This window comes from Ahaetulla prasina, chromosome 5, assembly GCF_028640845.1.
Source record: "Ahaetulla prasina isolate Xishuangbanna chromosome 5, ASM2864084v1, whole genome shotgun sequence".
Lineage (NCBI taxonomy): Eukaryota > Metazoa > Chordata > Lepidosauria > Squamata > Colubridae > Ahaetulla > Ahaetulla prasina.
The window spans coordinates 63,143,812-63,287,990 of record NC_080543.1 but is presented as its reverse complement, the minus strand read 5'-3'; the positions used below and the strand labels follow the sequence as shown (position 1 = coordinate 63,287,990).

The window sequence follows — 144,179 nt, the reverse complement described above, 5'->3', positions numbered from 1 at the left end:
GGGGAATGAAAAGAAATATTTCCAAGGTTATAAGTGACTAGTAAATAGAAGTAGTAAAGGGCTGGAAGGGTTGGCATGTTCCTTAGCCTTTTTAGCCTTAAATAGCGGGGGGGAGGGAGGGTCAAGGACAACTTCAACAAGTCCCTGCAGTTTTCTTGGCAACAGTTTTTGAAGTGGTTTGCAATTGTCTCCTGCCTAAGGCTAAGAGAAAGTGATTGGCCCAATGCCATCTAGCTGGCTTTGTGCCCAAGATGGGACAAGAACTCACTGTCTCCCACTTTCTAGCTTGATGCCTTAACCATCTCTACTTTGATTTAGTTATGGAGGTAACTACTTCAACAAAGTTATGGAAGTGGTGGCATTAGTTTTCATTCAACTCAGATCTATATATGTGTGTGTGTTGTTTATATAATTATGTATGTTTTATTTAATATTTTAAATCCAACAACCTTCACCTCCTAATTATTCCAGCAATTATAGATTTTCAGTTATCATCTTTAAAACCTCACTCTTACTTACCAGCAATTTTATATATAGTGTAGTATCTACTTATGCTCTCTATCTTTACAACTTAGCCTCTGCTGTTCAAACAATTCATTCCACTTCTCTTAAACTTGTACTATCCTGAAAGGATCCTTGTGAGTCATGAAACATAGAAATGTTATAAATTAACTGCCCAGCACCCAGTTTTTGGAAAGATTTACATTATAAAATAAATATATTTCCTCATTTCACCTCTCAGCATGACTGAATGGAATTAAGGTTATCAGCTGAAAGAGATAACCAAAATGAAAAGCTGTATCCAAAGCAAGAATCACTGGGTGTTGGGCGGCGCATAAATTTAATAAATTATTTATTAAATGATTATAAAGAGAACAAGATTGATCCAGTTATTAAGGTGTTAGATTACAAGGGGAGAAACCTTAAACATAAAATCAGCTAGGTGACTAAACTAGTGACTCTCTCAGCCTTAGGAAGATAGCAATTGCAAGCTTCTTCTGAAAATATTTGCCAAGAAAATTGCATGGATTTGTCAGTTTATTTGCAGGATAGAAGGCAAACCAAAAATGAAAATACAAATAGTGCTTTATTGCCAGTGATTTGCATTTTGTGAATACATCCAAGGTCATGAGACTTTTCTTTCTTGGGCAGATATTATAGCAGGATTCCCATAATCATTGATTATGACATTGATGTCGGCATGCTATAATCTGCAGTAGTTAATGTTAAATATTGTCAGGCTTGAAATATGCTCTGTTGCTTGCCAGACTCAGATATTAGGAGAGCCAAACCTGATTGCTGATAACACAATGCACAAAGATTTTGTAAGTAGATTAAAGCCTAGCTCCTAGACTTCTGCCTGTTTCATTTAAAAAAAAATATTTTTTATTGCTATTCTACAGTATTAGCTGCACTAGAATAAATACAAGGTTTTCAGAAGATGTGGTCTTCTGAAAGGTCTACCAATTCCTTTCAGAACACCCAGTGCATGATATTATGCACATCAAATATAATTGTAGCAAATTCATGCCATCCATCCATCCGAGTTTAGAGAATGAAAACAAATGTTCATTTGAATTTGAGCTTCTAATTCTGATACTTCAATCAATTATTTTACAATATTATTAACATAGTAATGATTTTAGCTGTAACATTTTGGTAGCCCAGATTCCTTCCCCCCCCCCCCCAGAAAATGGCAGAATTTTGTGAAAAGAAGATAGCAAAACCATGTTCATTAAATTAACAAAAGACACAAGAAAAATAACTCAACTGTACAATATAACTTCAATCCTATTTTTTCTTCCTCTGAGTACAACAAATGCAATTATACTTTATACAAGCGGATCAGGGGTGAAATGCTTCTGGTTCGGACTGGATCGCGTGATCTGGTAGCGATGGTGGCGGGTGGTTCAGAGAACCGGTAGCAAAAATCCCTGCCCCCCCCTCCCCCCGCATGCCCAGCTGAGCCACGTGATCATCAGAGGTTTTTTTTTACTTTTAAAAGCATTTTTTCTTCAGCCAAAAAAATGCTTTTAAAAGTAAAAAAAAAAAAAGTTGGCCACGCTCACTCAGTCACAATACTCCCCCCCCACACCAAGCCACACCCACAGAACCGGTAGTAACAAATTTTACATTTCACCCCTGAAGCAGACGCTAATGTTCTCTGTTTCAGAGGTGAGACAATTCCCAGTTCTAAACCTAAATTCAGCCATTGTCCTAATTCAGGGCCAGAAGATCTGGGTTGCTTAACTCCAGGCAACTAATAAATGGCATCAGATACCAAAAAATGAACAAAAACAAAAAACAAACCCAAAACAAAACAACCCCCCTCTCTCCCTCTCCCTCCTGCCATCTTGTGGTCATCTGGATTCTCTCAGACTGGATGATTTATCTCTGCCTAATTCAGTGGGGAACATGATGCATTATGGGAAGAAAGTATATGATGTGGAATCCAAATTGAGCTATGAAGGACAGAGGTAGAGTATTTAGATTTGAGATGAGGTTAAGCTACAGATCTGTTTTCTGGTATACAAATCATTAACATTGGATACAATTTTGGCAGAATTACCCTCCAAACAAATACCTTTAAAGATGCATTTTGTTCATAAGACATTAAATGGAAACTGGTTTTCTTCTAATGCTTCCTATTTATATTGTGGCTCAGTGCAAATTCTCCTAGTGGGTTTGTTACTTTATGATTTGCTATTTCAGAAAGTATCTTTTTAACACAAAGGAAACTTGTTAAGATTAATGGTAATGATATGCAAGATATTCACCGGCAATTCTGTATTTTTGCATGATAACAAATCTGACATGAGAGTTTTTGCCATCCCTTGAGTGCAGAAAGTTATTGTATTAGTGGAAGGAACAGCCACACTTCCTCATGATTTGACACAGGGCATTCAGAAACATACATCGTGTTCCGATAATAGTAGACATGGTTAACATTCAAAGCCACTAGAGAGAGGAAAAAGAGTGGCTTGTTCCCTGCCAAGTCTAAATAACAATATCTGAATGTCTTGGGGCGGTGGGGGGGGGGGACAAATGGAAGGGAGAATGCACTGCAGTATCATGCCAAGATCTGCTCAGTTCTTGAAATGGAGAAACATCCATCTTGTTGTCATTGCAGCCTCCAAAGAGCACTGATGTTTAGACAATCTGCTACTCTGTATAAAAATGTCATTTGATTTCCTCCTTGAACTTGCAGTGTGCAAAATCATTCTTTTCTAAGCTTTTGTCGCCCTCTGGTGGAATTTATTCAGGTGTTTCCTGAACTATAACTGACAGATTCAGCTACATTGAAAACTAACAAGGAAAATATAGTGTTGGGGGGCGGGGACTCAAAACATCCTCCCAGGAAAGTGTTCTGGGAAATAATCCACATTTTTTCCCTTCATTTATAGCACCAACTACATAATAGTAAATTAAATATATGAAACCTGTTGCTTTAATAATAATAGCAATAGCAATAACATTTTGAGTTATATACCATTCCATAGAGTTTTACAGCACTCTCTGGACAGTTTTAAATGTAGAGCATTATTTGCATATTGCCCCCAACAAATTAGGACCTCATTTTACGAACCTCAGAAGGATGGAAGGCTGTGGTTAAACTGCAATACTGCACTTTAACCACTGTGCCAGTGTTTACAATAACAATGTAAATATTTGCTGCCCAGAAGCAGGCACTTTACTTTTTTTTTTAACAATATGCCCTTTAAAATTCTAAGGAGTAACACCTATTATGGCATATAGCAACTTTATTTTATGGCTTGATAGATTGGTGCAATAGGAAGTTATCAGCTCAGTCAGAACTTCTGTGGAATTTATCAGAGAATGTGTGTGTGTTAAAAAGCTACATTCTGTCAAGTCATTTGATAGAAATATGAATAAAAGTGCATACAATTTTCAGTTACTGTATCAAAGTGGCCAGCAAAATACATCAGAATATGGGGATTTCACTTTTTCTTCAGCATTATAAATACAATCTAGTATATTTACAAATTATCCTTTTCCTCAGACTAGGAGATTGCTAATCAATTAAAACTCTTTGCAGCCTTAGAAGCAGCATGTAAAACCACAGGACCTGACACAGAAACCCAAGAAAACATAAAGCAGAAAATCACTCCCTAGACTAGAACACAGAAGCAGAACCAACTCAAAGCAGAGGACAGAGCAGCCCTCAAATATCTAAAGAAAGACTAACCATACTCCTCCTCCAAGCAGACAAAGACTGTATCATGGTTATCATGGATATAACACATATAAAAAGCCAAAGAATTACTGGAAGACAAAGAAATCTATATCCCTGTAAACTCCAACCCAATACAGAAACTAGACATCCTGATCAAGAAAACACTTAACAACCTAACCAGAAATGGTCAAATCACAAAAGAACAGTGATGGATGAAAAGCGGGGCACCCATCCTCCCATGATCTTATTGATGCCCTGGAATAAAGAAGCCCAACATATCTCTTTGCCCAATTGCATTATTATCAGGGAGTCCAATATATATTTTTATATAATAATATAAAAAATATCAAATAGCATATGAGTAAATTTAGGAAATATTTTGTATTAGATATATTTTTGAAGGAGAGGGGAATTGAGAGTGTGATTATGTGTGGGGTGACTAGAGATTATAATTTAGGAATTATTTTGGATTATGATTGTTAGTTTTGATACCCTGCATTTTGTTCTGGGAAGTCGGGGTGGGGGGTGGGGGGTAAGGGGGAGAGGAATTGGGGAGTTGAGGGTAAAGGATGGAGTGATGGTTAATGTACAGGGATTATTGAAGATGTATAAATATAATTAATGTAGGGTCGGGTCTGCCCAGTTACCATTTTAGAACGGTGGGGAGGGAGAAAAGAGGAGAGAGTAGGAGGTAGGAAAGAGGAGAAGAGGAAGGAAGAGGGGTAGAAGAGGGAGAAGGAAGGTGCAGGGTGGAGGGAGGAGAGGATGTAGATAAGAGAAGGAGAGGAAGGACTGGAAAGTAGAAGAAGGTAGAAGAGGGAAGAGTGTTAAAAAGGGGGGTGGTGACTGGGCAAGCCCGACTAATTGTATATAACTGTACATTGGATGAGCTGTTTGATATGATTATAAAAATAAAACTTTTTTATGAAAAAAAAAAAGAGAGAATGGGTATTCTATCAACTCACCGCTACTGTTCCTCCAGAAAAATCAAAGACGTAATAATAAAGATGAGATTATGGTTTCATTTGATGCCACAGCATATATTCATAGACCCAGAACTAACTAAAGAACCGATGACAGTAGTATTACACAACAGAACAAAACCTAACCAAATAGACTAATATTGAAATACTCAGAACCATGGACCTTAACCACCTCTGCCTTACTGCCTACTTTCAGTTTAATGGAAAAATATACCAACAAATCAGCATAACAGCCATGTAGAACACCTATGGGATCACTACTTTCAGGACCCATAGCAGAGATTGCAATGAAGTGTCTAGAAACTATAGCATTCCCATGCATAGAACCAAAAGTGTGGATCCAGTATGTCATGACTGAAGCATGGCTCGCAGTGCAAACCTCACTCATAGCCAGACAAAAAGCAATGGAGGAAGGGAATGATTGGAATGTAAGGGACATATTGAGAGGGGAGCCAAAGGAATGCAAGAGTACCAACTTGAAGCTTACAGCTATGCCAACATCACTATGCTCCTAGTGACAGCTCACTGAAAATGTGAAAGCTTTTTAGATAATACTGTAGATTTACATAAACGGTTACAGTTTAATTTGTGGAGCTGGCTAAACTCTAGGCATTATTTCTATTTTAAATGCCTTTTTAGAGCATCTCTGTATATTCTCTTTGTCATCTGCTGCTAATGTAGGTTATGAACAACTGACCCATTTATTTAAAAGTCCATGAAAAGTCCATAATAATATAATTTTTGGGAAAAGGCCTGAACCTATAAACTTATCTGAATCGTTAAATTGGAGACCTATTTATACCGAAATAAAATTTAGCTTTGAAGTCTTAAAAAAACTATTGGAGAGCTCCCTTAGATTTCAGTTAGGGTTATACTGCGTCTTCCTATACAATTACACAATATGTTTTAACCTTCCTGATCATTACATCTTTCTGTTTCAAATTGTCCTTTTCTTTCAGTTTTGATAATGAGCAGAACAATTTCTGACTTCGGGGGTAGTGGGTGGGGGGAAAGGGATATCTTATTAAACAAATTTCTAATAGAGTAAAAGTCCTAGTTCCTACTTGGAGTTTTGCAGTGGCTAATGTCTGAACAAATCTTAATCAGTGAAAGCTCTGATTCAATAATAGAAAACTGATCTTAAAAGAAGAACGGAAGCTTGCCTTTCAAAACTGATTTAAAAAAGTTGTTTGCTGACAACCATGATCTTGGTTTTTGAGGTGTTAAGCTTTCAAGCCGTATTTTTCCGATATTTCTGTGATTCTGTTGATGAGAAGCTGAAGGTCTTCATGCTTATTGGCAAGCAAAACTGTATCATCAGCATATCTTAAATTGTTGATCCTAACACGGTTTATTGTGAGGCCAGCATCAATGTTTTCAGTGCTTCATTGAAAATTGACTCAGAGTAGATATTAAACAACAGCAGAGACAGAATACAGCCCTGCCTGACCCCTCTTCATATTTCTGCATCATCTAAGTATTTTTGGCCTAGTCTCACATTTGCTACCTGATGCCAATATAGATTCTTTATGATTCGGATCTCTTTGTCATCTAGTCCCACTTGTTTCAAGATTTGTAATAGTTTGCTGTGTCTTATTACATCAGATGCTTTTTCAAAATCAATGAAGCACCTGTAAACACTGTGATTGATATCTCTACAATGCTGTGCAAGAACTTGAAAGCTAAATACGCCATCTCGTGTACCAAGATTGTTTCTGAAACCAAATTGTGTGCTACTTAGATGCTCCTCAATTTTGCTGTATATTCTTGTGTGAATTATTCTCAGGAATATTTTCAGGGCATGACTCATTAAACTTATTGTTTTGTATTTTGGGGATTGTCACAAAGGTTGACTTATCCAATCATTTGGTATCTTTCCTGTTTCATATATTCGATTGAACAGAAAAAAATTCTTCCCATTGTCTTCCAACAATTTTAAAATTTCTACTGGGATTTCATCAGGTCCTGTGGCTTTTCTTATTTTCGCTATTTTTATTGCATGTTCAACCTCCTCCATAGTGATGTTTGGTCCAGTTGTTATGCTTCTCATATCAATATCATCCCTAGTGTCTTCAAAATGTTATTCGATATATTCCTTTCATCTTATTAGTTTTTCATCCTCATCTAAGATAATTTTCCCCTCGTCAACTAAGTTGTTGGTTTTCTTTTTGTAGACACCTGCTGCTTCTTTCACTTTGTGTAAGTTGAAATTATCAAGAATACTGTCAGCCTCCACTCCAGTCTTCATATGCTTTTGAATGATTATATCAGTAGATAGAATGTAAAATGTTTATTTCTGTATTATAAACTGTTAAGGAAATGAGATGTATCATACCTCCGTCCAGGGTGAGGGAAAGGAGCCTATTAAGAGTGTCGGCTGACATAACAGGGGGAGGGATGATTAACCACTGAGTTTTATCAGCGCGCGCTTTTCTAACCGACACTGCATTCCTAAGTTGACTGACATCCAGAGACCTGTGGAAGAAGATTACCACGAGGGGCCGTGAAGGGGTTGGCATTGGACCAGACCAGCCTGACCTCCTGGAGGAGGAGGGACAATTGGGGGGATATGATATGTTAGCACATTTAGCGAAGGAAAATTCTTCACCAAACTGGACCTGAGAAGCCTACTACAGAGTTCGTATAAAGAGGGGATGAATGGAAAACCGCTTTCAACTGTCCACTAGGATGTTTCCAGTTTAGTACTGCCATTTGGACTGCAGGGGCGCCGCAGTTTTTATGCAACTAATAAATGAAATACTCCATCAGCATTTATTCAAAGGAGTTCTTGTCTACCTTGACGACATACTTATCTATACAGAAACAATGGAAGAACATATTAAACTAGTAAGAGCTGTACTCAAAAGTTATTATCTGCAGAACTATATTGCAAGCTATCCAAATGTGATGGAAGGCCTGCTGCCGGCTGAGCTGGGGAGGCGTCCGGAGGAATTTCTGCTGACACTTTCGACCCTGAGCTGGAAGATTGCAGAGCTCGGTGGGCAGAGCAACTAAAACTGGAAGAGGAAGGTGGAAACCAAGCATCAAAAGCTTCCTCTGGAGTAACTAAAGGAAAAGAAAAAGGAAAAGAAAACTTTCAGAAACAGAACAAGAGATAAGGGACAAGCTCCAGTTGGAGGAAGCCTTACGTCTGTTCCGTGAAGTGAAAGTGAGGCAAGCAGCTCGCCAAAGGTATGAATCCCTATTCGGTCCTCCAGGTGGGAGGAGAAGAGGAGGAAGAGAATACAAAGGGGCCAGCTAAGGTGATTTCAGGGTGGTGAGATTTCTGAAGAGCCAGGGCTGGAAACTCTCTCCCAGAGGAGGCTGAATTGGATGAGGGCAGGCGCCACCTGCTGACCAAGCAAGGCCGCGCAGGGGAAGGAAAAAGCCAAAATTCCCCCCATATCAGAGAAATTTGATGGAAATGCGCAGGAGTTGGGACTGTTCCTGGCGAAAGTGAATGACCACATGATAGACTGGGGGGAAGATTATTGGTCACAGGCAGCACAAGTGAGAGCTGTGACTCATAATTTGACCGGAAGAGCAGCTGCGTGGTATGTGTCGTTACATACAAACCACTCCCCCTTACTGCAAAACTACGAGCATTTTATGACTGCACTGAGGAGGAGGTTTGAGGACCCCCTGGCAGAGCAAAAGGCCAAAGGTCGGATGGAACCCATCAGGCAAGGGAGGAGGCGGTGGCTGATTATAACCAGGAGTTCAGTGATTTAGTTCCCTTGATGAGAGGGTGGTCGGAGGTGACCCTTGTAGACATTTTCAAAGATGGTCTGAATGGAGATCTCTATGAACTGTGTCGAGCACGAGCCTCTCCAACTACGCTGTATGGCTGGTACACCCTGGCAGCAGAGATGGAAATCGAGTTAGTGAAGGACCGCGGCAGAAGACAGCGCATTGGAGGGCCATCCCTTGGCCGTTTTCCAGAAGGAACTTATAGGGACGTCCCTAGATTGGAGGGAGGAAGACCACGTTCGTCTGCGTGCTACAGATGTGGAAAAGAAGGCCACCGAGCAGCCGACTGTAGGGTTAAGTTGATGCCAAGCGCGACCTCTGGTGGTGAAAAGGAACCAGTGAAGCCAGCGGCTAAGGCGCGTAAACCAGCAAAAGTGGGGGAGGCCGTTGCCAAGAAGGGCACGCCCATCAAGGAGGAGGGCGAAGTGTCGACCGATACTGATGACAGCAAAACCACGTCAGAGTCCGATGAAGACCTTCTGGTGAGTTGGGCACGGGCCCTTTGGACATTCCAGTTAATCTACATGTACCCTCTTCGGGTAATAAGGGGAACTGCTAGCACTACTCGATTCTGGATGCACTAGATGTATGGTCAGTCCCGAACTAGTAGAAAAATGGAACTAAGGTTGAGAACCTAAGTAGGCCCATAGCGTTTGCACAGTTAGATGGCTCTGTGGCAGGGGAGGCCGCCCATTTCGTAACGGAACCCATAGAAATGATAATAGGAGACCACCGAAATTCTGAACTTCATAGTAGCCCCAGGAATGGACCAACCCCTGTTGTTAGGCTTGTCATGGTTGAAATGGAACCCCATATTAACTGGAGAACGGAGTCCTCGTTTCCGTTCCAAAACCTTAAAAGGAAAAGGAAACCCAAGAAGGGACCTACCGTAACCTTGCACCAGGATAAGTTAGGGGCAATGATTGAACGGATAGACGGGAAGAGAATACCCAAGGAATACTGGGACTTGCGAGAAGTCTTTAGTGAGAAAGCATCAGGCGTACTTCCTCCCCATAGGCCTATTGACTGTGCCATAGACATCCTTCCGGGGTAAAGCTTCCAAAGCCAAAAGCTTATCCCATGACCCAAAAGGAATTGGGAGAGCTACGTAAATTCATAGACAAAAACCTAGAGCGGGCTTTATCCAACCGGCTAGGCCTCGTGTGGCGCCAGTGATGTTCCGGGAAAAGAAAGATGGCTCCTTTCGTCTTATAGTTGACTATAGGAACCTAAACGCAGTGTCTTGAAAACATATATCCCATGCCACTCATGAAAGATATGTTAGCACATTTAGCGAAGGAAAATTCTTCACCAAACTGGACCTGCGAAGCCTACTACAGAGTCCGTATAAAAGAGGGGGATGAATGGAAAACCGCTTTCAACTGTCCACTAGGATGTTTCCAGTTTCGAGTACTGCCATTTGGACTGCAGGGGGCGCCCGCAGTTTTTATGCAACTAATAAATGAAATACTCCATCAGCATTTATTCAAAGGGGTTCTTGTCTACCTTGACGACATACTTATTTATACAGAAACAATGGAAGAACATATTAAACTAGTAAGAGCTGTACTCAAAAAGTTATTATCTGCAGAACTATATTGCAAGCTATCCAAATGTGATTTCCATCAAACCAAAATAGACTACTTAGGGTATCGCATTTCGGCTGATGGGTTAGAAATGGATCCAGAAAAAGTGAAAGCTGTCTTGGAATTCTGTGTCTTCTATTTCTTTGCATCTCTTTGCAAACCACTTTTCTTTTGCCAGTCAAATTTTCCTTCTAATTGTTTTCTGCAATTCATTGTATTTTTCTTTGTTTTTATTTTTATAAGAGGGTCTTCCATCCATGAGATGAAGAATTGTGGTACCTCTCTCTTTGTTCTGAGTTTGTTATCTCTACTATTGCATTTTTAAATTTATTCCAATTCACTTCTATATCTTCATTATATAGGCTGTTGGTTTCGCTTAAATGAATTTCTAGTTCTTCTTTTATCTTATCTCCATGTTTAATGATGAAGTCACTGTCAATTCTTGGTTTAGGAGGATTCAGGTTTTTCATCTTTTTTAGTTTCAGAAGGATTTCGGCAAGTAGTAGATTATGATAAAATAGTACATCTACACCTGAGTATGTCTTTGCTGATTTTACTAAGTTTCTAAATCTTTTGTTTATTGTAAAATAGTCAGTTTGGTTCCTTACTATATTATTTCGTGTATCTGCTGGTGATCTCCAAGTGTAGAGGCATCTTATTGGTAACTTGAAAAGAATATTCATCACATATTGCCTATGTTCTTTGCAGAAGACTACAAATCTGTCACCTCTATCATTTCTGATTCCTAAGCCAAAGTTACCATCTACAGGAGCATCACTTCCTTCTCCAACTTTTGCATTGAAGTCTCCCATGAGTATTGTGTTATCATTATTTTTTAGGGTTTTCAATACACTGCTTACATCTTCATAGAACTTCTCTAAATCCTCATCATCATTGTCAGCTGTGAGAGGGTAAACTTGTATAACATTCATATTTACTGGAGTACTATTTATTTGGATCATCATCACTCTAGCAGATGCAGGAATAAAGGACTTGATGCATTTATCTACAAGATTGTTTACTACTATAGCTACGGTACTCCATTTCGATGATATTTACTATTTTCACCAGAATAGTTAATAGTATAAGCTCCTATTCTACACATTCCATTTTCAGGCTAGCGCATTTCACTCACTCCCAATATAGAAATATTGTATTTGGACATTTCTTTGATAATGTTGTATGTTTTTTCCAGATTCATTTAAGTTTCTCAGATTCCATGTTCCAATTCGTAGTTTATCATGCTTCTGTAGGACTGGGAGATTCTTAGCATTTAAGGGGCGCCAGTATTCGGGACCATTGTTAGGTTTTGCCGCCATTAACATGATTTTCCTGGGAAATATATAGTGTAGTAGTCTTCCCTTTGCTTTCTACACCGTTGTGCACAAGCTGTTCATATGGCTGCCACCACACATGTGCTGTTCTTCTGAAGCTGCTTGGCCAATGTGGTCTCCGCCTTCAGTCGATACTGATAAGCCAGCTGCCACTCACTCAACATAAACACTACTAGTAGGTAACAACGCCATCATATTTTTTGTGTAAATATTTTTTAATGTAGTTGTAGTTATCATCCTATTTTACTTATTTGGTTATATTGTATTAAACAAAGAGACAAATTGACATTTACTTTTAAGTTATCCATCTGGCTCTTAGGTTGGTAGCACATACACATACACACAAAAGTATCAGTCACAAATGACTGCTGATATAAGCTGTTTATGAATAACAGTTTACAATAAAGTTGATCTTATTTTGTTTATGGTTCCTTGGATACTAGAAGTGTTATTTCCAAAGTCTAAGATTCATAATTATTAAGTTTAGTGAAAGTTACAAATCTGTGCAACTTTGCTACACAGTCAAACGTACAAAGAAGTAAAACATTTCATTTGGTTTAATTCTTGAAGACCACTGAGATTTTAATATGCTTAAAATGTAAACTATATCAATTAACGCACATAAACCAAGGATCCTGAAGTCTTATGCTATTATATTCTCTTTTTCTTTCTTCAATAGCTTAGTATACTATAGTAAACAAAATTTTTGTTTCTAATTAAATATGAAATAGTTTTAAAGCTTAAAATGTTCTCACAAGTTCTGGACTGGCTGATATTCTATATATTGATTAGGTTCACACATGAAATAAAAATACAAGCTATCATTTATACATCTATCATCTATACAGCTATCATATATACAGCTAGAGGGATATAAATTATTTAAAAGAATCATTCCAGAGGGTGGGTGCCCCCACATCCCCCTGGGGGTCGCCAGCCAACATTGTTTGGCTGACAGCACCCTGAGGAGGCCCTCCCTATGAGAATGCACAGGTCGGTGGGAGGCAAGCGGTAGCAGTAGGCGGTCCCGTAAATAACCCGGTCCTAAGCCATGGAGCGCCTTAAAGGTGGTAACCAACACCTTGAAGTGCACCTGGAAGACCACAGGCAGCCAGTGCAGCTTGCACAGGAGAGGTGTTATATGGGAGCCACGAGTGGCTCCCTCTATCACCCGCGCAGCCGCATTCTGGACCAACTGGAGCCTCCGGGTGCTCTTCAAGGGAAGCCCCATGTAGAGAGTGTTACAGTAGTCCAGCCGAGAAGTGATGAGGGCATGAGTGACTGTGCATAGGGAATCCCAGTCTAGAAAGGGGCGCAACTGGTGAATCAGGCATACCTGATAAAAAGCTCTCCTGGAGACAGTCGTCAGATGTTCTTCAAAGGACAACCTTCCATCCAGGAGGACGCCTAAGTTGCGCACCCTCTTCATTGGGACTAGTGACTCGCCCCCAACAGTCAGCAGCGGCTGCAGCTGACTGTACTGGGATGCCGGCATCCACAGCCACTCCGTCTTGGAGGGGTTGAGCTTGAGCCTGTTTCTCCCCATCCAGACCCGCACAGCCTCCAGGCACCGGGACAACACTTTGACAGCTTCGTTGGGGTGGTTAGGGGTGGAGATATACAGCTGAGTATCATCAGCGTATAGCTGGTACCTCACCCCAAAACCACTGATGATCTCACCCAGCAGCTTCATATAGATGTTGAACCGGAGAGGCGAGAGGACTGACCCCTGTGGCACCCCACACATGAGGCGCCTAGTGGTCGATCTCTGCCCCCCTGCCAACACCGTCTGTGACCAGTCGGAGAGATAGGAGGAGAACCACCGCAAAACAGTGCCCCCCACTCCTAAACTCCCCAACTGCCGCAGCAGGATACCATGGTCGATGGTATCAAAAGCCACTGAGAGATCTAAAAGGACCAGGGCAGAGGAATAACCCCTATCCCTGGCCCTCCAGAGATCATCCACCAGCGCGACCAAAGCCGTCTCCGTGCTGTACCCGGGCCGAAAGCCGGACTGGAATGGGTCTAGATAGACAGTTTCATCCAGGTACTGGGGTAACTGTCGTGCCACCACACTCTCAACAACCTTCGCTACAAAGCGGAGGTTGGAGACAGGACGGTAGTTTCCCAAAACAGCTGGGTCCAGGGAGGGCTTCTTGAGGAGGGGCCTCACCACCGCCTCTTTCAAGGCGGTAGGAACCACCCTCCATCAAAGAAGCATTAACAATTCCCCGGAGCCAGCCTCGTGTAAACTCCTGTGTGGCCAGCACCAACCAGGAGGGGCACGGGTCCAGTAAACATGTGGTGGCATTCAGCCTTCCCAGCAACCTGTCCATGTCCTCAGGAGCCACAGTATCAAACTCATCCCAGATGGTCTCAACAAGACTTGCCTCCGTCATCTCACCTGAATCTACCCAGTTTTGGTCCAATCCGTCCCGAAGCTGAGCGATTTTATCATGTAGATACTTACTAAAATCCTCAGCACACCCTTGTAAGGGATCATCCCACACCTCCTGATGCAGGAGGGAGTGGGTCACCCTAAACAGGGCGGCCGGGCGGTTATCTGCCGACGCAATGAGGGTGGAAATGTAAACACGCTTAGCCTCCCTCAATGCCCCTAGGTAGGTCTGAATATATGACCTAACTAGTGTTCGGTCAGCTTCCGAATGGCTGGACCTCCAAACACTCTCTAGGCGTCTTTTCCGGCGCTTCATCTCCCTCAGCTCCTCGGAAAACCAATGAGCCAGTTGAGATCTACGCCGGGTCACAGGTCTCAAAGGCACGACACGATCCAAAGCGCCAGCCGTGGCCCGTTCCCAGGCCGCGACTAGCTCCTCGGCCGAGCCGTGGGCTAAATCCTCAGGGAATGGCCCAAGCTCCGTCAGGAACCTCTCCGGGTCCATCAGGCGCCTGGGACGGAACCAACGAATTGGCCCTGTCTCCCTGCAGTGTTGAGTGGCAGTTCGAAAGTTCAGGCGAAGAAGCGAATGATCTGACCATGACAAAGTTTCAATAACTAAATCTCCTAATTCCAGATCATTCAGCCACTGTCCAGAGACAAAATCAGATCCAGTGTACTTCCCCCGATGTGAGTAGGGCCGTTAACTAATTGGGTCAGGTCCATGGCCGTCATGGAGGCCATGAATTCCCGAGCTGCCATTGATGCTACGCCGGTCAATGGCAAGTTGAAATCCCCCATGACCATAAATCTAGGGGCATCAACCGCCATCCCAGCTATCACATCTAACAGCTCGGGCAGGGCTGTTGTCACGCAGCAAGGAGCCAGGTACGAGAGAGAAGCTCCTCTGAGTCCTATGGTCAAATGTCAATTATTGCTTAAATATCCCTCACTACCAGGACTAACAGGTATCCCCACTTGGACAAAGTCCTGAGGATCAGTGTGATATATTCCGTGAGCAATAATTCCAGCGTACCACTCCTCCATAACCACTGGCAACTACCACTCAACTGCTGTTACTACTGCTATCTTGTAACGGCCGGTCTCAGAAACCTGACCCAGTTCTGAGTGGTCAAATTACCGCTTCAATCTTCTTGGACCCACCAGTAGCCCAGCAAATTCAAGAGGTCCAAATTAAAGTGGCTGCCGCCACCGCCGCCCACACGCCGCTGCCAGGATACAAGCGACCGACACCGCCGCAGCCCTCAGCTGATCCACGCTGCTGCCAGGTTTCTAGCGGCCACCACCGCCCACCACTGATCCTCGCCGCAGCCAGGTTTCAAGTCGCTGCCACTGCCGCCGCCCACTGCTGATCCACACCGCTGCCACGATTTAAACAGCCGCCGCCACCGCTGCCCACTGCCGATCAGCCGGTATTTAGGAGCAGCTGTCACCACCATAGCAGACACCACCACCGGAGCTACATCCGAAGGACTGAATCACTCAGGATCGGGTGAGTTGCTAATGAGGTTTAGCACCACCCCCACTGCATCCCACCCGCCTCCATCATCCCAAACCTAAAGGACTTCTACTGTCCAGGTTCATCTTTTTAAATTTCCTGCCGAATCTCCACCCTTAACATAGTGGATTTTTTTTTATTATTATTTTATTTTTTTATTTGCATTTATATCCTGCCCTTCTCCGAAGACTCAGGGCAGCTTACACTATGTCAAACAATAGTCTTCATCCATTTGTATATTATATACAAAGTTAACTTATTGCCCCCCAACAATCTGGGTCCTCATTTTACCTACCTTATAAAGGATGGAAGGCTGAGTCAACCTTGGGCCTGGTGGGACTTGAACTTGCGGTAATTGCAAGCAACTGCTGTTAATAACAGACTGCTTACCAGTCTGAGCCACCAGATTGCAGGTGAAAGTGAAAGAGTGAGAAATAGAAGTTGAGGAAGATTGATTAAGAGAAAGATATTAAAAAGAGTGAGAAATAAAATAAAAGAAATAAGAAAGATACTTCTTCAATACTAATTACATAATAAATTCAAAAAAAAAAATCACTATGCCAGCCAAAAAATCCAACAGATCATCCATTGACACTGATAAAAACTTAGAAACAAGAATAATAGCAGCTATTGAACAAAACTTAGAAAAAAAAATTCTAGCTATTGAACAAAACCTAGAAAAAAGAATACTAGCTATTGAACAAAGCTTAGAGAAAAAAATCCTAATAGTTATTGAACAAAGTTTCACAAATCTGGTAAAACAATTTACAACACAAAAAAATGAATACTCAACTGATCTAAATCTCTTCCCAGCTCATCTAACTTTACATAATACACATCCTTCAACTCAACCTAAACAACAAATAACTACTAACCAACTAATTAGAGATGCCATGGAGAGAGGACAAAAAATAAATAATGCAATATTATTTGGATTAGAAAACACAAACAAACCAGATATCACCAAAATTCACAACATAATTGGAAATTATAATTCTTCAACCATCTCCCCAAATGAAATAATTGCGGTCTCCAGAGATGGACCAAAATATAAAAACAGTGATGGATCAATAGCACCAAGATTTTGCAGATTTTACCAGGTCGGCCTGGTTCGCCAGTTGTGCCCCTTCCTTGACCGGGATGCCTTATGCACGGTCACTCATGCTCTTGTCACTTCTCGTCTGGATTATTGCAATACTCTCTACATGGGGCTACCCCTGAAGTGCACTCGGAGGCTTCAGTTAGTTCAGAATGCAGCTGCGCGGGTGATTGAGGGAGCCACACATTGCTCCCGTGTAACACCGCTCCTGCACAGTCTGCACTGGCTACCTGTGGTCTTTTGGGTGTGCTTCAAGGTGTTGGTTACCACCTTTAAAGCGCTCCATGGCTTAGGGCCCGGGTACTTATGGGACCGCCTGCTGTTACCTTATGCCTCCCACCGACCCGTACGCTCACACAGAGAGGGTCTTCTCAGGGTGCCGTCTGCCAAGCAATGTCGGCTGGCGGCCCCCAGGGGAAGGGCCTTCTCTGTTGGAGCACCTACCCTCTGGAACGAACTTCCCCCTGGTTTGCGTCAATTACCTGACCTTCGGACCTTTCGCCGTGAATTGAAAACGCACTTGTTTATCCAAGCGGGACTGGCTTAATTTTTTAAACTTTTTGAATTTTAATAATTTTAATTGGGGTATTTTTATGAATTTTTTGGGTCAAATTTGACGGTTTTAAATTTTCGGCCATTTATAGAATATGTTATTTTAATTTTGTTTTAATTTGTATATTGTACAAACGTAAGTTCATTTACACCATCAATTCAATTGCTAAAACAAACCCTGACTACAGTAAAATTAGATCACATCCTGATCTATCTTTCCTGCAGCGGATACATTCTCGTGAACTCCGCACAGAACTCAAACGAAGACAAGACAATGGTGAATCAAACCTATATATTGACTACTGTGCCGATTGCATAAAAAATAAATCCTATAATCAAAAACCCACCACCAAACCCCATCACCCAAAACATCCAACCAGCCATCCCAATGTTCAATCAAGTACCCATCATCCAAACAGCCATCCAATCAGCCATCCAACAATCCATTCAACCAGCCATCCAAACAGCCATCCAACAAACCAGCCAGCCAGCCATCCAAACAGCCATCCAACAAACCTTCCAATCAGCCATCCAATCAGCCTTCCTTCCAACCAACCAACCATCCAACCAAGCATCTCAACAAATAGTCAAGTACCCAACATCCAAACATTCACCACCCAAAACATCCATCCACCCATCCAACCACCTATACAACCACCAATTGTACATAACCCTCAACCAACATCCAAAACTAGGTATGCACGCCCCTTACCTCTTCAACACCATTCTCTACAGATTTTAAATGTAAATTGATAAATGCAAGAAATATTGTAAACAAATTACCTGAATTTTTCCTCTTGTTAAACAGTGGTACATTTGATATTATATTTGTTTGTGAAACATGGCTGAACTCATCCCTCTCTGACTCCATCATTTCAAACAAAGAATATCAAGTTCATCGATCAGATTGTGAAAACAGAAGAGGTGGTGGAGTGGCTATTTTTTACAAAAAGTCACTGAATCTAAAAAACATTTAAGCTGCACACAAACTTTCTCTTCTTGAAACTATTGTATGCAACCTATCATCTAACACCATACTTCGATTCATACTATGCTACAGAGCCCCTGACTACGATATTACTCTTGCTAATATTTTAACCTCACTGCTAACATGGGCTACGTCTTGCCCATATCCTCTCATCTTCCTGGGTGACCTAAATCTACCTCTCATTAACTGGATAACAAATTAACAAATTAACTGGATAACAACTTTTAAGGTGGTGGGGAAGATACCCTCCATCAAAGACGCATTGACAATTCCCTGAAGCCAGCCTCGTGTAACCTCCTGGGCAGCCACTACTAACCAGGAGGAACACGGGTCCAATAAACATGTGGTCGCGTTAAGCCTCCCCAATATCCTGTCCATGTGCTTGGGAGCCACCGCGTCGAACTCTTCCCAGATAACATCATCAAGACCTACCTCCGTCGTCCCGCCCGAATCTACCCAATCCGCCTCCAGACTGTCCCGGATCTGAATGATTTTATCGTGCAGATATTGTCCAAAATCCTCAGCACGTCCTTGCAAGGGGTCCTCCCATGGTCCCTGCAGAAGGAGGGAGCAGGTCACCCTAAACAGGGCGGCTGGGCGATTATCTGCCGATGCAATAAGAGCAGAAAAATACTACCGTTTTGCCGTTCTTATCGCCACTAGGTAAGTCTGAATATGAGACCTTACTAGTGTCGGTCCAATTCAGAACGGCTGGCCCTCCAATCACTCTCTAGGCATCTTTTCCGGTGCTTCATTTCTCTCAGCTCCTCAGAATACCAAGGAGCCAGTCGAGATCGGTGCCGGGTCAGAGGCCTCAAAGGCATGACGCGATCCAAAGCCCCAGCCGCCGCCCTTTCCCAGGCAGCCACTAGTTCTTCAGACAAGCCGTGAGCTAGATCCTCAGGAAATGGCCCAAGCTCTGTCAGGAACCTCTCCGGGTCCATTAGGCGCCTGGGACAGAACCATCGAGTCGGTCCCATCTCCCTGCGGTGGGGGTTGGTGGTTTGAAAGTCAAGTCGAAGGAGTGAATGATCTGACCATGACAGAGGTTTGATGACTAGCTCCCCTAATTCTAGATCATTAACCACTGCCCAGAGACAAAAAACAGGTCCAGCGTGTTTCCCCCGATGTGAGTGGGACCCTTAACTAACTGGGTCAGGTCCAAGGCCGTCATGGAAGCCAAGAACTCCCGAGCCGCCATTGATGATTCACCGACCGACGGCAGGTTGAAGTCCCCCATAACCATAAGTCTGGGGGTATCAAGCGCCATCCCGGCTATCACATCCAGCAGTTCGGGCAGGGCTGTTGTCACGCAGCAAGGAGCCAGGTACATAATCAACAAGCCCACCTGCATCCCCAGGCCCCACTTCACAAAGAGGGACTCACATCCGGCTATCTGTGGTACAGTGACCCACCTCGGCTCCAGACCTTCTTTGATAATAACCGCCACCCCCCACCCCTCCCCTGGGTCCTCAGCTGATGAAATGCATGGAAGCCCGGTGGGCACATTTCAACAAGGGGCACCCCCCCTTCTGTGCCCAACCAGGTCTTCGAAATGCCCAACAGGTCCGCACCCCCCTCTTGTATAAGATCGAAAATGAGGGGGGCTTTATTTATCACCTACCTGGCATTACATAGCATCAGTCGAAGGTCCAGGCTTTGGGGATCCAGACTACTCAGGGAACGGGGAAAGTCAGGGGGACCGGAGTGCGTGATCGCTCGCAAACAGCGAGCACGCACTCCCCGAATTGTTATTACATTACTTATGATTATATATATGCTTATATATTGTATAGCTATTTCATATACTGTTGTGACAAATAAATAAATTAAAAAATAGCTGAAAACGTTGGTTCATATCTCTTTCTTCTGGGGCCTGCTATCATCCATAGTACTTATTGAATCTAATAGATCAATAGGCTATATTTTTTGATTCTCACAGAAGGATTTATATTCTTTGCAGACAACTGGTAAACTACATCCTTTTAGAGGTGAGAGAAGAGAAATATATCCATTGGAAAGTTGCAGGTAATAAGGCCTAGGAGTGGGCTTGCAGGCCTCACTGAACCAAAGTTTTAAACTAACATAATTGCAAAATGTAACCAGACATATTTCTAACGTGTTGGCTTGGGTGCTGCATTTTCTGCTAAGTATGTACTTGTACGGATATATTTAGAGCAGAAAGAATGAGACAGTGGGAAATGAGGAACTGAATGTAACAAGTATCTGAGAGCTTAAAATGTACATGGATGTTTACAGAAAGTGACAGTCAGTAAGAAAGTAAGAAAGAACAAGGAAGTGAAACTATGGAATGTGTATGTCAGTAAAAAAGGTATAAGAAATGTGGCTTGAGATGAGAATGGTGTCCTTTGCCTAATAGCAACCCTTAAAGGAACTGCTATATCTCTGGACCCCATTGCAATGGCTTGTTAATGTAAGTACACTATTATTATATCTATTATATCTTTTGCTTCTGTCTTTGTTCCAAATTATTAGAAACAATAAACCTCTGATTTGTCTTGTGGTTTGTCTTCATTTTTTATTAGAATTTTCCTATGACAGAGGGTTGTTGAAGCACTTGGAGGTTTATTCAGTGTCCTCAGGGTCATCTGAATAGTGCTCCTGGTTCCTGTAGTCTACAATTTTATATCTATCATCAGGTTATGATTGTACAAAGACCCTTTGTTTTCTAACTTGGGTTCCTATTGCTATTCTTATAATGCTCTTGAATATATTATACTTTTGTATAGTATGTTTGTTCTGAAATAGCATTGCATAAATGTTTTGTCGAATAGAATAAGGAACTTCATAGATGCACTTAAATGGCCTGAAATGTTGATTGATATATGAGGAGTGCAAAACACAATAAAAATGAAGCTCTTTTAAGAATGGTGCCTTTTTCTGCATAATACTTGTGTGCATGCAAACACAAATAATTATTTTTAAAAAGTATGTTCAAATTTGCAGTATCAGTTTGCAGCTTTAGCTAACTTTGCATTTTTTTTCTTAGAACAGATTGTTTGATCTTTGTCTGTTTTCGTTCCCTGAATGTTCAGTGTGCCAGTTTTGAATTAAGGCAAGATAGGATTTGCCTTTCAAGTTGGCGCTGTACCAAAGAAGTGCACAATCAGTTTGTGCATTCAAAAGACTTTTGAACTAGATTTTTTTCACACAGCCCCCTTCCTTCCTCCACTGTCACATGACATACTTCTTTTAGAACAGATAATCTTTTACCACATATGTGAAGCTTGTGAAATGTTCTGGAGCTCTGAATTTTGTAGGACAAAAACATGACTGGGGTTCCTTGTCCTGCACTCTACTTTAAACTAGCTTTAAATTTCAAATGTGAAACAGGCATTGGTAACTAGACCAATTCCAGCAGTGTTTAATGAAACCCAAAGTGTGGCAAGAATAACTATGGCTCTTTTAACTGTCTCTTTAGCACAATTCGCAAAGGTCTCAATAGAAATGGCTTGCAACCAAAGTAGGAAAAAATAAATATGGCCCACCAAAGCCTCCCATCAGGCTGACATCTAGCTTCCACAGTATGTAACTACGTATTTTGGAATGTCTATCTAATCTAATCTAGGGGGAAAGAAACATTGTTCCTTGTTTCTAATCTTGCATCCCAGTTCAGTTTGCACAAAGGGCTAAAACATGACTGGGTCTCTTTGTCCTGCACTCTATTTTAAACTAGCTTTAGATTTCAAACATAAAACAGGCATTGGCATCTAAACCAATTCAAGCAGTGTTTAATGAAATCCAAAGATCCAAAAAAGTGGCAAGAATTGGTGTTTAATGAAATTCAAAGATCCAAGAAAGTGGCAAGAAGAACTATGGCTCTTTTAACTCAATTGAAGTTACTAATTGTTACAGAGTTAGAAAAACAGAAATTAATTGCTAAATAGCCTAGAAAATGGGATATCAATGCATCTATAGCAGTGATGCCTTTCCTTTTCTAACCTTTCCGGTACCGAGTGCCAAAAGCATGTGCATGCGTGTGCACATCCATAATACAATGTGTGCAACCCACTCGCATGTGCCCCACTCCCTGCGCATGCACCCCCACATGCACCCTGCCTCTACACATGTGCATGTGACCCCTGTGCATGCGTGCGCGACCTCGTGCATGACATACCCACCCCCACTCATATGGACGTGACCCCCACATGTGCGCCCCCCCTGTGCATGCGCATGCATCTCTTGCATGTGCCCTGCCCCCCACCCATGCATGACAGAGACCCAAAAACAAGCTGACCAGTAGGAGGCACGCATGCATGCATGGTGGAGCTGAGTTGGGACAATGGCTCGTGTGCCCATAGAATGGGCTCTGCATGCCACCTGTGTCATGCATGCCATAGGTTCGCCATCACAGATCTATAGCAATGGTAGTTTCAAATTTTTTTACTACTGGTTCTGTGAGTGTGTCTTGGTGGGCATGGCATGGCTTGGTGGGTGTGTCTTGGTGGGCATGGCAGGGAAGGATACTGTAAAATCTCCATTCCCACCCCACTCCAGGGGAAGGTTACTGCAAAATCCCCATTTCCTCCCAATCAGCTGGGACTTGGGAGGCAGAGAATAGATGGGGGCAGGGCCAGTCAGAATTTTTACTACCGGTTCTCCAAACTACTCAAAATTTCTCCAGAACTGGTCAGAACCTGCTGAAACCCACCTCTGATCTATAGCAATAATCATTTAATAGGAAAAAGTCACTAAATGAATACAGAACTTGTGTAATCGAGTGGTATGCATAGTGCAAGCTTTGGTGTTCTCTGAGGTTGTTTTGCTTACAGTTGTTTAATTATCCAACTAGATAACTTCATTAGTATGATAAAATGTGTGGTTTGCTCTTTATTTATAGACAGTAGGTTGCCCTGCCAGTTTTGGGGTGTGTGTGTGTGTGGGGGGTGTTCCATAGTAGTTACTTGATTAGAGTATTCTTTTCTTCTTGATTTTTGTCTGGTGTTAATCCCTATTATCTGGGTGTGGGCTAAATGAATCTCCTTTTATTTTAACAAATTGGTATTGGTTGCTCCTGTAATCATCCTAGTTATATATAAAGAAAAAAATTCAAATGCATACTGTAAGTGTTGTTCACAGTCTTTAGTAAAACCTTGATTTCTTTGGTACAAAAGGAGAAGCAATGAAGGATAATATTAACAGTGGAAACTTTCTAAGAACAAGGAGTGAAATGAACAATTAGAACTGTGCATACAGACATCACATCAATTGCCTTGAAGAAAAGGTCTTAAAGAAAATCTCTGTGTTTGATGAGTTAATGTCCTTTATCGAACTATGGTGAGCCGTATAGCCACTGTGCTTTCATTAATCAAAGAATATCCTATAATGGTACAACTTGCAACTGATTTCCCCTTCTTGGTTACAAAAGTTATTAAATGTACATAACATTAAGATCAAATCAAGTACATTGATGGAACCAACATAATACAATCAAGCCAGTAACTCAAAGAAAATAAATGCTTCAAGTAATTTAATTTTGCATGGCACCAGTCAGTATAATCCAGAACTATAGTATACCTAAGAAAACTCCATATATAAAACTGGCATTTCTTAGGATGACAAATCTGTTGGCTGCACTTTTCCAAGCAGACTTTGATCATGATCTTGAAAACTGCTCTTAGGTAATTAGACTCCATCCGAGGCCCAGATGGATACTTGAACTATGGGACAGCTATTATTTAAAATATCCAGTTCTATGAGCCAGTCATCATGATTATCTCTGTCTCTTTACTCCAGGAACTAGTGCATGATGACAAAACACTGAATACTAAGCAAGGATGATATGCAGAGGTTTCAAAACTTATCAGGACAAACAATAACATGCAGTTCATTTTTACTGATAGGTCACCACATAGCAGTCTTCTTAATCTGGAAAAATTTCTGAATGATATGGCCAAAGGTCCTACCTTTGAGGGGAAATGGGTGCTTTTTTTTTTTTATAATTTCATTTAAATTCTATTCTGCCTTCTTGCTGAAGCAAAAGGCCAGCAGTCACCAAGCTTAACCAAATGGAAGGGCAGCAGTTTTGCAAACAGTTCCTGCTGGCCTTTTCTAGGCAGTTATCAGAGGACAGCCAGAAGGAATAATTATCAGAAACTTTGATAAACCAGAACAATAGAGCTGCTGCTGTAATTTAGTGATAATCAAATACAGTTCATCTTTTTAAATGCCACATGCCAAGAACCATTACATTCAACTCAGCAACTGATGCCTTAGCTGCTTTCAAATATCATGTAGTTTTGACTGAAGTCAATTCTTAAGGAAATTAAAACAACTATCTTTATCTTCCTGTTCTCTACTAAAAATTATTTTTAAAAACCCCTCTGATTAGCTGGTTAAAATTTATTAATATTTTTAGTTTTAGTTTAAGCACCACCTTCGAAGATGAATTTCCCCAATTCTTTGAGTCCCACTTCAATTGAATTTCAGGCATTCCGCAGTAGGAGCTGCCACACCAAAATGTGCCCAGAAGAAGCTGCCTCAGGAAGTGGTCATTATGATAATAACAACCAGTTATTTTATTTTATTATTTTTTTTATTTTATTTAAAACCTTTATATAGCTGTCTGTCTTATACTGAACTTTGGGTGGCTCCCAACCAGTGAGAGGATTCAAGTAATTTAACAACCAGTTCTCTGCCCTAATGACCAGCTGTGTAGGCGTGGCTTGGTGGTCATTGTGTGTGGCCAACTCAATGTTACGTCAATGGGTGTTTCGCCTTCGTTGTTACAATGTAATAAGGGTTAACCAGAGAAGCAGTTACTATAAGTAGGGCAATAAAGATTAGGCTAGAAAAAACACCAGAATGTTTCCTTCCTGCCTTCCTTACAGGATTAGCCCTGTAAAATGAAGAAGAAGAAGAAAAGATTTCTTCCAACAACCGGTTCTCCGAACTGCTTGGAAAGTAAACAACTGGTTCTCCCAAATAGGTGTGAACTGGCTGAATTCCACCACTGCTCCCAACCAATAATTAGAACAACATCAGTAAAAACACATAATACATGTACCTATTAAAACCATAAACCAAGAGTTGGCAACATGCAGCTCTGGAGCAGCATGTGACTTTTTCGGCCCTTCGCTGCAGCTCCCTGTTAGCTGATCTCACCACTGGCTGCCCCACCACCTCCAGTCACTCCTTGCCTGGCCTGAGAAAGTAAGGGGGATGGCAGGGGATAGAGACTCACTCCATATTCCAGAGCTGGAGCGAAGTGCCCTTGTACTTGCCTTTGCGCGGCAACAGCATTCAGCCTTGTTTGCAGTATATTTGCACTCAAGGCAGCCCTTGCTTCCCGCTGCTTCGGGCTCTGAGTTGTTACGACCTCCATGGCCTGGCTGCTGCTCTCACAGCACCTTGCACAGCACAGTGAAATAGTGTGCTTCACAATAGGGGAGATGGGGTCCCCACCTCCTCCTGGACCCCATTATAATACGGAGCCACAATGCAACCCTGCCCCACTTGCTCCTGGTGAGAGAGAGAAAGACACACAGAGAGAAAGACAGACAGACAAAAGTGAACAACACACCAGAGGCCAAGTGTGGCAAGAGTTGGCTGGGAGGGGAGGGGAGGGGTGGGGTGAGGCAGGGCTAGCCGGTGCAAATAATTTAACAACCAGTTCTCTGCCCTAATGATCAGCTGGGCATGGCTGGAGGTTCATATGACTGGGTGGGAGTGAGTGACATCAAGTTGGCCACAATCATCCAGTCACACCAGTTGTTAAAAATTATTGGCTGCCGGTGTTTTCTTTTCTGTGGGAAACGGGTTGCAGATCCTTGCCATAAACATAAAACCTTGGACCAAAATTTAGCTTCCACATAAAGTGAATAGTTCGCTGCCGAATTATCCTTGTCTGGTTTTTGCAGCTATCCAGCGATCCTCAATGCCTTGATCCATTTCATCAAGCTATTCGGTGGAGATGATCTCGGAAGATTCAAGACGGAACAATGAATTCCCACGCATTCTGTTCTCCCAGGCGACCTGCCCATTGCCATCACCTGCCCAACGCGAGCAGGAAGCAGGGCCGCCTCTCGCCACGATGAATCTGGACATCATCACTTTCTTCTCCTCCCGGCTCTCGGCTGTACGCAACCCGCCCTTTCCGATCTGCGCATTTCTCCTCCCGTTCCACCCCTTGCCTCACCCGGTTTATCTCCGCAGCCAGCTTCCTAATCTCTAAAGGAGGTGATTGGCGGGGCAAGGCGGGGCGTCTCAGCAGGAGACCCAGCTGGGAAATGTGCTTCTGCAGCGCCCAGCTGGCCAGTGAGAAAGTAGCACCTTCGCCGTCGGACGCCCAAAACTGACGGTAAAGTTAGCCCAGAGGCATGGACGACACGGCAGTCGCCCCCGCCGAGAGCGCAGCTATGAGCTACGACGTGATCGTGGTTGGGGGAGGCATCTCAGGTCAGTGAGCTTCCGCGGCACCTTCTGCTGACCCCGACGCCCTCTCGCTCCCCATCTCAACAGGCGGCAAACTTCTCTCAACGTGGACGGGGGACTCAGGCGAGCAGATCTGCGAACTCAGGCGCTCGCCTGATTGGGAACTTCGCTCGCTCGTGCTGTTTCGTTACGTGTTGTGTTGTGCTGTGTTGTTTTTGTTTTGCTTTAAGTTCTGGTCAGGATGACAACTGAGGGTAGATTTCAGGAGGAGACCGCAGGGACAGGATTTTCTTCTGATGGATTGCCGAGGTTCAGAGACAGTTTGGTGTAGTGGTTAACTGAGATCGCGAGCTCTAGTCCCACTTTGGGCACAAAGCCAGCTGGAGTGACTTAGGCAGGGACACTCTTTCAACCCTAGGGTGGAAGCAAGGCAAACGGTTTCTGAAACCTTGCCAGAAAACTACAGAAATGTTGCCAGAAAGGGGGGGAAAGACTGCCAAAGTTCTTTCAGATTGAGAGAATACAAAGTGTGAATTGCCTACTAGGCCGTTTGATGTCATTTATCTTTTACCTTGGACTCTTGGACTCTTACATATCTTAAATATATTGTCTTGGTACATTTTATTTTCCAGGAAAGCTATAGAGCTTGTTTTCTCTTTATCTAAGAATAGCACATATAAGACACATTCTTGCAGTTTGAGATAAAATATTTACAAAACATGTTTGCTAACATGTATTTCATTACCAGATCTCTTTCTACAAATTCATTTAATACATCCTATGCTTTTCTGGAGTTGTTCCTCTGACCATATCAAATTCATGAAACATTCAGGAGAATCACAGATGTCATTTAGAAATGAACTGCCAGACCTGAGTAACCTCTGCCTTTGGTTACAAAGACTCAGTGTAGGCACTAAGACTTCTGTTCTCTGCTTGTTTCTTGCTCATATATAATGTTTTCAAAAATATTCAAACATGATAGTTGCAACAAAGAAAAACCCATGTGTCAGATCACGTGGGTTATTTAAATATTTGTTTTCTGTTGCAGTGCTCTGAAAGTTTTTATTGAAGAACTGTTCAAACAAGTGAAATGAATTTCTATTTCATTTGTTTTTTAGTTATTTATTATAAAGTTTTACTAAAGTCAGCAATGGCAATATTGAAATGGGAGCAAACTATTAAAAGAGCAATGAAAGTAAAAGTCACTGGCAATTGCTTTGGAGTGCTCCTATCTAGATGTCTTGGACTTCAGTTTCAAAAGTTGTAGACTGGAAATTCTAAAATTGAATTGCAGTGCATCTACAGGACCACAGACTGGGGAAAGCTGCTGTGCACTGTAGGGGTAAAGCCTCGTGAACTTGATAGAAATTGCTTCTGAGCTAAAGTTCATAGAATTGCACTATTTACAATTTTTGACACACTATTTTTAAAGAGAGTCCATCTTAGACTTATTTATTAATTGTGCTTATAGTCCACCCAATAATTAAAGTTTTAAAAAGTATTTTCAAGTTAATTTTAAAAGTAATTTAACTTACTAACACTTTTTAACCACCAAAAATGATAAAACATTGAAATTGAATTGTAAATTCTTTTTCGTTAACTAATCCTCTTTCAGCTTTTAATTTTCATCATTTTCCATAAGTCCTTCAGATCACAAACATTACTGTCAACTTTCTATTTTAATAGCATGATAGAACCATAATATTGCTTTCTCAAAGATTGCCACAATCAGTTTCTTTTTCTTTTTACGGCTCATTAATTCCTTAATTTGTGTAAAATCAGGGCGACTGAACAGAGCTGAGCGTTTAACAGCTGGATCCCAGGTGTAGAGTTGGCACCAAAGAGAGAAATATCTGCTGCTACCTAGGATTGAACTCTCAATCTTCTGAGTGGGAAATAAGCATCTATACCACTAGGCTACCATGCTGCTCTGGAAGATTGCCAAAATCAGTGAATATGGAAAACCATTCTACAATTCAATGTCTTAGTAAATCTCTAGTAAACAGATGTACTGTTCAGAGACATAGTGATATTTTAATTTTAAAAGTTGGGCTCTCTAACAATAATGAAAGCCAGTCATAAATGCTAGTAATAAATACTACTACTATACTAGTCATAAACGGTAATAATAGAGGTTTGGCTTCTGAATCATCACCATCACAACAAGCTTTCAAACAGGTAATAACTTCTAGCTTTTGGGTATGACCAGAAAGCAACTCTTAAAGAATGTCCAATCTATATTATTATTTTAAAAGCACTTAATAGAAATGTGCAGTTAGAGGAATGCAAGTTCAGAGTATATGTCAGGTAAAATGTAGTAAAACAAAACCAGACTCATGGCAGAACAAATGTGAACAAGTTGCAATGTCCTTTGTTGTCTTGAGCACACTTGGGATTTGTACAACTGCCAGCAAAAGAAATGATTTAATTTTCTTGCAGTGAATCAGAGTTGAATGCACCCATTGGGATGTGCACAAAATCCAACCACACCTTCTATAATTTTGTAAACAACAAATTTAAAGACTCAAGATCCATCCCACCCCTAAAAGGACCTAATGGTAAAGAATGCAATGATGAAGCAGTTAAAGCAAGCCACTTTAACAGATTCTTCAGCTCAATCTTTGTAAACAGCAATGGCTCATGCCCAACATTCCCTAATCGTACCACTAATAACTACAATGATCTAAAACAAATAGATTTCACAGAAGATAATATTGAAAAGGTACTACTATCAGGTCTATCTATTGGACCTGATGGACTATGTGCATACTTCTTAAAAAAGCTTTTCAATGCTACAGCAGAACCCCTAAGCCTAATCTTTGAAAAATCTTTCAGGACCAGCTCCCTACCCAACCTATGGTCACTAGCCACAGTTATCCCTATCTTCAAAAAGGGAAACCCCAGCCTAGTTGAAAATTACAGACCAATCTCTTTATGCTGCGTCACCTGCAAAGTCATGGAATCAATCATCAACCAATCCATTACCCTCCACCTAGAAACAAGCAATCTACTCTCTAATAAGCAATTTGGTTTCAGAAATCCTGTAATCTATAACTTCTACACTATAAAAACATATTGACTACAAATCTTGATCAGGGCAAAGCAATAGATACAATTTACATAGACTTCTGTAAAGACTTCAGTGATACATGACAAACTACTTCTAAAATTAAAATCCTATGGCATCTCTGGACCACTCCATAATTGGATAACCGTATTCCTGTCAAACAGACAACAAGTGGTCAAAATAGAGATTGCCCTATCAAATCCTGCACCTGTTAATAGCCATGTCCCCCAAGGCAGCCTTCTGGGACCAAGAAACTTCATACTATACATAAATGACCATTGAGGTATACTAATGATATAGCGTTCCTTCCTTCCTTCCTTCCTTCCTTCCTTCCTTCCTTCCTTCCTTCCTTCCTTCCTTCCTTCCTTCCTTCCTTCCCACTTCATATTTAGAGTTAGTCCCTCCCACCCAAAAAGTTCAATAATTTTTATTTTGCCATTGTATGTTTAAGGAAAATTATTCTTTTAAAACAAAGTATGCTCTTAACACTAAATAAATAACCAAAATTGTTTGGAAAGGTATACTCAGACATTTTATTTTTAAATGACTATTAAAGTGTACGTTTTATCTTTTTTTTAAAACAAATTAAACTTTTCCCAACAAAGGGGTAGATAGAATAATGTGTTGTGTAAGAACAGAGAGTAAACCTGCAATATCTTTGATAATAATGAAAATCAATCACATATTAACTTATTTTGAAAAATGGCATTTGCCTAAATTGATTATGTGCCATCAAATCAGTGTTAACTCTTAATGACCACATTGATAGATTTTTTTCCCATGATGTTCTGTCATAACCTTGTGCTTGAGGTCTTCCAGCACCCATCACCACTGTAACTAAGTCCATCCACCTTGCTGTTGTCTGTCCTCTTTTTTTCCTTCTGCCTTTTCTAAGAGCTAGAACTCTGCACAATATTTCCAAAGTATGATAATTTGACCCCGGTCATTTGTGCATCTAATGAAACTCTCAACTAATTTGTACATTAATCCATTTGTTTTCTTGGCTATCCATGGTATTTCCAGAAATCTTCTCCAATACCAAACTTGAAAAATTTCAATACTCTTTCAAGTTATTAATGTTTTTTTCCGTCAATTTTAAAATCCTACTCATCTTCTTCAAATTCAGTTTCCCTTAATACATATTCATCATATATGTTGACTAAGCAAGGGAAGAGTATACAGCTTTGTCTCACTCTTTTGTCAACCTGCAGTCTGTTTCACCATTTTCTGTCCAAAGGGTAGCTTCCTTATCTGAATATGAATTTTGCATGAATACAATGAGATGTTCTGGGTTTCTCGGTTTCTTAAGCACATCCCACAGTTTGATACTGTTGACCCAGTCAATGGCCCTGCACTTCTAGAACCTGTGAAACATGTATTGAGTTCTTTTTGTAAATTTTTGACTTTCTCATGATCCAACATGCATCAGCATTTTTTCTTTCTTTCTTAGCCTTTTCTAAAGCCAGCTCAAACATCTGCAAATTAGAATCAGGAAAATTAATACTATTTCACAGTGATTCCCAAACTGTGAGCCGCGGCCCCCCAGGGAGCCGCGCTATCGTCATGGGGGCGCCGCGGAATATCTGCGCCCGCTGGGTCCGGCGCTGATGCGCCATTTCTGGGGCGTCTGGTGCGCATGCGCAGTTGCAGGTCGGATTTCCGGGGAGCCGCGGGCGCGTCTGGTGCGCATGCGCAGTTGCAGGTCGGATTTCCGGGGGAGCCGCGGGCGAAAAAGATTGGGAACCTCTGCTATTTCAGATATCCCCAAGACAGGGAGAAGTCTCACCTACTTTTCCTCATGTTTATCAGTTCATTGAAGAAATTGCAGTTGGCTGAGGTGCTATATTAATTCAAAATTCCTGTGTCCCAGTCGTGTAGATTTTAAAGGCTAAGAAAGGCTGTATTAAAAGAAAAGGATCATCTCTATTAATAACAAGTGGGATTGCATTTAACTATGTGGTGCCTTTTCAGGACTCAAATACTTCCAAGTTCCCATGCATTTGCTTCATAGTGTGTTCAACAACCTAATAAGGCTTTTGCAGATGAATAGGAAATGTAGCTGAAATGACATTGGAACCTCAGTTTCTCCACATTGTTCCTTTGACATACCAGCATTCTTAATAAAATTAAATAATTGAAATTATTGTGTGTTTTCTAATTGGATATTAAATTAAATCTGTCACAACTCAATGTTACAACTTTAAGGAGTAACAGTTTGTGAAGGAAAGATAAAAAAAGAAATTTTCATATTTATTACTGCTGAAGAACTCTTCTCATCTATTTCCTAACAACATTCCCTTAGTTCTCTCTCTGCACTGAATAGCCTAAGAACAAGCCCTTGTCTCAGGTAGAGAAGATTTTAATGAAGGTACTTTTTGATTAATGCTAGTGAAGAAGGATCTGAGTTCAATCATAGACAATTTTAATAATGGTCAAGATGCTGTGATCATTTCTGTGCACTAGAGGTTGAAAACATCAAAAAGAACGTTGAATTCATCTATCTATCTCTCTCAATCAGTCTCAAATACACAAACTTTCATCTGTGCTCATAATTACTTAGTCATTCTCATTTGATGAAGATGACTTTGATTTTCCAAATGACCCCTAGTGCTATATTCTAAGGCATCCTGTTGTCAAGGTAAGTGGTTACTCACATTTGCTAGTGACAGTGAGAAATAAAAGTGCTTCCTGCCTTTTTCTTGATTAAAGGCAAAATGGTTAAGGAGCAAGAGAATTATTTTTATTCCAGGAAGTATTGATATGTCTGGTGATGATCACAAGGAACACATTTGCATTTGTCTGATAGTTGCCCAGAAGTACAGAGATACTGATTGATGGTTTTCAGGATAGTTTTAGGAACAGGTTTTCCTTCTGCTTACAGCATAGCAGAAGAAATGTTTTTGCTTGGGAAATTCTGGCATGATTTCAAGAGCCAATGTGTCAAATATTGGATGTACTCCAACAAAACCTGTATCCAAGGCTTAAGTAAATAGGCTTAAAGTGGACAGTTAAATGTTTATAACTGGAATCTTATGTATGTTCATTTCATACCAAACCTGTTTGAGCTTAATTAAAGTAAGAAAATACACTCTGGAAGGAAACTGACATTTGCAGAAAGCATATGATTATAGTTTAGTTTATGAGATTCATAGGATACTAAGCCAGACATGAAGAACTAGCCAGCTTTAATAATATATTTCAATATAGATAGTCCTTGTTTAACAACTGTCTTGGGCATCAATCATTTGAAGTTACAATGGTGCTAATATAGCATTGCAACCAATCTCCCCATTTATGACCATCATAGAGCTCCTCAGTCATGTGTTGCTATTTGTGTACTTCAAATAGCATGCATTTTCACTTGTGACAAGCACAATGGAAGGAGGACTTAAAATCATGGTGATGTAATTTTTCACTTAGCAACTATGTTGCTGAGTGACCACTTTATCGGTTCCAATAGTGGCTGCTAAGCAAGGACTACCTGCAATATATTCCGAATATAATAGAAACCAACAGTCATATTTTCCCACATATATAAGCTATTAATACCAGTCATTGTTTTTTTAACCTGTACAATCGCATTGTAAAAACACTCACTCACATTTGATGTTTAATAGGGTCTTATCAGAGGCAGATAAATAGTTATGAAGGTTTTTATTAGTAGTAGCCTTATGACATTTATTGACAGTCTTTAAATACCAATATGTAGTAAGCCGTTAAAGAAAGGGATTGAAACTATTTATTATTCTGCTGTAAAGATTTGATTTACATTTGCTTTTATTTGATTTTTCCCAGTATGTTATTTTTTTTAGCAATGTTTGTTGCTCCCAGTGCTGTCCTTAGAATTGGAAACATGGGACGGAATTAATTTCAGTATAATAACATATATGGGTCTAAAGCCTGACCCAAGTATTTAGGAAACCTTGTCTTATACGGTATCTAGATTTACTACATTTATCGTCACATCTATTCACCAGTGGCCTCTTCATGTCCAAACTAAAAGGGTTGTCAAATATAAGTTTGTATTTATTTATTTACTGGATTTTTTAAAATCCTTCCATTATTAATGAAAATTATTACTAGGATGAGTGCCATTAAGATAGCCACAAATGAGAAAAGAAGATTAATCATTCCCCTTCCAGTTTTTGAAATGTTCATGTTAAAGGTCAAATTGAGTTTGGCCTTCATTTATTGCTGCGTGAAAGGTAATTGTCTCTGCTGAAGTAATTACATGCTGTACAGTTGCTTAACTTTGTGACTGTTTATACTGCACATGTAGTCTTCATTTAGCAACCACAATTGGCACTACAATTCAGTTACTAAGTGACATGGTCACTGAAGGGGAAATCATGTGATTGCAACTGTGCTTACATTTTTAACCAGCTCATCCCAGAACTGGGATAATTAGAAAAAATAGAATTAATGTTTGTGTTTACATTCCTTGGAAAGGAAGAGTTTACGAAAAAGTAAGCAGACCCCAAATAAGGAATATACATTGAAAAAATGCACTAGCATCTGCTGTTTGTCTAATGTGCTTGGAGCCCTGAGCAGTTTAGGAGGCAAAAAAAAGGGGAAGGTATGAAAGTGATTAAAGTTTTGTCAGTTAAAGGCAGCAGCTGGGAAATGGAACTGAGCTTCTAAACTTGTGGCCAATAGTTTTCAGGGAAGCATACTGTAGAAAAGCAGGTCAGGAACAGATCACTTGTTTAAGCAATCTCTTTGTTCTGGGAGAAGGGGATAAATGGGCCAAGGCCAGGACAACAAATATTGACTGTAATGGTGAACACATGATTGAGAGAGTCTCTGTGAAGCTCGCAAATGCATGCCTTGGTTGCAAAGTTATTTTTGGCACCAAAAATAACTTCAAGTGATCATTTTTGGCACCATCATAATTTCAAATGATAATTGCATGAGGCAGTCAGTAAATGTGGTCTACCTGTATTACCCAAAGATTCTGCAGACAATCATTGTGTTGTTCTTAGCTTCCTTATGCCCTCATGGATCTTGGGAATTATAATTCTGAGAACAGAGAGATTTGGGCTTAAGTTCGAAGAAATATTGGGGGGAAATCCTAAAAGTACACTTCAGTTGTTATTTCTTGTTGTTAACAAAATATCATTAAAAGTCAAATGTATATTGGGAAAGGAAATCATGGGCTGGAACATTTATCCCTGAGGGTATAGAAAAAATGTTATCTGGTTTATTTTGGCAGCTCTGCATTGACTTCTCTGCACAGAGATTTCTATTTGACTAATGAGAGCTGAGAGCTATTGCCAAATGTCATTTCTCAGTGGAACACAGATGTAATTAGGTTTCCCATTAGTGAAGCAGTGTAAGCAAACCACAGCATTTATGCATGGCTATGGTAAACATTTAATGTAACAGATACATTGATGGCCAGCTTGTACTGTAATTTACTGTGCTTTGTGATAATCAAGAAGTACAAAAGTAACATATTAAGCAGCAGTTGTGGCCTAGGAGTACTAAAAAGATAAGACTATAAGAGATTTTTCAGGACTTGTTACTCAGCCAGGCAACCGCTTTAATCATTCTAATAATGGGGGGGGGGTGTTCATGTGCATGTGTGTGTGACCCATGAAGCACATTACATTTATAATCTATGTCTAATATTTAAAATAAAGGCATGAGAAATCCCCAAATGTATTTATGTAAGAGAAATCTCTGGAATTGCTACAAAATGCAATCCAAATAAATATTTTGTTTGTTTGTTTTTGTGCATGACACCATTTTTCACAGACTTAATTTAATAAGTTTTATAGCATTTACAAATGTGATTTTGAATGTAGTTTCAGACAGATTTTCAGCAACACAATTTTTGAACAGCTGAACAATTTGGAAACTTTAGTCTGATATTACATCACTCAATGAAAATTAGGAAGGACTTGATTCATAAAGTTCATGAAATTTGTTGTCTGAGTGCTATTGCTTATAATATTGAAATTAATTATATTAAAAATGTTGAAGTGTTGAAGAAAAATGATATATTAAATATCACCAAGACCTAGTGATATCATAATTGGAAAACAAAGGATACAACCCATTCAGAATGAACAGATGCAATTGAAATGGAAGAATTTAATAAAATACCCAAATATAATCAAACGGAGAAGTATAGGATGAGGATATTTGACTTAGAAATTGTACATGTGAAAAGGAACTTCCAGTTGTAGTAGAACAAAAAGCTGAATATTTGGGGATGTAACATTGAGTACAAATTACCTACTAATTTTTTAAATGTCTGTATTCTACAGCAGAAACTAGTTCATTCAGCATGGATCTTACCTCTTACGCTGATAATAATTTGCTCAAGCCATCCAAATAATTTGCTCAGCCATTAGTAAAGAATATCCTTGGGAACTTGATTACAGATAACATGGCTTTAATTTTGATCAAGCATTGTGGTAGGGATACCTCTCTTGCCTCTAGAATTATTGCTTTGACTTAATTGTCAGAATTCACTCAACTATTGATTTTTTTCCTAATTCTTATTTAGAATTTGGCTTTTTCCTTGGGGATGGACTGTAGATTCAGAGGGACTTGTGTGTATTTCTCTCTGTGTGTACGTGTGTATAATTGTATATATATAATAATTTGATTTTTGTTCTCAAAATTTTGTTGTTAAAATAAAATACATTTTATTGCTATTTTAATGCCTGAAAATTGCCTATAGTAGATAAATCGATTAAATAAATGCATATATTAATAAAATTTTCACATGTATGCGGATTTAATGCACTGCACAGGTAGTCGACTGATTCATTTAGTAACCATTCAGTTACAACCCAGATGAAAAAATAAGTTTGTGAACAGTCCTTGCATTTATGAACTTTGCAAATCTGTAAAGCATAGGAAAGCTGAAATAAAATTGTAAAATTGTAATCTTTCACTTAGCAACTGTTTTGCTTAACAATTAATTTGCCAGTTCCAATTGTCACTATACAAGGACTACCTGTCTTTAAAAACAGAGTAAAAATACTTCTGTTGAAAAGATTAAAAAATTGAAATGTATAAGGAAAACGCTGTTATGTATTCAGTTTACCACAGTTTGGATGTGATATATTAAATTTGAAAGTGCTGCTTATCTGCTAATAAATATTTCAGGTGATAATCTTGATAGTAAAACAAATAATTAAAATGAATTCATCTTTTTTTTAGGCATGTCAGCAGCTAAATTATTGTTTGAATCTGGACTTAGTGTGGTGGTTTTAGAGGCTCGTGACAGAGTTGGGGGGAGGACTTTCACCATTAGAGTAAGTAATTTTTTAAACAAATGTAAAAATACCAATCATTAAGTTTTGTAATTTTTAGTCTACAACATTTTGGAAAGAGATGCTCATCTCCTAACCATGTTAACTGAAACTGTTGGGACTGCAACTGTAAGTTGGCACAGCCAGCACTTGGTGACTTAAGTTACTATTGGCAAGCGAGGACTCCCTGGACAGTAGTTCTGTACTGCAACCTGAGCAACTCAATGCAAAAAGCCAAGGGCTTTAATCTAGCCATGCCATAAACACCATTAGTACTCTGAAAGATCCTCAGCAATTTCACAGTAGCATACTGTACCATCTGAACTGAGGGGCCCATTACCTGGCACTATATTATCAAGCATTTTATATTTTCCATCTGTGATTTGCTTGGTAAAAATACGGGAGTGTTTTACCATTGTCTTATCCCATACAGTATGAATTGGTGCCATTGTCACTAAAATAATTCGCTGCCCCTAGCTTCTTCCTATATCACTGCTGCCCTACTGGCATTCAGGCATCCTTCAGGTAAGGTAACATGATCCAAAAAATGTCCTTTCACAGAGACAGCCAGCCGCTTCAGTGATCCCTGGCTAATATGTGCCATATGCTAAAAAAGAAAAAAACAACTGCTGCCCTATATAGGTCCCTACTTATGTTGGGTGGGAACTGGAGTGTCCTTCATGCCTTGGGTGACCCTGCTGAGAACATATGCTCTTGTCATACATTCCAAATTGTCTTCACTACTCCTTCCAAGGAACATGCCCACCACAATGAGTGGCACAGCAGAACTGAGGGACATTTAACTATGTGTTTAAATTAATTTAATAATATAGAACATAGGCCATACCTTGAAGAATCCAACGTAAATTTCAGCTATCTTTTTATAATGAATGTGAGTGTCAACTCACGAAGCATTCCTAACCTGCTCTTAAGTTGCCATAGGCAGTGGGATGGGGAATTCAACATGGCAGTTGGATGAAATAACTGGATTTATTTTGAAGCTTGGCTTGAGGCTCATGATTTAATTAGGGGATTGGTTGGAACCCTGAGAGTGAGCATTTTTGTTCCTGTGATTGGAACATCTATTGTTATTTCTGATGATTTTTCTTGTTTTGACAGAACCAGCAAGTGAAGTATGTCGATGTTGGTGGATCCTATGTGGGACCTACACAGAATCGGATTCTGCGACTGGCTAAAGAACTTGACATAGAAACTTACAAAGTCAATGTACGTGAGGCTACCCTCCTACATACAAGGGTGAGAATCTTATTTGCTCTGATTACTTCTGGAAACATACAGTGCATAACTATATAGATATATAGAGAGAAATGAAACATGTAATCATAGAATTTTGCTTTGTGATCAGACATGTATTTATATCCAACTAAATTAATGCATTGATTTTTCGGAAGCAATGGTAATATTTAAAGGGCCATACTTATTTTAATTCCTATAATACTGTAACTGCATGAGGGTTCAATGCTCTTTTTTCAATGTATGTCTTTCTCTCCAATACAGATAAAAATAATTGCTATTTTAATGAATTAAAAGGACAGCAGTAAAAGAAAATGAGAAATTAAGGTTAAAATTTTACTTTGCGCTTTAGCTTATATTTGTATTTCTCAATCTGGAAAAGAAAGGTAATGAAGAAGTCAAGATCTGCATTTCATTTTTTTAATATCTATGTGTTAGATTCAATTCTAGATTTGCATATACAATGCTGCTGAATGTATTTCTAATGGACATTTGACTGCAATTACTATAATTACAAATTAATTATTACATATGGAAACTTAAGACTAATATGAGAGGAAAGAATCAACAATTCAGTTATATCTTGTTAATTTTTTTTCTGTTTTAGGGAAATTCCTATTCAATGTATGATATCTTTCCTTCAACGTGGAACCCTTTCATATATCTTGATTACATCAATTTCTGGAGAACAATGGATAAACTGGGAAAAGAGGTATGCTGGGAATAATGAATATGTATGCAACTGACTGGGACAATAAATAAAATTTTGCATTGTTTCATCAAAGCTTACAAGGAAAATGTTTATATCACTGACAAAAAGTATTCAAGAAGCAGAAATATTTTTACTTACCTTTAATGCAAATATTAAAATTTCCAATTTATAGTGAAAGGGTTTTGTTTAACAGACATATTACAATGTCCCATACAGTTTTATAGAGGAACATTACATTAGTTCTTCCTTCTCTGTAAAATATAGCACTTCCATTCTTCTACTTTTTAAATAGGAAGATTATTAAATGATTATACAGGTGGTCATCATTTAGTAACCACAATTGGGACCAGCAACTCCATCACTAAGCAAATTGGTTACTAAGTGGGAAATTACATGACTCTGATTATGTTTCTCTTTCCCCCATCTCCTGGCCCTTTGAAACGCTAATCTCTGTGGCACTGTGATAGCCAGCTCAAAACTGACAAAACTAATCAGTTTCACACCTTCCAACTTTCTTTGGCTCTTAACCACTCCGTTGTCCTTTGGAATGCTCACCCTGGAACTGGGAAAATTAACAAGAATGGAGTTAATGTTTGAATTTTCAATAATTGGAGAGGAGGTAAAGTATTAACTAGAAGTCAGCACTGGTTTGTTAAAAAAAAATCATACCAAACCAATTTTATTTCATTCTTTGATAAAGTGACTAAATTAGTAGACCAGAGAAATGCTGTAGACATAGTTTACTTAGACTTCAGGAAGGTATTCAACGAAGTGGACCACAACATACTTCTTGGTAAACTAGAAAAAAGTGGGATAGATTAGCATCACCACCAGATGAATTTGTAACCGGCTGACAAACCATACTCAACAAATAATGGTACTCCTTAATGGTACTATGTCTACATGGAGGAAAGTAAGCAGTGGAGTGGTTTTGTCTTAGGCCCAATACTCTTCAATATCTTCATAAATGATTTAGATGAAGAAGTAGAAGGGGAACTCATCAAATTTGCATATGGTATTGAGCTTGCAGGAATAGCCAACACCCTAGATGATATGCTCAAGATCCAGGTGGATCTTGGCAGATGTGAACCTGGATACTATCTAACAAAATGAAATTCATTTTGAGACTCTAGAACAGGATTGTCAAACTCAAGGCCTGTGGGCCGGATCTGGCCCGCAGGATTCTTAGATCTGGAAACAACAAAGGATCAGCCCACTGTACCTCTGCCAGTGAAAATGGAGCTTTGGGGTATGTGTGCGGGCCCCCATGCCCCATTTTCAGCTGTGATGGCCTGCTGAAGCCATCTGCCAGAGAAAATGGAGCTGGGGGGAGGGGGCTGCACTCTGTTTTCGCTGGCAGAGGGCTATCAAAACAAACTAAGAGCAAAACAAAAGGAGAAATGTTTCCCCTTTTGCATTTGAGCATCCAAGAAGGGACAAGAAAGGAGAAAGGGAAAGAGGAAAGACAAAGAAAAAGATGGAAAGATGGGAAGAGAGCAAGGAAGGAAAACTAAGGAAAGAGGGGAAGGAAGAAGAAAGAAGAAGGAAGAGGGAAGGAAAAAGAAGAAAAGGAAGGAAATATTTTTTTTTATATTAAATAAGTGTCCAGAAATATTTTACAAGAAGAGTTCTCCACTCCTCTGAATACAACAAAATACCTTATGCCACCAGACTTGAAATCCTGGGTTTAGAAAATTTAGAACTACGCCGCCTACGACATGACCTGAGTTTAACTCATAGAATCATCTATTACAATGCCCTTCCTGTCAAAGACTACTTCAGCTTCAATTACATGAGCACACAATAGATTTAAGCTTAATGTTAACTGCTCCAATCTTGATTGCAGAAAATATGACTTCAGTAACAGAGTTGTTAATACTTGGAATACACTACCAGACTCTGTGGTCTCTTCCCCAAATCCCCAAAGCTTCAACCAAAAACTGTCTACTATTGACCTTACCCCATTCCTAAGAGGTCTGTAAGGGGCGTGCATAAGAGCACAAGTGTGCCTACCGTTCCTGTCCTATTGTTTCCTTTTGTTATATCCAATTAATATAGTTATTACATACTCATGCTTATATATATGCTCATATATTGTATAGTTATTTCATGCTTATGCTTATATATACTGTGTGACAAAATAAATAAAAAAGGAAGGAAAAAAGGAAAGTGATTATGAGAGTGAAGGAGTGTTTCAGGGAAGTTCTGCTTTAGCACTTGGCCACCACAGGTGCCCACTACACGAGTCCCATGTCACGCCCACCATGCCATGCCTATCCCCAGCCACACGTACGATGGTCATGCCCCCCCTCAGCCATGCCCCCCCAAGCCCTCCGAGGTCAAGCACAACCCCGATGCAGCCCTCAATGAAATCGAGTTTGACACCCCTGTTCTAGAAAGAGTACAGGGAAGAGCAACAAAGATGATTAGGGGACTGGAGGCTAAAAAATATGAAGAACGGTTGCAAAAACTGGGCATGGCTAGTTTAGTGAAAAGAAGAACCGGGATGACATGATAGCAGTGTTCCAGTACTTGAGGGGCTGTCACAGAGAGGGGGTGGGGTCAGCCTATTTTCCAAAGCACCTGAAGGCCACACAATGAACAATGGATGGAAATTGATCAAGGAGAGATTCAACCTAGAAATAAGGAGAACTTTTGTGACAGTGAGAACCATCAACCAATGGAATAGCTTGCCTTCAGAAATTGTGGGTGCTTCATCACTGGAAGCTTTCAAGAAGAGACTAGACTGCCACTTGTCAGAAATGGTATTCTGTAAAAGAAGGGATTTCAAGAGAGTAAGCAAGCACACAGTGAGAAATGTGCATTGAAAGCAATGGGCTGGGGCCAGCAGCCATAAGCACACGATGCAAACAGCCTAGAGTAATTGCTTTTGATGTATGTTTCCCATTGTGAGTCTGCTGATTCTCTTGTAATCCCCTCCTGTATCCTGCAAGGGAGAGAGGGGGAAGAAAAACAAGTAAGGCACAGGAAAAACTGACTGTGGTGGTAATCACATGGCTGAGAGATGCTGCTTCATAGATATGGGCACGTGAAGTTACTTTTTCAATACCATTCAACTTCAAACGGTCACTGACTGAGGCTGATCAAGTAAGCAAGGACCATTTGTATTTATAAAATAACAAAAAAAAATTCAGATATAGGTCATTTTTGTAATCAACACTAAAATATAATTTGTATTAAATATAGATGCAGTTCGCCTGCGTATGTAGCCTTGTAGTATATTCCAAAACATTTATCTTCATTGGACATATCAATTATTCGTATTGATCACAGCAAGATCCTTGGTTGGATATAAATTTAACCAATTAAATGGATTTTTAGCTTCAGAGAGCATGATCACTAAATCTTCCAAGACAAAAAAAGTGTCTTTCTAAATAACTGTCATTATTAATTCACTCTGATATAAAACAAACAAACAGATATTGCTGTTTTGTCTAAACTATGGAAACTGTTTTAGTATCACTATCTTCAGTACATCTTAGATTACAGCTCAATCAATAAAGCATTATATTTCAGATGTATTGGACCAATTATTTTGTACAGAAAAATGAGAGAATCATTGCAGTTGCAATGAAAATATGCTTCAATAAATATAGGTTTTGCAATGTCTTAAAGTTATTAACGTTCTAGAAAAAGTAATTGAATATAGGGCTTTGTGATATTTTTGAATGTACAAATCTTATTAAGTACATATCTATTACAGGGATATTGATGGACAATGAAAATAGATTTTCCATGCTTTCTTTTTGCTAAAAACTTTTTATTCAGTATTGGACAGAGAATTATATGGCCGCAATTATATGGCCCCAATATGGGTTGAAGTCCTGATGTCACTTGCAATTCATGAACAAGTTGCTTACAAGGGTGGATTAGCTTGAAGATATGATTGTGCCTTTTTTTAAAAAAAAAAACAGTTGTGTTACAATTTCATTCATTTCATATGCAATATTCCCTCTCTCCCTGTTTTTTAAAAAAGCAGAGAGAGGCTATTTAACTTTGCAACACAATTGGGCTTGTTCCTTTTTATGACCATATTGCAAGGACAATGGATTGAGGCTATTGATTCATGAAAAGAAAATCAGCAAATAAACTGTGCATATTTGCAACACTTGGTTTGTTTTTAGATTCCTGCTGAAGCACCATGGGATGCACCACATGCTACAGAGTTGGACAAAATTTCAATGAAACAGTTCATTGACAAACATTGTTGGACAAAGTAAGTGATCCTTCTTCAGTTATAATCTTTTTTTATTTATTTATTTATTTTTGTCACAACAGTATACACAAACAAATGTCATAGATAAACAGCATAATTATATATATATATATATATATATATATATATAATTAAAATTATGCATCAACTATATTAATTGGATATAATGAAGGGAACAATAGGACAGGAACGGTAGGCACTTTTGTGCTCTTATGCACGCCCCTTACTACTATATGCCCATTTTCTAGCTTTCTGCATGTCATGCATACTACATGCTTCATTGGTTTTTCTATATTCTCTTTTTTCTCAAGTGGGAGATAACCAATTGTATTACAATCATATCTCCGATCATATTAGAATGTTAGAGCATATACAGACTTAAATGAAGATAACATAACTGCATTGGTCTTCCATTAAAGAAAGAAAGAAAACTCCTGATTAATAATAATAATAATAATGTTTTAATTTGTATACCGCCCTTCTCCCGAAGGACTCAGGGTGGTGAACAGGCAAATAAAATACAAACAGAAACATACACCATAATTAAAACAACCCTTAAAAAACTGATTCAAATTTGCCAGAAAATTTAAAATAACATTACACTCCATAAAATTACAGAAATTTAAAACCCATCAAAATTCAATTAAAATTTAAAATTTAGAATTTAAAATCAGGCAGTCCAGCCATACGAAATAAATAGGTTTTAAGTTCGCGGCGAAAGGTCCTAAGGTCAGGTAGTTGTCGAAGCCCAAGGGGAAGCTTGTTCCACAGGGTAGGAGCCCCCACAGAGAAGGCCCTCCCCCTGGGGCCCGCCAGTCAACACTGTTTGGCTGACGGCACCCTGAGGAGTCCCTCTGTGTGGGAACGCACCGGACGCTGGGAGATAGAGGCCGGCAGTAGACGGTCCTGTAAGTAGCCCGGTCCTAAGCCATGGAGCACTTTAAAGGTGGTAACCAATACCTTGAAGCGCACCTGGAAAACAACAGGTAGCCAGTGCAGTTTGCGCAGGATAGGTGTTATGTGGGAGCTCCGAACCACTCCCTCAATAACCCGCGCAGCCGCATTCTGGACTAGCTGAAGCCTCCGGGTGCTCTTCAAGGGGAGCCCCATGTAGAGAGCATTGCAGTAGTCCAGACGAGAGGTAACGAGAGCATGAGTGACTGTGCATAGGGCATCCCGGTCCAGGAAGGGACACAACTGGCGGATCAGGCGAACCTGATAAAAAGCTCTCCTGGAGACGGTCGTCAAATGATCTTCAAAGGACAACCAACCATCCAGGAGCACGCCCAAGTTGCGTACCTTCTCCATCGGGGCCAATGACTTGCCCCCGATAGACAGCCGCATCTGCAGCTGACTGTACCGAGGTGCCGGCATCCACAGCCACTCCGTCTTGGAGGGATTAAGTTTGAGCCTGTTCCTCCCCATCCAGACCCGTACGGCTTCCAAACACTGGGACAGCACTTCGACAGCTTCGCTGGGGTGGCCGAGGTGGAAAAGTACAGCTGAGTATCATCAGCGTACAGTTGATATCTCACCCCAAAGCCACTGATGATCTGGCTAATGAAACAACACTTACTAATTTATAATATAGCTTTATTCAATAAAATAGTTTGGACTTTCTATATATCTAGCTAGTTTCAGTCTCCCCTGACACTGTTCAGAGAGATTTTCCTTCATCATAAATCTCCAGTTTAAGACGGGCCCACAAGTTCTCAAAAGGGTTTAGGTCGGATGAGGAAGGAGGCCATATCATTATTCTTTCATCTTTAAGACCTTTACTGGCTAGCCATGCAGTGGAGTGCTTCGATGCATGTGATGGAGCATTGTTGTGCATAAAAATCATGGTCTTCTTGAAAGATGCAGACTTTTTCCTATATCACTGCTTAAAGAAAGTGTCTTCTAAAAACTGGCAGTAGGTTTAGGAGTTGATTTTGAGTCCATCTTCAACCCAAAATGGTCCAACTAGCTCATCTTTCATAATACCAGCCCATACCAGCATCCCACCTCCACCTTACTAGCACCTGAGTTGAAATGGAGCTCTGTGCCCATTACTGATCCATTTGGTCCATCAAGAGTCACTTTCATCTCATCAGTCCATAAAACCTTTGAAAAATCTGTCTTCAGATATTTCTTGGCCCAGTCTTGCCGTTTCAACTTATGTGTCTTGGTCACTGGTGGTCGGATTACAGCTTTCCTTACCTTGGCCATGTCTCTGAGCACTGAACACCTTGTACTTCTGGGCACTCCAGGTAGGTTGCAGTTCTGAAATATGACAGCACTGGAGGATAAAGGGTTCCTGGTAACTTCATGTTTGATTCTGCTCAAATCTTTGGGAGTTAAGGTACATCTTTTTTTCTCAACACATTTTTTGCAAACCTGTTGACTATTTGCAACAAAACGTTTGATGGTTCTGTGATCATGCCCCAATATTTTAGTAATTTCAAGATTACTCCATCCCTACTTTTTATAATTTTTGACTTTTCAGAATCAGTTAAATCTCTTTTTTTAGCCCATTTTGCCTGAGGCAAAGAATCTGCCTAATAATTATGCACACCTTGATATAGGGTGTTGAACTCCTTAAACCACACCCTCCCTCATTACACAAATACACATCACTTGATCTGCTTATATCCACTAAGCATTTAAGTTTATACAGCTTGGAGGTGGAAAATATGCATACCAAGGTTGATATGGTCAAAATACTCAGTTGCCTAATAATTGTGTACATGGTGTATCTATTTAGGTACTGAGTTTCAGACTGTTGTCATTGATGCCAAAGCTTTGACCAGAAACAACAATATTATGTAATATTGTAATTACTTAGGTTTTGCTGGTGTTCTGTACATTCTGAACATAGCCATTGTGTGGTCCTTTGTAATAATAAGGCTTCTCCAGATCTGTAGTCTTGAGGATTTTGAAACTGACTCAAAGTAGAAATAAAAAGCTGCATTTCCCATAATATCTGAATGTATTCACACATTTTTATTAGAAAGTCAGGAACCATTAGCTGCTATCACTTTTTCAGTTTGCAACCTGATTAAACATGGAGCAAAATAGAATGGAAATGGAAAATTATAATCATAATCAAATCCTAATCAAATTTGGAGGATTCATCTAAATCAAGTTCTTGAACTTTCAGTGGAGGTGTAAGCTGTAAGCTAACAGTGTAAGGTATAAATTGACCTTTGAACAGCATTGCCATTAAGACCAAGGAGGGGGTGGTGCTAGAATAAATATCACACTATTCCAATGGAGGCACTCTCAGCAAGGAAGATGGCAGATTTCTTTCTGGCATTCTTTTACCCATTCAAGGAGAAGTCAATAATTGTTTTCACCTATTAATGATATGCATGATAAGCTTTGTAAGACTCCACTTGGAAAAAAGAAGAATGATTATTTGGTAATAATATAAAACAGAATGTTCCCCAAAACAAAGAGCATTGTATACTGCAGCTATTGAATATACCATATATGCAGAATCCATTGTTTCTGGGTTCTTGCTATTACACAAACCAGTTGCTCAGAGGAGAATGAGCTTGGGATGCCACCTACTCCTGCATGATGTCTTGTGCTGCTGCAGTTTAAGTGTCCCCAAGCACCGAATCGTGATCCTTCTACATCTAGCAAAAGGGGAGCATCTCGGGATATAGTAACAGCAATATACTGTGAAACACCCATTATACAGTTACACAGTGCAAAAGTAGTGTGTAAGGGAAATTGTCATTTACTGTATGTAACATATCTCACCTTGTCAAACTAAGGAAATGCACTCTTATAATGGTTTTTCGTTTTATTTCATTTCTTAACAAGATAAAATTAATATGTTGTGCCTGCCTTTGGATTGTATACAGAGCTGCCAGGGACTTCGCTGCAAGCTTTGTCAACATCAATGTCACTTCAGAGACACACGAAGTCTCTGCTCTCTGGTTCCTGTGGTATGTGAAGCTTTGTGGGGGAACCACCAGGATTTTTACTATAACCAACGGAGGGCAGGTAAAGCAAGTGATTCATTTGTCCTTCCTTTTGAGAGTTCAGAATGAATGAATGTGATTCTGCATTTGTGTAACGTGGAGAGTTTTAAAGTATAACAAAGAATACTTTCGCAAAAGTTTGAATAGCTTTTCAGTTGTGGAAATGGGTGCCCATTGTGGAAAGTCAAAAAAGTTAGCGGTGACTGATATCTTGAGTTTCATGGGCTACCGCCTGCAGACATCTCAATCTGGAATAATTAATGAAATTTTTATTTATTGGCAGCATTCTTAGATTTCTCCTGAAATTAGATTAATATTATCACAACCCTTATTCTAGTCCCGTGATGGCAAACCTATGGCACACGTGCCAGAGGTGGCATGCAGAGCCGTCTCTGTGGGCACGCGTGCCATCACCATGCCAAGTTGCTTTCTGGCTGACAGCAGACTTCATGTATAGATCACACTGCCCTCCCCCATCCCATTTACAAAAAAACGGCCAAACTGTTTAATTTTTTGCCCAGCTCAGTGAATTGGCTGATTGCACCACTGGCTGGCTCTGCCCTGCCCCTCCTTTTCTCACCTTGCTCGCATTGGCTGTTTACCAGAGTCACACCCGCCGCCCAACTTTTCTTTGGCTGCTCTCTGGTTCCTCGCCTATGTCCACTCCTCACTTGCTTGCCATCTCCGCTTCCCCGGACCATGAGACCCAGGCCCAGCTGCTCCTGCTCCTTGCCCACTTGACTGCCATCTCCTGCCTAATTTTTGTTAAATTGTTGCTTGAGTGACCCTCCCCCTTGCTTACTTACTGTTGCCACTCGCCTGGACCATGCAGCCCAGGCCCACCTGCTCCCGCTCCTCGGTGCCATCGGTGTCCGCATGCAGCCCCCTTGCCAGCCAGGAGCACTGCCACCAGTCACTCCCCTGCACCCTCCTACCTGCCTCCATGCCTCCCAGTGGCTTTTAACAATGCCACCACCAGGAAAGGCCCCAAAGCTGTGCTCCCCAGGATACACGTGGGCTGCCGCAGGGGGATGGCTGGCATGGCTGGCTGGCTGGACGCTGCCCAGAGCATGAGGTTGGCATGAGGAGGAGGAGCTGGCGCCCCTCATCCATCTGCCTGCCTTTGCACCGCCTGGTGTTTTTTAACAATGCAGCAGCCCCAGGAAACGCCCAAGAAGAAGCCCAGCCTTGCGCTTGCTCAGGTGCCGCACCCGCAGGTATATAGAAAAAACTAATTTTTCTGATCTAGAAACAAAAGTGTGGAAAAAGAGATGAAATGGGTCATTCTCAACACTTGCATTCTCTACACTTAAAATGTCTAGATATTTTACGTGTAGAGAATTCAAATGTTGAGAATGACCCATTTCCTCTCTTTTTCCATACTAGGTACAAATAGTGGATTTCTTTTCATTTTATTCAAATAACAACAAAAAAGCCAATACAGTTCAGGATGAATTGGCTTTCCAGCCAAGAAAAATCAATGATATATTTTTCAGACCCTTGGAGGCTCACACTGTCAATCGTTCAGGCTACTCAAAGCTATTTTGTTTAAAGCAAAACTAACAGGTGTGAATTAAGTTTTAGCTAAAAAATGGAGCTTTAATTCCTGAAATCCATTCTTTAAACTTGGACTTCTGGAATTAAAAGGCTCTGGATTAAATGGTACTCCAGACAAAAAATTGCTTTTAGACATGATAATAGCTGTTTAGAAAGGTGAGTTATGAGCTATTTTTACATCATCAGAAATTTAATTTCTGCAGCTCTCACCTGGCTAAAAGATTGGGTAAACTTAAATAACAGAAAACTATTATTATTAGAAGGACACAACTTACAATTGGACTGGCATGCCTTTCTCTGGTATGGCAGAAATATGGCGCACACATATTTCCAGAGGCATTATGTGAGGAACATTAACATTAACATTTCAGAAAAAATTAAACTACAACACTATAGGGAAGTACCAGTCTGGCTCTCTCCAATGGAGACAATAATATATCCAAATCTTATAAATTGGGGGGAAATTGTATGTTACAAGGATATTTTAGATGAAAGGGGTGTTCTTAAATCCAGACAATTACAGAAGCAGGGGTTGGACTTACATTGGTGTCCATATTTACAAATCAAAGCAAGGCATGAAAAATATGTTAAATTTTAATGGGGACAGATGAAAAATTGATATATTATATCAATTTTGATATAATTGATATATAATTGATAATTGAAAAATTGATATATTATATTATATATATATATATTTGTTTTCTGAGGTTTTCGCGGGTGTTTGTATGTAGGTCTTTGGTTATTCGGGTTTTCTCCCGTGTAAAATTGGAAGTGTCTTGGCGACGTTTCGACGAAGTCTCATTCGTCATCTTCAGGCTTCAGCTTCGTGCTTCTGGGAGCAATGTGTGATTGCAGCTGTTTCTTCCTTTTTAACTGCTAGTGGGAGTTTGAACTGATTGGGTGGGAGCTTGGCTGTGCTCTGATTGGATGGGGTTTTTTTGTGCTCTGATTGGATGGGGGTGTGTCCTATTTGCGTGGGGGCTTGGTTGTGCTCAGATTAGTCTGAGTTCCAGGGGGATTTGAGCTGGTGAGCTGCATTGCTGTTGTTTGGCTTCATGTTTGTGGTCGTGCTACATCTTCATAGTGGGTGTCAGTCTGCTGCATGTATGGATTGGAGGGGTTTGAAATGGCTAATGTTGCAGCTGCGGTCTGGCTTCTGGTCCTTGGTCATGCTTCCTGATCAGTGTGGGTTTGGGTCTGCTTTCTGGGTGGATGTGTGGTGGTGACATCCTGTGTGGACCTCGTGAGTGTGGGTCTGGTGTCATTCCTCGTGTTAGGGACTCGTTTGTCAATAAGGGGGGGTTTCCAAATGGCTGGTAGGCGGGAGGTATCATCTCGTTTGTTCATGCTGTGTGGGCGTTTTTCTATCTCGATGGCTTCTCTGATTATTCTGTTGTTAAAGTGTTCAGTTTTGGCGATAGTTCTGGTCTTTTTAAAGTCAATATCGTGTCCTGTGGCTTTAAGGTGTTGGACCAGGGAAGAAGTTGGTTCCTCTTTTTTGACTGAGTTCTTGTATTCTTCAATGCGTGCACTTATTCTTCTGTTGGTTTGTCGGATGTATGTGGTGGGGCAGGCGGTGCATGGGATTTCATATACTCCTTGATTTTCTAACTCAATTTTGTCTTTGGGGTTTCTTAGGATGGTGGATATTTTTTGGTTTGTGCAGAATGCTGTCTTGATGTTATGTTTGTGGAGGATCTTGCTGATTCTGTCTGTGGTGCCTTTTATATATGGGAGGAGGGCTGTGCCGTTTTCTTGTTCTCTGTCTTGGATTTTAGTGGGGGGTTCTTTTTGGATTAGTTTGGTAATCTTATTTCTTATTTCCAATGTCATTTGGAGTGATTGAACACAGTGGGAAAGCATTATGTATTATGTGTAATGAAAGTGTTATGTGTCGCACATCAAGTGTCAGACAGCACTTCGACACCGACCACAAAAGTGTTGCCGAACTTGATGCAACTGAAAGAAAAGAGTGTAAGGTCCTGCCTCTACTCCCCAATCAAGAAAATACAGACTCTTGAGACAGCAGCATTTCAAAAGGGATCTTTTATTGAAAGGGAGTGATTGCAAGACAAAAACAAAGCAGGGTCTGAGTTCTCCCCAGGCAATTCTGTTAGGATAAAGTGGTTAGAAACCCCTCCTCCCAGTTAGATGTTAAATGAGCCAATCCACAGGTGCAAAGATATTGTGGAAATGGTAGTCCTGAGAAAGAGATAAGGATTCATTCTCGTGCATTTTTTCTGTGAGGCTTCCAAACTGAAAGAAAACAGATGGCCCTTCCCCCTTGTACATCCCCCAAGGTAAATCAAAGCACAGGGTAGAATAGGGTGACAGGGTAAAAGTTATAAACTAGGGAAGTACAGGATACATAGGAAAACAGGTTGAGAGCAATAAGTGAGTAAAAAGATCCAGGGTCCCCTCCCCACTTGAATGGCAGTATCACGATAGGGATCTGGCAAAGAGTTTATTGAAGAGAAATTGAGGAAATATCATTCCCAGTCTTTTAGTTTTTCCAACTATCTTTCTAGAACAAATAATTTGACAGCTGCCAGTTTTCAAACTTCACCGTGCATAGCAAAACATGGTAAGCCCCTCTCTGATGGGGATATTATCAAAACAGCCATGTTGTCTGGGGGTAAGTCCCTTTCTCATGATTCCCAAACAGGGATAAAATTATTAAACACATCTCTGAGGTGCCACTTAGCAGAAATACTGTTAAAGATTGAGTCCGGCGCATGGCAAGTGATGTTGGTCAGCAGCTCACCACTGACTTACAAAAGGCAGCCTGTTACTCAATGTGCTTGGATGAAAGAACAGATGTAAATAATCATGCAAGGCTAGCAGTAATTTTGCATTATGCTGTTGGTGACATCATGAGAGAAGAGCTGATGAAACTGGTGTCTTTGCCTGAAAGAACACAAGGGATAGATATCTACAATGCTGTAATGGAGGCTTTTTTGTCGCAAGACGTAAGACCAGAAAAAGTGGTTTCAACTACTAATGATGGGGCACCTTCTATGGTGGGGGCAACATCTGGTTTCATACAATTGTTTGTTGAAGAAACAGCATAAAGTCATTCAGTTCCATTTTATTTATACATCAAGAAGCCCTTGGTGCCGGGGAAAGCAGCAAAAAATTTGAAGGAGTCCTCAAAGATGTCACAAAAATGGTGAATTACATCATGACTTGTGCTCTGAATTTTTGACAATTTAAAGCACTTCTTGAGGAGGTTCAGACACAGTATAATTGTTTACTTATGTACAATAATGTCCAGTGACTGAGCAGAGGAAGAGTCCTGGAGAGATTTGTAGCCTGCTTGGATGAAATTAGGCTGTTTATGAATGAAAAAGGGCAGGAACATGCACAGCTCACTGATATGGCCTGTGTTACCAACCTCATGTTTTTTACAGATTTTACAGTACACTTCAATGTACTGAACAAACAACTACAAGGTTTTGGGAAAATAGCAGAAAGGATGTTTTGTGATATCAAAACATTTGAGAGAAAACTGGAGGTTTTTGAAAGAGACCTTAAAAGTGGGCAGCTGAAATACTTTCCAAATCTAAAAATGAATTTAGAAAATTCTACAACATTTGCAGACAATCCTACAAGCCATCAGGAAATCTACAAGGAATTTTCTAGCATTGTAGCAGCTGCAAAGGTGAATTTTAGTAACAGGTTTTTACAGTTCTGTAAGATGAGACAACCCTGTGTTTTCTTATTCTCCAGATAAAGCCAGTTTTGAAGAACTTGATCTTTTCTGGTTACACTGGTTAGATTTAGAAAATCTGGAAATGGAGCTACTGGAATTTCAAGAAAGCTCCATGTGGAAAAATAAATTCTGTGACCTGCGTGAAACACTTGAGAAGATAGAATGGATGACAAAGGACAGCACAGTTAGTTCTGACACAGTTACTTCTGAAAATGAAATCCTTAAAGTGTGGAATTGTCTGCCAAATAATTTTAAGTCAATGAAAGCACTTGGGAATTCTTTCCTTACTTTGTTTGGATCATCTTATGCTTGTGAGCAGCTGTTTTCAGCTTTGAATTATATCAAATCTGACACTAGAAACTGATTTACAGATGAACTGAGTGCTGCATGTGTTGCTTTCAAACTTACAAACTATGAGCCAAGATTAGAAAAATTATCAGCAGGCATACAACAGTGAAAGTCACATTAATCAAAAGCATGCCAAATGCAAATGCTTACCTTTCAATAAAAAGGTGTTTGTATCATTGAAAATGCTGTTATTGTGTGGGGGTTTTTCAGAGAAAAGACCTTAATCACGTATGAGTTGTTTTCTCTAAACTAAAACCTCATTATTCAGGTTAAATTGCCATGTTGGTTAAATTGCCATGTTGCCATTATTCAGGTTAAATTGCCAAAGTGGGTTTTGGGTTGCAGTTTGGGCACTCGGTCTCTAAAAGGTTCGCCATCCCTGTTCTAGTCTATTCAGTACAATATGTCTGTGGCCATATAGTAATTATATTGTTTAGTTTCCATGGTTACAACCAGTGTCCATATATTCAAAAATCCCATACAAAATAAATTTTATTAGCAATTTTAATTATAGCAATAAAAATTAATGCAAACTAAATGTGGAGCTAGAAAACAGAATGGAAAGAAAGAATAGAAAATACGGGGGTTTGGGGTGGGGAGACAGAAAAGAAAGAGAAATAATACCGTATAATAAAGATATATACAAAGTGACCTCCAATCTTTATCATGTATAAACAAATTTAATAGCTCATCATCCTTATAGGTTTAAACAGATATCTTTTCATCCCATATCCCATTCCATATTTATTTACTTGCCAGCTATATTTCTCTCTACTCCACCAAAGGACTCTAGGTGGTATCAAAAATATCAAAAACAATCATATCCAAATAAAAGCAAAGATAAAATATAAGATAAATGCCGACAGCCAGCTGGAACTTCTTTGTTGTTATTCCTCTAGTGTAGGTCAGAGCAGGGGTGTCAAACACAAGGTCAATGGGCCAGATGTGGCCTGTGATGTGGTCAGATCCAGCCCGCGAGGCCATCCTGGAAAATGGAAGGGATTGGCCCGTGTCACTTCAGCCCAGTCTACCCAATGCAAAGAGGAAACATGCAAGCAGTTTGGAGAGTGGCGTCAAGCTGGTCACACCCAGCCAGTCAGCTACACACACCCTTAAGTCAACCACAGCCCTGATGAAATTGAGTTTAACACCACTGGGCTAAAGAATTATATTTTGTGGTCCAGTCCCTAAAAATGATTATTTGAAAATTTTATTTAATGGATATCCTATTGTCAGCTACATTGTACCAGTAATATGTCTCAACACTGTCTCCTTGCTGATATCTTTGTTATTCCTAGGAGAGAAAATTTATCGGAGGTTCTGGACAAATTACAGAAAAGATAATGGAACTACTCAGAGATAAAGTTAAACTCAAGAGTCCTGTAATCCATATTGACCAGTCAGGTGATGACATCATTGTGAAGACACTGAACCACGAGATATATAAGGTAATTGAATAGCATAAATGCATCATAGGCATTTAAACAAGAACATGCTTGATGCAGCTTTTAGCCCAATCTAATTGGCCCCATTATTGTATGTTGCTCTGCATTTCACATTACTCAAGATATTTTTCAAGTTGCTTTTATTGATATATATGTGAGAGATTTTGTGATATTGTAATTGGCTTCTGACATTTCACAATCACTGGACTATCAGTACAATAGTTGTAGCTTTCATTCTATACCAGTATAAATATTGCATTGATGAAAGCTTTAATAAATATATCCAGAAAGTTGTAATATGGAGGATCCTTGGTACTTTCTGAGCTTGGTTGTTCCCTTTTTGGCTAGTTGATGGTCACTTTTGCATAGACTATAGATATTGTTTATGTCTATGTATCTATTGATGGCTAATTTGTAAGAGTGTTTCTAGAAGCCATGTTATGGGGGGGAAGGGAAACTATGCAGAAGAGGCAATCAACTAGCCAAAAAGGGAACAAAAAGACCCAAGCATCTCTCCACCATCAATCAGCACCCAGATGATCATAGATTAACTCCAAGAATAACATCAGCCCAACGATCAAATAAACAATACCCCAATCAAGAAACTGCCAAACAAATTAACAATAAAAAGCCCAACCAAAGAATCTCTAAGACCACTCCCACCAACACTGATAGGGCAAGCCACTAGGTTATAAACTGAGAGCAAACCCCACTTTTTACTAGCACTGATGATGTTACCTAGTTTGGGTAATGAAACATCTGCAAGAAAAACCAAGCAGTGTTCCAATACTTGAGGGGCTGCCACAGAGAGAAGGGGGGTCAAGCTATTTTCCAAAGCACCTGAAGGCCAGACAAGGAATAATGGATAAAAACTGATTCAAGGAAAGATTCAACCTAGAAATGAGACATTTTCTGACAGTGAGAACAATCAACCAATGGAACTGCTTGCCTTCAGAAGTTGTGGGAGCTTCATCACTGGAAGCTTTCAAGAAGAGACTGCACTGCCAACTTTCAGAAATGGTGTAGGGCTGTGATGGCGAACCTATGGCATGAGTGCCACAGATGGCACATGGAGCTATATCTGCGGGCACGTGAGCCATTACCCTAGCTCAGTTCCAGTGCACATGCGCGTACTGGCCAGCTGATTTTTGTCTGGCCCCACCAACGCTGCCCCTCCTCTCCCAGGAGTCTCCACGTGGCCTGTTTTGGATGTCAGGTAAGTACAGGGCTCACATGGAAGCTTTGGAAGGGCATTTTCAGCCTCCGTAGGGCCTCTGAGGAAAGCCTCTGGAGCCTGGGGAGGGCAAAAAACGGGCCTACTGGGCCCACTGAAAGTCGGGAAATGGCCCATTTCCAGCCTCCGGAGACTTCAGGGAGGCTTGCAAGGCCCAAAATGGGGCATGGGGGGGTTGTGTCCGCATGCACGGGGGAGCGTGGGGGGGGGTGTCACATGCACATGCATGGGGGGCGGGACACAGGGGGACATTGAATTATGGGTGTCAGTGTAATAGAAAACTTTAGTCCTAAAGTGAGGAGACAAGACCACGAAGGATTTGAGAAACCAGAATTAATTTATTATTTGCACAAATAGAACACAGACTTCCACTCACGTGGAAAACAAAGGTCTGAGCCTCGAGCAAGACTCAAGCATAATCTTTTATACCTTTGGTTACAGATATTGTGATAAGCAAAAGAAGAAGTTTTCCTAACTGGTTAAAACAGACAATAGAATAGAATAGAATAGAATTTTTATTGGCCAAGTGTGATTGGACACACAAGGAATTTGTCTTGGTGCATATGCTCTCAGCGTACATAAAAGAAAAGATACGTTCATCAAGGTACAACATTTACTACACAATTGATGGTCAATATATCAATATAAATCATAAGGATTGCCAGCAACAAGTTATAGTCATACAGTCATAAATGGAAAGAGATTGATGATGGGAACTATGAGAAGATTAATAGTAGTGCAGATTCAGTAAATAGTTTGACAGTGTTGATGGAATTATTTGTTTAGCAGAGTAATGGCCTTCGGGAAAAAACTGTTCTTGTGTCTAGTTGTTCTGGTGTGCAGTGCTCTATAGCGTCGTTTTGAGGGTAGGAGTTGAAACAGTTTATGTCCAGGATGCGAGGGGTCTGTAAATATTTTCACGGCCCTCTTCTTGATTCGTGCAGTATACAGGTCCTCAATGGAAGGCAGGTTGGTAGCAATTATTTTTCCTGCAGTTCTAATTATCCTCTGAAGTCTGTGTTTTTCTTGTTGGGTTGCAGAACCGAACCAGACAGTTATAGAGGTGCAAATGACAGACTCAATAATTCCTCTATAGAACTGAATCAGCAGCTCCTTGGGCAGTTTGAGCTTACTGAGTTGGCGCAGAAAGAACATTCTTTGTTGTCCTTTTTTAATGATGTTTTTGATGTTAGCTGTCCATTTGAGATCTTGCGATATGATAGAACCTAGAAATTTAAAGATTTCTACTGTTGATACTGTGTTGTCTAGTACTGTGAGAGGTGGAAGTATGGAAGGGTTTCTCCTAAAGTCTACCACCATTTCTACGGTTTTGAGTGTGTTCAGTTCCAGATTGTTTTGGTTGCACCACAAGGCTAGTCGTTCGACCTCTCATCTATATGCGGATTCGTCATTGTCTCGAATGAGACCAGTCACTGTTGTGTCATCTGAAAACTTCAGTAGCTTAACAGATGGATCATTGGAGATGCAGTCATTGGTATACAGAGAGAAGAGAAGTGGGGAGAGCACACAGCCTTGGGGGGGCCCTGTGCTAATTGTACAGGTATTTGATGTGATCTTGCTTAGCTTCACCTGCTGCTTCCTGTTTGTTAGGAAGCTTGTGAAAGCCCATATATGGACTAGCCTTATCATACACCATCCGGATATATTGATGCATATGTTGCTCTCGATGTCCCTTTCTTACCACATGTAGTTACTGGAACAGGTTACAAAGAACAGTTTGTAGAAGTATTTCTGCACTTAGCTGAAAGCTTGCAACACCACACTCCTGCCCAACGGTATACTTCTGCTTTTAAGTGACACGTTAACTTCTATATGTGATACAAGTTGGTAATACCTAATTTTGGGGGTATCTATATTAGGGTTTCTCTTTCATTGGCACCCACACATGTGACCACCCCCTGTGCTCCCCCCGCTTTTGCCTTGTGAGGGTAAAAAGGTTAGCCATCACTGGTGTAGGGTCTCCTGCCTGGGTGGGGGGTTGAACTAGATGACCACAGGTCTCTTCCAGCTCTGTTATTCTGTTATCATCCCTGCGGAGATAAGATTGGTCCTCACTTTAACAAATGTGATCTGGTTTTGCCAATAGGCCTGGGGAACGGAAAATGGGATGAAGCCATCAAATGGCTTATTTGATTAACTGTTGTTACTAGGGAGGTAGAGGGTTATTGCTGCTATTGTTTTTTATATTGGGTTTTTATCTTTGTAAGCCACTGAAAGTGAGTTGCAGCTTTATAAATTTACTTAAAGGTATAAATGAATTTGGTTGGGACTTGAGGCTTAGTTTTAGGAAAGACTGAGAAAGGAAAGGGTAAAAGTATATGAGATCATTGCCTGATATAGGATTTTTTATTTTAATAGGAAAGTGGTTGGGATTGTTCGTCTTTTTGTAATCCAGAATGAGTGTGGGCTGTGGAGGGGGAGGGGGGGGAGGAGAAGGAGAAGGAGAAAGAGAAAGTGGAGGAGGAGCTCATTTACTTAGAATTGCAATTTTATTTTCATTGTTTTATAGTCTTTTACAAACTCTATAGACGTTGAAAAGGTTCAAAATAAATTAAAATATAGAAATGATTTTCAAAATGTGGCAAAGGTTTGCCTATGTTGTATTTAACAGGGCAAGTATGTCGTTAGTGCTATTCCACCGATATTGACTGGAAAGATTCATTTCACTCCGGAACTGCCAACAATAAGAAACCAATTAATCCAGCGCCTCCCGATGGGTTCTGTCATTAAATGCATAATGTACTACAAAGAAGCCTTCTGGAGGAAGTTGGGTATGTATGTAATCTGTTTTATGACAGTTAAAAATGTTCTAATACCTTCCGTTCAAACTCCACATAATATGAACAATCATAAAAATGTATTTTGTTGCAAAAAAGGTAGAGGGGATTAATCAGCAAAACATTTGATAAACTATAATGTATGTCTAATAAACTGAGATTATCTTACATAGGCCTGACCTGGTTTGTGGATGAGTTACAAATACCAGCATTAATATACTCTTTCCCTACACAAGATGTAGTGAATTACAGTATAAATTCTAGTTATATTTCATCAGATTAATGTCCCCCATTTGCTTTCACAAATCGCTTGGAAGGTTATTTGGCAGAATGGTTCTAAATGTTTATTTGCTAAGAATGAAAGTAAAACTTTGCAAAGGACCACTGAAAATGCTTACCAAGAAATTATGGATCAAATTTTTGTGTTGGTTATCCTCCTTTTATTTTTCTATCAGGTTTCTGTGGTTGCACACTTATTCTGGATGATGATTCTCCCATTTCAGTAACGTTAGATGATACTAAACCAGATGGATCCATACCTGCTCTTATGGGGTAGGAAATCCAGCATTTATGTGTTTGGCTACCAAATATGAATAAAGTTGTATTGAAAATTTGCTTATTCGCGGGCGAGACGGTTGCAAACTTCAATGTCTCCGGGGTTTGCACTGATATCCCCCCACTCAGGGGGTCCGTCCGAATTTTGGATCGGACCATAGCTGCCTCGAAGGGGCAGCAAAGAGTGGGGGAGCCACTGGAGTGAACAGGGAGTTGGCAAACTCCCCATTGCTCCAGAACTTTCCCCCCGACCCAACAGGGAGGAATGCAGCGCCATAGTCCATCATGGCAGCTGCACCAAAGCCGTGGTGGCTACAAGAGCGGGCAGGAGGAAGAACCATCAAGAAACAAATTGTTGAAGTAGGGTGAGTGATGATCTCACGAAGAAAAAATAAGAATTTAAAATAGGCACAAGCCTTGGGGAGAACTTGTAGATTGGCGGCTAATTGAATAAGTGAAAGTGAAAGACAATTAGGAGAATATACATTCGGGAAGTGAAAGAGAGAATATAGGGCTTGGAATGGAAGCAGAGCCCCATTTAAATAAAGAAAAGGAAAATAAACTTTTTCCAACTAAACAATGGTTTGGAGATTCTTGGAAGTCTTAATGGATTATACTGGAAACTAAAGAAATAGGAGAAAAAAAGTAAAAGAAGCTATTGAACTGTTTTTTATGCGAATATTTCAAATCCCTCTGTTTTAAATTTATGGAATATTAAAGATATCAATAGGACATAAGAATCTGGAAGATAAATAAATACAATTAAGGGAAAATCTTGGAAAATTGACCTCCACATACCAAAGCATTTGAGAACAAAGGATCTTTGTCACCAGAATGGCTACTTATTATCTGTGAGCAGTAACTGTTTCAAAAGGAGATATCTAGAGGCAGAGGAAGACAGCTAGAGGATTGGTGTTGCTGGGACTACACAACAGCTTTAGAAGAGAGTTTCAGATGGTGTGTCTTTGAATTATAGAAACTGAATTCTCTATTTAAACAAGAACCCAGAGGCAAAGAAAGTATGCAAGAATGGAATAGCAGACTATTCCCCATGGAGAAAGTTCTGTGGGTGTGGGCACATGACATTTTTTTTGAAAGGAACTTATGGCTGCCTTTATAGAGGCAGAGGAAAATAGCAAGAGTCGAATAGCTTTCTTATGACTATTCCCATGAGGATTGGTGTCGTTGGGACCACACAACAATTTTAGAAGAGATTTCTAGATGGTGTGTCTTTGGATTATTGATTTAAGTGGAGAATTCCTTACTTAAGAAGAACTCAGAGGCAAAGAAAGAAAGTAAGAATGGAATAGTGGACTATTCCCATGGAGAAGGTGCTGCTGATGTAGACACACGACATTTTTTTGAAAGGAATTAATGGCTGCTTTTAGAGTTATGTTAAGAGATTTATTTTAGAAATGTTAATATCTATATTAAAATATGAGTGACAACTATGATAAAAATAATTGAGGTTTTGGGAAATGGAGGGAAAAATATTAGAATTAAATTGAGATAAGAGGGAAATGAGTGTTATTATACTGAGGGAAAAAAATTCTTTTTTTGTTTTTACAAATAAGTAAGGTAATGAAAGGATTTGATAAAACTTCTAAGGAAACAGTTAATATTTTGGGGGAACAACTGGGGGAAATAATTAGTAACTACCCTTGCAAATGTTAATTTTTTTATTTGAGATTAAAATGGATTAGATGGAAAACTTTAAATATATGTTATTGATTTAGAGGCAGAGGAAGATGATGGAAGAATGAAATTGTCTATGTGATCTCTGGGCAGTTTTAAGAAAGAGACTTTAGATAGGATGACCTCTGATTAGTAATGTAGATATAAAGCTGAGAGTGGTGAAATTTTAAAACGTAAATAGAATTTATTAATGATGTTGAAGGGAATTAAGCACGGGGACTAGACTTCATTTAAATATTTTCCTGAATGGGCTGAATTTGATTTACTTCTATAATCAGAGTGTGTGCAAATAAATAATTGAATTTAAAGAAGAAGGAAAATACATTGTATTAGACTATAACTTAGGTGAAATGTGATATGTTTAAAGATGTACCTGACCAATAATTTGTTCACAATGATTCTTTTTTATTATGCTTGTAAAAAAAGATTAAAATAAATTGGCAAAAAAAAGAAAAAGAAAATTTACTTATAACTGTGAGTTCTAAAAAACTTGAAAGACTCTTGATTTTTTTTTAAAAAAATCAGATTTATATCATATCAGTTCCCACATGCATGTTCTCAGTTCTGTCTTTTTTCCTTCAGTAATATTAGCTTTTACCACTTTTTGTTGGACTCACTGAACTCTACATAAAACATACAACAGCTGTTCTGCTGCCTGTGAGAAAGTTCTCTACTTCCATTCCTAACATTGCTGGGGAAATGAATATATATTTCATGTCATGTTGCAAAATGATGTTATGACATGACATTATTGTGGCATTTACTAGTTTTTCCCTATAGAGAAGATTAATCACTTGCTTTCCTTCTATCCTTGATTAGGAACTCTAAAGATGTGGTTAATCTTAACTGTGGTTTATTGACACTACTCAGCACCGTAATTCATGATTTGAACGTTCCTTGCTCCAAATTATAATTAAGCTACTGTGCATTGGATTTTGAGGTCATGATAGGCTATATTTAACTGAAATAGATACAGAAGCTTCCAGATATCTTTCTTTGTATCAATGCCTTAGGAAGTGAGGGAAAATACATATGCTAATGTTACAGTCCTTTCAGAATAAACACCATCATTTTAAACCCCATGCCAAATAGTAGCACCTTCTTATAGATCTCTGCTGTAGATCATGGACCCTCAAGAGGCTCTTCTTTTGAAGTCTCTTCGTAAATCAGACACACCATTGCCTCCCGATACTGAGGCCACTGCTTCTTGTATGCACTTTCTTCCCCATAGATTCTCCTATTTTCTTTCCTTCCCATTGCATATACATCCCACACATGCACAAAGAGATGTCCCCCTTTGCAGCACAAAGAGTCTCACTATACAGTCATTACCCCATGAAAACTGCTATGCAGAACAGGCCTCCCCTAGACCAGATATCAAGGCCAGCTGAGTCTGTCCAAGCATCGAGTCTTTTCTTCTTCTCCATTGCTGGCTAAATTGCCACTCCTTTGCTGATTGTGACTGCGTGACTCAGAGGTGTTAGTGGTGGGGATGGGGATGATTTGCAGAGTCTTGCTGACTTGTCTCCAGTGATTACGTACAGTTAAGCTACTGGAGGTTCTCCACTGGTCTTGATCCCAGAATGGAATCATGAGGTGGAAGTTCAGTTAAGAAGCATTGGGGTAGCCATAACCCACCAGGCTGCTCCACTGTGAGGCAAGAGGTTCTATCTGCAGACCCATGATCCTGGCAGTGGCACTTCACTCTCACAGTTGTATACCTATTATTCAAAGGGATGTGCACAGCCCACTATCCTTCTGCAGCTGCTTGGCTTAAGTGGGATGGTACAACTGAAGAATGCCTTCTATCATGGATGTTGAATTGATTCTTCTCTTCTCACCCATTTTGACCTGATGTGTTCAAGCCCAAATAAACTATTTGCCTATTATCCTGGAAAAGGGGAGAGTCTCACTATACAGTTTGAGAACCCCAGCTACAATAGTTAGCATTTAACTTTCTGCTATATATGTAGCTGAATAAGTGCCAGGCAAAAACTAGATTGGTGATATTTTCAAGATACAGTATTTTTTTGGAGCAGTAATATTCGTCATATGTGTTGCATGGGGATTTATATTCATTTATGTATCACTGATGGAATTTTTTTTTTTATATTTAGGTTTATTCTTGCAAGAAAAGCCTTTAGACTAGCAAACATTAGCAAAGAACAGAGGTAAGAATCAACAGATTTTGGAAGTTTTTCTAATTTAAATATTTGTTTTTCATTCTCTGAGATTAATTAATTTTGTGTTAATCTACCATTAAAGTATTGCTTTCTACCTTTCTTGCAAGTCAATAACTTTTCATAACAAGCTATTTAATCCAGGTTTCCAAAACCCAAAACCTAGTTCCTAAGGATCAGAATAGATCAAGAGGTAAAATGGTGGGAAATTTTGGAGAACCTTAATCCTAACCCTAATCTTAACCCTAATCCTGAATTTCACTACATAACCATAGAGTTATAGTAAAGAGATAGAGGACAAAATGGAAGTGTTTCCAATGTACTCCTCTCCAACAGTACTCCAACTCAAGATGATAGAAAGCCTGCTACTTGTACGTATGAATTTTGCTGTAGTTTAGAATAAATATTTCTGGAATTATGTACTGTATTCTATTGTGTTTTAACTGTATTATTTGTTCATCTCATTTCCATACTCCCAAATTCAATGCCTTGTGATGTTATTTTAAAAGCTAATTATGAATTTAGGTTAGTTTAAACATTTCATTCTTTCTGCAGAAAGAAAAAAATCTGTGAATTGTACGCTAAAGTGCTAGGATCAGAAGAAGCTTTACATGTAAGGAAGAAGAACTTCTAAAATTGGTGGAGTATTGATTGTTACAATATTGTGGTCATACCATATGACTTTTTAGGATGCATGCTCATAATATATTTAAACTATTTAATACAGCCTTTTGAATAAAATCCTGAACTAGTAATGCAGCAATGTTTTTCTCAAGCATCATTTACATAATAGAAGTTGTGGGCTGATAGAGAAGTTGGGGAAGCATTTGAAGTTAATGCTGCAAGCAAAAAAAATGAAGTACTGGTTCTTTGGGACAGCCAGAAAGAATAACTTTTTATTATGAGGTTTTGATAATTGACTAAGCCTACTTAGAACAAAAGGTCAGGGCTTAACCAAAGTAGTGTGGTGTCTAGAATGTCTTAGAGACAGGAGTTTGACAAAAAATTGTGAACTTTGAGCTAGGCTGCTGAAAATGAGAGGCAGCCTTTGGAGATAGCATTTGGGCTTGGAGAGCTATCTGATCATATTGCTATTGTCTTTTTGCATCCATTGACTGGATTCATACAGCATATTCAAGTCAGCCACTAGCTTTTTCATAGCTCTGTCCCTAGATATAGCAGTATATAATCAAGCGAGCTATGTGAAGGGCTGTAATTTTGGAAAATATTCCAGCTCTGTTCATTTTCTCCAATCCTACCTAGGAAGGATTATGCCGAACTTGGTTATATAAATTGTTCCTTCCCCATTGCACAACATAGCCCCAAGGTGTTTGGGAGGCATTTTCTTTGCTACTGGGCTTCAGCAGCACATTTTGTAATGTAATGCCTTATGTTTTCCATCATTATATACCTCCATCTCATTTCCTGGAATTTTGATTTGCCTAAGTTGTCAACGTCCTTAGTTGACTGCATCTCACATGAGATGCTGACTGGAGAGTAGTAGTCTGAGTCAAAAATGCCCTGATAGGTCAAACTGCTTCTTGATTGTCCCTGATATTGTCTCAATTCATGGATTCATGGCATTTTATGCAAAAATTGACTAAATTAATCTGGGTGAGTCATCATTATTCTATGAAGATTGATGAAGAAATCAAATATAGTTTGGCTACTCCTCCAAAGGGAACTAAATCCTATGTCAGCATTCCAGAAACAACCCCTCTCCAAGTAAAAACTCTGAAGCAAGCATTTCTCAAAGTTCTTTTTAATTGATTAGGTATACTGGCACATCTGGGAAAACCCAAATCTGAGAGTTCCAGGTTTTCCCTCAGTAAATCAAAACTCCCAAACCCATCCCCTCAATCATCAGTCAATCACACGCTCCAATCACCATTCGTCCCATCTCAAGACAGTACTCCAACCACTCCTTCTCCAGATGCAGGATCGGCTTGACCTTGACTGAAAGGAAGAATGCTATTTTGTCTAAAACTAATCCCTCTACGAAAATGCCCCCTCCTACTTTCCCACACAGGAGAAGGTGGCAGCATGGAAGCTTCCGGCCTAATATGGCTTCCAAAGCTGACATCCTACAGCAACATTCCTAGATTTTACAATACTTAAAACTTTTAAGAACATGGGACAACATTATATTGTTAAACAAATGTAATATTCATGCCATTTCCAAAGCTATGACTTGAAATTCTATTCTATTCTAGTCTGTTTTCAAAATCAAAATATCCTAATGGAAAAAATAACACTTGCTGAATTTATTGAATATAACTTCTGATTCCTCATCATAGGACAATAATATGTGAAAATAGTGTGAGTTCTGAAAATTACAGATTCTCTTCGTTAAAAAGTTAAAACAATAAATATGTTCCAATTCTTGGGGGGCAGGAGGCCAAATAAAGCTTTTGTTTATTCAGTAGCCAGGAAACATAACATCTAACTGACCCAAATTGTTCAAATAGATTCTATCAGCAAACAGCCCATGAAGTTTAACCTAGTACTTTTCAGTTGATATGAATCTGCTTCTATGTAATCAATATTTAGTAATCCCAGTTTTAATCCTGCCAACATCTTTTTGAAAGTTTGCTTTATTTCTTATCTTGGTTTACTCTTACAGCCAGTGCATTATGAAGAAAAAAATTGGTGTACAGAACAATATTCTGGAGGCTGTTATACAGCATATTTTCCACCAGGCATTATGTCCCAATATGGAAGGTAAAACAAAATAATAATGTTCTCGTTTCTTGGCATTGTTCCCCACAGTTATTGGATATTTGACAAAGTACCAGAACAATGAGCTAATCTCATAATTGAAAGAAAGGTTTATAAAAATATTACATATTTGGCAAAAATAAAGTTGCAGATAGTGCCTTTGACTTTTGTACTATTGAATAGAAGAAAGTCAAATGTAAAATCAGGGCTTAATTACATATTATTATTTGCAGATATGATCTTGGAATTATGTGGAAAGTGTTCAAGTGGTAGTGTCTTAGGGTAGCATATTTGCTATTCTGGGAAAATAAAGATGGGAAGGAAGGAAGTTAAATAGAAAACTTCACTCTCTTCCAAATGGAGTTGGGCTATATTTACCTTTCAGGTATTCAATAGTGCTGGCATCCCAGGGGCAGCTGGGATTAAAAGTTTATTCATAACAGATTTGAGTTGTGGTAAAAGTCTTATTACTTGTGCAAGTAGCAGCACGGTAAAACAAATGGATGGCAAAGATATATCACTTTCCTTCTACTCCTTAAACACTGCCATATTCGGTATACAGTTTGGTTAAGTGTGTGAAAAGCACACGAAAAAATGAACCATACAAAGAAGGATGTTGCAAAATGTTTGTGTTCCTTGAAACGAAACTTTACAAAGTTCATGGAAAATGTAGGCTAGTGCCTCTTTTTGTTCATACAAATATATTAGCTACAAGTGGAATTACTATCTCTCTATTTTATTCATATGTGTTTTCTTTAAAGAATAATACGTGAGCCAGCTGGTAGAATCTACTTTGCTGGCACTGAGACAGCAACCCAGTGGAGTGGCTATATGGAAGGAGCTGTGCAGGCTGGAGAAAGAGCTGCTAGAGAGGTAAACAAAACCGCTGCTATTGGCCACCTTCATGAAAGACCCAAATAAACTAGTTTTATTTGAAAGATTATCTGTGAACTTGGCATTGATATTTTCAATATTGCTGCACCAAAGAAAAATTAAATGACCAAAGAACAATGAAATATATACCAAGTTAAAAGGTAAAGGTTCCCCTCGCACATATGTGCTAGTCGTTCCTGACTCTAGGGGGCGGTGCTCATCTCCATTTCAAAACTGAAGAGCCAGCGCTGTCTGAAGACGTCTCCATGGTCATGTGGCTGGCATGACTAAACACCAAAGGCACACGGAACGCTGTTACCTTCCCACCAAAGGTGATCCCTATTTTTCTACTTGCATTTTTTACGTGCTTTTGAACTGCTAGGTTGGCAGAAGCTGGGACAAGTAACAAGAGCTCACCCCGTTACACAGCACTAGGGATTTGAACTGCTGAACTGCCGACCTTTCAATCAACAAGCTCAGAGTCTTAGCCACTGAGCCACCGTGTCCCTATATATACCAAGTTACTGTGATACTATTTTGATACCTGACTGAATTTCCCAAGACAAATATCTGTATTGTCCATACTATAGACAAATGGCCTTTTAGCAGTTTTTTTTTAATCTCTTCTATTCCAATTGCATGATGCACTTGATATAAGAAGGATTCTTGTTACTGGAATATAATTTTTCTCTTTCAGATATTGTACAGCATGGGAAAAATTTCAAAGAATGAAATTTGGGTAACAGAACCAGAATCAAAGGCAAGTGTGTTCAAAAATGATATTCTAAGAACTCTGAATATTTCTTCATTTGCCTGGGTATTTGACTGTATCACTCTCCTGTTTTGGGCCTAATGGAAGATGAAGTTGTCTAATAAAAATTTGACTATGGACTTAAGAACAAATTGATTAGCTCAGTTTGTTGAGAATATATTTAAAGAATGTTTAAACTGTTTAAAGAAAAACAGTTGAAAATCTTTGCCATTTCTTGCAGATTTTATTTTTTTCATCATCTCACATACATAGAAAATGAATACAACTACAAAGCTTGAAGTAACTCTAAGTGCTTATGAAACTATTGCAACTTGGTGCACAATGCATTACAATAGTAAAATGGAGAGTAGAGATACCCTGAGAAACTGAATGGGTTTTTCATCCTAGATTTTAGATCCATTGCTGCTACTAATAGGAAGCTTCCTCATACATGCATTTAAGAGAATAGCCCAAGGAAAAATATAAGCATTTTAGTCATCCATATGAAATACTACTTTATAGAATGACATTTGTACATATCAAGGTGATTATTAGGACAATATTCCTGATGCTTGAAAGAGTAATGGTAACTAAGTGAATATGTAATTAAGAAGAGACACAAAGAAAGAGAGGGACGTTGTGAAGATCACTAGTTTCTACCATCTCGTTTAAATAAAGTTCTCTTACTCTCTTTCAACTATGCCAACATGACTCTCTTTGGTGTGTATTGTTGTGAAAATGTGGTTATAAGTGCACACATTGTTTGGAAAATGATTTTATTACTGCCATGTATTACCATATTTGAGAACAGTTGCTAAATGAGGTAGCCAATATACAAGGTGTGGCTGTAATAAACCCAATAGAAAATGAACACATTTATCTTTATCAGTAGGTATTCCAAAGCTCAATGGTGTGTGTGTTTTTTATGATGGATGATGATGATCCAAGCTATTTGCCATACTTATAAATACGATATAGTGAAATGTTCATTTTAAATTTATCAGTGTTTTGCATTAATAAACCAAGCATAGGAATTGAGAAACAACTTTTTTTGATGGCATCAGTTCAGAAGTGGACAATAGATGCTCAACTGCATTTATGCACTTTCTGAAAAAAGAAGTATATCTAAATATGTGTTTTCATAGAATTAAATACCACTGAGTTGAGGTAGGGTAACTTCCTGATAAAACTGCACTATGCTGCAGCTTCAGGCTATTCAGATGGCCTTGCTCTAACAATTACTGTAATACGTTTCATCCTAGGAGGTTCCAGCACTTCCAATTACCATTACATTTTGGGAGAGAAATTTGCCATCTATTCCTGGACTGCTGTTCTTTCTTGGATGGTCTACTTTCATCACCTCATTGGCTACAACTGGATTCTTTGCTTACAAAAAGGGGATTCTTTCCCGATAATGTATCTGAACCAGAAATTTCCATTTATTTCCTTCATGCTATGAATGTTGTTTCTGAAAAAGCCATCTTTCATGCCCTTTGGAACACCTGGGTTAACACATCCCAGCCAATTTAATTCATCTTCCTTTAAAACACAAAGGGAAGCAGGAAAGGTTCTCTTTTCTTTCCTCAGTCACTTCCAGCTTAAAAGTTGGTGACCTCTCATCATATCTTTCTGTGTAATATATACTGTAATGAGAACAAAGCAAGTTTGTCATAATCTTTGAAAATTTTTCACTTGTCTTCATGTTTCCAAAATCTAAGGACGAACAAAATCACTGTTGAAGGCTTACTCCAACTCTCCCTTCCCCCAGTCGATGCCCTCTGGTTGTGTTGAACTGCACTCTGTGCTGTTGGAGTTTAAAGGAGAAATGCAGCCAGCACATCCTTCAGCACTAGAGGTGGGGAACGGGTAGGTACTCTGTGGCTTGTTAAACTGCCTTCATATCCTGTCAAGGCCCTGGTAAATTCCATATGCTTCTGTTTAAAAAAGTAAATGCTGCAAAAATGACTTTGCTTGCTTTATGCTAGGGTTACATTCCCTCAAAATCTTGTATAAAACCTTGTATACATAATGTAAAAAAGGGAGTTGTGGGCTGTGGTGTTAAATTCTGCAATCCAAATACATAGACAAATGAAGGGTTTATGAAGGGTTAACATTTTGTTGTTCATCATGTATACATTTTGGAATGTGGGTAGCGCTCTTATCTTGGATGGCAAACCTCAGTTAAGCAGCGTTCTCAGCATATACAAGAATACAGGATGAAACAAAGTTGTAACCCTGAAACATTGTTGCATATACTTTCTAGCATAAACACATATTCACACGAAAAACCAATGATGTAATTACTAACCAATTACTGTGCCTTGGAGATTCATTAACCAATAATGAAGTAACACGTATGTTAGGTGAGAAATGAGAAACTGAGAAACTATATAAACTTTGTGGTAATGTTCAATAAAGTGCTGTTGATTGTGGACATTGTTTGCTGTTTAAGTCTGATCAATCATCTTCAGCCTTTGGGCCATTTGCAACAGGCAAATATTCTCATACATTTCTATAACTTTATTTTTTGGCAGAAAACAACTCACATATGTTTTCTTCCTTGTCTTTGTTCTATGTACAATGAAAGCATTCTCTCTATCTTGTCTGTAGTTGGATTTCTAATGCATGTGGTTATTATGGCAGCTGAAGATACTGAATGCATCATGACTCTATGACTGTTATCAGGATTCTTCGTTATGTTGCACCTGATACAGTAACCTCTGTTAAAAGCTTGTCCTAATGCCAAGGACCTATCATGGCATGATATAATATGTCCAATTTTGTTTCCAGAATGATTTTCCCTTTTATTTTGTGTAAGTAGTTGTTGACCCCCATTTCATCCATGGCAATAATAGTACTGCACACCAGAACAACTAGACACAAGAACAGTTTTTTCCCGAAGACTCTGCTAAACAAATAATTCCATCAACACTGTCAAACTATTTACTGAATCTGCACTACTATTAATCGTCTCATAGTTCCCATCACCAATCTCTTTCCACTTATGACTGTATGATTGTAACTTGTTGCTGGCAATCCTTATGATTTATATTGATATACTGACCATCAATTGTGTTGTAAATGTTGTACCTTGACGAACATATCTTTTCTTTTATGTACACTGAGAGCTTATGCACCAAGACAAATTCCTTGTGTGTCCAATCACACTTGGCCAATAAAATTCTATTCTATTCTATTCTATTCTAGCTATTACAAGTACAGAAATAAGTGGAAGAAAGGATGCATAAAGAGAGCATGATGTAATATGTCCAACTTTATTTCCAGAATTACTTTCCCTTTTATTTTGTGTAAAGGATTTGGACTGTTGCCATGGGTGAAATGGGGGTTGATGTCTATTTCACCCATGGCAACACCCATCGCTATTACAAGTATGGAAGTAAGTGGGAGAAAGAATACACAAATAGAACAGTGTGTAAATGCATGAATGAAGGCAGAAAAGAGTTTTGGCAAGAAAATAACCAGTTTTGGCAGAGAGACAACTCAGCATGTTTCCAGACCTTTGGCACAAATGGACTATGCTGGCACAAATCGCATGAGAGTGATTTATTTATTTATTTATTTACATAGAGTGAATTCCTGGATGAAAATGATCAGTCTCATACTACCAGCTAGAGACATACATATAAAAAGGACAGAAATGAAACACTATAAGGAATTAAAATGAATTAAAAAATAAAAATAAAATACAGCAACAGTAAAACAAGATATAGAAGGGTCATAGAGAGAGAGAAAATAAGGAAAAATAACTAAAGTGAAAAAGTAAACACTAATTGATTTTAATTAGTGAATTGGAAAAATAAAGATAAACATTGCCTGTAGTAGAATAAAAGACATTTAGAAGAATGCAAGTAATGACCACTGGCCATTCATGGGATTGAAAACAAATTTCTGGTCTCTCCAGAATACAACTTTCCACTTTCCTCCTTCATATTTCTAGCCACCTGATTTTCCCAGTTAAAGACCTTATATTTATATTCATTTGATAAATGCATGTCCACATTATGTTTGTGAAGGAAAGTTTTTGTGGATATTTTTAGGTGGGGTAAAAAGATACACAATTGTTTAAGCAATTACACACACACATACTCACAAATCATGTGTCTTATTTTTTTGGTTCATGTGATTGGTTTGGTTTGGTTTGACATGAAATGTGTGACCCCATCTACTATAGTTTGTAAACTATACCTTATGACTTTATGTAGTATATTTTTTACTCTAATCTGGTTTATTCAATAAGCCATGAAAAAAGGAATTATTTCCATAGTGCAACACGTATGAATTCAGTCATTTCTTCACAAATGTGAAAGAAGATATCTGCAGCAGGAAATCTAATGGTAGATCTCTACGTACACATGCGTGTTCCACTTTCAAATATCCATATTCACATTTAATTCTTTTGGAAACACACCAGTGAGACAAGTGACCCAAAAATTTCTTATAACATTTTTCACAGCCAAGTAAATGTACACAAGCAAAGCAAAAGAAAGTGATAATGTTTATTCTTTTGAGTATGAGTTTAAAAAACTTCACGGTGCCAGATAAAAATATACATAACACATATTTAATAGGAAAATGAACATAATGGATTTCATGAACACAATCACCACAGAGGCACTTTTAGAAAAACAGCACAATTATATAAGGCACAATCACAAAATCCATATCTTGCAATTGGACTGTCACTTTAGTTTTACAAAAGGCAAACATGACAATAATCAGAGTGGCAAATGGCTCAACAACAGTTTTAGGACACAAGGTATTTCATTAAAAGTTAAAAAAAATCCTATTTTGAATATTTTTTTTAATTTCCTCTGGAATGGCAACGCATTACAGAAGAAAGTTTTATGGAATAGAGGCTGGAAGGAACATTACATTTAGTCAATTATAAAATTTACTTAATGGAAAATTGTAACTTTTAATTGCACTGTTTAGAATTGCAAAGACAACTGCCTTTCTCCTGTGGATTAGCTTTTGCAGTACAATTTAAGTACATGAAGAATTCTCTTTCTTAGAATAAATGTTTACTTTTATCACTTAAAAATGGGTATTCAGTTTTAGAAACCTGCTTCTTCATATGCTATGGATACAAGTGAAAAGTTTTACCCAAGTTTTTCTTACATTGTGGGCTGTGAGCACTTTCTTTGAATAGAGAAAAAGAGACTCGGCAGAAATTAAATGTGCTAGTTTCTTGGTGCATATTTTAGCCAAAACATATCCAAATTAGGATACCAGTATATAGTATCAGTGGCTTTTAAAATTATCATGTATATGTGACTTATAGTCTGAGTGCATGCATGCATATGTGAAGCACATGATTTGACTCCCTCAAGAATTCTTGGCTTCAATACTCTGCATAGGGATTTTGTTTGCTGTCCATTCTAGGACTGGATGCACATTTCAACATAAAAAATGTTTGCACACTGACCCATCAAGACCTATCAAAATGATGATTCTATAGTCAAATAGAGATGGGCAACCTGATGAAAAATATATAGACGTAATTCCATTTGTTTTAAAATAAATTACAACAGCATATATTGTACCTTTCTCACTCAATGAAAGTTTTAAAAACATATTTCCAATAATATTTGCCAAAGAATAGTCACTTATTAAAATATTTAAATTATTCCTTATGTTAATTGCCATTAATTGGTTATTTAGAAGTAGTGATTGTTCTTAGTTTTAAAAGAGAGCTCTATTCTGCCTTTTCTGTGAACTTTCTGAAGACATTTAACTAGCCAATTCACATCAAGAGACTGACTGAATGAACCTTCTGGAGATCTAATAATTCATATGCATTTTTGCCTGTCATGTATATAATCTTACACTTTTTTCAATAAACAAGATTTATAGATTAAACTAAATACTTTAAAAATGCTTTGTCACAAGTGAACAAAATAGCTCAAAATCCACCATTGGACTAATAAACAGTACGACTGTTTATTTTACTTAAAATAAATCCTGAAAGTTGTGAAAAGGAGAACATTGGGATAATATTTAACTGATCCAAGTAGGATAGATGTTTCTAACCTATTTTACCCTTGTTTCCAAAATTTCCATGAAGCTTTGCTGCAATATATAGTTTAAGAGTTCAATTATATTGCAAAGATTGTTGTCATCGTGACAACTATCAAAATCAGGAACAAGAATTAAAACCTTTTGATGCTTCACATAAAAACCTTGGTAAGGAAGGGAGAATATCAGATTTAGTAATTAATATTTCTGTTAATGAAGCTTAGGATCAATCCAACTGTAGCCTTCTGGATGAATGGCAATACCATGAGAAATGGCAACAATGACAAAATTTATACATGGTATTACTTAAAATTATACTTCATTGCCCTTCAAATTTTGCTCCCAGGTTGTAATATCACTGCCTCCTGTAAACAAACTATAACCAATGTATGTTTGGTGATATTATCCTCATTCCTATTCTACTTTGTTCCTCCTTCAGTTAGTTTTCAGGCTATATTTCTTCTCATCCTTCCTTCCCTTCCCTTCCCTTCCCTTCCCTTCCCTTCCCTTCCCTTTCCTTTCCTTTCCTTTCCTTTCTTTCCTTTCCTTTCTTCACAGAGGCTATAATTTTCCAAACACTCTTTTTAACTCTTCTCCATTTATTTTCTCCCAATCATTAATTAGTTTCTGCTTTTAAAATTTTATAAAATAAATAATACAATTGTGTGGATGTGTGTGTTTCTTTGTTATGGTAGTTAAAAAATAGCAGGATGAAACAAACATTAGAATCTGTTTTTCTTAAGTCTAACAGTTTAGGATAATCCAAGGATATCTAAATTATTTCTAGAATCAAAGAACTGCCAGGAAGCAGGTTAGCTGGTTCTGCTCATCCCAAGTAAAGCCCTGCTCTTCTAGCAGTTCTGAAAGGCGAATTGCCTGACTGCAGGGAAAGTGAGAGAGAAGCTATCTTTAGATCCAGGCCAGCTTCTGATTTTGTTCTTTTCAAACAAGAAACAAGGCCAAGCAGTTGATGAACTTTTGCCTTTGGTTTCCCCACATCAACCTTTTGTATTCTTTCTGTTCCTTTGACTCTTGCATTGGATTGCAATATAAATTACCACTGAAGTATTGGACTTGCTTCTGAGAAATGTTATAAAAACATAGTTAGGAAGGCCAGAACTTCAATCAGTTCAGCCTTTTGCCTAAAGCAGGATCTTCCAGCAAAGCCCATAGATTAGGTCAGTTTATACAATCCAAACTACATCCAAAACTAAGAGCTAATTTTTTTTAAAAAAAAAAATTGCTCAGCAATTTCATTTTCTTTGTTAATTTCAGCTTTCACCCATCTCATGAAATGAGGAAGAAAATGACAAATAAAATGAATAAGGAAATATGTTCTCAGTATTTGTCATATATTTTAATGCATGTGGGGAAGGGGGAAGCAATGTTGGGAGTGGATTTTTATAACTGCCGTCTTAGAGCTTAGCTACAAATGAAGCAGACTTCCTAAATACAATCCTATTTAATCATGAGAGTTATATCTGAGTTCCTCAGTTCAACTCCTCCCAAGAATTTAAAGGTTGCATTCTTACTCATAGTCATATTCATTATAGACAACTGCTTATTAAGTGTAGCCTTTGCCAACCTCCTGATGTCTTGATGTACACAAATGCCAGAATTTCCTACCACCATGTCTTTTCTTGTGGCATTATAGAAGAACAAAAGCACAAACTATCGTACTCTTCAAGTAGTTTGTTCAAAATTTAAAATTTTAGCAAATGTGCAACAATTCCTTGGTAACTGAATGCTCTTTATTTATATCCAAATTGATATTATAAGAAACTCCAAGATTATGTCTGCATACCAAACATCTGGGTTGTTATCTAATTTCATTAATATATTCAGTGACATCAACAGTTGTACATTTCACTACTATCTCATGTCATTTGCAGACAGTAGGAAGTTCTCTGAGATAATAATGCTATGATGTCATCACTAAAGCTGTGATGTTATTCCATTTGTTGCTTATGGTGGGTATTTAAGAGAGGGAAGAAAGAGGCACAAAACAATGCCAGTTTTGATAAAGTTTACTTTGATGCTTTCCTTTGCATTTTTTTTCTGGTTTATTTAAAATGATTTCAACCAATCAATCAAACAGAATAGAGCTGGAAGGAACCTTGAAGATCTTCTAGTCCAGCCCCCTGTTTCAGACAAGTGACTGTCCAGTCTCTTCTTAAAAACGTCCAGTGATGAAGCACCCACAACTTCTGAAGGCAACCTGTTTCACTGCTTAATTGTCCTCACTGTTAGGAAATTTCATCTTAATTTCAGGTTGCTTCTCTCTTTGATTAGTTTCCATCCATTGTTTCTTGCCCTGCCTTCAGGTGCTTTGAAAAATAAGTTGACCCCCTCCTGTTTGTGGCAGCCTCTCAATACTGGAATACTGCTATCATATCCACCCTAGTCCTTTTTTTCTCTAGACTAGCCAAACCCAAATCCCGCAGCCATTTGTCATATGTTTTAGTCTCCCAGCTTTAATCCTCTTAGTTGCTCTTCTTTGCACTTTTACCAACGTTTCAACACCTTTTTTGTAATGTGGTAACCAAAACTGGATGCAGTATTCCAGCTGTGGCCTTACTAAGGCTTTATAAAGCAGTACTAATACGTCTATAATAATAATAGATTTTGATTCTATGCCTCTATTTATACAACCAAGAATTGCATTAGCCTTTTTTGGTTGCTATCACACGCTGCTGACTCATATTTAAGTGACTGTCTACTAGGACTTCAAGGTCCATCTTGTGTAACTTTTATGTTACGAGTAACATTTCATGTAACAGACCTGAGAGAATCCTGTGTTTGAGACTTTGGAAAGCCTCTGCTAGTCAGAACATACCATGGGATAGCCCAGACTCCTCTAGCCTGGCACTCTGCAGATAATTCTTGAAATTCCCAGATTTCAGCCATCTTCTAAAGTTACTGTTAGTCCTCAAGCCATTAAAGGGCATAAGGCTATAAAAAACTAGAATGTTATTTTTATTACATGGTAACAGACAATGCTTGCTCTTTTTTCAGACTGAGAAGTAAACATGGGACCCAAACTAATCCTGACCTTCTATATCTATAACCAGCATATTAAAATCACCTCACTGAAATTAAGAGGCTTCTTCCTTACTCCTACCCCCAAGTGAAAAATGGGTTCTCTTAAATTTCTTGAGTCCTGATCTACACTATTACTTTTTATGAGAAAGAGACTGAGAAAAAAAGTGTTATAATGCTACTTATTAAATGAAGACTTTAGTGTGATCCTGAGAAGGCACACTTTTATTAAATATGTTTCAGTATTTAGCATCTGATTACTAGAGTACTTAATTTAAAAATACTAAACAGTGCAATTCCAAGTATCTTTATTCAAAATGAGAGCCATTTCAATGAAATTGCTTTCTATGAAGTCTGCAGTCCCTCAGATGCAATCATCTGAGAAGGACAATCCAAGAAGAGTCAAATAGAAAGAGGACAAATCTACCTTAGAGGTTTGTTATATGTGCAAATCACTTCATTGATATAAATCTATACATAGCAGTATAACCAAAACATTTTTTTAGAAATAAAATCAACTTTTCTCTTTCTCAAAAACTCTAAATCTTCTGCAGACTTAATTCATAAGCCACAGAATTGGGAGGTAGAGAGATCTCTCCTTTTAAAAGCTGCTCCTGATTCTTGAAAGAACATAGAAAAAGTCTCCAATAGAGTCTACTGATGAAGTGTTAGGAAGGAAAGCTAACGGGGAAAAGGATTTTTATCTACCTGAAATTGGATCCTGGAGAGAATCCTGAAGTATTGTTCTTTTCTTTGTAATCACAAAAGGCTCACAAAATTATGAAATAGTAAGAATATATATCAGACAAACAACAGCAGTAGAAGGCATACATTATGCTCCTTTGTTTATGGTATTTTATATCAGTAAAAAATATTATACAGCACACTCTTTAGAAATTGTGGAACTGTTAGGAAGAAGTAATCCTAAAATAGGAATGTGCAAAATCTGGATACTCTGAGTCAAAAAGCAAGATAACTATTTCTGGGCTGCAGCTTATTCTGACTTTTAACCCTTTAAGCAGCAGTCCTGATCCTGAAAAAGACTGAAAAGATCCTGCAAACAGTATAACCAAACTTTGCAAGAGGTTACTCACTTTCTGAAGGAGAAAACCAACATTCTTAATTTCCTATTAATTTCTATGGTTAACTAACACATTATTTAAGAGATCTGTCCCATTTTCTGCCGCAGAATGAATAATGGCCTTAGGGCCCTTTCCTCCAGTGCATGCTTCTACCAGCCACTTGAATATTATCAAATGAGGAGCGAGCCAAAACATGATATTAAGAAATCCTTTCAATCTATCATAATACATTAATGTCAGGTAGGAAATGAAGGGGATCTCATCCAAAAGCATTTTGGAGGAAGCAGAAGACAAGGGAAAAACATTCTAATACTATAGCTAAACATTTTTCAAAATTACATCTCTTTATGTCTGTCACTTCCTAAGCAAGGGAGTGATTATATTTTTAAGAAGGATATTATAATCCTGAGAAAAGGTATTCGAATTTTTAAAAAGTCAACATATATTCATTTATCATATTTGAGAAAAAAAGAATATGAAAGATATTTCTTGACACCCTAAAAAGTTAGTAAAATCCTAGACAGCTGTTTCATAGGCCATGTAGAGATTCAAAAATTCTTCCATTTGCTCTTCACTGATTCTAAATAATGGGATAACTGTTTAAGATATGCAAGTAATCCTCACTTAACCACCATAACCGATCCTGGAATTTTGGTTATAAGTTGTTGCAATCGTTAAGTGAATTACCATGTCACCTAACTCAATTTTATTGGTGACTCTCATAAAGTGAGTCACCATAGTTACTAATCAGCAAAAACACAGAAATCTGCAAAAACATCACAAACTGGTTATGTGACCACAGGATACTGCAACTGATCATATATGCAGCTGATTACCAAATGTGTGAAATGCAATCACATGACTGCATGTGTGTGCTTGTGTGTAGCAGTCATAATTTCAAAGATAGCTCATAAGTAACATTTTTGGGTGTTTGGTTTTTGCTGCCTATCTGACTCCCATTAGGACCCAACTTCTCCCATGGCCATTTGCTGCACATTTGTGCTGCACATTTTTTTCCTTTTGAACTGAATTTTTTCTTTAGTTCCTGAAGATAAATAAGCTGCAAAAAGATTTTCTTTACTTGCTTCCTTCCCTTTCTCTACAATATTCTTCCTCACTCATCAAAGTAACTAATTTGCCGGTTTTGTCCCCCTCTTTCTAGGCATGCAGTTTCAGCCTCTAATGGTGGGGGAAGAAAGATCAACAAATCTGTCCCAGCTTTTTTTTTTTTTTTGGTTTCTTTCTTGAAGAAATGTAGATTCCCAGGCAGGATGGGGATGGGGAGAGGGACAGGAGATGCTGCAGAGTCTCTATGGTTGCCAAATGAATAGCTTGAGGACTGCCTGGAATCCAATTACACCTGTAATTGGATTCCAGGCAACTATATTATTTTTATAGTAGCCAACTTGTGTACTGCCTTTGGAAATGGATGATGAACTCTATAACAATTTTCAAGACATCTTGAACAGGAAAAATAAAGATAATTGCAATCAATAGTCTAAATCAGTGGTCCCCAGCCTTTGTAGCTGCAGCCTACCTGGGAGTGGGGAGAGGGGAACCAGGCAGTTTGAGTGGCAGGTCGGGGCACAGGCATGCAGCTTGACTTGTGCAAGTGGCCGGCCAGCCCACACACATGTGCACAGCTTGACTTGTGCAAGTTGAACTGTGTGTGTGCGCGCGCAAACGTGTCAGCCCGCTGCTCACACAAGTCAAGCAGTATGCACACATGTGCTGGCTGCTGGTCATGTGGCCCAGCTCCAAATAGGCCATGGCCCAGTAGTGGGCTGCAGCCCAGAGGTTGAGGACCCCTAGTCTAAATGAGAGGGAAATGATTGTATTAATGTATATAAATTTGCAAACCAAATTGTATAGTTTCCTATTAGCACATCTGTTTTCAGTTTCGCACTAAGAGATCCTTTTTACAGGCAAAGAGCCCAGCTGCAGCCACTGATGTAAAGAAAACAGAGAACCCCATCAATTTCAGTAGTCCAGGAACAGAAGGCAAATTCCTTTCCCAAAATGTTGCAATTATTGGCAGGGCTGGCACATCCTGGATGGAAGAACATTCAGGGAGTTATTTTTCCCCCCAAGATTGAGTACCAGAAAACAACAAAACACAGCTTTCTTATGTTAAACAATTACAGTTTTCTAATATTGTTGGAGTACGAATAATTAAAGTAGAGTGGTCCACATTTTTCAAGCAGAACACTATCCAGACTAGTACATTTGGTCAGATCAGACCTGAGCCTTTAAGGCCCCTGGGGTACATCTGTCCCTGTGGCTGTCCCTATCCAGTCTGCATGAGATCAAACAGAAATTCGAAATCAAATATAAACATGTGCATGCCATGCACATAACACAACTGCATAGCTTTTATTTTGAAGGTGACCGTTGGATATTTTTTTCCAATTTACATATGTGTGTCCATGCATGCCTATGAACCTTCACAGCCCTTTTGGTTCGGTCCTTTACCTTAGCTCCAGTTTCTCATGTGGCCCCTTGTGACAATTAATTGGCTACCCCAGGGTTAGATGCTACTATCCTTCTGACTGCAACTTGCATGTTTCAAGCAATTCTAAATATTTAAGGAGCTGTAGCAGATAATAATAAATGTTCATATGGAGAGAGAGAGGAAGAAAGAGAGAGATTTTCAATCACACTCCCAGACACCTTTAATCCTCAGAGGAATTCTGTTCTCCATTCCTGGGCCTTTAAAATACCATTAGGCGGCAACATGGAACCAGATCTTTTCTGAGGTAACACCTGCCCTGTGGAATGATGTTCTTATTGTGCACAAGGCCAAGCACAGTACTGTTGGCTTTCCCCAAGTGATGACCCTATTGAATATTTGTTCAAGCCCAGAATGGAGCTTGATATTTGGATGGGAAATTGGATTTGGAGATATTAAAATTATTATAAGAAAAAGAAACCTGAAAGAAAATAGTTTCTGAACAAGATTGGACATAATCTTAAAAGTTTTAAGAAGCTTTGAAGAAAGAACAAAAAAAAATTCAAAATAGAAAAGCTTGTAAAGGAAATTTTTCAATTGGATTTGAAATTGGATTTGAAACTGGAATTTGGGATATATAAAATTAAGAGACAGAAGAAACTTGAAAAACATTTGATAAGCAGATTTAATACACAAATTGGATATTTTGCGACTTTGTTGATTTGAAACTTGTGGATTGGAGAGAAACATCTGCTGGCAGGAAAAAAGCACTACAATGATCAGTTTGAAATCTGGAAAAAATTACAGTGACCTTGAGCTACAAGAGCTGTGAGAAGTTTGAAGAAGGATTTGTTTCCTTTTAAGCTGTTTGATCTTGATAACCAAAGGAAGTAGAAACCAACAAAACTGTAAATTGGAGTTGAAAACAAACAAGAACATCAAAATGTGGCAGGAACTAATTGAGATGGTTAAAATGATGTGTGCATCATTTAATCTTGATAGAAAACGAGAAATTGTGTCAGAACATATTCAATTGGATAAAGAGACTAAAAATGAGAAGCAAGAAAACAACACTGAAGATAAAGAAACTGATGATGAAAAATTAAATGATTACATTGGGAGTAACAATGAAAAAAAAGAGAAGGGATAGGAGGAAACAACTTACAAAAAAGAAGCGAATTAAGGGAAGAAAAGGAAAGGGGAAAAGGCTAGAGGAAAATATTTTTAATGATTACACTGGGATTAAGAGTGGCAAAAATAGAGAGGATAGGATGAAGCAAAAGAGAAAAGAAAAGGGGAAAGGACTAAATTTAATGATTACACTGAGATCAACAGTGGGGAAATAAGAAAAGTGAGAGGAGAAAAGAGGAATAGATCAGATGGGAACTTAGACGAATAAACGTCTAACAAACTAGACGAATAAAGGATTTAGAAGTCAAAGGAAAGATACAGAAGAAAAGACATAATAATTATAAAAATTAAAAAAAAAATGAGAAAATGAGAGAATGGGATAAAGGGAGGAAAATTTTAAGAGGTGGATTGCTGGATGGACCAAGAGAAAATGGTTAAAAGACGTAATTAATGGAAAGGAGGAAGGGTAATAATTATATACCTATAATTATAAGTGAACTGTATTATTATTAATATTTGTGATTGTAATATGAAATATATTGTGTAATACAAATGGTAGAATGGAGAAAAATAAGGGAAAAGAGGAAAGGAAATATGCTATATACTAATAGAATCAAATGAATTGTATTCATATCAGTATTGTAAAAATTGAATTATAATATAAATTGTGAAATACAAAAAGAATGGTAGAAGGGTTAATACGATCTTATTATGTATTTAGAAGGGGTTAAAATATGAAACTTCAAATAAAATTGAAATTGAATAAGATATTAAAAGAAATTAAGAAAAAGAAGATGATTAAGAGATTAAGATAATGTTTGTATTTGAAAAAGGTGGCATGAAAAACAAACTGAAGAAATATATTGTTTTCAGTAAAATGGTAAAATGTAATAGGGAAATAAGAAATGATAAATTGGTCCACCAAAGAAAATAATTGACATTAAGAGATAAATGTGAAATATCAAGCTATAATTAAAAAAATAGAAACTAAGGAGGGAAATGACTATGTTTAAATTAAAGGGTTTCAATAGGAAAAAGGAAATAAGAGGAAACAAATCGATCATAATTTACAAATGTGGAGATTTTGAGAAATATATGTGATAAATGGATAAATAAGATAATGAAATGAAATACGATTAAATGAGTAAATGAAATTGAGTGCTATGCTGTTAAAAATAAAATATAATAAAATATATTATTTAAAAATAAAAGCAAAATAGGAAATGGGTTGAAAATAAAACAACAACCAAATACAATTAGGCAAATCTATGATGTGATGCCAAATTTAAGATACTGCATCAGGATTGAGGTACACTATTTTAGGAATTCCAATCACTATTGGAAAAAAATATAGAAAAGTTATAAGAGGTATGGTGGCGCAATGGTTAGAATGCAGTACTGCAGGCTACTTCTGTTGACTGCCAGCTGCCAGCAGTTTGGCAGATTGAATCTCAGCAGGCTCAAGGATGACTCAACCTTCCATCTATTCCTTTCCACATGGCCGCTTCTCTAATTCTGGGTATTTATTTCACATCTTTTTCCACATCAAATAAAACATTGCATACTTACAGGTGTCCCAAAGATACTTTTTCAAGAGGCAACTGGACTTTCTGGTTTTTCTTTGAAGACGTTTTGCTTCTCATCCAAGAAGCTTCTTCAGAGCTTCTGAGAGCTTAAGAAGCTTCTTGGATGAGAAGTGAAACGTATTTTAAAAAACAACAACCAGAAAATCCAGTTGCCTCTTGAAAAAGCACCTTTTGGACAACCATGACCTGGATGACTGAGAATCTCCATAAACATACTTACAGGTGATTCTGGTTCAGATTTCCATATTTCTCCTGAATATCTTCCCATCGACTGTAGTACCTAAAAAGAGGTGATTTAAGTTTTATATAGAAAAAAAATCGACCAAAAGCTTTTCCAATGGCCAATTTAAAAGATACCCTGCTTTTGGCCAAAGTTCGGAAATGCTGCATTATAGGCACTGTAAATATGTAAATATGCAAATCTTATTGACATAAATGGGAATTTTATAAAAGTACAACTTCATTTAAAAAGCCATCAAGGCAAGTCAGGTCAAATTCTTTTGTGCAAATTCTTTTTTCTCATCAACAAACATGAGATTAGATTCCTCATCCACATAGCAATCTATTCATTTTTAAAATAGACTGTTTTGAATGACTAATTCAGAATAATGCAGCTTTATCTCCATTTCTAGTATTCAGTTTCATTTTCTCTTTTTATTGGAGGTTTTTCCTTACTCATCAGCACTGGAAGTCATCCTATCACCATCAGGACTTTAGATATCCAGAGGGAGTTCAGTGAAACCACCTCTTTTGATACTCTAATGCCTTTTTAAGAACTCTCTATTTGGCATTTTCTGGGATTGCTTTAAGTCCTAAATGCACATATGACATCCAGCTTCTGTAAGTTTGGTTTTAGTTTTTAATATTTAATGCTTTTTGCTTGCTTGTGTCAAGTGCCGGGGAAATCAGGTGATTCGGGTAGTTCAAATGAGTATAAAGATACATCTATTGCAATGTGACTAATGATCTGTTTGACTCTTCCCTCAAGCTCAGCCTGGTCATCTTATATAGTTTGTTTTTATTACAAGATTAATAAATCATTTATCTTTAAGTGGCAGTCATGCAAACCAACATGAGGATGCTTTGGGTTGGAAATTCATCCAAAGAATCATCATGAAAGCCTAAGTAAAATTATTTGACGCAACAGACTCCGTACCTCTCTGGCTGCTCTTTCTCCAGCCTGAACAGCACCTTCCATGTAGCCACTCCATTCTGAAGCTGTTTCAGTACCTGCAAAGAAGATCCTCCCAACTGGCTCACGAAGAATCCTTTGAAAGTAAGTGCAGATCATGAAATGCCAAGGAACATCTTTCTCTGATTATAAACAGTGAAAAATGTATTCCTAATATTAGCACCTAAAAGGCATCACCTGCGACCTTTTATTCCTGATCAACTTGAAACTTGCTCCAGTATATTCAGGGCAAAATTAAATGTGGTATTAATTGAATGCAATAAACATGCACATTTCCCCAGGCCCTTGAAGCCTTAATTTGCAACAGGGGAAAGTGTCAGTTGGCAGAAATATAAACTTCTCTTTAATGCAGTGATATGTAGCTGGGATGATGCATTATAATTCTCCAATGCACCTGAGGGTAGAACAAGAAGCAATGGGTGGAAACTAATCAAGGAGAGAAGCAACCTAGAACTAAGGAGAAATTTCCTGACAGTTAGAACAATTAATCAGTGGAACAACTTGCCTGCAGAAGTTGTAAATGCTCCAACACTGGAAATTTTTAAGAAAATGCTGGATAGTCATTTGTCTGAAATGGTGTAGGGTTTCCTGCCTGGGCAGGGGGTTGGACTAGAAGACTCCAAGGTCCCTTCCAACTCTGATATTATTATTATTATAGAATAGAATAGAATATACAACCATGTTTTCCTCTCCCCCACTTCTCCATCCATGAGTCTCCTGAAAAACTGGCCAAAATAAATTTCAGTGGAATTGCGATCTTGACAGCCCAAGCCCTATTTACCTTTTGTAAGGCTGTGAAGACCATTTATTTAGGCATTAAGGACAGGAGGCTACCCTAGCTCTGTTGTTGATATGTTTTTATGATTGGAAGATGCTCTTTACCAGGGGTACCATGGATTATTGTTATTGTTGGGTTTTAACCTTTGCAGATCACCCGGAGTTATTAGTGTGAAATAGATGGCCATATAATGAGTGGCCTTTCTCTTCTTTTTGTGCAATAAATCAATATCAAGCCTGTAAAGCTTTTACTGTTATATGGTCCCTGAATATATTTTGTAGCCAAGCCTAGATTGGTGTGATAACAAGCCAAGAGAATAAATTGCAGTCCTAACTTCAAGAATTTTCTAAAGAAATCCACCAGTTCCTGGTTGAAGCAGGTATAAATTTGGGCTTTTAGCTCTATCATCATTCTTTTATATATTGATTTGTGGTTATTTGACTTCAAATGACAGCCAAGTTGTATACTTACAGTATTTATACAATTGTATTATATTTATAATTATGTTTTTATATTAATGTATTTTTCAAATGTGCATTAGAATTATTGTATTTCTCCAAAAAGACGACCCACCTTGAAAAGAAGCTCTATCACATTTTTTAACACATGCGATCAAATTAAGCCCCACCCAAAAAAGCCCTAATTAAGACCCCACCCACCCCGGGGTGCAGTGTAAAAAATAAGCTAGGAGGGGGGGGGGTGGAGCTGCCTTACTTATCAGGCCTCGCACACCATAACACAAGCCTCACCTTCTTCTGCAGCCGCTTCTTCTGTGGCCATTTGCCGCCACTTGCACGCATCGCCCTGGCCTCCATTTTGTCTTCAGATGCCTGCCGGAAGGCATCTGCAGCCAATAACAGAGCTGTCTTTAAGCAAGCACCTGAAGGTGAAATGGAAGCCAGGGCGAGGTATGCGAGTGGCAGCAAGCGGCCACAGAAGAAGTGGGCCAGCAGCAGGCTCCTGCTGGGCAGGGCTGTCAGTGCCACCACCCATGAGATGAGTCAATAATTAGAACCCTCCAAAAAGAAGGCTTAGCCATTGGGGTGGGAGGGTCAAAAGAAAATAAGACCCGGCCTTCTTTTTGGAGAAAAAACGTAGTATTATCTTTTACAGGTCGTCCTTGACTTACAATAGTTCATTTAGTGACCATTCAAAGCTGCAACGGCACTGAAAAAAGTGATTTATGACCATTTTTCACATGACCATTGCAGCATCTCCTTCGACATGTGATCAAAATTTAAAGTTGGCAACTAATTCATATTTATGATGGTTGCAGTTTCCTGGAGTCATGTGATCACCTTCCAACAAGCAAAATCAATGGGGAAGCCTTATTCAATTAACAACTATGACTAGAAAGGTTATAAAATGGGGCAAAATTCACTTAACAAATGTTTTGCTTAGCAACAGAAATTTTGGGCTCAATTGTGGTCATAGGTCAAGGATTATCTGTTTTAAATACCACTAGCTATAATATATTACTAAATTGTGTTTTTAAGCGTTAAGGTAAATTTTATTAAATACATGACCAGAGACTAATCATGTTAAGTTTCATTAAACTTTTAATTACATATAAATTTAAACAAAATAAAACCATATAATTTTTTTTGCTGAACCCAGTTAACACTGGATTTTTTCAAAAGTATGTGGTGTGAAAGCTACATGTACCCCTCACTTGGAAAAAGCTGTGGACAGTTGTAATAGGAGTATTTTTGCAGGCTGATGGGGCATGTAAACAGCTTTAATACTCTAAAAAGAATGATATTCAACTTGATCAAATAAGAAAAAGGAAATATAACACTGATGATAAGGCTATCCTATCTATTACTCAACCACTCGTACAAGGCTGAAAAAAAATATCCAAATAATTTATAAATAAGACTCAGTCATCTGATACATATATAAAACTTTTAGAAAGAAAACAAAGCATAACAATAGACATGTACAACATTCATCAAGGCAATTCATTAAAAGTAGTTCATGAAAACTTTCTTTCTTTCTGACTTTCAGTTGATGTTGGAGTGGGAACGGCTGGAAAATAGCGGAGCTCTGCCAGACTCCATGAAATGCAGTTGGCAACTGCTTGCTGGGAGACCCTATGGGGTCAAGCCACCCTGGAGGGGTGGTGAAGAAAGAAGAGGTGCTGCGTCAATCATGAGGAAACCGCAATTTCCTTGTTGATCCGAAGAAAGCTTCCCTGAATGGCAGCAAGGGTGATGGCCATTTTGGTTTGTCACAAGCTGGGACAACTGGGATACTAAGATCTTGTGCTGGAGTGGTGTGTGGACACAGCAGTGAAACTGGGTAAGATAACTTCCAACTTTTACCCCAAAGATTCAACCCAAGTTAAAAATTTTAAAAACAATCTCCAATAATAAGAAAACAGCAATTGGATTTATGGAGAAGGATTAAAGACTAAAAATTAAAGAGAAAGACTAAAGATTAAAGACTCAGATGCAAAAAAATAATAATTTAAAGGATGTTTTAAAACACAGAAAGCCTGGAAAAAGTCAAACAATATTGTGAAAAGTGATTATTGGGAGAAATTGCTTTTCTAAACTCTATTACCAATCCCACTGAATGGCTGGCAGTCAGCTGATTTGATTTTAACACTCTGTTGAATGCTGGAATTGGGAGCAGGGGAGCCATCTACTAGAGGAAGAAGATTACTGCAACATTGGAAATTTGGCTGAAAGTGATAAAAGGAGAGGCAAATAACATCTGGAAGTCTATTTGATCTTGACTATATCTCAGTAGACGTTCTGGAGGCTTGGAAATATCTACTGAGCTTTTTGAAGATTTTTAAAGCAACTGAACTATACAATAAATACCAAAACTTTATTGAACTGTTCATTGAAAGGTGGATTTGAAAATTTTGAGGAAGCCTGGTGGGCTAAAATGGATTTGATTCACAAACATCATTTGATAGATCATCCTACAAGGCAAAAGAAGAAAAGCGGGGGGGGGGGAGAGAGAAAGAAGAAAAGACAAATAAGACTCTAAAATTTGGACAATTGGGAAGGTGTAAGTTGGAAACTATAAAGTTTGTAAAGTATGTATTTAGAGCTTTTAAGGACTAGAAAGCTAGGGGTTTTGGAGGAATAATTCTGGGATTGATAAATTTTATTAATAATTTACTGAAATTTACTTTTTTGGAGTTATTTTTAGATATTGGGACACTGGAATATTAGAGATACATTGAGTAATTTTTAATATATTAATTTGGTACAAAATGATTCAACAGGAGACAATAAAGTTCTATGAAGAAATGTTAATGATAGCTAAAAGTTTTTATGAAAGTGTGACAAAGAATCATAAGGAGATGATGGGATTGTTAAAGATGAAGAAGTGAGTGTAGAAGATCCTCAACAAATGGTGGGAAAAGATGAACAAAATATTCAGAAGATAGATTGGAAAAAGAAGGAGTGGTGGAGGAGGCAAATCAAAATAAGCTACAAGAAAACAAAAACAATGAGAACTCAATAACAATAAAGCCTAAGAATTGAATAGATAATTCCTTAAGAGTCTATAATAGTACAGAGGGAAAAAAAGAACTTTCCAAAAAATAATGACAGGGTTATGGATGGGCATCCAAATGATGCAGAAGGAAATAAGGGGTAAGGCAGAGGGAACATTCAGTCTATGTAAAAATATTAGAAAGAAATATAGGATCCCAAGAGAGAAATATAAAAGAATCACCAAAAAGTCAATAAATGATGAAATTCTAAAAAGGCTGAGAGATGATGGATAGAGACATAATGTCTTGTAATACTGTGACTGTAATAAAAACTAATAGAAAGAAACAGAAAATATAAACTGGGGAAATAGTAATATATATATAGATATATAATAGAATTTATTACAACCATAAATATACTAAGGTTAGGAGGTGGAAGATTGTGATTAGACATATTTAAATGTATTATTATGATTAAAGGTAAAGGTAAAGGTTCCCCTTGCACATATGTGCTAGTCATTCCCGACTCTAGGGGATGGTGCTCATCTCCGTTTCAAAGCCGAAGAGCCAGCACTGTCCGAAGACGTCTCCGTGGTCATGTGGCCACCATGACTCAACCCCAAAGGTGCACGGAACGCTGTTACCTTCCCACCAAAGTGGTCCCTATTTTTCTACTTGCATTTTTTTTTACGTGCTTTCAAACTGCTAGGTTGGCAGAAGCTGGGACAAGGAATGGGAGCTCACCCCATTACATGGCACTAGGGATTTGAACCGCTGAACTGCAAGATGGCGCAGCGTTGAAGATCCGGCTCCGGCGTTTGTGGGGCCCTCCGAGGATGGCTTTATCCAAACCGCCGGTCTAGCCGCCTGCTGCCCCGACCTGGATTGTCATCAGAGCGGCAGCCGTGGAGAGAGGCTTTTGGTCTCTTTTGAGCCCACGGCTGCTGAGAACGGGGTCGGGTAAGCAGTCGGCGAAGTTACGGCGGCCATGTTTTTTCGGGCCTGAGGGCGGGGACGTTGATTCGGCGTTTCCTCGGCCGTTTTTTTCCGGCCGATTTTTTAATTTTTCAGCTGGCTCCTGCGGTTGGCGTCGGTCTTGGCTGGCTTGGCCTGGCTTTTCATAGCTAGTCTGCCTCCCGTTTTCCACATCTGACCTCTACATTTACATCTGACTTTTACATCTCATCGGCTTGGTGGCGCTGTGCCGTTCGGGTTCGGACCTTTGTTCCGACCTGGACGATGGCAACAGCGACTGAGAAGTTCCATCTGTTTCCGCCCAAGTCGTCTGTGCCTTTTCCCTGCCGCCAGATTGTGACCATGGCGTCTCTCCTATCCTCCAGCCTCTCGGAGAGGCTCAACCTGTGGGAGAGGTTGGGCCCCTCGGTAGGAGAGGTTTGGAGCGTCCGGGCCTCTGCACCGGGTGAGGATGCACTAGGGGGTGCTGGATTTGAAGGGACCCCTGGATTGTGTGTTCTATCCTGGATTGGAGGTGGTGGTGGTTGGAGGATAGCGGGAAGGCGATGGAGGTGCGATGGATTTGCCTGCCTGGAGACCCCGTTGACGGTTAACATCTGCTACGCCTTTTCTGGCCTTATTGGTATCCTTGGCCGGTCGCTGGCCCTTTAGGCCTATTGGAAGATGCAGGAGACTTAACAGCAGCCGATATTGCCTATGACTGGAGTAACCCCCTCTCCACCTTTTCTATCCCAGGATGTTTGGTCTCAGACCTTCGACAGACTACCATCTGGACTGTTTGTGGTTTTACTCTGGGTCTGCCCTTATTGGGATTACCAGCATGCTGGTTTAGTATTATCATCATTTATCATCATTTTAGGCCTATTTCAATCTCTATTTGGATAACATTTTTAATCTTTGCCATCTTTTTTATCCCTCGGAGTTTGGACCCCTTTCGCCGATCTTATCTTCTATTACGACGCGCTATTCTTCTGATGAACTCTTGCAGCTGCGAGGTGCCCCCGCCTCGCAGAAATGGCCCTCCACATTATCGAGGGCCGGCCTCTATGACGGGTTTTGGGACCCACAGAGGTGGCATGCGAAAAAAAAGAACCTGTGGGGTTTTGTAGATAGGTTTTTTAATAAGGGTTTTTTAAAGGGGGGGAGGGTAGTGTCAGGTAGGGGGAAGAACCTGTCGGGGTTTTTTAAGGAGGGTGTTAAAGGGGTTTTTAAGGGGAGGGAAATCGATAGGTTTGGGTTGGGGTGGTGGGAGGGATTTAAGGCGGGTGTTGGGGAAACCCGCCGGGTGGGAGTCCAGTTCCTGCGCATGCTCGTGGCGGGGTTGGTGGGTCCGAGGTCATGGGGGTTGGTGCTCCATTGGTTGAGGGTGGTGACATTTCCACGGTTAGGGGAGGCAGATATGGCGGAAGTGGGGCTCACATCGTGTTAGGGGCGCGCCGATGTCTGCAGGCGATCGCGCGCCCGAGCCCTCAAACTTCTCCCGCTTCCGGATGGTCAGGACCCTCAGGGCCCTGGCCTTCGGCTGATGTTGTGCAACGACGGTCCGTGGCCAATAAGGCCCCTAATTCACGATCTTATTCAGGGGGGTGCCGCGGACCTTATGGGCGTTACGGAGACCTGGCTGGGCCCAGAAGGGGGCGTGCCCCTTGTTCAAATGTGCCCGCCGGGTTTCCGAGCATTCCATCAGCCGAGGGGCCAGGGTAGGGGTGGTGGGGTGGCGGTTGTGATTAGAGAGAGTCTAGAGCCGAGGGAGACCACTGTGCCTCAGATTGCCGGGTGTGAATCCTTTTGTGAGATGGGGTCATAGATGTCAGATGGGCTTGCTGGTCGTACCTGGCTCCTTGCTGCGTGACAGCTGCCCTGCCTGAGCTCCTGGAGGTGCTTGCTGGGGTGGCAGTTGAGACCCCAGACTTTTAGTCATGGGGACTTTAACTGCCATCTTCCGGCTCGTCATCGACAGCTGCTCGGGAGTTCACGGCTTCCATGACGGCCTTGGACCTGACTCAAGTAGTTGATGGCCCTACTCACATTGGGGGTGGCACTCTGGATCTGATTTTTATCTCTGGTCAGTGGCTGAGAGATCTGGATTTGAAGGAAATAGTTATTGAACCTCTGTCATGGTCAGATCACTCTCTTCTTCGCCTGGACTTTCTGACCGCCACTCAACACCGCAGGGAGACGGAGCCAGTACGTTGGTTCCGTCCCAGGCGCCTGATGGACCCTGAGAGGTTCCGGACGGAGCTTGGGCCATTTCCTGAGGGTCTGGCTCACGACACGGCTGAGGAACTGGTTGCGGCCTGGGAACGGGCCGCGGCGGGGGCCTTAGATCGTGTCGTGCCTTTGCGGCCTCTGACCCGGCGCAGGTCCCAAACGGCTCCTTGGTTCTCCGAGGAGCTGAGGGGGATGAAGCGCCGGAGAAGACGCCTGGAGAGTTCTTGGAGGTCCAGCCGCTCCGAGGCTGATCGGACACTAGTGAAGTCCTATACTAGGACTTACCTAGTGGCACTGAGGGAAGCGAGGCGTTGCTACGCCTCCTCCCTCATTGCGTCGGCAGATAACCGCCCAGCCGCCCTGTTTCGGGTGACTCGTTCCCTCCTTCATCAGGGGGAGCGGGATGACCCGTTGCAGGGACGTGCTGAGGAGTTTAACAGTTATCTATACGATAAAATCGTTCAGCTTCGGGACGGTTTGGACCAAAATTGCAGTGGCCCAGGGGAGGCGCCCAAGGGTGGTCTTGGTGATATTTTATGGGATGAGTTTGACCCTGTGGCTCCCGAGGACATGGACAGGTTGTTGGGTAGGTTGAATGCCACCACATGTTTACTGGACCCGTGCCCCTCCTGGCTGGTGCTGGCCACCCAGGAGGTGACACGAGGCTGGCTCCAGGCAATTACGAGCGCTTCCTTGGTGGAGGGAGTCTTCCCGGCCGCCTTGAAAGAGGCGGTGGTGAGACCCCTCCTCAAGAAGCCTGCCTTGGACCCAGCTGTTTTAGGTAATTATCGTCGGTCTCCAACCCGCCGCGGCGAAGGTTGTAGAGAGTATGGTGGCATATCAGTTTCCTTACACCTGGATGAAACTGTCTATCTAGACCTGCTCCAGTGCGGTTTCCGGCCCGGTTACAGCACGGAGACGGCTTTGGTCGCGTTGGTGGATGATCTCTGGAGGGCCAGGGATAGGGGGTGTTCCTCTGCCCTGGTCCTATTAGACCTCTCAGCGGCTTTTGATACCATCGACCATGGTATCCTGCTGCGCCGGTTGGAGGGATTGGGAGTGGGAGGCACCGGTTATCGGTGGTTCTCCTCCTATCTCTCCGATCGGTCGCAGACAGTGTTGACGGGGGCAGAGGTCGGCCCGAGGCGCCTCACTTGTGGGTGCCGCAGGGTCGATTCTCTCGCCTTTGTTCAACATCAATATGAAGCCGCTGGGTGAGATCATCAGTGGCTTCGGTGTGAGGTACCAGCTGTACGCTGATGACACCCAGCTGTACTTTTCCACACCGGGCCACCCCAATGAAGCTATTGAAGTGCTGTCCCGGTGTCTGGAAGCCGACGGGTCTGGATGGGGAGAAACAGGCTCAAGCTCAATCCTCCAAGACAGAGTGGCTGTGGATGCCGGCATCCCGGTACAGTCAGCTGCAACCGCGGCTGACTGTTGGGGCGAGTCATTGGCCCCGACGGAGAGGGTGCGAACTTGGGCGCCCTCCTGGATGAACGGCTGTCCTTTGAAGATCATTTGGCGGCCGCTCCAGGAGAGCTTTTACCAGGTTCGCCTGGTACGCCAGTTGCGCCTTTCTGGACCGGGATGCCCTATGCACGGTCACCACGCCTCGTGACGTCTCGCCTGGATTACTGCAATGCTCTCTACATGGGGCTCCCCTTGAAGGGCATCCGGAGGCTGCAGTTAGTCCAGAATGCGGCTGCGCGGGTGATAGAAGGAGCCCCTCGTGGCTCCCGGGTGACACCTATCCTGCGCAGACTGCACTGGCTACCTGTGGCCTTCCGGGTGCGCTTCAAGGTGTTGGTGACCACCTTTAAAGCGCTCCATGGCATAGGGCCGGGCTATTTACGGGACCGCCTTCTGCTACCGAATACCTCTCACCGACCCGTGCGCTCTCACAGAGAGGGACTCCTCAGGGTGCCGTCAGCTAGGCAGTGCTGCCTGGCGACGCCCAGGAAGGGCCTTCTGTGGGGCTCCCGCCTCTGGAACGAGCTCCCCAGGACTTCGCCAACTCTCGGACCTTAGAACCTTCCGTCGTGAGCTTAAAACACACTTATTTAGGTGCAGGACTGGACTAGGTTTTTAGATTTTAAATTTTGAAATTTTAAATTTTGAAATTTTAAATTTTATATTGATTTTAATTGGTTTTGGTAATCAGGCTGGTTAGAATAAGTTTTTTATTTGTGTTTTAATCTGTATTTATATGTCCTTTTTATATGCCTGTTAACCGCCCTGAGTCCCTCGGGAGATAGGGCGGTATACAAATGTGATCAATAAATAAATAAATAAATAAAAACCTTCCGATTGAGAAGCTCAGCGCCTTAGCCACTGAGCCACCGCGTCCCCATTATTATGATTAACAGTGTGCAGAAAATATAATGGAATTTATAACTTTTAAAGACTACAAATTCAGGGACTCAGAGATATAATCCTGGGACCAATTAAATGTTATTAATAAATGGTTTTATTGGTGAAATACGATGGAATTTGAGTAATATTTAAAATATTAAAATATTGGTGACTTGATGGGTCAACACGTTATATGAAGAAATGTAATGGATGTTGAAATATATTTTTGGAGAAAGCGATAAAGAATTATAAAGAGAGAAGAGTACTGTTGTGACCCAGGTTCCTGGACCCAGACTCCTGGACTCGGATGATTCAGAAAATGAGGGAGAAGACCTGGCAAGCCCTGTTTCTCTTGAGCCCTCTCCCTCCCTGGCACCCACTCAAAGGGAGGAGGAGGGGCCGGCACGGCCTGATTCTCCCGGGCCTTCTTCTGATTTGGCAACGCCCCAAGAGCAGTTTTGGAGTGACGCAAGATTACGAAGACTTGATCGACGTGCGCAGCAGCGGAAGAGTTGGGACAAAGCCAAGTCATAATTGTCATGCAGTGACATCTGCAGAGACTATAAATAGGAGGCGGGACTTCCTGGTTTTTTGTCTTGGACAAAGCAATGAATTTGGCGCGAGCTAACTATTTCATGGAGGGAAGAATATATTCGTGAGTAATTCTGGCCTTATCTATAATTTCCTCGTTATCTCCAGAAACTTGGCAGGCCCGTGGGTAGACGTGGCCAGGACATGTATCTATGTAAATAAAAGGGAAAAAAAAGGAAGGCCTCTGACGGACTCTTTGCTGGGAGTATTGGGGGAAGGGAAACAGAACAAGTACTGTTTAAAGATAAAGAGGTGAATATGGAAGAACCCCAACAAATGGAGGGGGGGAATAAATACAAATTTGGGGAAAAGTATTATACATATTGATACATAACATAATATATTATAATTAAAATGAGCATGTTAAGGTTAGAAGTTGGAAGATAAAAACTATGTATATGTAATTGCATTATTTTTATTAGCACTGTGTAAAAATGTATTGACCCAGTCATTACACTGTCCACAAAATATGTTGGTTGTTGAAGGAAAACTGCAAATAAAACATATACCAAAAAATACTCAAAAAACTTTTTCTTCCCTTAATTTCCTATTTTTATTTTCCTTTGTATTTTATACATTGTTAAAACAATGAAAGTTATGATATTTTTAAAAAATCTTTTTCTATGAACTCAAGGAGCACACGTGTGTGCTTTTCTGTTTTAGGGGGTCTTATTCTGATGTTTTTCAAAATAATCTAGCAGTAATGTTAATATCCTGCTGAACCCTGAAATTAGCCCCAAATCATTGGTCAAGGCAGCTACACTTAATTATCCATAAATGTTTCATGCATGACTTGCTACAACACATATCACTTTATGCAAAAATGATATAAACGATAATATCATTTGTTTTCTGAGGTAATATCATTCTGTATATATGGAAAAATATGGAAATATCATTCTGTATATATATGGATGGGGAGAAACAGGCTCAAGCTCAATCCCCCCAAGACGGAGTGGCTGTGGATGCTGGCATCCCGATTCAGTCAGCTGCAGCCGCAGCTGACTGTTGGAGGCGAGTTATTGGCCCCAAAGGATAGGGTGCGCAACTTAGGTGTCCTCCTGGATGAACGGCTGTCGTTTGAAGATCATTTGACGGCCGTCGCCAGGAGGGCCTTCCACCAGGTTCGCCTGGTTCGGCAGTTGCACCCCTTCCTTGATCGGGATGCCTTGTGCACAGTCACTCATGCGCTCGTTACCTCCCGCTTGGATTATTGTAATGCTCTCTACATGGGGCTCCCCTTGAAGTGCACTCGGAGGCTTCAGTTAGTCCAGAATGCAGCCGCGCGGGTGATAGAGGGAGCCTCGTGTAGCTCCCACGTAACACCGCTCCTGCGCAGGCTGCACTGGCTACCTGTGGCCTCCCGAGTGCACTTTAAGGTTTTGGTTACGACCTTTAAAGCGCTCCATGGCTTAGGGCCCGGGTACTTACGGGACCGCCTGCTGTTACCGTATGCCTCCCACCGACCAGTACGTTCTCACAGAGAGGGACTTCTCAGGGTGCCGTCCGCCAAGCAATGTCGGCTGGCGGCCCCCAGGGGAAGGTCCTTCTCTGTGGGGGCTCCCACACTCTGGAACGAGCTTCCCCCGGGTTTACGCCAAATACCTGACCTTCGGACCTTCCGCCGCGAACTGAAGACACACCTTTTCATTCGCGCGGGGCTGGCTTAAATTTTTTAATTTTTATAAATTTTAAATTTAATTGATTTTAAATTTGTTATTTATTTTAAATGGGGTTTAGTTTTATAAATTTTTAAAATGCTAGGCTAATTATAATAAGTTTCTTAATTTCTATTTTAAATTGTACATTGTATTGTTATTTTTTACTGCTGCCTGTACACCGCCCTGAGTCCTTCGGGAGAAGGGCGGTATAAAAATCAAATAAATAAATAAATAAAATAAAATAAAAAAAGGTACAGAAATTTATCATGGCTATAAAAAGCAATTATATCTATGCAGTCCCAATCTAGTAGTTTTAATGGGAAATAAAATAGCAAAGGAATAAACAGATGTAAAATCACTGAAATCCATCACTCTTACTGGATCAAGGCATTAAAGACAGTAAATAATCTATCAGTTTAATATATAATTAGTTTTAATATTCAGTTACAATAGTAAACCCATTAAAAATATAGATTTTGAACTGCAAATTAATATGCACTATTTTATAGGAAGATACATAAATTTAAATAATTCCTAAATATATTTTCCAATTACAAATGTTATCTTGTTGCAGGGACCATTTGTTGTCTATATAGTGTATAGCTACAAAATGCCATCGTTATTCTGGTAAAAAATAATTAATTGTGCAATTCTTTACATGATTCCCAGAAGTTATATCTATGTGGCAAGTTAAAGAAATTGGTTTGAATTAACAGAACATGAAGTACTTCATATTCTTCATTAATTCCTTAATCTTAACATTCTTAGTTATGATTACCATACCTTCCATACTGAGTCATAATCCCAGGTGGAAAATAAGCTGTATAGCATCCTCCAGAATATTGCTCTTCACACCAATTCTTCTCTTCATAGTGCACTGGCTACAAAATTGTCATTAACAAATAATGAAAGGAGACAAGAATAGATACTTTACAAAATAAATAGAACACTTTGAATTCACTAATTTCCCATGTCATTTCATTTCCAAGGATAATAAACATATAAATCTACTTTAAAAAATGATAGGAAACAAGTATAAAAGTTAAATTATCTTTGTTCCCAGTAATTAGAAATTGTAATAATAGATACATAAACATAGTATCTTGTTATACTTAGTACTTTTTTAAACATAATGCACTTCAACATTATGTATTGATGTGATCAAAATCTGTAACATTCCAAGACGGCTGACTCAAAAGAATGTACTTAAACTAGTTGGGTACATTTTCCTCGGTCTCTAATGGACAGTTCAGGCAGCCATTGATATTAAATTTTCAAAATATGTGGAGCTTTCACCTAGGCATTCATGGAACTATTTTGTTTTCAGTATTAAGATTTGGATATAAAATAAGATGAATGTTGACTTGCTGAAACCTGAATGAACAAGTCAAACTAGCTGTTTTGTCAAGACAAATTCCATCTTATACAGGAAATTAATTATGAATATCCATCTGCTTCTTATAGTTTAACTTTTTCTCACATGTCATCTTAAAAAATGCAATCATCTTTTTTTTTCAGAAAAGAAAATTGACTTCAAAAACAGATTCTACTGAAACTTACTTTTCTTCATATGAAAATTCCTCACAAAACAATGTGAAGGAAGCTGAATGTTTATTCAATTAAAACTTCATCTGCAAATCTTCTTATATTTTATATTTTATATATATTGGATTTATATACTTCTTCATTTGCCTTCTTCCCCCATTTCCAGATCTCTTGATGTATGTGAGTGGTACAAGAATATTAAAATTATCAACTGTTGAATTACTGTTTTCATATTTTTGTAAGCTATTAATTTACAACGTTTAATTCTGAAGTGTATTAAATAATCTCTCACATTTTGAACTATAAAAAAATATCTGAACCGTCTTTGAATGTACACCTATCAGATTCCTCATTTACCCAATTTACACAATTGGAGAAGACCCTAGAAATATTTTGACAATAATAAATAATTAAATTTGCCCTCACATTTGTCCTTTTGGTAACCTGGTCTGTGACTGAAATCAATCATTATCTTGAAATTTAGCTTCAGCTTGGCTTCTCCAATTGTAGAGACATATCTTAACATATCTGCTAAGGTTCATGAATTTTCAATGCTACTTTAAAAAAACTTGATATATCAGAAATTAAGTTCTTACATGTAAGGCTTCTTGTGTTCCCAGCACCTTTGCATAGAGCTCACAGATCTGTGTTTTCCTATGAGAAAAACATTAATGAGATATACCTTGCCTCTTTGAAGTAGCTTTTGTTTTTATTTTAACCAGTGGTGAAATCCAATTTTTTTTACTACCGTTTCAGTGGGTGTGGCTTGGTGGGAATGGTGTGGTTGGTGGGTGTGGCTTGGTGGGCATGGCAGAAAGGATACTGCAAAATCTCCATTCCCACTGGTTCCTTCAAAATCAATTTCATGTCCTATGGTTTTAAGGTGCTGGAAAAGGTAAGAGGTTTTTTCCAGACACAGAACAAGACACAGAACAAGACAATAGCATTGCCCTCCTCCTGTACATCAAAGGCACCACAGATAAAATCAGCAAAATTCTCCACAAACACAACATCAAGACAGCCTTCCGCACAAACCAAAAAATAGCCAACATCTTAAGAAACCCCAAAGACAAGAGCCATCTAGAAAACCAAGGAGTCTATGAAATACCATGCAAAGTCTGCCCAGCCACATACTTTGGACAAACTAATAGGAGAATAAATGCACGCATCACAGAACACAAAAATGCAGTCGGAAAAGAAGAAAAAACCTCCTCCCTTTTCCAGCACCTTAAAACCACAGGACATGAAATTGATTTTGAAGGAACCAAACTAATCTCCAAAACTGAACACTATAACAAGAGAAGAATTATGGAAGCCATCGAAATAGAGAAACACCCCCACAACATGAACAAATGGGATGACACCTTCTGCCTACCAGACATCTGGAAACTGGCCTTAGTCAACAAACGAGTCCCAGCCACGAAAATTGACACCGGATCCAGGATAACACACAACGTCACCACCGATCATCCTCACCAGATTCAAACCCAAACCCATCCCACAGACTAAACACAACCGCCATCCAGAAGACCATGCTGGCACCACTGGCTGCTGTGCCCCCCTCCGATCCCCATGCAAAGCAAGCTGACATACGCCAGGAACACATGAGAGGACCTAAGACTCGGAGCTAGGCCAGGGCCTGGGATGCTGCATCATGGCCATCTGCTCAAGACATCACATCACAGAACTCCAGAGGCCACAACACCAAAGCTCAGGAGCAAAAGATAGGACCACACCCATACAGGATGATGCAAGGCAGCCGACCAATCTGCAAACACCCACTCCATCTACTAATCAAGATGCAACCACACAGCCAACCAACCCGCTCACAGCTACACTCCCCACCTCAACCAATCTGCAAACACCCACTCCATCTATCAATCAAGATGCAACCACACAGCCAACCAACCCGCTCACAGCAACACTCCCCACCTCCCCATCAGTATTTATAGAGAGATGGCAGCTCCGACCACGCTTTGCTCACAGAAGCACGAAGCTGAAAGCACCAGCCTGAAGATGATGAGTGAGACCTCGTTGAAACGTTGCCAAGATACTCTCAACCTTAAATGGGAAAAAACCCGAATATGCCAAGACCTACATACCTATACCCGTGAAAACCTACAAATATATATATATATAGTTTATATTGTTTATATATATATATAAACAATGTCTGCAATCTCATGTATGGTAGTTGTTAACTGGAAGAGACATCAAAATTACAAACAGATTGTTGTATTTGCCTGGGACCTAGGACCATTGACAACAATCTTACAAATGACCATTCAAAGATAAAAGATGAGCATATGTCTTTCCCTACCAACAGCTGACCAGTGGGAGTTTCTATGTTCAAAATGGATTTGACTTGTACATCATAGGCTTCCTTTTAGCAAGAGTCATGTGCTTCCTACAAACTGGTTTCTCAAACTGCTTTCAACTGCTTGCTCAAAAGAAATATTTTGTATCCATGCATGAAAACTGTAATCCCTATTTAGACAGATTTCCCAAATACTGTATGATCCTTGGGAGAACAGGGAGGTCTAAACTATGCATAAGAAACGACTGTATAGTGCTGTTAATATTATCAATAAATCCTCAATCAGATAATTAACTATGCATCAAACCAAATATTTTATCCTAGATGCGACAAAATGATCCACATCCTGGTTTTAATTGCTAATCTTTTGAAATCACATGGTACCGTGTGTGTGTGTGTGTGTGTGAGAGAGAGAGAGAGAGAGAGAGAGAGACAGAGACAGAGACAGAGACAGAGACAGAGACGGAGAGTAAACCTCTCTTTACCAATCAAAAATAGATACATATAAAGAAATAATATTGATACTGTAGAAAAAATGAATATGAAGATTGTTGCTTTTTTTGTTTTCTGTGCCAAGCAAGAATTGAGAAAGATATGTTAATATGCTACTCTGTGAATAGATACCATGTAGAGATAGAGGAGCTTGATGCTATGAGTGATTCTATCAAGAGTAGAGATTCCCCTAAGGGTAATACATAACAGGCTGGTCATAGAGACAGGTCACCTCAATATAATCCATTGGAGAAGAAATGGTGGCCCATTTCAATTTGTCAAGAAAGCTTAATTGACTTTTACAATCAAGAGAAAATAGACAAGATACAAGAACATGAGCGCCTGAGGTCAGAAGATAGGTGCCAAACTGCTGGAGGAGAATAGAATGAAGTATGAATATGATTGTGCTTGTGATGTAGCTGGATTAAAACGAAAACAACTTCTATCTGTTGATTTGGCTAGAGAGAAATGGAAACTTTGATCCCGCAAATATATTTGTGTATTGATACATTGAATGTGTAAACCAAAAACCAAGGTTTGCTGTTGTCAAAGCAGAAATCTATTCATGGTTAAAGGTGGATTATGCAAGTCTGTAGCTCAATACTGAAAAAAGCACAAATATAGTAATAGGCAATGCCTACTCAGTGCAAATAGAGAAGTTGATAATAGACATTTTACTCCAACATTGAATAAAATAACCGTCACAAAAGTAAACAGAGTAAAATATTTTACTCTAACATTAAAATAATACCCCCACAAAGTATTTTTAAAAAACATATAAAGGGGGAGGAAAAAAACAACATAAACACCATTGAGTTTCAAAGTCCACCTGAATAAAGTTGTTTTCCCAGCATTATGAAATGTCAGTAGGTGAGGAATGGTAAAGACCCTGAGGGTAAAACGTTTGAAATACCAAGTCTCCCAGAGAGAAAGCCTTAATGTGGAGATCTGGTTTTTGCGACTTTGATTTTCTGTGAAGCTGTCTAGACAGAATTTGCTACCATGATCTCCAAGAAGCTAGAAAATAGCTTCATTCATTGGCTTTCCAATGAATGAAAATAGATCGGGGGGGGGGGGAGATTCCCATTTTTTCTACTTCTAGAAAGATAAACCATTAAGGGTTACTGTTCATACCTTTCTTCCTTGGTGAGATTAATCAGTCTTCTACACTTTCGGGCAAGGATGAAACTGAAATTTAAAATAAAAAATGGAAGAAATAAATATTATTTCTTCTACCATTTAATCATTTCACAACAGGATCAATTTATGTCAGTTAAGTTTTAATGATTTCCTAAAACACATTTCCAAAAACTTCAGATTCCAATTAATAGCATATTTCCATATTTCAAAATATGAAGCAATACTGGATTTTAAATCAATACTTCCAAATTGTTATAGAAGGGGAAGTATTTTTTTCTCAGTTAGAGGCGAAACCCATAAAACCCGCAGAAAGGCACTATATACAATTGCTATATAAAGTATTGTCTGGGAGAGTTTGTTATTTGTAACCCACGTATGAGTTACAATTTTGTTGGTGATTGTGCTGTAATTATTTTGATCTAGCCAGATTCTTCTTATGATTTATTTTATTATTCTGATGGAAGACAGAAGAAAAAATAACATGTTTTATAAATTATTTAGTGCACATAGTAATATTCTTCATTTTTCTGCCACTTTCTATTCAGTTTGATGAAAAATAATCTGCTTTCAACAGAGAATAATATTTCAATAAAATATTCATGGGTGTAGAAATATTTGAATTTCTTTGATTAAAGGATGGAAATATCTGTCCTTAATGGATATGAAAAATATCCAGATGCAAATAACTGTAGATAAATCAGATTCAGAAAAGGAATTTGATTTGAAAGTAGCAGATTTGGTTGACACTGAAAGAAATAGGGATCTTACAGCTCTTGAACTGAGTGGATTGTCCATTCTTCCTTGAAGCTTAAACCTGCATTCCTTTATAACAGCAGAAAACTGACTGAGTGGATAAGTGATAAAGGTTTAGGTTTTCCCTAAGAGGATGGAAGAAGATTGAGGAAAGGATCTATCATACTTAATTGGAAAACTATTTCATCTGGACTTTTTTGGGAAGATAGATTGTACACCTGGAGAAGGGACTTAAATTTAACCAGACCACAATTGATAAAGATGATATTAATAAACAAACATGGATATTTGACCCAAGTCAAATCAGTGTTAATTGTTGGGATGATTTGGGATAGATAAGAGCCATGGTGACACAATGGTTAGACTGCAGTATTGCAGGCTAACTCTGCTCACAGCCTGGAATTTGATCCTGACAGGACTCAGGGTTGACTCAGCCTTTATCCTTCTGAGGTCACTAAAATGAGGAGCCAGATTGTTGGGGGCAATATGCAAATAATGCTTATACTATAAGTTGCCCAGATAATGCTATAAAGCACTATGGGGTGCTATATAAGTCTAAATGCTATTTCTATAATTCTATAGAAGGGATCTGAAACAACCACCCTATTGAACCTATGGTATGGGCAGACAGTCAGAAATATGCAGTCCACACACACACAAAAAAACCCCTGATCCTTTATAGATAGTAACCAGGACTCTTAATTGCTTGCAGAAACTTAAATGGAATTTCTGCATAATGTAAAGTAATAATGTTGCATAGATATACTATGATGTGCCCATAGGTACCAGTACCACTGCATACTGGATGAATTACAGATTCTAGATGGTCTTCAAGGGCAACCCTATGTACAGCACATTGAAATAGTCTATAAAATAAGTGACCAAGACATAAGTGACTGCGAGTAAGGCCTCCTAATCAAAGAAGAGGAGCAATTGGTGTGCAAGATGGATTTGGGAAAAGTTCTTGATCAGGGCTTTCACTTCTCTTTTAGAAGAAGCTGAAGTCCAAGAGAACCTCCAAATTTCACATTCTCACCCAGAAATAAAGATTGAAGTCCCCAGAATAGGAAGACCCTAAAACTCACTCAGTCTTACTTTGGTTAAAAACTAAAGCCTGACCTTCCTTATTCAGACTCCCATGGCTTCCACATACCATGAAACAGTCTTGATGGTAGCACTTGGTCAGCCCAGGGTGAAGATGTCTAAGTGGGTATCATCAACATACTGTTGATATCTAACTTCATGCCAATAGATCAGGGGTGTCAAACTCAATTTCATTGAGGGCTGCATCAGGGCTGTGGTTGACCTTGGCGGGCCAAATGGGTGTAGTTGACTGGGTGGGTGTGGCTAATTGTGTGGGCATGGCCAGCTTAACACGACTCAGTGGCATGGCCAACTGGGTGGCCATGGCCAGCTTGATCCCCAAACTGCAGGCACGTTTCCTCTTTCCACTGGGTAGACCGGGCCGAAGCCACGCTGGTCTAATGTTTCCTCTTCGCATGTGCGCCCACCGGGATTGGGTAGACAAGGCCAAAACAATGTGGGCTGGCCCCTTAAATTTTCCAGAACAGCCCCACAGGCCAGATCCAACCACATCATGGGCCGGATCTGTCCTGCGGGCCTTGTGTTAGACACTCCTGCAACAGATGGTCTCACAAAAAAGCTTCATGTAGATATTAAATAGTAATGGAGAGAGGGTAAAACCTCAAGGAACTCCACAAAACAGGAGATTAGGATGAGATCTCTCTCCCCTATGTTATCAACACCTATTGTAACTGGCTCTGATAGGAGGAGATTCACCACAATATCTCATCTCCCTAACCCTAACTCCCGGTCCAAAAGGATATCATGATCAATAATACTGAATGCTGCTGAGAGATCAAGTAGTCCTGTCAGAGGTCATCAATAAGTGTGATCAACACTATTTTGGTACTATATCTCAGTCTGAAACTGACAGAAAAGGGCCCAGAATAATCTGTTTCCTTGAGGGAAGCCGGAGGTGGGGGGAGTGGAACTGCAAACTGATCACTTCTAAACAACTTTTCTAAAAAGAGAGACACTTGATAAATATTGTTTAGTATTTAAGTTCTTGTATTGGGACAATGCAAGCTGTTTTTACTCACAGTAACAAATTTTTGTGATTGGAATGCACCCAATTAATAGCTTTGCTTTTATAGAATGTGTGTAGCATTTTCATTTCCTCTTTTCCTCATAAGAACAAAAACAAGGGCGGAGATCTTAAAATTCAAATATTTAAATTACCTCATATCTTTCGTGGCCCAATGTTTCTACTATCACGTTTCCACCAGTCTGATCAACATATGTTACAGGCTTCTCTAATTTAACTCGTTTTCCCAGATATTCCATAATTTTTTCACTAATTTGTCCAGAGCCTCCAATGAACTTTCTCTCCTGGGAAGAGAACAGAAGAAAATGTAAATAAAATAAGATAAAATGGAAGGTTTCACATTCTTCACACACTTACATAATTATGTAATAATATTGAAAGTAGTAACATGAATCATTTGGAAAGTTTATTGGCATTAAGCGCTCATTCTTAAAGGGTTGAGGCAGCCATCTCTTTCAAAACAAAACTACTTTCTTCATCTGTTTGATCATGTAGAGCAAAGCAAATTGGTGCTCTATGCACATGCATGCAGTGACAACAAGAAAGCTTTCCAAAGGACAGTTTCCTCAACCCTTCAAGCAAACACATTTTGTGTTTTCTGCCAGTTTGGTGTAATGGAACTAGGCTAAAAACTCAGGAAACTCTGAGTTCTAGTTCTATCTTAGGCAAAAACTAGCCAGGTGATCTTAGGCTACTCACTTTCTGAAAAAGAAAAGACAATGGCAAACTCACTTCTCAAAATGTTGCCAAGAAAGCTTCTCTAGGCAGTCACCAAGAATCAAGTCTGAGTAAAAGCGCATGCACACACAAATGCAAATCCATTGCACAGCCATTCTCAGCAAGCCCAGGATAAGGCTTTTAAACAAAAGCTTTTCCCCAACTGTCTTTCCCCAACTGTGAAGAGCCATCAAGAATGGAACTACAGATCTTTTGAATGCAACATATGTGCTTAATCTATATACCACATCTTTTCAATTACTCCCCAGGCCCAACGAATCAATTAATTTTTAAAAGAATGGAAACTCAGTTAATTACTCATGGGGCACCATGAGAGAACTTTTGTGCAGGAGGAGCTGCACAGATTGAGAAGTGCCATGAGAATCCAATGCATAACAGTACAAAGAAATTAACAATATACTCCACCTGGCCTCCATTGGTTGTTGAAAATATTCTGGCTGTACCTCCACACTGTTTGACATACCACAGGAACCAGAGAGCAGAAACCTCATGTGGCTCAGAGGTAACATCAACATTCACAAACAGAGTACCAAATCTCTTGGCAGCACTACATTCAAAACCAACACAAATAAATAATATTAAATCAGATGACGTACATGTTGTCTTGCCTACTAGTAGACCAAAAACAATGTGCCTCTAAATCCTTGGTTAAAGGAAATCACTATTGCTTATCTTTCAACCAACAGATTAATTTATTTTTATCACTGCTTTTTTTATTTAAACATTGCTTTAATAAAGCAATTTTATTAAAAAACTAAAGAGAAACAAAATGTATGGATAGAAACTTTAAGAATATAAAAAAAACTAGAAAACAATTTAAAAACTATCAAGGTAACTAAAAAAGAATGATTGTCCCTAGAAAATCCTTGAATTCTCAATGTCTATTATTCGCTTTAATTTCTTACTTTTAATTTTTTTATTTTGTTTGAAAAGTTAAAATATAGTCTCCATTTTTCCTTTCATCACTTTAGTTTTTTTAAGCTCGCCTTGGCTTTATACTACACATTTCAAAGTTTTATTTCTTTTAATTTGCTTCTTATTTTTAAAAGTTAATTGACTGGTTGAAGGCTGATTTAGTCTAACCCAGTGGTAGTCAACCTGGTCCCTACCGCCCACTAGTGGGCGTTCCAGCTTTCATGGAGGGCGGTAGGGGTTTCGTCCGATACTGAAGCACTTTCCTTTTTTTTTTTAATTTAACTGACTTTTTAAAAAAATTTCATAGCATTATTTAAAAACATTTTCATTAGGTTTTCATAAAATTCCCGTGACAATTTAAATTTCTGAAAATATACCATTTGTATCGCCTGCGCATAAGTTTAGTTCACTTTACATAGGTGAAACTAAATGGCTCTATAGTGTGACCGCAAACAAAGAGCCTCATCCAAGAATAGCTCGCGCATCTCCCCTCAAACCACCCAGCTGTAACAGACAAGCGGAGCTGATAGCTGGCGCCCCCCGCAACCCCAATCCACAATGCGCGAGAGGCATGTGCATACGACGATACATGGCACATTACTATGGAACTGGTGGGCAGTTAGAAAATTTTACTACCAACAGAGATACAGAAGTGGGCGGTAGGTATAAAAAGGTTGACTATTCCTGGTTTAACACCTTGCTGGATTTTAATGTTAACTTTCTTTCATTGCTTTATTATTTTTGCGTTTAGCTCTGAACTACTTTTGGTTTCCCTATTGGCAACTTACTGAGTAGTAAAACTGACCAAATCTATATTGGATTTCACTACAGAATTTAACTCTTAAAATGTTTTGCTCTGGATTTTTTCTTTTTTAATTTTTGATGGGACATTTTCTTTTTTTCCTTCATATCTTCATTGTGAGAAATATCATTTTAATGTTCTCTGCAGCCATTTTGCTACAGTTCATTTATCCCTTTTGTCTTTGAAAGGAATTGTTTTGTTTGCTTGTGTAAGTTCAGATACAAAAAAGTCTGCTTTATATTAAAAATGCAAATAATGCACCAATTTAAGGTTAAAACCTGATGGGCTATCTTTGCAGAAAAAATGTTTTTTAATCTAAAGTTTAAATTGAAAACTTTGGTAAAAGGCTTGATGAAATTATGAGAGGTACATGACATGGATTTTGTAACTTGATAACAACATAATTACTTTGTGTAGAAATTTAGCACGCACCCCTCTCCTAGAAGAATGAAATATTTTGAGGAATATTAAAAAAAACAGGATAAAACATTCCCCCTAAAAGAGAAATTAAAAATCTTAAGGGAGACAGAAACTCAGCCCCAGCTCCCTTCCCCCCAGCAGATATTTTGTGCCCATTAAAAGAGACTGGGCCATCCTAACTACAAAACAGAAGACCTTCAGCTCCAGGATGATGGGATTAAGACATGACCCTCCAGGACATCATAGGATTCATCCATTAGCAACAGAGGTCACCACACTGCACAATCTCTTAAGGAGGTTGCATCACCCAGAAAACTTCAACCAAGCCTGGGACAACCTACAGAGCTATCTATGACCCCTACAACAGCCAACAGAATACATTTCTTACATAGAAACAGGAAGTTCAAGTTCAAAGCCCAAGAGAAGAGCTCTATGTGTTCAGATGCACCAGAGAACCATGTGCTTGGTGGTTCTGCTTTATCATTAAACCATCTTTCCAATCAGCCTCCATGATTGTAGTGTCTTTTTCCTGGCTTGGAACTGAACCAGATGGATATTTCTTCCAACATTTGCATTTTAATTTCATTTATTTTCTCTCTTTTAAAAAGATGTTCAGATTCACAGTCTGGAGACTAGCTCCAGATTAAAAAAAAGTTTGTTAGTACAAATTGGGGTCTGGTTTATCGCTTTTGTGAATTCCAAACCTTTTTCCTTACAATTTATGCCCCTTTTGATGTCAGACCTCATTTTAATGAACACTTCTATGCAAAGGGGAACTTACTTTTATCCTGTCCAATCAACTTTCCTCTTGCATTTTCTTTGTTGTGTTAACTATAAAAAGAAGTGAAATATGGGGCTCAAGGTTCTCTCTCCTTTTTCATAGAAAGATCCCATTTTATCAGGTACCCTAATAAACTGTTTTTAAATGATCTTCCGACTCGATTGCTTATTGGGAAGGTAAACCGAGGCAGAACCTAGGGCCAGATTTGGCTATCAGTTTCAAACCAACCTAAAGATAATACCCAGAGGCAAACAATCACAGCCAAGCCAGAACTACAATTGGATGGACTGCAATTTAAGTCCATGCTGGCATATCAGAAAAAGGACCAATTTCACTGGAAAACAGGAGGCCTATTGCAGAAATTTGAAGGAGATTTGCATTTTGCAGGATTAGAATTGGCAGATTTGATTAATGATGAATTGGACTTTCTTAAGAAGATAGACTTACCCAAATGATGAACAATTTGGATTGGACTTTTCTGGGAGGATGGATCGATTTTGGAAAACAGATTTATTATATTTAACCAGACAACAATTGACAATTATATTTTGGCTCACATTGAGGCTGCTTCAACAATGGATGTGGTGGAGATATTTACAGCAGGGGTATAGGGTACTGGAAGATGAGATAATGTTGGCAAAGCTTCCAATAAAATCTTAAGGAAAAGTTTTATTATTAAAAACCAAATGAAGATATTTGATCCTGGATGGATCAGAGATAATGATTCTTGTGATTTGTAGCAGTAAAGAAGCTACTGAAGCTACTGTTTTATGAGCTGAATACAATAATAGATTTTTAACAGAAGGCTTTGAGGTTTAACTTTGCTGTTGATTTACCTGTTAATTGTTTCCTTTTTACATATAGTAGATAGATGTCCTTTTTAAATATAGTAGATAGATGTCAAGCTAAGCTATGCTACAGAGCCCCTGACTACGACATCGCACATGCGAACTTGTTAACCACACTACTAACATGGGCTACCTCTTGCCCTTATCCTCTCATCTTCCTGGGTGACCTCAACCTACCTCTTATTAACTGGATAACAAACGAATGTACAGCTGAGCCCATCATACTACCCTGTACAATGCTGTTACAAATCTAGGTCTTGATCAACTAGTAATTAACAATACAAGACTCAACAACTGCCTTGACCTCATCTTCTGCAACAATGCAAACTCAATTTATGGACTACAAATAAAAGAACCCTTTTCCAATAGTGACCACAGCATGATAGACTTTTGTCTCAATATACGCCCTTACAATAATCTCCATAACAATAGTATTCCAAACTTCAATTTCAAAAAACCCAACTATGACCTTATAAACACCAACCTCTCATCTATTGACTGGCAAAATCTATTCTCAAAATGTAACACTGTTGAAGAACACTATAGAGTGTTCTTACTCGAAGTCAATAGAGTCATTAAACTATGCATGCCACAAACCACCAACAAAATCAGAAAAAAACAAATTACCCATATCAATAAAAAAGCTCCAATCCAAAAAAAAAAAATCCCTCTGGCGAAAAAACAAAACTGGCTATGTAGCCAACTTCAGAAACTGGTACAAAAATATATGCAACCAAATAAAGATTGAATGCACCAAATACCACATCAAACAAGAAGAAGACCTTCTGCGCACAAAATCCAATCGGGCTTTTTATAATTTTGTGAACAACAAACTTAAAGACTCGAGATCTATCCCACCCCTAAAAGGACCTAATGGTAAAGAATATAATGATGAAACAGTTAAAGTAAACCTCTTTAACACATTCTTTGGCTCAGTCTTTGTTAACAGTAATGGCTCATACCCAACATTCCCCATTCGTACCAACAATAAGTACAACGACCTAACACAAATAGATTTCACAGATGATAATGTTGAAAAGGCCCTTCGCAAACTGAAACCATCTCTATCCATTGGACCTGATGGTCTATGTGCATACTTCTTAAAAAAACTTTCCACTAATATAGCAGAACCCCTAAGTATAATCTTTGAAAAATCTTTCAGGACAAGCTCCCTTCCCAAACTTTGGGTCACAAGCCACGGTCATCCCTGTCTTCAAAAAAGGAGACCCCAGCCTAGTTGAAAATTACAGACCAATTTCTTTATGCTGCATCACCTGCAAAGTAATGGAATCAATCATCAACCAATCCATTACCCTCCACCTGGAAACAAACAACCTACTCTCCAATAAACAATTTGGTTTCAGAAAAAACTTATCCTGTAACTTACAACCTCTTCAATGCAAGAACATATGGACTACAAATCTTGATCAAGGCAAAGCTATAGATGCAATTTACATAGACTTCTGTAAAGCTTTTGACTCAGTGGTACATGATAAACTTCTCCTAAAACTAAAATCCTACGGCATCTCTGGACCCCTCCATAACTGGATAACAACGTTCCTGTCAAACAGATAACAAGTTGTCAAAATAGGCAGTGCTCTATCAAATCCTGCTCCTGTCAATAGCGGCGTCCCCCAAGGTAGCGTTCTGGGACCAACACTCTTCATATTATACATTAATGACCTCTGTGACCATATTATAAGTAATTGTGTTCTGTTCGCTGATGATGTTGAACTATTTAACACTACCAACAATACAGTTACCCTCCAAAAAGATCTTGACTTTGTGTCGGAATGGTCATAAATTTGGCAACTCCAACTCTCAACCAGCAAATGCTCTGTCTTACACATTGGAAAAAAGAATCAGAACACTAAATACAAACTCGATGGACATTACTTTGTAGATAACCCCCACCCCGTTAAAGACCTTGGAGTTTTCATATCAAATGATCTAAGTGCCAAAGCCCACTGCAACTACATCGCAAAAAAGGCTTTAAGAGTTGTAAACCTAATCTTGCGTAGCTTCTTCTCCAGAAACACTACACTACTAACCAGAGCATATAAAACATTCGCTAAACCAATTCTTGAATACAGCTCGCCTGTCTGGAACCCATATCTCATTTTGGACATTAATACAATTGAGCATTAGGACATTAATATCCAAAAATATTTTACAAGAAGAGTTCTCCACTCCTCTGAATACAACAAAATACCTTATGCCACCAGACTAGAAATACTGGGTTTAGAAAATTTGGAACTCCGCCGCCTTCGATATGACCTGAGTTTAACTCGTAGAATAATCTGTTACAATATCCTTCCTGTTGAAGACTACTTCAGCTTCAATCGCAACATTACACGAGCACACAATAGATTTAAGCTTAATGCGAACTGCTCCAATCTTGACTGCAGAAAATATGACTTCAGTAATAGAGTTATTAATGCCTGGAATTCACTACCTGACTCTGTGGTCTCTTCCCAAAATCCCCAAAACTTTAACCAAAAACTATCTACTATTGACCTCACCTCATTCCTAAGAGGTCTGTAAGGGGCGTGCATAAGAGCACCAATGTGCCTACCGTTCCTGTCCTAATGTTCCCTTTGATTGTATCCAATTCGTATAGTTTTTCTTTTTTATACTTATGCTTATATATATGTTTATATATCATATAGTTATTTCATGCTTACGCTTACATATACTATTGTGACAAAATAAATAAATAAATAAATAAAATAAAGTTGGTTGTTAATAGATGTAGAAGTTTATAGAGTGTGGGCATGCTTCACAAGGGGGAGAATCTATATAAATAAATATAAACTACTGTGTTTCCTTGAAAATACAACCTACCTTGAAAACAGGACATAGCCCGATTTCCACACCTGCACCTTAAATAAACCATACCCAAAAAATAAGTCCTAGTTAAGCCTACCCACCATCTGGTTGTACAAGGTGGGGCAAGATTCAGGCATAAAAATCAAGCTAGGATGGGGGTGGAGGATGCGGAGCTGAAAACCCAGCTACAGCTATGGAAATTCTCAGTCATGCAGCTAATGATTTCCCACTTCTGTGAGTGAAGGGGAGCTGGGGCAGATAATTCTGGTTCTTGCTGGTTGTTTTTACTTTGTGCAACAACTAAGTTAGATTGGCACCCATCAGTTCACATTCTGTTAACTGGTTAAAACATCACTTTTATGGAGAGTGTTAAAGGAATTACTAGGATAACCATCCTATTCTGTGAAGCTTAATTTTTCAGATAATTTTATTGTTTTATATATTTATATTCTTAATGTTTATCTTTTTTGATAAATAGCAAAATTCCTTATGGAATATGGCATGAATTACCATAAATAAATAATTGCAGATTTTAGTTGCTGAGGATTTTTTTCACTGTGATGGTTATTTTAAAATTCATCCCACAATATTCCTTTGAATATTACATTTGGCAACCCATCTGCTTTCAAGCAAGTAAATAAATAATTTATTCATTAAATAAATAAAGTATGATTATAGTTTGAAATCCTATAAACCTCTGTAACCAGAGAGCTTTGAGTGTAAAAAAATAATTGTAAGCAAAAGGGAAAATATGAACATTTTTTCTTTTTTAATTTTTTAGATAACATTTCTTACTCATTTTTAGCAATAAAACATTCAGCGCTTAAAGATGGAGCTAGACTCTGGTGAGACCTAACATTTGGATATGTTTTAAATTCATGCTTCTGATATGAGAGTAATATTTCTAGATGTCAAACACTGGAAGAGAGGGTGGAATGACTCATAATTTTAGGCAATACTGGAGATTTAGGTTTCGACAGTCATATAATTCATATATCGTTTATCCCCTTTCTAGGTGCTTTATCATGCCAACAAATAAATAATGCATGCAGTTATAAGAAGTACTTATTATCCTTGCTATTTGATCATAAAGAAACCAATGTAACATTTATCTGGCTGGCATAGATAGTCATGCTTAGCTTACAGACAGTACAAGTTGAAAGCAATGGATTGTCACAAAAAAAATTGCCTTGTTGGCATTTTGATATGTGTATGTTACTTTTCTTTCAGTAATTAAGTAATTAAAAATGCCTATGTGATTGCTTTCACAAAAAACACTTGCACATCAAACTATATTTGCTCTTCAATCCCATGCACAGCAATTTGAAGCCAAGAAATCAGGCAGAAAACATCAAAACAATTTGAAACCAAAATAAAAATGCAAAAATAAAATAAAATAACTCTGCTATCCCAAATTACTGCAGACTCTAAAGCAGCAAATTCATCCTTCCCTCTCCCATTTCATACATAAAGAATATTAAATATATTGCCAATATCCACTCTCTCCCAAAGATTTTTAAAACACCCTGGGTACATTTGCATGGCCATTTTCCAAAATTAAAAAGCAAAATAGTTGAAGAAATCACCAAGCTACCATTTGTCCTTTGCATTTAAAAACTTATTTCTGCTATGAAACAATTTTACAACCAGGTGCCTTTTATAGTAGCTGCAACCATGGTTGCTGTTAGATATTGACAGCCTGAAGGTTTTACTCAGGTCCGTTGTTTAAATGGGAAGAATACTCAAACATGATTGGTTGAAATCCCTGATGGCTCCCTATAAAAGGGTAAGCTGTCAGAGAGGCAAGCTGCTGGATTATAGATAGTTGCAGAATAAAGAGCTGTTGTCTGACGCTTGTCTCTAGTCTTTTCACTCACCCAACTTAACAATGGCGATGAGGATGGGATTGTGAAGGAGAACTAAGGCAAAGAAAAGAGCTGACAACAAGACATCCAGCCAGGTGGATAAGTAGGAACAGCAGCCATTTTGCACGCCAAATTTGAATGAGCGAAAAGCTGCAAGCATGTCTGCGTTCCACCCACCTACGCCCTTCGATCCTATGAAAGAATACTGGGATATGTATATGACCCGATTCGAATGCTTCATGGAAAGAAATAAACTCCTCATGTTATCGGACAACTGGAAAAGGGCTCTCTTCCTCAGCCATTCCTCAGCCATTCCTCAGCCACAACGCGTTTGACACAGCAGAATCCCTGTCTGAACCACCTCTGGTGCAATCCATGCCATGGCAAGTGCTTCACAAGATGCTGAAGACTCACTACACTCCGGCCCCATCCAGGATCGTGAGACACCATGAATTCCGGCACTGAATGCAGAAGGATGGTGAGTCCTTCAACCAATATAATGCAACACTTCTAAAAGCCACTGCTCACTGTGAGTTTAGAGACTTAAATGATATCCTTATAGATCAATTCATCTTCAGGGTACAAGACCTCCGGCTGCAATGAAGGCTTCTAGCCAAAACAAACCTGACTTTGCAGGCTGCTTTAGATGAAGCAAGGGCCACTGAGTCATCAAACAGAGCAGCTGAATCCCTCCAGAAGCTCACCACTGCCACCGTGCATAAGGGCCACTACCAGGATGAAGTGTCTGAGGCAGGGTTGAAATCTAATTTTTTTTTGATACCTACTCTGTGGGTGTGGTTTGGTGGGTGGGTGTGTCCTGTGACTGAGTGGGCATGGCCAACTCAATGTCACTCACAGCCATGCCCACTCAGTCACAACCTCCCCACCAAGCCACGCCCACAGAACCCAGTAGGGAAAAAAAATTCTTTTCCCTTTCCCTCGCCACCTGTTCTCCCTTCACCTAGGCCCCGGAGCCGCCACCTGCCTCAACGGGGTCAGGGAATGTACCATTCCCCAACTCTGGCATTTCTCCGGAGCTGCCACCCACTCACTGCCCGCTCACCGCCTGCTCACCCTTTGCCTTTGGTCAGGGGCCGGGGCCCAGGGACGCCCCATTCCCTAAGGCCTTGGAATCGCCCCCTGCTCGCCGCTTCCTCAACCGGGTCGGGGAATGCATCATTCCCCGATACCAGCCTTGTCCCGGAGCCGCCTCCCGCTCTTCCTTTGCCACGCGGCATATACTTACTTTCTTCTAGTGGCCGGCTGCCGGGAAAGGCAAGCATCCAAAAGTTACCGCACAAGCACACAGCCAACCTGCCGCTGATAAATAAATGAAATAAACGGGTGTGCGCTTGCACAGTCGGTGCATGGAAAACGCAGCAATGGTGGCGGCAGATTCAAGGAGAGGGACTCTAACTTTTGGACTCTTGTCTTTCCTGGCAGCCAGCCGCTGGAAGAAAGTAAGTATATGCTGCATGGTGAAGGAAGAGCGGGAGGCGGCTCAGGGACAAGGCTGGTGTCGGGGAATGGTGCATTCCCTGACCCGGTTGAGGCAAGCGGCAAGCAGGGGGTGGTTCTGGGGTCTCAGGGGAATGAGGTATCCCTGGGCCCTGATCAAAGGCGAAGGGGGAACAGGCAGCGAGCGGGCAGCAAGTGGGCGAAGGAAGAACGGGCAGCGGCTCCGGGCAAAGGCCAGAGTCGGGGAATGCACCATTCCCTGACCCGGTTGGGGAAGGCAGCGGCTCCGGAGCCTCAGGAAATGGGCCCCGGCCCCTGACCCGAGGGCAAGCAGGTGGCGAGCTGCCTTCCCGGTGTTCCGGTGTTGTGACGGCTGGACTGCGGGCTGTTGACTGGTTCAGGGGCGTGGCCAGCCAGCGATTGCTACTGGATCGGCAAACCAGAACCAAACTCCACTACCTACTCGCCCAATCCGGTCCAATCCGGTAGCATTTCACCCCTGGTCTGAGGGTATCGAGGATGAGGTCTATCACACAGAGAAAAAGAGACCCACAGAGCAAGAAAGCAAATGGCAACCATGTGTCAGCTGCAGGGGCTAGCACCCAAGAGCATCCTGCCATTATCAAGACGCCATCTGCCGAAGATGTGAACAAGAGGGGCACTTGGCAAGAGTATGCTGGGCAAATCTGCCTACCAATCGCAGAACCACCACAGAGACCACCCTGACTGAAGCCCCAAAGCCACACAAGTGGGAAGCATGGAAACCACAGCATACAAAAAACAACGCTGGGGCACCAGAAACCAACCAGACAAGAATTGGCCAAGTGAACACTCCCTGCCAAAAGAAACTACATATGACAGTGCAGCTCGAGGGGTCCCCTTCTGAAATGGAGATCGACACTGGGTCATCAGTGACCATCATCTCCTGGCAAGCCCTAAAGAAAACGGTTCCTAGACTTCAGAAGAGGCAGCTGATACTCCAACACAGGGGTAGTCAACCTTTTTATACCTACCGCCCACTTTTGTATCTCTGTTAGTAGTAAAATTTTCTAACCACCCACCAGTTCCACAGTAATGTGCCGTGTATCGTCATCTGCACATGCCTCTCACGCATCGTGGTTTGGGTTGGGGGGGGCACCGGCTACCAGCTCTGCTTGTCTGTTATAGCTGGGTGGTGTTGGGGAAGATGCGCAAGCTATTCTGGGACGAGCCTCTTTTGTTTGAGGTCACACTATAGCACCATTTAGTTTCACTTAGGTAATGTGAACTAAACTTATACGCGGCCGATACAAATAATATATTTTCAGAAATTTAAATTTTCACGGGGAATTTTATGAAAACCGGTTGAAAATGTTTTTAAATAATGCTATGAATTTTTTTTAAAAAGTCAGTTAAATTAAAAAAAAAGGAAAGTGCTTCAGTATCAGACAAAACCCCTACCACCCACCATGAAAGCTGGAATGCCCACTAGTGGGCGGTAGGGACCAGGTTGACTATCACTGCTCCAACAGCTAAAGCTCAGTGACTACCAAGGGAATTGCATCCCAGTACTAAGCTGAGGAACACTCAGTGTGAAATAAAACAAGTTCCATGGGGAACTGTCATTAACAGTAGTCGGCAGAGACCTTCTGAACCTGCTCGACTTAGACTGGTTTGACTCCCTCGGATTGGGGGCAACTGGCATCAATGCAATCACTAGCACTTGTGCAGACAACCTGATCTGAGAATTCCAGAACGTTTTCAGCCCAGAGCTTGGCAAGTATGTGGGCACCCCTATCTCCTTTAGCTTGGATCCTAACATTGCGCCTATATGCATGAAGCCCCGGAGGGTTCCATTTGCTTTAAAACCCAAAATAAACTTAAAATTAGAGAAGGTAATTCAGCAAGGTATTCTCAAACTGGTCGATCACATTAAGTGGGAGATCCCCATCATGACACCCATTAAGGGGGACTGGTCAGTGCGCATCTGTGTGGACTATAAGTGCACATTAAACAAAGCACTTCAACAGAACACCTACCCAGTGCCAATCGTCCAACATTTATTACACTACTGGAGCCAAGAAAAATACTTTCAAAACTCAACCTCACACAGGCATATCAGCAACTGCCTGTAGATGGCACTACTGCTGAGATGCAAACCATTGTAACACATAAAGGGATGTTCAAATGTCACCATTTACAGTTTGGAGTTAGCGTTGCCCCAGGACTTTTCCAGAGTATAATGGAAAGGCAGAAAATCCCTGGGGTAGTGCCATACTTCGATGATGTGCTAATAACAGCTAGTAGCAAGCAGCAGCTATGTTCCAGGCTACGGGAACTGCTGGTTAAATTTCACGCTGCCGGGCTCCAGGTAAAGAGCAGCAAATGCCCAGTTGGAATCCATGAGGTTGAATTCCTGGGGTAAAGGATCAACAGGGAGGGTATCCACCCCACCAAAAGTAAAATACGAGCCATCCAGGAGCTCCCACCCCCAAAAAACAGACCAAACTGCAAGCATTTCTGGGCTTGCTAAACTTTTTTAGTGTTTTCTTCAAAAAAAAAAGCAATGGTTGCAGAAACACACCCCCCCCCATAAACTGCTGACTAGAAAGAACCCTTGGGTCTGGAGGAAGCTGCCACTTTTAAGGCAGTAAAGCAACTGTTCTCAGCTGACAGTTTCCTGATTCAATACAATGACACCCTGCCCCTTGTATTGGTTTGCGACACCTCGCCCTTTGGCATGGGGGCAGTCCTCATCCACTGACTCCCAAATGGAAATGAGGACCCAGTAGCCTACTATTCCAGGACTCTGTCCAGTGCAGAGTGCAATTATAGCCAGCTGGTGTTGTGCCTTGTCCGCTTTCCCCGCAGCCGGGCCTGTCTTATCTGCTTCCGAACGCTGAGGAATGTCCTAGCATGCCTCCTGGCCCCAGCCCTGGCTCCATGCCCAGACAGGCCGAAGAAGAAGAAGTGCCTCCAGCCCCCAGCCCTGGCTCCATGCCCAGACAGGCCGAAGAAGAAGAAGTGCCTCCAGCCCCCAGCCCTGGCTCCATGCCCAGGCAAACGGAGCAACTAGACCCCTCCCCCTCCCCCACAGCATGTGAGCCTGAGGAAGGTCAATTACCAACAGCTGCAGACTGGAGTGACCCTCGCTTCAGGAGAATTGATAGGCGACGGCAGCAGAAGGAAGGGAGGGGCAGGCCTGGATAAGTGCTGAGTCATGGAGCCACACCCCATGGCCTATATAAAGGATCTGCTTTCTGGCATTCTCTGAGTCAGGCAAAGTCTATCTTATCTTGCTGAAGTCACTTTCTGGTCTCCTGCCTGCCTTGAGAAATTTGCTAGGACTTTGGCAGAGCTGCAGAGGCACGCCTGATTCGGATTTCCCTGACCCGGCCGTCAGCGGAAGAGTGGGACACGACAGCTGGACAGAGAAACGCTGGCTGGGGTCATGAAGTTCCATGAGCACTTGCTTGGGTGGGATTTTGAATTGGTGACGGATCACAAGCCACTGTTGGGGCATTTGGTGGGAGATCACCACGCCGGTTGCCTTGTCCCTTCGTTTCACGAGATGGGCAATATTCCTAATGGCCTATAGCTACAGGCTCCTCCACAGACCCAGAAAGACTTTGGGTCATGCTGATGCACTCAGCAGGTGTCCACTTCCCAAAATGCTAGATGATCCAACCCCGGGCACCCCCGTTCTTCTCATTGACTGCCTCGATTCCGAACTCATAACTTTAGCCAAAGTGGCAAAGCAGTCGGCTAAAAATTCCATGTTCAAGACTATTTTGAACTGGGTGTGGAGGGGATGGCCTAAAGGCCTGGTTGAGGCAGAGTTTAAACTGTTTATTGCTAAGCAGCACAAAATGTCTGCTCAAGGGGGTTGTTTATTGTGGGGGGATCAGGTAATCATAACCCCAAACTTACAGACACTTATCCTGAGGGCATTATGCAAGGGCCATCCAGGGATTGTCTGGATGGAAGCCCGAGCAAAAAGCTATGTATGGTGGTCCAACATGGACCAGGAAATACAAGAGTGGGTGGCTACTTGTAAGCCATGCCAGGAGTCACGACAAGCACCGGTACAGGAGTCAGAATGCCCCCGAGCCCCATAGTCAAGGGTCCACATCGATTTTGCAGGCCCCTTCCATGGACAAACATTCCTAGTGGTTGTGGATGCATACTCCAACTGGCACAACCACTGCAGACGCAGCAATAAGGGTATTAAGGAGGTTGTTTGCAATGCACAGCATACCCAATGTCCTTGTGTCAGACAATGGCCCACAGTTTACGGCCACCCAGTTTGAGCGGTTCCTGGCAGAGCTGGGAATACACCATACACTCACGGCACCATTCCATCTGGCCAGTAATGGCCAGACTGAAAGAATGGCTTTGGGCTGATTGGGACCTGGGGTTTGGCAAGCCTGAGTAGACAAATTCCTCCAGTACCAACCGATAATGCCCAGCATAGCAACGGGGAGAAGTCTGGCTGAACTACTAATGGGTTGCAGGCTTCGGTCAGTCTTAGACCGGCTTCACCCCAACTATGCCCCAGATACAGTAAAAGAACCAACCTGCCACACCAGGTCCTTTAGCATCAGGGACCTGGTGTTCACAAAAAAACTTTGCCGAAGGAACCCTATGGCTACCTGGGAGAATAGAAAGAATAACAGGCCCCAGGTCATACATTGTTAGATTGGACGATGGGCACCAATGGAGGCGGTACATAGACCAACTATGCAGCCACCTCTGCCCTAACACAGAAACCCAACAACACTGAGCTAAAATATACTCCCTCCTTAGCAGACTCAAGCCCGATGAAGCCGGAGTACAGATCTCAAGAACCAAGAATCCAGCAACGTTCCTACCGCAAACTGGTTCCAGCCGAAACTGAGGCCCCACCCAAAAAGTTCCAGGAGTTTCCATGGGTGGACCAGGAGGCAACAGCAGGCACAACCTCTCAGACTGCTACCACCACACCCACTGAGCTGCGCAAGTCTGGAAGGACCTGTAATCACCCTGCCTACTTGCGTGACTATGTATGCAGAGTGGATTGTTCCAACTAAGAGGGGAGGGGTGTTAGATATTGACAGCCTGAAGGTTTCACTCAGGTCCATTGTTTAAGTGGGAAAAATACTCAAACATGAATGGTTGAAATCCCTGACAGCTGTTCTGTCTCCCTCGCCTCCATCCGAGCGATGGCTTAATTAGCCAGCACTATCAGCTCTGGCAGCAAGCTAGCGAGCGTCTGCCAATCTCCCTTGATGCTAATGTCTGCCAAGCGAGCGTCTGCCAATCTCCCTTGATGCTGATGAGTCAAAAAACAGTACTTCAGCTCTAGTCAAGCAGTTGATTTGCCTGCTACGAAGAGGCATAGCAGCCCTCGCAGCTTTTATATCCTGTGGGGTGTGGCTCCATGACTTAGCACTTCCTAGGCCTGCCCCATCCCTGCTTCTATTGTTCCCACCTCTCCTGCCTACGAAACCTAGGGTCCAGCCAGGCTTGATTGCCATCAGCTGGGTCTGGAGGCGTGGCCTGGGGGGGAAGAGTCAGGGGACTGAGGCCTCGTTATCTCCTCCACCTGGCCTGCCTCTGGCTCCTGGAGCTGAGCCAGGGAAGCCGGTGCTCCCGAGGTAAGTCCTGATGGCCCTTCCCCCTCACTTTCCAAGTCACTTTCTGGCAGGGGACCTGGCTCAGGGGGTGCAGACACAATAACACTAGCAGAAGTTTATAACAATGTAAGTCTTCACATGCCAATTTGAGACAAGTTTTACAGAGTCCACAGTACTTACTTTTAAATAAGCAACTATAATTTGCTACTAATGCAGACCTTTTTATTTTAGCATTGCTATATGAAATACCTCCTTGCTGTTGGAGACTCTTGTCAAGAGCTTTTCCAGAGTTTAACAAGATGATGATGATTGATGATGATTCCCAAAGAAACTACTTATTTTATTTTATTTTATCTTATTTTATTTTATTTTATTATTTAATTTAATTTTATTATTATTTTATTTTATTTTATTTTATTATTTTATTTTATTTTGGACTTCAAATCCCAGAGTTCCTCAGCAAGCAAAGCAGGAAGTCAAAGCAAGCTTTTTTTTCTTCTTCAGTAGCTGAAGTAAAGCATGGTGTTGCCAGCCCGAAAGAGCAGTAATTATAGGTAAGTGAGGAGGGGGAATTGGGTGTGCATGGGTGGGGGCTCTTGTAAGTGGGGGCTGTTAAAAAGTGATTTTAAAAGCCTGCTAGGATCAGGAAACTCCTCTGGGACTGCCAGAGGGAAAAAGATTTTAAAGTCAGCTCCTCTGACGATCTCAGCTGACGTTCCCTCATAGCAGCCCAAAACCTCTTAAAATAATTGTTTTAACATGTACAAAACATGTTTTTTAAGGTTCTAGTGATGAAGAACTCAGCTGGGATGGCCAGAGGAGCCTTTTAAAGCCCCCCCCTTTCCCTTTTTTTCCCCTTCAGCTAAAGAGGTTTTTTTAAAAAAAACTTTTAAAGTGTTCTGATGATTTTTGCTCAGCCCCGCAATCATCAGAGGTTTTTTTTTACTTTTAAAGTCATGTTTTCGGCTGAAGAAAAACTTTTAAAAGTAAAAAAATAAAGCCTTTGTTGATGGTGCGGCTCAGCAGAGGCAGGGGGGCGGGGCCAGGGATTTTTGCTACCGGTCCTCCAAACCAGCAGCTGCCATCGCTACCTAATCGGGAGAGCCGGTGTGAACCCGGAGCATTTCACACCTGGTATGTATGTATGTATGTATGTATGTATGTATGTATGTATGTATGTATGTATGTATAAAACTCTTCGTATTTTACAGATCTAAACACCTAAACTTTAACACCTAAACTTTAATGTGCAAATTATGTCATCAGTCCATTTAATTGTAAAATAAACCCATTTTCTATGGGGGATGGCATTCTTTCTACCTAAGAATCATTCTATCTTTCGAAATGGAATACTTGTTTTAGATGCTATTATCTTCTATTGTATAGACATGGTATACAATATAAAATTACTTCTCACTTCGTCCAGCACACTTTATCTAGCAACTGTTCCATGGTAATTTTGTCCCATTCCTCTGCATGTGGTGCTTTCCATGGAGCTTCATTAGGAATCTAGGAAAGGAAAGGACATACGTGTAAAGAAAAAACATAACAAAGAGATGATCGTGCAATAGTTTAAAAATCAACCAATCTTTTTATTAGATTCTAATGCTTTTTCCCCAGACAACAACAATGGAATGATTGCTCTTCAAAATTAAAGACTTTCTTGATTTGTTTTAAATTGGTCAGCTTTTATAACAATTCTGTCACTTATGTTATAGGGTTTTAATAGAGGAAGGTATTTTGCTCTGAGCTGGTATAGTAGATGAATTGCATGAATGAATATTTTGAAGGGTTTTACTTAAATCACCAAATGTTTGCTGACCAAAGATCACTTTTTGACCATGCAGCCTACTTCATAGAGTTGCTGTTGTGGGGATAAAGCAAGGAAATTCTCACATAAATCATAAATATTTTAAATCTAATTAATTAAATTTAACTAATAAACTAAATAAATATCTGTTGTTTATCTAATGAAGCATGACTTAGTACTATAAATAATAGTCTTGAAATTGGGCTGCTCAAGAAATTGGGCCTGTTTCATTCATACTCTCATAAGTAATAGAAAAATCAACCCCTTTCCCCCATGGAGGGACAGAGGCATCTTGGAAGTAGAACAGCTAAATGGAAACAGACTCGCATTCTGGAGAACCAGCTGCTTTACCTAGTTCTGTTGATGTTCACATTAAAAATTAACTCCTCAGTAACTTTAAGATGTATAGACTTCAGCTTCCAGAATTCCCCAGCCAGCTTTTTGACTAAACAATTACATCCATATCTCAAGTTGCAACATGTCCAAATCTTACCTCTTTCCCCATTTCATCCAATGTCCTCCATAGATTGTTATAGTCCAAATAAGTAATGGGATTCCACATTGGAGGGAAAGGCCCCTTGAAGGGATAAGATTTGCCCTATAAGGTCAATGAAAGAAGAAACAATTCAAAATGGATAGTTATTCCATGCAGCTACAATTAAAAGGTCCAGGAAATGATGTGAATCCTAATGCACATCATTTCCATTAAACTTCTGAATGGACCACAGTCGGAAAAAGGAGAATAAAACTCTCCTTTTCATATTAGTGCTAAGTGGTTGCATTAGAATACCATCTATAAGTGGCCAGCCTAGGTAAGAACAAATTGAATAACTAAATGAGCAAAGAGAGAACAGCAGAAACAGCAGGAGCATTCAAAGTCATGAACAGGGGATGTTGAAGAAGTTGCAGTCTCTCTTTCTCTTCTACTTTCATCTCTAACTTAGCTGTTTTCCAAAATGGTAGCAAATTATCTGTCAGCAATCACATCCCTTTGGTCATGACTTGTACCATCAGGTAGAATCAGCAACCATATAGATAGGAAGCCTATATGCCTTCCATTTTTCTTACCCCAATCTCTTCACTATCCAATCCTGTCTTTTAAACTATATTTACTAGTACCAATATTTTGGCAATAACAAGGGGAAAGAGTATAGGAGATTTATCCTCTCTCCAGATCAATACCTGATGCTATAGGATTTGGTGGCCTTTGGGAAATCAAGGGTTAATTAAGAGGGTTTACACTTCTACATAAGAATACTTAAGAACTATTTTCCAATTTCAGATAAATCCAGAATTATTGGGAATACCAACTGGAAAACATTAGAATGTTTATTCACTATTTAGAACATATAAGGAATGCTTATTACAGTCTAGAAATGTTCATAATAGTGATAAGCCATCGTTGTTGTTAGTCACAAAGTCGTGTCTGACCCATCGCGACCCCATGGACAAAATTCCTCCAGACTTTCCTGTCCTCTACCATCCCCCATAGTCCATTTATGCTCATACTGACTGTGTTCTGTTTCCCTTCCCCCAATACTCCCAGCAAAGAGTCCGTCAGAGGCCTTCCTTTTTTTTTTCCTTTTATTTACATAGATACATGTCCTGGCCACGTCTACCCACGGGCCTGCCAAGTTTCTGGAGATAACGAGGAAATTATAGATAAGGCCAGAATTACTCACGAATATATTCTTCCCTCCATGAAATAGTTAGCTCGCGCCAAATTCATTGCTTTGTCCGAGACAAAAAACCAGGAAGTCCCGCCTCCTATTTATAGTCTCTGCAGATGTCACTGCATGACAATTATGACTTGGCTTTGTCCCAACTCTTCCGCTGCTGCGCACGCCGATCAAGCCTTCGTAATCTTGCGTCCCTCCCAAACTGTTCTTGGGCGTTGCCAAATCAGAAGAAGGCCGGGAGAATCAGGCCTTGCCGGCCCCTCCCTTTGAGTGGGTGCCAGGGAGGAGAGGGCTCAAGAGAAGCAGGGCTTGCCAGGTCTTCTCCTCATTTTCTGAATCATCCGAGTCCAGGAGTCTGGGTCCAGGAACCTGGGTCACAACACTATCCTCACCGCAGGGCCCTTCCCCGGGCTGACGATCGGGATGCGGTCGGGCTGGGTTCTGCTCATGGAAGGCCTGCACCAGGTCAGGGCATGAACGCCGGAGGCATCTACCCAGGAGAAATCAGTCCCGTATCCCTTCCACGCGATCAAATATTGGAAACGACCCTTTAGCCAGCGAGAGTCTCGTGACGCTGTGGACTTCAGATTCCTCCGACCCGCCTCGGCGACAGTGACGGGTGCTGTTGGGCACCGAAGGGGACTCGTGTGGCCTCAGGAACCAGAAGGGACCGTGAAAACGGGTGGATCCGCATGGATCGTGGCAGGGTCAGTCGGTAGGCTACCGGGTTGATGACTGCCTCGACAGGGAACGGGCCGATGAATCGGTGGTCCAACTTCTTTACCGGGCGGTCGGACGGGAGGTGTTTGGTGGAGAGCCACACCGGTCTCCAACTGCCAGCGGGGCGTTGCGCCGGGAGCGGTCAGCGGACCGCTTGTAGTCCTCCTTTGCCCGATTCAGCTGCTGACGTACCAACTGTTGGACCGCATGCAATTCCGTCAGGAAGGTCTGCGTTCGGGAACAGGAGAGTCCGGTGGTGCCAGAGGAAGAGCCGGATGGTACCCCACATTGGCAAAGAACGGGTCATCTGAGTAGAGGTGTGCTGAGAGTTGTTAAAAGCAAACTCCGCCAGAGACAGGTAGTCGGCCCAGTTGTCCTGTTGCTGGTTGATGAAGCAACGGAGATACTGTTCCAGTATACCGATGACCTTCTCTGTACCCCGCCGGTCTCCGGATGGTGCGATGACGACAGACATACCTGCACCTCCAACGCGCCATCAGGCTCTTCCAGAAGCGGGCTGTGAACTGAACTCCGGTCCGAAACCACCCTGTCCGTAGACCATGGAGGCGGAAGATGTGCTGCAGAAAGAGACGGGCTGCTTTTGCGGCTGTGGGCAGTCCGCGGCATGGGATGAAGTGTGCCATCTTGGTGAGCATGTCCACCACCACCAGCACCGTGGTGAACCCAGAGGACGGCGGCAGGTCTGTCAGGAAATCCATAGAGATCGCCCCAGGGTCTGTCGGGTGTCGGCAAGGGCTGGAGGAGCCGGGAGGGGCCCCGTGGCGGTCTTGGCTTGCCGGCACGGTACGCAGGATGTCACGTAGGCATGTATATCATGCCGCACTCGGGCCACCAAAAGGTCCGTGTCACCAGGTGGAGGGTCTTGAAGAACCCAAAATGTCCTGCTGCAGGGTTGTCGTGGCACTGGGTCATGACGAGGGCTCGGAGTGGTCCTGTGGGCACATATAATCGCCCAAACTTGAGTAAGTCCTCCTCCAAGGTCCAAGGAGACGTGGGGCCCACCTCCGCTCTCCTTTGCTGCGACCAGGCGCCCTGGCGCTGCGCCTCGCACCTGGGCCCGCAAGTCCACTGGCTCCGTGCTGCGGCCAAGGCTTCTGCCGCAGCACTGTCCGTGGAGGAAGGGGGTCCTTGGCGCAGAGGTACTCTGGCTTGCGGACAGGGCATCCGCCTCCGGTTGTGACCGCTGGGAATGTAGGTCACGCGAAGTTGAACCGGCAAAACAACGACCACCGGATCTGCCGCTGGTTTAACTTCCGAGCTGTGGTGAGGTGCTCGAGATTCCGATGGTCCGCTCGACCTCCACCTGATGTCGGGCCCTCCAGATGGTGTCGCCAAGCCTCGAATGCAGCCTTGATAGCCAGCAACTCTTTTCCCAGATAGTGTAGTTGCGCTCGGAAGGGTTGAGTTTCCGGAGTAGTAAGCGCAGGGAAAAGTGTGCCACCATTCGCCGGAGCCTGTAGCAGCACCGCTCCCAGAGCCACATTGGACGCGTCCGTTTCCACCACAAAAGGCCGGAGCGGGTCGGGATGCCTCAGGACGGGTTCCGTGACGAAGGCTTTCTTGAGGGCTGTGAATGCTTCTTGCTGCGGGGACCCCACCGAATGCAACCTTCTTCCTGAGGAGCTGGGTAAGTGGAGCTGTCAGTGTGGCGAAGCCCGGGATGAAGGTCCGTAGTAGTTGGCGGCCCAGTAGGCGCTGAACATCCTTCACCCGACGAGGGCTTCCCAGCTACACAAAGCTTCTACTTTACATGGGTCCATGGCTATGCCTCGGGCGAGATGATATGCCCGAGGAATTCTATGGAAGTCCGGAAGAAGACGATTTCTCCAGCTTCGCATTGAGTTGTTGCTCCAAGCGTTGCAGAACCAGACTGACGTGTCGAAGGTGGCTTTCCTGGACCGGGAGTAAATCAGGATGTCGTCGAGGTAGATAACCACGAACCGATCCAACATGTCTCGGAACACGTTGTTCATGAAGTGCTGAAAAACGGCGGGAGCATTGGTCAACCCAAATGGCATGACAGTGTATTCGTAGTGTCCGTATCGGGTGCCGAATGCCGTCTTCCATTCGTCTCCTTCTCGTATCCGCACCAGGTTGTAGGCCCCCCGGAGATCGAGCTTGGTGAAGATCGTGGCCTCCCGCAACCTTTCCAGTAGCTCCGGGATGAGCGGCAGGGGGTAGCGATTCCGCACCGTAATGGCGTTTAGCCGGCGGTAATCACAGCATAGGCGCAAGTCCCCTGTCTTCTTCTTCACAAAGAGGACCGGGGCCGAGAGAGGGGACTTTGAAGGCCGGATGAACCCTCGGGCCAGGTTTTTGTCCAGGAAGTCCCTGAGGGCGGCCAACTCGGGCTCCGACATGGAATACAGGCGTCCCACAGGCAGTGGTGCGTTGGGCAGAAGGTCCACGGGGCAATCGTAGGGCCGATGCGGGGGTAGTCGGTCCGCCTCCTTCTCGCTGAACACGTCGGCGAAGTCCGTCAGCTCAGGAGGCAAGGTGATGGCAGCGGTGGGGACGTTCTGGCCGGCACAGGTGTGGCGGATGTGATCGACGCACTGCAGACTCGGGAAAGAGATGGCGTTCTGCGACCAGGCCACCTGAGGATCGTGGGTCCGAAGCCAGGCCAACCCAAGGACCAAGGGAAAATGAAGGTCCGCCGTGACATAAAACTGGATCGCCTCCTCATGGTCCCCAATAGCCAGGCGCAAAGGCTGGGTGGCGAATTTAATGGGGCCGGACACCAGTTCTCGTCCATCAATTGTCTCTACCGCATCGGAGGGTCCACGGAACCACGGGACCGCAAACTGGGTCACAAAGGCCTGGTCCATAAAGTTTGTTGTGGCCCTGAGTCCACCAGCGCATGCGCCTGGAGCCCGTCCGACTGGTTCCCCAACCATATCCGTGTGTCCAGAATCAGATGCCGAGGGGCCCAGAGTCTACTTCCGCAACGTCCAGTGGGGCTTAGTACGTGCCCGACCTAGGGTTTCCCGAGGTCGGGCCTGCTCCGCTTCCGATTGGTCACGCTGTGATTCGGGACCGGCGTGCGTGCCCCACCGCTTTCTGGGGCAAGAAGCGCGGCGGCCGGGCTCCCCACAGTACAGGCACAATCCCCTTGGCGCCCGGTTCCGCCTCCTGGGCTGTTAGGCGAGGTCTGGCCGCTCCCAACTCCATGGGCTCTTCCGCAGCGGTTACAAAACGTGGGCGACCCTGGGTGCTGGTGGTGCAGGAAGTGGGGTGCAGATGTCGACGGAGGGTCCCGGGGTGCGACGGGACGGTCGCCGCTGCAGACGGGCATCGAGGCGGAGACAAAGGGCACCAAGTTGTCGAGGGTCCGCGGCGCCCACGCGGGCCAGCTCGTCTTGCAATTCCTCTGAGAGTCCCTCCTGAACGCGCCCACCAGCGCTGCATCATTCCAGTCAGAGTCCTGGCACAAAAGACGAAATTCGCGATGTACTCCTGCAGGGGCGTTTCCCTTGACGGAGTTCCTTAAGGCGCCTGGTTGCCGCCAGCATTCGAACGGGTCCTCATACATGGTGCGAGGTGCTGCCAAAACGCTGTTGGTCCGCCAGCAGGGGCTGTCCTGGAGCAAGAGGGCGTGGCCCATCGAGCAGCCGAGCCGGAAAGAAGGTTAATCACGAAGGCCACCTTAGCCCGGTCGCCTGGGAAATCCTCTGGCCTCATAGCCATGTAGAGCTGGCACTGTCCCAAGAAGGTCGGGAACATCTCAGGCTGCCCAGAAAACTTATCCGCACGGTTATCGGGCACTTGCGACGAGGAGGAGGAGGAGGATGGGGGCTGCAGGCACATTCCTGGCAGCAAGTTGGCCTGCCAAGTGAGCCACTTGCTGCTGGAGCTGTTGATTAGCCGCTTGTAGCTGCTCTAACTGCTGCTGTACCTGCTGCTGATCCATCTTTGGTGGAAGATGTTTTAGTCAGGTCTTGGACAAAATGTTCTGTTTCCTTCCCCAATACTCCCAGCAAAGAGTCCGTCAGAGGCCTTCCTTTTTTCCTTTTATTTACATAGATACATGTCCTGGCCACGCCTACCCACGGGCCTGCCAAGTTTCTGGAGATAACGAGGAAATTATAGATAAGGCCAGAATTACTCACGAATATATTCTTCCTCCATGAAATAGTTAGCTCGCGCCAAATTCATTGCTTTGTCCGAGACAAAAACCAGGAAGTCCCGCCTCCTATTTATAGTCTCTGCAGATGTCACTGCATGACAATTATGACTTGGCTTTGTCCCAACTCTTCCGCTGCTGCGCACGTCGATCAAGCCTTCGTAATCTTGCGTCCCTCCAAAACTGTTCTTGGGGCGTTGCCAAATCAGAAGAAGGCCCGGGAGAATCAGGCCGTGCCGGCCCCTCCCTTTGAGTGGGTGCCAGGGAGGGAGAGGGCTCAAGAGAAACAGGGCTTGCCAGGTCTTCTCCCTCATTTTCTGAATCATCCGAGTCCAGGAGTCTGGGTCCAGGAACCTGGGTCACAACAGACTGCTTCAGTGACTCCATCCAGCCACCTCATTCTCTGTCGTCCCTTTCTTCTTTTGCCCTCAATCGTTCCCAGCATTAGGCTCTTCTCCAGTGAGCCCTTCCTTCTCATTAAGTGGCATTCAGTTTCATCTTCAGGATCTGGCCTTCTAAAGAGCAGTCAGGGTTGATCTCCTCTAGGACTGACCAGTTTGATCACCTTGCAGTCCAAGAGACTCGTAGGAGTCTTCTCCAGCACCAGAGTTCAAAGGCCTCAATTCTTTGGTGCTCAGCCTTCCTTATGGTCGAACTTTCACAGCCATACATTGCAACTGGGAAAATCATAGCCCTGACTGTATACACTTTTGTTGGCAGGGTGATGTGTCTGCTTTTTAGTACGCTGTCTAGATTTGCCATAGCTTTCCTCCCCAGGAGCAAGTGTCTTTTAATTACTTGGCTGTAGTCCCCATGTGCAGTGATCTTGGAGCCCAGAAAAATAAAATTTGTCACTACTTCCATTTCTTCCCCATCTATTTGCCAGGAATTGAGAGGGCCAGATGCCATGATCTTAGTTTTCTTAATGTTGAGTTTCAAGCCAACTTTTGCACTCTCCTTCTTCACCCCGTATCAAGAAGTTCTTTAGTTCCTCTTCACTTTCTGCCATTAGAGTGGTATCATCTGCATATCTGAGGCTGTTGATATTTCTCCCGGCAATCTTAATTCCAACTTTTGATTCATCTAGCCCTGCCCTTCTCATGATGTGCTCTGCATATAAGTTAAATAGGCAGGGCAATAGTATACAGCCTTGCCAGACTCCTTTCCCAATTTTGAACCAATCAGTGATTCCATGTCCAGTTCTCACTATTGCTTCTTGACCAGCATATAGATTTCTCAAGAGACAAATAAGATGGTCTGGTACTCCCATCTCTTTAAGAACTTGCCACAATTTGTTGTGATCCACACAATCAAAGGCTTTAGCATAGTCAATGAAACAGAAGTAGATGTTTTACTGGAACTCTCTAGCTTTCTCCATGATCTAGCATATGTTGGCAATTTGATCTCTAGTTCCTCTGCCTCTACGAAATCCTGCCTGTACTTCTGGTATTTCTTGGTCCACATACTGCTGGAGCCTAGCTTGTAGGATTTTGAGCATAACTTTGCTAGCATGTGAAATGAGCGCAATAGTGCGATAGTTTGAACATTCTTTGGCATTGCCTTTCGTTGGCATTGGAATATAAACTGACCTTTTCCAATCCTATGGCCCCTGTTGAGTTTTCCAAATTTGCTGGCAAATTGAGTGTAGCACTTTTACTGCATCGTCTTTCAAGATTTTAAATAGCTCAGCTGGAATACCATCACCTTCACTAGTTTTGTTGTTGCTCAGACTTCCTAAGGCTCATTTGACTTCACATTCCAAGATGTCTGACTCGAGGTCAGTGACCACCCCATTGTGGATATCAGGGATGTTAAGCTTGTTCTTGTATAGTTCTTCTGTGTAATTTTGCCACCTCTTCTTAATCTTTTCTGCCTCTGTTAGGACCCTGCCATTTTGGTCCTTTATCATGCCCAGCTTTGCATGAAACTTCGTATCTCCAATTTTCTTGAAGAGATCTCTGGTCCTTCCTATTCTATTGTTTTCTTCTATTTCTTTGCACTGTTCATTTAAGAAGGCATTCTTATCTCTTCTAGCTACTCTCTGGAATTCTGCGTTCAGTTGGGTGTATCTTTCTCTTTCTCCCTTGCCTTTCGCTTTCCTTTCCTCAACTATTTATAAAGCTTCCTCGGGCAGCCATTTTCCTTTCTTACATTTCTTTTTCTTTGAGATGGTTTTAGTTGCTACCTCTTGTACAACATGATAAGCCATATAAGATAATATATAAGGATCTTTTGACCAGATTAGCCTTTTTGTTTACATCAATGCAGCTTAATTGCTTTCTATTCTTGATATACTTGGATTTGGTTAGGCTGCTTTCATAAGCATTTGATAATGTATCTGGTTAAATTGACAAATTAATTAAAAATACAAGTTTAGCATGCTAATCACATGTTAATAAATTGATCACAGTATGTATAATTGGCTAGGAAAGATTTATGGGCCAATGTTACATTCAATTTATTTGGTATCTTTAATAATAATGTCTGGTCAGAATTGTGTTCATTTAAATGTCCAATAGCTCAGGTTTGAAAGAGTGATTTTCTCTTTTGGCACTTTCACTTGTATACTCAGGATTCTATAATCCTAAGCAGCAAAATTGAAACCTTGGAGAGTTTTCAGAGCCCATAATGCCTTAGACATGAAAGCCAGCTGGGTGATTTTGGGCTAGTCAATCTCTTTCAGCCCAACACACCTCCCAGGTGTGGAAAAAATAGAAGGAGGAAGGTATGTCCACTGCCTTGACTTATTTATAAAAATAGTAAAGACAGGATAATAAATAAGTAGCATAAGAAACCTCTATGATAGTTAGACACTATCTAATAAAGAAGAGATTGAATTATAAATAGGTTTCATCTATTTTGGCTAGTATGGCTCTAACTTAAATCTCTTTTGGAATAAGGATACAAAAAGTCAGCATCTTTTTAAACTATTTTTGAAAATATAATTATTAATTACTTTCCCAATCCAAAGGACAATGTCAAAAAGTCAAAATTCCTAGACATATGACACAGAAGAATCTTGGTTGCATTTTGTCAGCATGAGACTGCATTTCTCTCTTACATCATGACAATTGAAACCGAATGCCGTGTTTTTTTCTTGTCTGTCTCATGTTTCAACAGACTGTTTGCCCTGAGGTTCATGTCCTTGACACTGGTTGTTGGCATTGACATAAAGGACAACTCTGCACTGAGGACTATTGGCTTTCAGCTTATCTCTCACATGGACATTTGTATATATTTGCAAGTTTATAGTGTTTGCCAATGGAATCAGTGGCAGCATATAGCCAGAGACAATATTCTACAAGGTTCAAGAGATATATAATAAATACATATATACAGAATCTTGTGATACTGATCCATGAATGCTTAATGAAAAATCTGATACCTGTCAAGTCAAGTCTGATAAAGTCATATGTAAACCTCTTAGAAACAATAGATTGCTTATTACAGAAGAATTAGAACATGTTCAAAACCATATCATTGGAATTAATAATTTACAGAGTTAATTTTGAAGATTATTAAATTGGGATAATTAGAAAAATTCAGTACAAAAAGAAGTGTCACAACCTGAAAATAAAATTGGTATTTACGAGTTTGATTAGAAAATATGGGAAAAGGTATAATTTAGGAATTTTTAAATTTAAAAGCAGAATTAAAATAAATTCCCAAAAGAAGAGTGTAATGATAAATGTGAGATGCAAATGTCATGACAATCTGCAGAAATCGGTTCATGATACGCCTTTAAGAAAAAGGCATGTTGAGAAATTAATTGGTTTATGAATTGATAAGACGAAGTAGACATTTGTCTGAAAGTAGGCCTGTTTTTGTCTGCTGTCTTGTCTCCTCTAAAAATTGGCTTCAGGCCAGAGAAAACAATCTACATTTTAATTCAACATTGGAAAAATAAGACAAAGTATAGATATTGATATTATCTGATGATACTGTTTTCATGGTATGGTACTTGCTAATGTATGCACTTTTATAAAAGATTTAAAAGAAGATAATGGAATCTACCAAAAGTGTTTGAAAAAGCTTGTCTACATAGTTTGTCGTAGTTTAAATTATGTAGGGGCCCCTGTGCCAAGGTGAGCGGAGTTTTCAACTTTCCAATTTTTTTTTGTTAATTCATAAGATCTTAGCTTAGTTTTATGAATTATCTCAAGTGACCTATGTAATGCCAAAGAAGTGGGAGGGACATTTACTTATTATCAACATCTGCTATTATAATTATTGTAAAATTCATGAGTTTTGCCAAATACAATATAATAATAATAGTTTATATTTCTGCATTTCTCCAGCATAAAGGTAAATGGTCCAAATAATTATTACTAACCTTCCTCTATGAAATAATACAAACTAAATTTGTATAATAGGGCAATCAATCTGAGGCTTATATTAAACAATTATGTACTAAGTCCTGGGATTGATTTGGAGACATAATTAAGGAAACTTTCCATAAATTTAAATTTCTCAATGTAGCTAGTAGGTGGATCTTTCTCCAAAAAGTTTGTTTTTACTAGGAAATTGAACTTTTAAATTATGGTATATACTACTAAATTTTGCTCCCTGTTTTTTGAGAGAGAGAAAATGGAAAAATGCACTATCAAACATAATTTTTGCCAATGAATTTTTGTGTGCAACACAGAGTGGTCTGAAAGCCACAAAATTGGTATTGTGCACTACTTATGGCTCCCTGAATTTTCTGAAGGCAATATAAATATGGGGTTCTCTCCCCACATTTTATCCTTACAAAATGCACTATTGTTTTGACTGACAATTGGTGTTAGCTATGTTAGCTAACGCAATAATATTCATGACTAGAAGTCAACCGCTAAACAGATTTTATAGGAGATACCTCTAAAAGAAATAGCCAAAATATTTCTGCCAACTAGCTAACTTATATATCACCCCAGCAGTGTCTATCTTTCAATCTTTATGCTAAATAAAATATTCTGCCTATTCTGACTTCCTGAAATAATACAAATTGAAGAAAACTTTTGGAAATTATACAAATTGAAGAAAACAATTCAATCATATTTTTAGTCAAAATGATGTTGCTTATTAACCTTCAGAATTCTTTCATATCTTGTTAATCTGAGTATTTAACAAACCATTCCAAACTATAAAATTTCAAAAATTATTAAAGCTTTGTGAGTCTCCCACATCATAAAAGAAGAAGTTAAGAAATAATTGCTCTTACATTGACATGATGAATAAGATGCTCAACTTCGTTCACTTTGTAAGTCTCTAGTCCTAACTCCTTAGACAGCCGTAATACACGATTTTGTGTGGGTCCCACATATGCTCCTCCCAAGTCAACATACTTGATATGCTTATTCTGGTTGAGGAGGGAAAAAAGACAAAAAACATAAACCAACCAGAGATATATAGTCACATAAATTATTTGGGGGAAAACTCATCCAAGGTCGTATCTTTCCCAAACCCAATGTTTGAATAAGAACCATTCTTTAATGCCTTCCTAAAGGCTTTCAGAATTGCTGTCAGGTAGATTTCAATGGCTATGTTATTCCATAGGGAAGGAACAGCAACAAAGAAAGCATATCTTCTGAATTCTGCCAGGTAAGATAGCCTATATGGTAGGCCCTAGAGCAGGGGTGTCACACTCAAGGCCCGGCGGCCGGATCCGGCCCATGGATTACTTAGATCTGGCCCGTGGGGCCACCCTCAAAACAGCAAAGGACCTGTCCATGGTGCTTCTGCCAGCAAAAATGGAGCTTGGGAGGGCTGCATGCAGCCCTTTCGAGCTCCGTTTTAACTGGCAGACGGTTGCAGGAGGCTGTGGCAGTTGAAAACAGAGCTCGGGAGCCCATTTTAGCTAGCAGAGCACTCAGGCCACCACAGGTGCCCCCAACATGAGTGATGTCGAGCTGGCTATGTCCACCCTGGCCACACCCACCCCAGCCCCCCAAGGTCAAACACAATCCTGATAGTAGCCCTCAATGAAATTGAGTTTGACACAACTGCCCTAGAGCATACCGACTTTTTATAGGTCTTACTGGAAGATTGAGACCAGGGGCAGATTCCAAATCCTGTCGCTACCAGTTCTCTTGTGTGTGTGTACTTGCACGCTCGCAGCACTTCTGTGCATGTGCAGAAGTGTCCGGGCGGGTGGGTGGAGCCTCCAGCCGCCATCACTACTGTTTCCCCTGATCCGGTGCGAACCGGTAGCAACCCACCTCTGATTGAAACAGAGAGTTCTGCAAATAGCCTGGCTGTATACCACAAAGATTTTCATAAGTAAGATCAGCAACTGGAAGTGAACTGGTAACTAGTTCAGCTTATGAATTAGAACAGCAGTCACTAACCTTTGTGGCTTGGAGAAGGGGGCAGGGGAACTGGGTTGGCATGAACACACATGCACACAAGTGGCTGGCGGCATGCACACACATTCATACGCAGCTCGACTGCATGTCAAGCTGCATGTGCATGCGCGTGTGCGCCAGCCTGCCACTTGTGCAAATTGAGCTGCATATCGCCTCAGCCAACCACTTGCATGGCCCAGTTGTGAATAGGCCATGGCCTGGAGATTGGGGAACCCTGAATTAGAAAAATTACATTGGGATAGCAAGAAGCTATCCATATTACTGTATCCTGGATCAAGTGAAATTCCCATGGGGTCATCAAGGGCAGCTCCATTAACAGAAATCGAGTCATAAAGTGACTAAGCAGGGCTTCCTGGTTAAAGGAGCAGATGCAACTTGAACATAACATGCAGAGCCAATTTGAACAGCAAAATACTGGGAAACCCTACGTTTTTACATTCTATAGTGGAAAATTACACAGATACAGAAAGACATACATACACACAGTACTTACTCTTACTGTGTAAGTTCTGCCTCCAACCCTGCCTTGGGCTTCTAAGACTACAACATCCAGTCCTGAGTCATACAATAACTTGGCTGCAGATAAACCTAAACAACACAACAATAGAAAACCTCATTGCACAATGCCACAAAAATTTTCACAGCAATTTAAGTTTTGCAATAAATAAGCTACAAATAAATAATGTGAAAACTCTTAAGAATATAAGACCAAAATTTTAGACAAAGTATTTCCAAATTCTATTTTATTCTAGTTTTAGTTGATAGAATCTTGAGGGCTTAGCAGATGAGACTTTTATTATATAGACTATTTTAGTAATGAAGTTTTAAAACAGATTCTCAGAATGTTGTCCTTCCATATCTTTTCACTTTCACTTTTTTATCCTTAGTGCATTTTGATAAGTAATGTATGAATTGTTCCTTCTGAAGCATGCTATAAACTTGATATTGTTCCGAGAGCTACAGGAATAAAGTTGGATTCAATGGAAATATTAAAATGTCTAACAATTTGAATATTTAACACCAAGAACAGAGTTAATTACTGTAAGTTCTGCCTCCAACCCTGCCTTGGGCTTCTAAGACTACAACATCCAGTCCTGAGTCATACAATAACTTGGCTGCAGATAAACCTAAACAACACAACAATAGAAAACCTCATTGCACAATGCCACAAAAATTTTCACAGCAATTTAAGTTTTGCAATAAATAAGCTACAAATAAATAATGTGAAAACTCTTAAGAATATAAGACCAAAATTTTAGACAAAGTATTTCCAAATTCTATTTTATTCTAGTTTTAGTTGATAGAATCTTGAGGGCTTAGCAGATGAGACTTTTATTATATAGACTATTTTAGTAATGAAGTTTTAAAACAGATTCTCAGAATGTTGTCCTTCCATATCTTTTCACTTTCACTTTTTTATCCTTAGTGCATTTTGATAAGTAATGTATGAATTGTTCCTTCTGAAGCATGCTATAAACTTGATATTGTTCCGAGAGCTACAGGAATAAAGTTGGATTCAATGGAAATATTAAAATGTCTAACAATTTGAATATTTAACACCAAGAACAGAGTTAATTACTGTAAGTTCTGCCTCAACCCTGCCTTGGGCTTCTAAGACTACAACATCCAGTCCTGAGTCATACAATAACTTGGCTGCAGATAAACCTAAACAACACAACAATAGAAAACCTCATTGCACAATGCCACAAAAATTTTCACAGCAATTTAAGTTTTGGAATAAATAAGCTACAAATAAATAAAGTGAAAACTCTTAAGAATATAAGACCAAAATTTTAGACAAAGTATTTCCAAATTCTATTTTAGTAATGAAGTTTTAAAACAGATTCTCAGAATGTTGTCCTTCCATATCTTTTCACTTTCACTTTTTTATCCTTAGTGCATTTTGATAAGTAATGTATGAATTGTTCCTTCTGAAGCAGGCTATAAACTTGATATTGTTCCGAGAGCTACAGGAATAAAGTTGGATTCAATGGAAATATTAAAATGTCTAACAATTTGAATATTTAACACCAAGAACAGAGTTAATTACTGTAAGTTCTGCCTCAACCCTGCCTTGGGCTTCTAAGACTACAACATCCAGTCCTGAGTCATACAATAACTTGGCTGCAGATAAACCTATACAACACAACAATAGAAAACCTCATTGCACAATGCCACAAAAATTTTCACAGCAATTTAAGTTTTGCAATAAATAAGCTACAAATAAATAATGTGAAAACTCTTAAGAATATAAGACCAAAATTTTAGACAAAGTATTTCCAACTTCTATTTTAGTAATGAAGTTTTAAAACAGATTCTCAGAATGTTGTCCTTCCATATCTTTTCACTTTCACTTTTTTATCCTTAGTGCATTTTGATAAGTAATGTATGAATTGTTCCTTCTGAAGCATGCTATAAACTTGATATTGTTCCGAGAGCTACAGGAATAAAGTTGGATTCAATGGAAATATTAAAATGTCTAACAATTTGAATATTTAACACCAAGAACAGAGTTAATTACTGTAAGTGTGAAGTACAGAACATCTAGTATTTAAGCTAGTGCTTTTCAGTGATACTAGCATATCTTGAAATTCCACAGGGATCACTCCAGAACTCACAGCTTTTCTGGGCTTACTACTTATGGGAGGAGATTATCTTTTTCCCAATTTGGAATGACAAGCCAGAAAAGGAGTTCAAAGGAAGAAGGCTTGAGAAAGGTAGAAATAAAAAAGAGATCTACAGGTGATACTGCCTGATTCCTGAAGCTGCCTGATAAGGTCAGATACCACTCTTTCATTGTAAAAAATGGAACTTTATAATAAATCCAATTAACATTTTCTACAGAAGAGTTTTTGTCAATTTTAGGTAAAGATAAAAGTTTCCCCTGACCAGTTATGTCCAACTTTAGAGGCTGGTGCTCATCTCTGTTTCTGAGCCAAGTGTTGTCCAAAGACATTTCCGTGGTCATGTGGCCAGGCTGTTACCTTTCCACTGAAGTGTTACCTATTTATCTACTCACATTTGCATGCTTTTGAACTGCAAGGTGGCCAAGAGCTAGGGCAAGAATGGGAGCTCACCCCCTCGCACGGCCCTTGGATCTTGAAGCATGGCAGAACAGCTTTCTAGCTGTCAAGCTCATCTGTAACTGCTGAGCCATCAGGAGGAAGGGACACACTTTACCTTAATGAAAAAGGTGCTACAATGATCATTTTCAAACATGGTAGAACTTATGCCAGAATAAATGGGAAGACATTTGAATGAATCCAACATTATTGTATGAAAGATGGCACAGAATGGTTTGGAAGACATGGGAAAAGAGATCCAGTGTTTAACAGCCAAACTATCCATTTTAGGGTAGGGATAGGAAGATCAAGAATACACAAAACACTGAAAATTGATCAAAGAGCTGTTGTTTCTTCATAAGAATTAAATAACAGAAGTCAAATAAAAATATTTTCAACCACTATTGATGGGCTTTAAAAAAAAAGGAAAAAATAGTTTAAAAAGGAACATACATGACTTTAGAAGACTTGTATTAAGAATTAATATAAGTCTGTTGGAATGCAAATATTTTGGCCAAAAACTGTGGCCTCAGACAGATGAAGAAAAAATGCAGCAGCTGTATACATTAAAATGTTACTGTTGACTCTAAAAAAACAAATCCAGGGTGAGGAAGGTTTATAATGCTACATTTTTAGACTGAAATTGGAAAACTAATAATTGCCTTAATTTATGCTCCAAATGATAACAAAATTATTTTTGTTAAAATTACTTGTAAAATTACATCTTCTAAGTTGTATATTACATACACCCATACATGCACACAGTACTTACTCTTACTGTGTAAGTTCTGCCTCAACCCTGCCTTGGGCTTCTAAGACTACAACATCCAGTCCTGAGTCATACAATAACTTGGCTGCAGATAAACCTAAACAACACAACAATAGAAAACCTCATTGCACAATGCCACAAAAATTTTCACAGCAATTTAAGTTTTGCAATAAATAAGCTACAAATAAATAATGTGAAAACTCTTAAGAATATAAGACCAAAATTTTAGACAAAGTATTTCCAAATTCTATTTTAGTAATGAAGTTTTAAAACAGATTCTCAGAATGTTGTCCTTCCATATCTTTTCACTTTCACTTTTTATCCTTAGTGCATTTTGATAAGTAATGTATGAATTGTTCCTTCTGATACTTTTCTAGCTTCTCATACTCCTTCTTTCTGATGTTGCATGGCTATATCTATCTCTACCACTATCTTCTGTTCCTTGTCTACTACCACAGTGTTTGGTTGATTTGCCAGTACCTGCCTATCCATCTGGATGTCCCACAAGATCTTAGCCCTGTTATTTACCACAACCTTCTGTAGAATCTGAATTTGGGAGGGTCTAGCTCAGGAGTGTCAAATTCACAGCCCCCAACCTGGATGCATCACATACTGGCCATGCCCATACCATTTTAACAAAGGGGGAAAGTCACGGTATGTCATGTGATGACAAGAGTTGGACATCCCTAGTCTAGCTCATATACTGTGCGGATGTTCCTGTACACAATGCTAGCTACTTGGTTGTGTTTTCAGTGTAAGTTGCTCCTGCCTGCAAATTACACCTTGCCACTGTGTTGGACTGTCTCTGAGGCCTTTTTGCACAATCTGCACCTTGGATCCTGTTTAATATGGTAGACTTCTGCTTCTATGGACTTGGTGCTCAGTCCTTGCTAATAGCAATAGCACTTAGACTTATATACCGCTTCATACTGCTTTACAGCCCTCTCTAAGGGGTTTACAGAGTCAGCATATTGCCCCCAACAGTCAGGGTCCTCCTTTTACCGACCTCGGAAGGATGGAAAGCTGAGTCAACCTTGAGCCTGGTGAGATACAATCTGCCAAACTTCTGGCAGCTGGTGATCAGCAGAAGTAGCCTGCAGTATTGCACTCTAACCACTGCGCCACCACGGCTCACTGTGGACCTAGTACTAATTCAATCTAAAATCCAAGTGATTCTGTGGTTCTTAGTGCCCACTGAGCAAAGGTCCTGTTCCAGCATATTTAGTGAGGAACCAACAACATATATTTCCTATTTCTAAATTGCCCATCTCCCTAAAATGGCCTTCTACCACCAGCACTTCATATATACTTGAATTCTCTTACATTTAATATCTCAGTTTCTCTTTGTTTATTTTTATGAGTAAAAATGCTTTGAACTTTGCTAGCAGAAAAAAGAAAAAATATATTTATATATGCAAATAGGAACAGAGCATTCCCAAACCATGAATTCTGCTAATCCTGATCTAAGATAATCTCTGAATTACCAAAAGTTACTGGCAAAATGAAAAACAAAAATAAACAAGAAGTTATGAGGTCCTATTTAGTTGTTTGAAATAATGATTTATGATATAGCTTAAAGCATAGTAAAACAGAATGTTGAATGAAATATTGTATATTGTGAGATCTTAGTAGCTTTAGCATTGATTTTTCAAAGACAAATATTAAACAAATTCCACAAAATGATATGCATAAATTTTATATAAAGGATACAACAACATTTTTCTTTTTTATTATGTTGGTTTATATCTTGATATATAATACTGTTCAGTGCAGTGATGTTTATATAATATAATTAAATATTATTAATGTTTATTTAGATAGCTTAGACTATTGAGAAGAGAGAAGAGAAAAAAGGTGTTCTATCAATAATAATTACAATTTAATATGTCAATATTACAAACAAAATTATTTGGCTTGTTTATGCAAAGTTGAATATCACATTGAAAAAGAACCACTATAATTCACATAAAGTATTTGTTGTATAACAGAGGTTTTTAAAGCTGATTATTTAATATTAATGACTTCATTGTATTACTACTTAGGGTGTGTGCTTGTGTGTGTGTGTGTTTGTGTGTTAATGAAAGATGGGGGAGAATACATAATGGAACAAATTTAACAAGCTTTAACGTACCAAAAAGAAAAGGAAAAAAAGGATTTAAAAAGAAAGAAAGAAAAGAAAGATTGCAACATTTAGACAGAGGATAAGGCCAATGCCCCAAGCTTTCATAAGTAACTATGGCAACCTGTTTTCAAATAGCTTTCCCCTAGAAGATTACATTAGAGGAGATTGACATTATAAGGGCTTTTACAAAGCTGCAAAGTTTACTCCCTGTTCTCATAGGAATTTGTATTACATTTAATGCATGACTAAAATGTCAGCAGCCATGACTAAGGATTTCATTTTTTTTATTTGATGACATCAGAACATTCAACCATAACATTATTATAAAACATGATGGAAAAGTAAAATAAGAAAAAAGTTAAATTCCCCTATAACTGACTCAATTCTATAATTCAATAAATATATAATCAGTTTTAACTGACTGTGCACATGGAACCAAAGAAAACATTTTTGAGGAGGAAATAGGATTTGTTTCATGAAATAATTAGATATGCTCATAAAGACATTTCTTTCATTCTGCTAACACATTTATTCATCCACTATTTGAACATATGCAAAAGATGGAACATGCCAACTGAAATGCTGGCTGAAATTCATTTCTGGTTTAAATCAGTTAATCCTCGTCCACAAACTTGGTTCCTCTTAGAAAAAAAAGCAAAGCTTCAGATAGTCTCTTTTGGGTTTTTTTACTCAGTTGTTTACAATGCTTAGGATAAAGACAGGGGCTTTACAGCAACTATTCTGGACTTATTTCTCATTTCTCACCACTGCCTATGGGATAGATCCTTTTCTTTTCCTAAGTATTTCTACATCATTCCTTCTGTTTCTTACAGAAGAGCGTTTAATATCACCAGTTTAATCTTTTACCATAGAATAGAATAGAATAGAATAGAATAGAATAGAATAGAATAGAATAGAATAGAATAGAATAGAATAGAATAGAATAGAATAGAATAGAATAGAATAGAATAGAATAGAATAGAATAGAATAGAATAGCGACTATAGAATAGAATAGAAGACTGTAGAATAGAATAGAATAGAATAGAATAGAATAGCGACCATAGAATAGAATAGAATAGAATAGAATAGAATAGAATAGAATAGAATAGAATAGCGACTATAGAATGGAATGGAATAGAATAGAATAGAATAGAATAGAATAGAATAGAATAGAATAGAATAGAATAGAATAGAATAGAATAGAATAGAATAGAATAGAATAGAATAGAATAGAATAGAATAGAATAGAATAGAATAGAATAGAATTTTATTGGCCAAGTGTGATTGGACACACAAGGAATTTGTAAAAAAACGTGATGAGCTCTCGGCTCAAGGGGGGTGCCTGTTATGGGGTGATCGAGTGGTAATCCCGGAGAAATTGAGGGGAAGGGTATTGGACCTCCTCCACGAGGGTCACCCAGGGATCGTAAGGATGAAGGGGCTAGCAAGAAGCTATGTGTGGTGGCCACTCATGGACTCAGAGATTGCTGAGAGGGTAGGGAAATGCCAGGCTTGCCAAGAGTCCAGACCTCTACCCCAACGGCACCAGTCAGGGAATGGGAAAAACCCCAAGGGCCCTGGTCAAGAATCCACATTGATTTTGCTGGCCCTTTCCACGGCCAAACCTTCCTAGTGGTTGTCGACGCTTTCTCTAAATGGTTGGAGATCATACTCATGAAATCCACGACAGCCGAGGCAGTAATCGCAGCCCTGCGCCACCTATTCGCAACCCACGGGTTGCCTGACACTCTGGTGTCCGACAACGGCCCGCACCACGGCAGCCCAGTTTGAGGAATACTTGGCAGAGGAGGGCATCCGACATGCCCTCTCTGCGCCTTTCCACCCTGCGTCGAATGGCCTTGCAGAGCGTTCCGTCCGGAGCGCTAAGGAGGCATTGTCCAGGCTCAAGCCAGGTGACTGGCAAACAAAGATAGATTTCTTTCTGGCCGTTCAGCACAGAACCCCAAGCACTGCTACAGGCAGAAGCCCAGCCGAATTATTGATGGGACGGAAGCTCCGGTGCCCACTTGACCGTTTGAATCCCCATTACACACCAGAGGGTTACAAGGGGGAACTAGAAAAAACGAGAGAAATGGGCATAGGCGACCGAGTGTGGGCCCGCAACTATGGGGACGGCCCAAGTTGGCTCACAGGGCAAATCATAAAAGCAACCGGTCCAAAGTCATACTTGGTTGAGTTACAAGACAACCGAGTATGGAGGCGCCACATAGATCAGATAAGGAAACGAATAGCTGAACAACCCGAGCTAAATGAGACAGATCATGACCACTCCTTATTTGAACCCACAGCTGACCATAACCCGGGGGAGGCGCAAGACTTAGCTGAGGTCCCGGAGGTCCAGCGACGCCATCAGGTTCCCGATGGAAACAGCAGGGAAAACTCTAAAAGTAATCCAAGGCGGGAGGGCCAAGAAAAGGAGACTGCAAGTAATCCAGGGCCCGATGGCCTAGAGAAAGAGCTGGGAGGAGAAAAAAGCCCCTCCGACCAGCTCAAAACACCACCCAGGACTGAACCGCGCAGGTCCGAAAGAATTAGGAGACGCCCAGGTTATTTGCGTGACTACGTCGAAAAATAACATGGAAATAATATGTAAATAGTGGTAAAGTGTTTTCTGGGAGGGGAGGAGTGTTATGTATCTTTAAATATTTTGGGCGGGAAACAAGCACGTTGCTGATTGGTTGAAGCCGCCGGTTAAACAGTATATAAAGGGTTGTTTTTCCCCAGCCAGGTTGCTGGGTTCACCATATATTAAAGAGCTGTTGTCACTACCCTGGTCTCCAGCCTCGTTACTTCCCGAACTTAACATATCCGACTAGGAAAGACAAATTAATTCTAACATTTGGGCCTTCCAAGAGTGGGTTATTTATCTATTTATTCTGTAGCTGCCCATCTCAACCCTGGGAACAAACAATTACTTAATCCAACAATAACTATTGTTCAAACTTTGCTTCCTTGAAAGCATGAGCATCATCTTTGCAGAGACACTAAAAAAATGTGATGCCTAGAAAAAATGGGACAACCTTTTTTATTTGCAGGTAAGACAACCAATTCCCCTAACCTCAGGGGGGGGGTTTCATAGCTCCAATATCCATTGATTGCATTACACTGTCTGAGATTTGGATTTAATAGCATTGAGATCATTAAAACTGTGAACACGATACAAATA

General features: G+C 40.2%; 2 protein-coding genes across 3 annotated transcripts; one reads left to right on the top strand and one right to left on the bottom strand.

The window, feature by feature from the left end:
* The first annotated feature begins 26,291 nt into the window (after positions 1 to 26,291).
* Positions 26,292 to 70,372, top strand: LOC131200274 (amine oxidase [flavin-containing] A-like). Of its 2 annotated transcripts, XM_058186912.1 has the most exons (15): positions 26,292 to 26,822; positions 37,042 to 37,136; positions 38,253 to 38,390; positions 38,995 to 39,099; positions 43,245 to 43,336; positions 47,188 to 47,329; positions 54,226 to 54,375; positions 58,239 to 58,398; positions 58,860 to 58,956; positions 62,772 to 62,825; positions 63,390 to 63,447; positions 65,458 to 65,555; positions 66,314 to 66,425; positions 67,123 to 67,185; positions 68,439 to 70,372. In XM_058186912.1, exons 1-15 carry the CDS (start codon positions 26,744 to 26,746, stop codon positions 68,589 to 68,591), a joined length of 1,596 nt encoding a protein of 531 aa, XP_058042895.1. In that variant the 5' UTR covers positions 26,292 to 26,743; the 3' UTR covers positions 68,592 to 70,372. The 2 variants fall into 2 exon arrangements, with proteins under 2 accessions (XP_058042895.1, XP_058042896.1); XM_058186913.1 differs by lacking the exon at positions 37,042 to 37,136.
* Positions 70,373 to 71,679: 1,307 nt separating this feature from the next.
* Positions 71,680 to 139,489, bottom strand: LOC131199935 (amine oxidase [flavin-containing] B-like). The gene is made up of 14 exons (XM_058186227.1): positions 139,483 to 139,489; positions 135,532 to 135,626; positions 133,895 to 134,032; positions 122,645 to 122,749; positions 121,759 to 121,850; positions 105,235 to 105,376; positions 104,226 to 104,375; positions 102,814 to 102,875; positions 101,205 to 101,258; positions 97,858 to 97,915; positions 96,500 to 96,597; positions 83,656 to 83,767; positions 82,720 to 82,779; positions 71,680 to 79,383 (listed from the first exon to the last, which is right to left on the bottom strand). Exons 1-14 carry the CDS (start codon positions 139,487 to 139,489, stop codon positions 79,228 to 79,230), a joined length of 1,329 nt encoding a protein of 442 aa, XP_058042210.1. The 3' UTR covers positions 71,680 to 79,227.
* Between the last annotated feature and the right edge of the window lie 4,690 nt (positions 139,490 to 144,179).

Coding starts and splice junctions, on each gene's coding strand:
- LOC131200274 (XM_058186912.1), top strand. CDS start 26,744: ATGGACGACACGGCAGTCGCCCCCGCCGAGAGCGCAGCTATGAGCTAC. Junction 54,376..58,238: donor TGAACCACGAGATATATAAG/GTAATTGAATAG, acceptor TGTATTTAACAG/GGCAAGTATGTCGTTAGTGC. Junction 63,448..65,457: donor GATCAGAAGAAGCTTTACAT/GTAAGGAAGAAG, acceptor TTACTCTTACAG/CCAGTGCATTATGAAGAAAA.
- LOC131199935 (XM_058186227.1), bottom strand. Junction 121,851..122,644: donor TGGATGAAATGGGGAAAGAG/GTAAGATTTGGA, acceptor TTCCTTTCCTAG/ATTCCTAATGAAGCTCCATG. Junction 96,598..97,857: donor GAACACAAGAAGCCTTACAT/GTAAGAACTTAA, acceptor ACAATTTTGTAG/CCAGTGCACTATGAAGAGAA.